We start from the raw sequence: 144179 nt of genomic DNA, 5'->3' as shown, positions 1-144179 counted from the left end.
TCTCATCACCTTGGTATCAGAGAACCAATCCCACCTGGCAATGTGGTGGTCAGTGGAGTTCCAAATACATGAAATCCCAGTGCTGTCCCCTGAAGCCAGATGCTGCCAGCAGTGCAGCAGTGATGAGTGGAGGTGGAGTGAGGTGGTAGAAGCTGGCCACTGCCTTTGTTGCTTTGTTCTCCCAGCAATCTGACTGGCAGACCTCAGTGACCTCCCCTCTTAATCTCCCCATGACCCTGGGATTAGTTTCAGAGTGCACCTGTTGCTCGGGGGGAGGGGGCACATTTCCATAGTACCGATTCTCAGGTTTCCAGATACTGTGTTCTGCATCCTGACACTCACTGCTATAGCTTCTATTGTGGCCTGCTGTGAGCTCTAAGCTCTGGGAGGGTAAGAGAAGGAAATATCTAGGAGGGTGAGGGGAGGAGCCAGGCTCCATGGTTTTGTTTCTTTGTCTGGAGTGGTGATTAACAGACAACTGTGGCCACACCTCTGTGCTTAGTCCCTGCCCCAGTCACTGGGCTCATCTGTAGCACATATTGCCCACTCCTGCAGGAATTCTCACTACATCTTTCTGCTCCTCCTGGTTGAAGGGAATGCCAGTGGTAACCTCATTCCTCCCCTCTCCAGGCTGAAACTTACAATGGGCTCCATGTTGTGTCCCTGCACCATCTTAGCTCTTCTCCCTTCCCACATCCCTGGTGCACTCCCACTTACCCACCTTCAGGTCTTTCAATGTGCAGATCTGTCAGACGTGTTTGTGAGTTGAGCTGGGAATCCTTTGTTGAATTACAGCAGTTCAATTGTTGAAACTTCTAAGGGAGAGACTAAGGGGGCCTCTCATGCTGCCATTCCTCTGATGTTACTCCTTAATATAAAACTTTTTTCATTTACAATATTCATGCTTGAAATTTCTACCCCTAGAATTAATCTTTAAGGAGTATGTGACAAACATCAAGACACTACCTCTATCGGAAACCCTATTAAATTTTAGATGTAATTTCAGTGAACACCAGGAAGTTCCTTAGTCTTAGCTGACCAGAACTCCTCATATTATACTGTGGAGGAAGAAGAAACTTTCATTTATCCTCAGGGTTCTTTCAGCTGCTCTAATAATCATAGACAAGAGATAGATTAATAAGAGAAAATGACCACATTCAATTACATAAATATATATGGGAACCTGCATACACAAGAGAGTCAGAGACACCACATACATGAGAGATTCAGATATGGAAAGGGAAAAATGAGGTCTATGTGACATTCTGAGCTAAGAATCACTTTGGGAATTCAGAGGGGAGGAAGGTCATTGTGGTATCTTATGGCTTTTTGTTTTGCTTTGTTATTAAGACTCACCTGAGGGTATTTTTTCCATTTACTTTTTAGAGAGAGTAGAATGGAGGAAGGAAGGGGGGGGAGAGAGAGAGAGAGAGAGAGAGAGACACCGATGTGAGAGAGACATATCAATTTATAGCCTCTTGCATGTGCCCTTATCAAGGCTGGGGATCAACCTGCAACCCAGATATGTGTCCTTGACCAGGAATTGAGCCTGTGATCTTTTGGTGTGTGGCCAATGCTCTAACCACTGTGCTACACCAGCCAGGACTTGATGCCTTTTTGAGGTTTGTAATTTATCACATTTTTTTTGTCATTCTGCAGAAATATTTTATTTTATACCTAATTTTGTATTTTTACAATTGAATTGTTTCTCTTAAGGAGGAACCCAAAGTTATATAAAATTCAGGCCTCAAAAAACCTGGATCTGCCTCTGCTCTAGCATCTTGTCCCCACTCTCCACATACTTGCCCTGAGCTCTTGCTAAGATGCCCTTCTCACTGTTTCTCAGGTAATTCTGACATTTCTTGGTCTCTGAACTTGTTTAGTCTGTCTGAAGCCCTCTTCCTTCCGACATCCACATTGCTTGCTTTCTCTTTCTTTGAAAGTCTTTTCTCAAAATTTAACTTCTCCATAGGCCTTCCATGTCTTTTCCGTTCCTTTTAAATATGTGGCCCATATCTATACACCTCCCTGAAACTTGTCTCTCCATTTTAATTTTCTTCTTGCTATATAGCATTTTCATACTCTAAAGTAGATGGATTGGTAATGATTGATTAATAGATACATGACAGATTCTATCAATAAATAATCAAGTTATTATGCTTAGAGTTTATTGCCTGCCCCTCCACTAGAATGTACTCAATAAATAATTTGTTAAATGAATAAAACTCTTCTCATATAAAAATCTGGGAATCATTTACTTAGGTTGCATACACACACACACACACACACACACACACACACAAACAACACTCTTCTAAACCAAAATGAAAATAATTTCTTCTAGGATCTTAAGGAACATTTCACTATACCTTGTAAAAATTTAATATTAACATGATATTCTGGTCCCAAGAGTGTGAAAGTATTGAGAAAATGTAAGTCTTCAATTGTAAAACCCCAACAAAATGTAGGGTTCAGTTATATTCAGTTGATGCAGATTCTTCATAATTTTTTGATTGTATAAAAACTTTTTAAAAATTATATTTTAGAGCAGTTTTAGGTTCATAAAAAATTGATAGAAAGATACAGCAATTTCCCATATATCCTCTGCCCAGTGGTTTCAAATTCTTATTACAGAAAAATGACAGGGCAATTTTTATAGTTGAATGACTACATGACAAAAGACAGAAGCTGCCTTTGAAATAAAGCTTCTCATAGGCATAGTTCTCAGATCAGGAAACCAGAGTATTCTATCATAGTCATTATTTAGAACAATGAGGAAAATGAGTACAGCAGAAAACAGTGAATGCTGTGAGCATTGGACACAAGCCAGACATTTGAAATGATTGTTTATTAACTTCTTTCCTGCCTTAATTTGTTTAGTCTTATTTTTCCTGACTCAGAAGTGAGGACCATTTTTCTACATTGGGGTGATATAGTAGCATCAGGGGCTATATTTCCATCACCGTGCAGGAGGGAATGGCAACAGAATCCTCACATATGTGAATTTGGCTTATGTCTTAGATCTTCACACTTCAGGAAAAGTTGTCCTCCTTCAGCAAAGTAAGTTACAGTTAACATCTACGTCTCTTGTATTTTTACTGGAGTGTGGGCTGCTTCAGGCAATTTCTGTTACTGTGCAAAAGGCTGAATGAGAAGTCATGTTTCTCCTTTTTGCTGAAACAAAAGAATGAGGCATAATGTTTTCTGCTTGCTTAGTGTTTATAGTGGGGCACTTACATATTTTGCATAGCTTTTCTTTGGAAACTTTTAATTTTCAAAGCAGGTATTCCCTATGAGGATCAGTTGGTGTGGTGGTAAACCATTTTTGCTCTTCATTTATATTACAAACATATATAGGATGTCCTCAAAAGTGTATATGCACTTTGAATGATTATAAAGTCAGTCTTTATGAACATACAGTTCATTTTCAAAATTTAAAAGAATCTACAGAAATGAATAATTTTTTGTCAGTGCCTGTTTTCAAACCGATGACCGTTCTGGTCCAGGCACTGCTGATAACATGATGCAATGGAATAGCAAATATCAAGAATCATTTTACGTTGACCAGTGTGGCTCAGTGGTAGAGTGTCAACCTGCACTGAAGGGTCACGGGTTCTATTCCCGGTCAGGGGCACATACCTGGTTTTCAGGTTCATTCACTGGCCCAGGTTGAGGAGCATGTAGGAGACAAGCAATCGATGTGTCTCTCTCATATCAATGTTTCTCTCCTCCTTTTCCTCTCTCCCGCCCTCCCTCCCTTCTACTCTCTGTAAAAATCAATGGAAAATATATCCTCGGGTGAGGATTAACAACAGCAACAAAAAAGAATCATTTCATTCAGTATTTGTGCGCCCTCAATTTGTCAACTGTTGCTGGTTTTGTACCATAAACTTTATCTTTTATGTATCCCCATAAAAAAGTCTAGTGGATAAATTTTCTTTGCTCAAAGCTTAGTCTGGCTTCACCCATTATTTCAAATCAGTTAAACCTGAAAAGGAGTGAAAATTAAATGAGTTATCAGCTGTTAAAGTGTATATGCATTTTTGGGGGGACACCCTACATCCCCCAAAAATGTGTATGCCCTTTGAATAATTATAGACAGTGTTTGTACTTCAACTGCGTTTTCAAACTTCTGGTGGCATTTTAGGATGAATTTCCTTTGTTCAAAGCTTAGTCTGGCTGAAAAGAAAGAAACATCAGTTGAACTATCAGCTATTAAAGTATGTATGCATGTTTTTGGGACACCTTGTATTTGTAGCTTTAGTTCATGTCTCATCTTGACCCTTGGCAAATGTCATAAAGCTGGAGCTGTCTGTTCACATCATGGTGGACAGAAATCTAGCTCTATAAACTGGGGCTGAAGAGTGTAGCAGCCAGGTAATCACAAGTTCAGGTAAAACCTCAGTGAACAAAAGGGTTCCTTAATGCTATCAGCTATTTTCAAGTGGTGTGCCACAAGAATTTTAAAAATATGCTATACCTATTTAGTTAGGGGCATTGACCTCTTTTCCTTTAGATTGTCAAATTAAAAAATTACAACAACCTACACAACAATGCCATCCAGTATGAATGAATCAAAATTATACCCATTCTTTTGTCAGATAGGCAAAAAAATATATTTTGTGTGTGCTGCAGAATTTCAGTAATTAGGTTCTGTGTCATGAAATGAAAAAGGTTGAAAATCACTGCTTTATACTCTTGAACAAACACTTTGAACCCTTTATATATATTCAAAATCACCCCTTCTTAATGAAGACTCTGGCTCCCTTCTATTTGCCTTGTTATCTGTGACTTTCCCTTTTTTCAAAATATATACTTGAATATCTTTTTTAATGTATATTTCACTTTGATTTTTGTTACTTCCAATATTAGTTTTCTTTTGCTGACATAGCAGATTGCCCCAAACCTAGCAGCTTAAAAGAAGTTAAATTTATTTATTTATTTATATATATATTTTAAATATATCTTTATTGATTTCAGAGAGAGGAAAGGAGAGGGAGAGAAGGAGATAGAAACATCAGTGATGAGAGAGTCATTGATCGGCTGCAGCCCACAACTAGGGCATGTGCCCTGACCGGGAATCGAACCCCGATTACCTGGATCCTAGGTCGATGCTCAACCGCTGAGCCACGCCCGGCCGGGCAGAACTTAAATTTATTATCTAACAGTTCTGTAGGTCAAAAGCATTGGTTGGATCAACAGGTTTATCTACTCTGGTTCCCACAAAGCTGAAATCAAGGTATTGAGTGGCCTGGGCACTTATCTAGAGGCTCTGGGAGATATTCCCCTTCTAGGCACATTTCTGTTTTTAGCAGAATTCAGTTTCATGCTGTCTCAGGACTGAGGTCCCTGTTTTCTTGCTGGCTGTTGTGTGTTAGTTGTTTGTAGCTTCTGGAGGCTGCCCACATTCTCTGGTGTGTGTCCACTTTATCTTCAAAGCCAGCAATAGGGGGTTCAGTACTTCTCACACTTGGAATTTCTCTGACCTTCACCTCTATAGCATCTCTCTTCCATGCTCTCCTGCACCTCTCTTTGACTTTTCTGGATTCATTTGGTTATATTGGGCCCACATAGATAATCCAGGACAGTCTCCCTATTTTAAATGAACTGACTACAAACTGTTCATCAGTAATTCATAAACTGATAATTGTAATAAACTGTAATAACTATAATAAACTGATTAATTACATCTTCAAAGTCCCTTCACAGCAGTACTTAGATTAGAATTTGAGTGAATAACCAGGAAAGGGGAATGTTGGAGAAGTGAAGTCACTGTTAGAATGCTGCCTACCACATTCTTTTTTTTTTGAAAATGTATACTTGAATTGCTTTTTTAAATGTTTATTATCAGGTACTTGAGGCTTATTTACTTGAGTATAAGGCCTCCCTGCCTTGCATCTCCCAAAATTATGCCTATACAGGTGGTGAAACAGGTGGGCAGAATCTTGGGCTGTACTTAAAGGATAAACTCCTCTGGTGAGAGCTGATGCGTGAGAGTCTCCAGCTTCTGGCTGGCACTCATTTCTTTCATTTCTTTTACTAACAGTGTTCTATAACATCAAAATCATATAGCAAAAATAAATATCCAAGTCTCTTATTTCCAAGGCAGGATAAATGGGTAAGAGGATATGTATAGTGCCCAGAAAACTCCAGCACAGGAGCATAATTATCAAAATAGTGCTCATGGGAAATGGAAGGAAGGGGTCAACATTCCACAAAACTGAGGCCCACCACATGTAAATTGTGACAAGGTGCTTCTGGGTGATCATTCTGAACTTGCTGCAGTAACTCCTGCCTGGAGCTAGAATAGGTTCAAGACTGTAATTCCCTAAGTGTGATCCCTGTACTATAAGCATCACCTAAGGACTTGTTGGAAATGTAAGTTTAGGGCTCCACCCTAGACTTACTGATTCAGAAACCCTGAGGATAGGTCTCAGCTGTCCCTGTTTGAACCTGCTCTCCAGGAAGGTAATTTCAAAGTGGTCCACTTTTCTAAAGAAGGCTGCTCTCAAGATAATGGGGAGAAAGGAAAGACAGGTTTGCTCTTTTGTGGGTTGCCCTTTTGTTAGGGCCACCGCATTACACAATAAACTGAAAAAGACATGTATGTAAAGGAGGTAAGGATATAATCTAAAAGAATCATAGAGATTCTCAATTACCTTTTATGCATAACACTGTGTGACTAATTTTCCAAGGAGATGTGGGTATAGAATTATTTTCTCTAGAAGTTTATAAACAAGACACAGTTTCCGAACACCAAATTTGAACATTTTCTCTATAACAGGAGTTTTCATTGCCCAGAATCTCTGGGGACATTTTCAATCTAAATAATCTAGGTTATGCTTAGTGCCCTGGGCAGGAATATTTAAATTTTGAAAAATATCCCCAAGGAGATTTTGATCAGTTTCATCATTTCTCTCCTCCTGATGAAAGCCAAGGAAAGAGGGTTAACTTTAGTATTCCACCCAAATTTTCAACCTGAATTTAATATATTCCTAAATCATTTAAGTCAAGTCCTTCAGATCTACCAATGTTTCACTCATGACCCAAGGTGTAGAGGGCAGTGTTACCAATTTGGCTGCTAAATGAGTAGTAATGAATAAAAGTAAGAATCTAAACAGCAACAGTGAGTCCAGTTTCTCCTTTGGCTGAACTTGGATGTGAGTTGGCAAGCTGCCCAGCACATCAGAAATTGAACAAATTTATTGTGAGTGAATGCAGGAAGCAGAGGGAGTGGAAAAGGTCAAGGACATGGTTGAATTCATATATTGGCCTGGCCTCTAACATAATAAACTGATGAACAAAATAGATTCAGTGACATGGAAGCATAGTCAGACTGACAAATCTCAGAGGGAAGGTGGGGGTGGGTGGGTGGGGAGAGATTAACCAAAGAATCTATATGCAAATATACATAACCCGTGGACACAAACAATAGTGTAGTGAAGGCCTGGGGAGGGGAGTGAGTGCAGGATGGAAGGGGTCAATGGGGAAAAAAGGAGACATCTGTAATATTTTGAACAATAAAAAAAAAAGATAGTAGTGAACCATGTTTAAAGGAATTGAGACTGTCCTCTGTATCTTTCCTTGCTAAATAATGATTGACTCCCCTTTCACTGAGACTATATGCTTTGGTTTCTGCTCTTCTTTGTTTTGTTTGTTGGTTGATCTGGAAGTACTAACCAAAAGAATGATTTTTCTTGATGTTTGTACATTCATATTTTGATATACCCAAGTAGCAACTGTTAAAACATGTTCCCTTACAGCTGCTTGAACTCCAGCTTTACCATTTCTAAACTCTGTAAGCTTGGGCAAGTCACTTAGCATCTCAGTGCCTCATCTATGACATGTAAATATAATAGTTCTTACTACATTGGGTAATTTTAAAGATTGAGTTCATAAATGTCAAGCACTTATGATTATGCCCTGCATAGGATAGGCACACAACAAAGGAAAATTATTATTGCTGTTGTGGTTGTTTTCCTTGCCTTGCATCTTTCACTTGTTAAAAAACAAATTCAACCAAGTAAATCTGAAGATCTAATTGGTTTTATTAAGCGATTAATGAATCAGGAAACATATAGGGTGCTCTGAAGGGTTGTGAAAAAGGGAAGGTTTTTATAGAAAGAAAGATAGGACAAGGGAGCTATTGAAAAAAGAAATAATTATTTTGGGGCATCTTCTTTGGGGGAAGGGCTTTTATCATGCAGAATACCTCTTCTTTCTATGGAGGATGGAGAGGGCCCATGTGACAGATTATTTTACTGGTGCTGGTCCAGAAAATTCCAGACTGGTGGATTAAGATTATGTTTCTGGGAGAAGTTGAAACTGCAGTTAGATCAGGTATTAAATGTAGGTTTGGTATCATGAACTTTTAGCACGAGCGATGCCATTTTAGGCCTGTGATTTTCTCTTTAACAGACTTCCCATCCCTCACCCAATATGTACCACATGCCCAGTAAGCATAACTATGGAAGAAGAAAGAGGCTATTGATAGGAGGTGAAATAAACATCGAGATTCTCCAAAATGCCACACCCTATCTGTATGCCCAGCATCCTCTATCTTCTCTCAGTGGCTCTGGATTCACTAACAAAATGGCAGGAAAGTAAAGAATAACAAAGAGTTACTTTAATGACCTGGAAATGTGGCCTTTTAGCATTTAGAAATAGAAAATGTAGAAACTAGCAAAAACAAATTTTAAATCATTCCAACATAATGTACAGACTACATCAGTCAGGATAGGCAGTCTTGTGCAGTAAAAAAGAAGCCCAACAAATCCGACAAATGCTGGTGAAGATGTGGAGAAAAGGGAGACCTAGTACACTGCTGGAGGGAATGCATATTGGTGCAGCCACGATGGAAAACAGTATGGACTTTCCTCAAAAAATTAAAAACTAAACTGCCGTTTGACCCAGTGATCCCACTTCTAGGAATATATCCTAAGAATCCAGAAACACCAATCAGAAATAATATAGGCACCCCTATGTTCATAGCAGCACTATTTACAATAGCTAAGATCTGGAAACAGCCCAAGTGCCCATCAGTAGATGAGTGGGTAAAAAAGCTGTGGGACATTTACACCATGGAATACTATGCAGCTGTAAAAAAGAAGGATCTCGTACCCTTTTGGACAGCATGGAGGGCACTGGAGAGTATTATGCCAAGCAAAATAAGCCAGTCAGAGAAAGACAAGTATCACATGATCTCACTTATATGTGGAATCTAATGGACAAAATAAACAGAATAGATATAAAGACATGGAAGCATGCAACAGACTGATGAATCTCAGAGGGTAGGGCTGGGGGGGGGTGTCAGGAAGAGATTAACTAAAGAACTTTTATGTGTATATGCATAACCCATAGACACAGACAATAATATGATGGAGGCCTGGGGACGGGGCAGGAGGGAGTTGGAGGGGGTCAATGGGGGAAAAAGGCGACATCTGTAATACTTTCAACAATAAAGATAAATTTAAAAAACAAAACAAAAACAAAGCTCAGCATTGTAGTGATGTATAGCAACAAGGGCTTATTTCCTGCTCACGTAACATGTCTGTCATAGGGAGACTGGGCCCCTACTCCATAGCTCTCTTCTCTGGCTGATTTAGGCTGATAGAACAGCCAGCATCTGGAGAGTTGCTGTACATGAAAAAGAAGACAAGCAAATCTTGTACTGACTCTTAAATCTGTAGCCCAGAAATGAGTCACTTCTATCCAACATTCCTTTGGCTAAAGCAGGTCAGATGTCTATACTAGTGGGGTACATTAAATCTTTGAAACCATATTCCAAAAACCATAAACTGTTGCTTCAAAAGAAATAATTAAAAATATTTAATATTTAACAGTATAGAAACACAAATCAATCTGAAACCAATCATCTCGGTTCTGAAAATTATATAAACTCAATTTTTCAGTCTTTAATGTTTATATAATCAGCATACTTTTCCAAAGTCATAACCATAAGCAGAATAGTATGATTTTCAAACATTTCAGATGTTTAAGACAGACCTGCAGAAAAACATCAGTCTCATTCCCACTTTAGGACAATGAAGAGATAAATGGAACTTTTTCCTGAATTTGTTTTTATTATTCCAAATTCATAGATATATAACTCGTAAAATACATTTATCTGTGATGTGTTTTGTTACTGGTGTTCAGTGTGTGCATATATGTATTTAAATTGTTTTACCAAAGTAACTCCTTAAAATGTACTTTGAATAGGAAATATATTTTTGAGAAAGTCTTTCAGGTTTACTAGGTTGTAAGCATGGACTGTATTTTGTTTTTTTAAACTTAATACAACTGGTATTACCAATGTTTGCATTTAGAGTCGGCTCTGACTTATGCATAATCATGGAATCATCATCATCATCAAAGCAATCTCTTAATTTACTGTTTTATGTACTTATCCTTTCAGTGCTCAGAAGGAGGAGCTAGTATTCCCCCCCCCCCCCCATTTTACACATTTGGAGATTGAAGATGGGCTAAGGAACTTAACTAGGGTCACACAGTAAGTGGCAGAGAGAGCACTTACATCCCAGTCCTCCTGGCACCACAGTCAGTGCTCATAAATGCCACTTAAAGTTAAGTCTCTGACCAAGCCCCATAAAGTGAAATGGGATGGTTTTGAGATAAAAATAGATATAACTTGCCCCCAAAGGGTCATTTATCATCTACCCACTAGAAGAGTGACTCTAATACAATATCTCTGTTTCAAGTATATAAGTAGTGAGTAGCAGGATTTTCATGTTAAAAGAATGAAAAAACAGTTGTGCTTAAAGATAAGCAGCTGGATTCGTAGTGTTAAAGGAAAAATAACTAAAAAACAATTCAGTTAAACAGAGAAGTATGTCAAAGGGTTATTTATTATATGTAGAGATGATCAGCAAAAATGTGCTGTAGCTTCAACTCACTTATTAAACAGTGAACATCCAGGCAAGCCAAGAGACTTATAGTATCCAACGTGTCATAATAGACTTTTCATTTTCAGTAGCATCAGAGAGGAATTACATCTTAAGTCAGATTAATTCCAGTATCCTGTTAATTGAATACCTTGACCAAGTGGTTAATAAGGCCATGGACAGAAGAATGTGAGATCAATTTTTTCCTATTGTAGTTTTTCAATTTATATTCCCTTCATAAAGAAAAGCTGATAAATTATATGCATATATGCATAACCCATGGACACAAAAATTGTGTGGTGAAGGCCTGGGGCAGGGAGTGGGTGCGGGTGGAAGGGGTCAATGGGGAAAAAAGGGGAACATCTGTAATGCTTTCAACAATAAAGGTAAATTTTTAAAAATTTACATTGGTAAATTTATATTTGTAACCAGAAAATAAATTGTTATTATAATAACTTTGCTGAGGTAGGTAGCTTACAGTATAAAGGGCTTTATTTTTAGGTAAATTGCTGGTGTTCAAGAATTATCTATTTGCCAGGCTAGCTTAGTTAGCCACTGTGCAGAAAAGAGTTAAAATACCGTATCTGTGACTGCTATCCTAAGAATGGCCTGATTATAAAGTTGGCCCTTGTTTGGCATCTGGGAACCTGGATTTCAGGAGGGTTCCATCATTTCCAGAACTGATAAGGGTGGCTCATTGTGTCTAAACTGTTTATGAAAGCAACTGTTTTATGCTGAACTCCTGCTTTCCTTTGGGGAGTGGTGAATTTTGATATGATTGGCAGAAGGAACCTATGTGACCAGCCCCTAATAAAAAACCCAGCAGCTGAGTCTCTTATGGGCTGCCCTGGGCAGAAACATCATGTGTGTGTTGCTTCATGTTTGTTGCTGAGAGAAAGATGTGCTCTGAGTGACCCCTCATCAGAAGAAGAGAGCAAAAGAAAGCCCACACATGGATCCCTCCAGGTTCTGCTTGTGTCTTTTCCCTTCTTGATCTGGCTATCTATCCATATTATATCACTGCAATAAATATTAGCCATATGTACAACTATATCCTGTGTCCCATGTATCCTTCTAGTGACTCTCCAAATGTGGGAGTGACCCTGGAGACTCACAGCACAGCCACTTTCCATGGGCATTTTACAGGCTTTAATTTAAAAAGCAGAACCGAGATAATGTTTTTCATCAGAAAGTTGTGGAACGACTTGGTGTCTCACCCCTGTTCTGACAAGATAAATAAAACTCCAAATAGATTTGCAATCTGCGATTTCAATACATCAGCTTGCAACACACATTTTACACAGTAAGAAACTCTGGAAGGGAATCAGTGAATGCACACAACAGAAAAATAAGCAGAAGTAGCATTGTTCCTTTAGCCTTGGGCACAATTATTCTTTGTTCTGAGAATTGCCAGGAAAAAAATCTAAGGCGCCATAGGCAAATCTCTGTGAAATTCCAAAAATATCAGCCTAGGGAGAAAGTGGACAGAGATAGACAGGGATCATGTCATTAATGAATATCTTCTTTTAAAATTACAATAACATCACCTTCACTACTACATCACTATGTGTTTTGCCTAATCTTCTTTTTAGGTGTTGGAGGACTATGAATATTTGTGAACAAAGGAAGGGAAAACACTAAAACAATATGTTTTGAAATGGAATTAAAAACAAAAGAAAAGAATAAAGCACAGTGTTCATTGAAATCATCACATTAAAAAAAAGATGCCTGTCATCATATAGGATTAAAATGCAAATTCCATAATAAATGTTATTAAGAGCTGCAACACAATATAAAATGTTGGAAAACAATAATGCGTTGTACATCTTCTAAGCATCGTAATTTTTTCTCATCCTTTAAAGCAATGTGATTTTTCAATATGCATAAAGTGCAATGTTATGACAGTGTTTAACAATTTTATGTAGTTTCATGGAGTGCTCCCAGAAAATGAGTAATAATTTAAGAAAGAGATTTAATCTATTAAGAGTATGGCTCAAAACTCTTTTCCTTTTCTCTATGATTCCTGTGACATTTATGCATCCTTAGCTTCTGCCCCCCCCCCCCGTTTTTCCCCTTGCTGCTCACTTACTGCTTTAGAATTAACTTCATTTTTCCCCTGCAAACTACATGACTTCTTAAAGGAAGAGAAGTTAAAAGACTGGCCTTAAGGGGAAGTGGGTTTTGATTAAAAGTTGCAAGAGGATAGGATTAAAAGAAGAAAGGTAGTGAGAATGATAAATAGCTTGAGGAAAATAGATTTTTATCACTGGCATGTAGTTACTCTAATTGTAATGTGTAAGCCCACTGAAATGATCTGTCATTAAAATAGAAGTGATATGACAAATAATTGTGTCTCTCAAAGAATTTTAATAGTCATAAAAAGAATTATTTCCCAATACTCAGCTCAGTTAGAATATATAAATCATTTGTAAAAGAACCCACATTTTTATTTCTGTTACATTTCTCATAATACAGGTGAGTGGATTTAGCTTCACAGAATACTTTCTACTAAGACTTTAAACTCCTTTAACAAAGGGAAGCAAATCAATTATTCCTTACTTAGATTTTTCTCCCTAAACCCTCAGACTTTTCTCATTCATTGTGAGGATATTGTTATTTACTTCCCTGAGCATAATTAAAATAGCTCCTTTAATATCCTTGTCTAATAATTTAAACAACTGGGTCATCTTAGGGTTGCTCTCTGTTGATTGTCTTTTCTCCTAAAAATTAGACAAGTTTTTCTGTTTTGTTATGTAATTTTGGATTTTACCCTGGATATTGTGTTACATCATGGAGACTCTTGATTCTATTATAGTCTCCTGACGAGTTGATTTTTATATTTTGTTTGTATGTTTGTTTTTAATTCAGGTATATCATTTGGTTGACTTAAGACCTCATGGTCTGAATCTCCTGAGGTCACAGTATCTCAAATTTAAGTTCTTTTAGATTTAGCTGTATTAATTTGAGCCTACCCCAGCACGCGTGTGGTTCAGGGGTGAGCCACAGAATTGAGCAAAGTTTGTGGAGAGAAATTAGTGCACTGCTCCCCTGTCTCCAGTGTCACTCTTCACTTTCCAGTGGCTGTGGTTGTCCTGGATTCTGTTCTCTAGCTCTTTAGGCCACGAATACGGCATATTTTCTATCACCTAAAAGATGGAAAACTGGCACTGTGCCCTGTTGCTTCTTCCAAGTGTCAAAGCCTCTCCAGCATCTATCTTTTTGTTGTTTATTCTCCTGTGCCTCTCAGTTACTGTTTTGTGTTATTTTTTGGTACTTTTCCAGAATTTCCAATTGCTTCCTATAGCAGGATTGGCTTTAGTAGAGCCACTTTGCTATACTAATAGCAAAGCTTTATAGCTCTGTGGGATTTTAAATATTATAACTGTAAAAGAATAATAAGTGGCATTACAGGAGACATAAAGTAAGAAGTAAATACAAAGACTGGCCTTGATTCTAAGCCATTATAGATAAAGATGTTGGATCTCAGAACAGGTTTCCTTCCTAAAAGTCTGATGTGGGTTGGCAGGGGCTCTCTTCCATTTAATGACTCAGGGATCCAGGTTCCCACCATATTGTGATGTTTCCCTGCTATGGGGAAAGAAACAGAGAGTTGCTTGCACTCAGGTTTTTTATAGCATGAAATGGCATGCCACTTTTGTCTACATCCCATTGGCTAGAATTCAGTGAAATGGTCCCAACCCACCTGGAAGGGAGTTTGGGAATGTTGTCTTTCTGTGTTTCCAAGAAAAGAAAATGGTATGGTAAGCACATAGCATTGTGGATGCCACATCCTGCTTTTAGAAAAAAAGGTATGAGCCTGGTCGGGTGTGGCTGAGCGGTTGAGCGTCGACCTAGGATCCAGGCGATCGGGGTTCGATTCCCGGTCAGGCACATGCCCGGGTTGCGGGCTCGATCAATGACTCTCTCATCATTGATGTTTCTATCTCTCTCTCCTTTCCTCTCTCCGAAATCAATAAAGATATATTTTTTAAAAAGAAAAAAAGATACGAGTTTTAGTCCACATTTCTTTTCTTAATAAGAGAAAAATACTACTGTCTTCTACGGTTGTTACTTCTTGCATATTACAAAAATATTAAGCCCGGCTGGTGTGGCTTAGTTGGTTGAACATCTTCTCATGTACCAGGAGGTTGCTGGTTCGATTCCTGGTCAGGGCACAGGCCCGGGTTGCTGGCTCGATCCCCAGTAGGGCACGTGCAGGAGGCAGCCGGTTGATGTTTCTCATGGATGTTTCTATCTCTCCCTCCCTTCCTCTTCCTGAAATCAATAAAAACAGTTTTTTAAAAAGTGGCTGCAAAGCCAAAATACTGAAAATATTTTCTAAAAAAAAAAGAATATCGATAGGACCAAGATTACCACAGGAACTTATTTTTGTAGTTGATCCAAAGGGAGCAAAGGGGCCTACTTACAATGGAGAATAATATATTTGTTTATAGGCAGAATTATATTTGGGGAATTTCTGGTGTTTTAAAAGATGTTATTTCTGCTCCCTTTTCTCAGTGGTCTTAGCAACCTGCTTTACAGTACAAGGGTAATATAGGGTGTGGTTGTTGTATAATTAGAGATAGTACACGTAGTTTTTATATACAAGAAAGTAATTTATAGCCTATAGGGAGGGTAGGAGCACTGGGGACCTGCCACTGAGGGGTGGTGCAGCTGGAACTGCCTTCATGCTGGTTGCTCTTTATCCCAAGGGAGGCTAGTGGACTGGGCTTGAACCTTTCACTCTTGGGGCTCTCTGTCCTAACTTGTGGGAGAAGCCTACATGTAATCCATTCAATAACCCAAAGTCTAAAAGGTTCTCTACTGATCACTGATTCTCCCTTTAAAAGTATTTCCTACATTGGATTTTGGACTTACTCTGCATGGGTTGCTTTATTGTTATACTTGGGTTTTAAGTTTTTTAGAAATTTTAGAATTTCTTAGCTAATCTTTCATAGTTTATCTGGTGGGCTTCTCTGTATTATTGTAACTATCTAAATTTAAACTCTTCAATTTTGCTAAGTAAATATTTAACATACTTGGTTTTGTTCTTTTAGGTCCTTTCAAAAATATATAGAAAGAGGGGGAGAAGTAGAGAGAGAAACTAAAAGATACAGGAATAGACAGAGACTTCTATATATAATGCAGTATTTTTGTGCAGAAATTATAAAAATATTTTCTGAAATAGCCAATATCTCTTTTACAATAGATAATTTTAGCAAAAATATTTTAATGTAATAGATAATATTTTCTAGAAGTATATATATTATATAACATTACATAATACATTATAATATAAATAAATTAAATTAATGTTATAAATCATATTTTCTATAATTTGTACAATACAAAGTATATGAAAATACCCCAAAATTTTAAAATAAAAAATCACTCATAGTCTCATCATTCAGTTACTGTTTACAATTTAGAAAACTTTTGCACTGAAAACTTAATGATTATTGTAAGTAGATAGAGAGCAAATCCACTACAAAGTCATGAACAGCTGGTTAGCTGAGGAAGCAGTCCATAGAAATGGAGAGAATGGAAGATTTGAGACATTGACATTAGAAAAGCATAGAACAACTAAATAAAAAGGACTAAAAATATTATAAAAGTATGTAGTTCTAACATTTTTAAGGGGAAAGAAAGTGATAAGCCACAAGCAAAATCCCTTAGATCAAGAAAAATATCTAGTGCTATTTCCTTGGTAGAAAAAAATCGAGAGATACTTGATAAGCCCCCAATACAGAAAACCTGATGTCACTCCAAAGACTAATAACATTAGCCCTAAGAGCCCTGTGGGACTTCAGAGTAGCCAAAGTGCCTCAGAGTGTTTTTCTAAATGGAAATCAACAGCATGAGGTAAAACTAATTAATCTAATTTTATGGCCCAAACTTGCAATTTCCTCACTAGATATAAGAAAAATAAATTATTCTGTTTATATTTTTGTTACATATTTTATATCCAAGTCTAGCACCTTTTTCAAATAAGAACTGCCCTTCCATTTATGATTGATAACAGACAAATGCACATTCAAGTGGGGGTTTTATTTATTATTGAGTTCAAAATTGAATAAGAAATTACTGTAAAAGCTCAAGAACTTATATAGAATCTTTAAATAATTTATAAAGGAACATAACTGAGAGAAGAAAGGGAAAAAACTGGGAAGAAGATAAGAGCAAAGAAGGGAAGGAGGGAAGGCAGGTGGGAGGCAGGATTTTTTCTTAAGCTTTAAATAGATTTTATTTTAAAAAGGAATGAGCAATCCATTCCCAAATTCAATCTGAAATTCTCCATTAGCAAGGTTCTTAAATGACTTTTAAATGTTAAATTACTGTTTAATTTCTTACAGTTGAGGCATTTTAGACATACCTGTTTAAAACACTGGCCTGATTAGTTTTTCAGTTTACTTTTGGAAATTAGTTCTTTAGTCTCTAATTAAGCCAAGTGTGGCAGGCTGAATAATGACCCCTAAAGATATCCATATCCTAATCCCAGGAACCTATGAATATATTATCTAACATGGTAAAAGGGTCTATGCAGATCTGATTAAGTTAAGGATCTTGAGATGGGGAGATTAGCCTGCATTATTTAAGTAGGCCTTAAATGTAACCACAAGGGCTCCTATAAGAGGAATGCAGAAGATTTGGCAACAGTAAAGGAAATGCCACAATGGAAGCAAGAGGTTGGAGAGAAGCAAGAGATTGGAGTGATATGAGGAAGATCATGAAAGGGACCACTAGCCAAACAATATAGATGAACTCCAAAAGCTGGAAAAGGAAAAGAAACAAATTCTCCACTGAAGTCTCCAGAAAGAACACAACCCTTTCAATAACATGACTTTAGACTTTTTATGTTGTTTTAGGTCAGTATATTTGTGGTGATTTATTACAGTAAGATAGGAAACTAATACAGCAAGCCAGTTTGAATAGATCTGAAAGCTAATTAAAGGGGCTATATATATTCATATTCAAATATAAGCATATATAAAGGCTATATATATTAAAAGCTATTGATATATTCATATATAAAAAGTCTATTCATATAAATATCTACATATATATGAAGTCAAATATCTGACATGCTAGACTTTTAATAAAAATGGAAAATACTACACATTACTCTGGAATCATCTGAAGATACTGTTGTGATAGGCAATACCACTATATGACTTAAACTACACTCAGTCTTAGCCCAGGGGCTGAGACATGATTACTACACCACTTGTGATTGTGATAAAACACAGATGAAATTTAAAGAAGGCAGATGGCAGAAACTCTCTTAAACTGCCTTCTGTGGCTGGTACAGGGGGATTCCCTTTGCCTCCATTAATTTATGACCTCCATTTCAACTGTAAAACATACTAACCAATGCCACAGCATATTGACTACCCTTGGGTAATACTAATCATGCCGGTTTCTGATCCCACCAGTTAAGTTGTCTGCTCTAAGAATAGCTGTGTTTGTTTCCAAACCAATTTATTTCAATTATACAGCCATAATTTAATCACATATTATAATTCTATATGGACAATTTAACTCCATAATTTGACAAAATATATCATAAACTGATGAAATATAAGTTAGAAAAGAAACCTGTTTTATGAAAATGTTTCAGAATTGCTAATTCCAAGTGAATTGCTAATGAAATTGATGTTAAAGTATGTATGGGAGAGACAACTTAAAAGTTTGGGAAAAAATTACAAAAATCTGGAAATCTGGAAGGATTCTTTATTTAGATTGCTTCACAGATGTCTTTAGTTTCTTCTAAAAGCCCTTCTCTAAGGACACCCAGAAATGGAAATTAGAGATGATGCTGTGTTGGGTAAAGTGTAAATTTGGGAGCCAGACAGCCTGTGTTTTAACCTTATCTCTACCATTTGCTGACTGTGTGATTTTAGGCAAGTTTCTTAATCTCATATGCAAAATGAGGATGGTAATTGCTACCTCAAAGAGATACTGGAAAGATTAAAAGTGCCCAACACATAGTAACTGCTCAACTATTATTACTGCTATTATGTATGTGGTTTACTCAAGAATGACTATCTGGGACATCTGCTGTTGGAGCCATACTCAAAGAAGAGTCCTGGGCCTTATGTGAAAAGACTGATAACTAAATGCAAATATAGTTTTATGTTAAAACAGCATTTTCAATTCTCCACTTTAGCCAGCTTTGCCAATTAACAAACCACTTCCACTTCCAATCCTAATAGCTTCTGATGAGGGATTCTCCTATAGGTTGGTTTATTTTTCTGTGAATTATTATTTTAAAAACACATATAGAAGACCCAAATCTTATGAAATTCACAGTTCCTATGACATATAATTATCATGTTACTCAACCCTTTCTTCACATACATTTTTTAAAGATTAAGAGTCTAAAACAATAAAACAATCTGCCTTTGGCCCACAGCATTCTGCATCACTCTGGCTCTGCTCTTCACTATCCATGTACTGTTCATCTTATGTAGTAAGGGCCATGCTCCTTTCAAGCTGAGACTACCTTCTGTGGCTGGTACAGGAGGATTCCCTTTGCCTCTTTCAAACCTTTCAGTGCTATTGCACCTCTGTTGTTATGTTACCTTACAGGATCATATTGAAGTAGATGGTGTTAGAACTATTCTGACCTAGTCTATTGTATTGCCTGGGTCACCCAGAGGGGCCTACCAACCAGAAATGAGGGAAATGCTTCACTACCTCCTGACAAAAGAAACAGAATTTCCTTTTTCTTATTTGGTATTACAATAACTTAATAACTAGTCTGGTTAGTTAATAAAGGGCTGAAGTGAAGAGGGTGGTGGAATCCCAGGTTGCTTCTGATAGAATCATCTCAATATTTTAATAATTAGGAATTGGGTTTTCTCAAATGTTTTATATTGGAAATTTGTAATTATTTAAGGACAAAAATGTTCCCTATTTTTTGGATCAGATTGGGGAAAAATATCCCAAAGTCTATAGCTGTTTGTTTTTTTTTTGTAAAGGGAATATTAAATGGGAAGGAGGAAATATCATACAATAATATTTATTAAGGTGGGGTTCTGTTGAGCTTCTTCCCAGGGATTAAAGTGGACTTGGCTTCTCTTCTCCTAGCAATAATAGATTTAGTAAAGTCCACTGACATTGTGATGAAACTAAAGATTTATTAAAGCTGAAGACCAAATGGCCAACAAACATTTAGACTAAATAGAAAGCAAAAAGAAAATTACTAAATGTTGCCACTTTTTTTGCTGTCTGAAAGATGGATGTTTGTTTGACTAGAGGAATTCAGGATTCAATAAAAAATATTAGATTAAAAATCATAACTTTTACCATTAAAAGGGATACTCATGGTTTAGATAGTAAGGTGTCAGAAGACCTGGATTCTAGTCCCATCTCTATCACATATTAAAGTGAAGACACTTCATCTCACAGAGTGAACTGGGACCAGACAAGTACTGGGTTTTAATCTAGGCCCGACCCTTACCAGCCGTGACATTGGGCATGGTGCTTAACCATTCCTAGCCTTGGATTCACTATTTGCAAAACAGAACCAAACTCTTATGGGTAGAAGTGATGATTACATGGAATAACATAAGTAAAGAACACTGTGTCTGGCATACAAGTGCTCAACAAATATTAGCTGTAGTTCACTTATTCATTTGTTAGGGAGGAGGTTAGGGAGACTAGTAGAATGGAATGAGTATTAGAATTGGCAGCATTTAACTCATTGAAAGGCAGCTATTTTTTATAAGTTATAATTTACAACTTTTTTAGCCTCTGAAGAATTGTTGGTACCCTAGAGCAAAGTCCCAGGTGACCACAGCCTAGCCAAACAAATTCTCATCACAGATCTTGTTCTTTTATATGAAGGACCAAGGTCTTAGAATACCTTTTGTGTAATACTCTTTCTGTCTAAACATAAATGAAACAATTAGCCTTGAGAATAAAAAAATATGCAGAAATGTATTTATGGTACTTATTTAATCTTTTCTAATATTGGAAATATGGTATGAATATTGATTATTCTTCCCCAACAATTGGGAACTGTTTAGCTACCAAAGAGATTATTCAAATTCAATGAAGTTAGGGTTTAGAGTACCTGTGTGGGTCCTCCAGGAAACAGACTCTGAAACAATCAGGATCACAAGAGATTTGGGGGAAGGGAGGAGATGTAATATTTGTGAAAGGTAAATGGGGGAAGAAGCAGGATTGGGCAGAGAAACCATTGAGCTTAAGATGCTGACTTGATACTTTTGAAAGGAGAGTGGGTAGGAAGCAGGTCAGGACAAACTTCAGACCAAAATGCAGATCTGATAAAATCTCTGACAACCCAAGAGGGAGATCCACAGCAAAGATTGCTCATTAAAGGAGTCCTGCATTAGGCAGGGTGGTCAAATGCTCAAGCATTTGGTGGGAGTTCGTATGGAAACTCCCTCCCCCAAGTTGAGGTGCATCCTGAAGGTGGTATAGCTGGTGTGGGGAGCCGTTGTGGCCCCAGGCACGGAGGGGCTGCCTGGGTGAGCTGCAGATGTGCTCCCCTGCTCCCTGGGAGATGTGGGTGAGCTGCTGTGGCCCCAGGCACGGAGGGGCTGCCTGGGTGAGCTGCAGAAGTGCTCCCCTGCTCCCTGGGAGATGTGGATGAGCTGCTATGGCCCCAGGCACAGAGGAGCTGCCTGGGTGAGCTGCAGATGTGCTCCCCTGCTCCCTGGGAGATGTGGGTGAGCTGCTGTGGCCCCAGGACCAGAGGAGCTGCCTGGGTGAGCTGCAGATGTGCTCCCCTGCTCCCTGGGAGATGTGGGTGAGCTGCTGTGGCCCCAGACACAGAGGAGCTGCCTGGGTGAGCTGCAGATGTGCTCCCCTGCTCCCTGGGAGATGTGGGTGAGCTGCTGTGGCCCCAGACACAGAGGAGCTGCCTGGGTGAGCTGCAGATGTGCTCCCCTGCTCCCTGGGAGATGTGGGTGAGCTGCTGAGGCCCCAGGACCAGAGGAGCTGCCTGGGTGAGCTGCAGATGTGCTCCCCTGCTCCCTGGGAGATGTGGGTGAGCTGCTGTGGCCCCAGGCACGGAGGAGCTGCCTGGGTGAGCTGCAGAGGTGCTCCCCTGCTCCCAGGGAGATGTGGGTGAGCTGCTGTGGCCCCAGGCCCAGAGGAGCTGCCTGGGTGAGCTGCAGATGTGCTCCCCTGCTCCCTGACCCAGACCTTGAGGCACCAAGGCGATACTAATTTAGCTTGCGGCCTTAAATTCTAGAAAGGCTTATTAGGAAGCTGGCCCTGGCCTGAAGGGTTAAGGGACAGTCAAGCCACATACCGAGCCAAGGACTCAATCCTTCCCAACAAGTTTCCATTAGAAGCGGAGACAAAGATAGTTACCAAGGTCTGAGCTCCTGCAGGAGGCAGGGTGTTTACGCTGAAGGTGTGTTTGTGCAGCCTGGAGAGAACTACTTTGTATCGGGCAAGGGGAAGGAATGCGGGGCAGGGTGCTATTCAGCAAAAACAACAGCGACCCAGCATAAATTGAGCTTGGAAAATAAACTCGGGGCTGCTGCCCTCACGAGCTGCAGTCCTCCCGATCCCATCTTTTTTGTGTCTGTCTTTTCTCCATCCTCACCCCTACTCTCAGGACCGTTCGACTCTGCCGGCGGGCTCCGGCAAGCTGGAGTCTGCCACCAAACTCTACTCATTGTAGCTGAACAACAGTTTTCTTTCTTGAAGGAAGATCTAGGTGGTATACCCAAATGGCTGAAAAGAAAGCTACAATAATATACCTTCCCCCAACATATAGGATGTCCCAAAAATGTATACACATACTTTGAATAATTACAAAAGCAGTGTTTATTAAAGTACATTTCATTTTCAAAATTGAGTTATCAGTTGTTAAAGTGTGTATACATTTTTGGGGGGATACCCTGCATTTTATTAGAATAAGAGTTTTTCCAATTTTTCACGCCCTTACATAATTTAAAATTTTTATCATTTAAAGCTTTTATATCTTTTCTTGAATATATATTGCCAAATTCTTGAGTTTTTAATTTTAAGTAACAAATTATAAATTATAGTAAAGGATTTAAATATATATATTGAAAAGTTGATTTACTTCAACTTAATTGTCTCTAACTTCTTTAGAGACAATTATGTAAATATTCTTTCCTGTGTTCCCAAATATAACAATAAAGTTGGCACTAAAATTGCTGAGGTACCTAACCATAAAATTTCACTCATATTTTGCATTGAATTAAAATTCATAATTTTGAAGTCATATTTTTGTTATTGCTAGCATGTGGTACACACAAAAACAGCATTGCCTATTAGTTTTCAGGTTCTTTGAGGATAAGCATTGTATCCCTATTGCTAAGTATATGCCAAGAGGCTCTGTACTGCCCAGTTGTAATGAATGATGAATCACTTCAGACATCCTGAATGTGATGAAGGATTATTTAAAATATAACTTTCACATCAGCAAGATATATAAAATATTCATTGAAAATGAAATGTTTTCTACATATCCTTTTTACTGAATTCAAGAGGATGATAGATGTTTTTGAATTACTCTGTGATGTAATGAAACTTGTAATCAAAACAAGTCATGGGCATTAGAAATTTAAAGCTACACTCTGTTCATCATGACAGTAAACCAGAGGATATTGTTTCAAGTATATTTTTACAGAAATATATAGACAGACTGAATTCTGCAGATACATATTGAAATTTCAAATTCATCTTAAGATATTTTTAAAAATATGAATATTAGTTCACTGGATAATCTAAAGATTTAAGTAAGTTAATTCCACATAAAAGGCAGTCATAGTTATTATGAAACTGTTACTCTGCAGCCAAAAATATGAATAGCCAAAAACGTTCGTTTAACATCTCCTAAGTATGCCATACTTTACTGAGTATTTTTCTAACATTTTAATGCAAAAATTTTCAACCATACAGAAAAGTGGGAAGAACTGTACAGTGAACACTCACCACCTAGGTTCTACAAATAACGTTTAACTTTATTTGCTTTATTATATTTATCTGTTCAACAATTCATTTCTGTATCCTTGCATCAGTTCAAATGATTTTTAATGCATTTGAAAATACATTGTATATATCAGTATAGTTCCCCTAAAATACACTAGGATTGATTAGAGTTTAATATTGGGGTAAAATTTCTGTATAATGCAAATGTCTTGAGTGTACCACTCAAGAAGTTTCCAAAAATGCACACATCTGTACAACCAGAATCCGGAATGTTAATATCACTTCATAAAGTTATCTTGTGCCCCCCTACTAGTGCTCAGTCAATTTCCCAACACTTCACAGGAAAATACCATTTTCTTTCTCTCCACCATTGGTTATGTTTGCCTGCTCTAGACTAAAGTGATATGAATGGCCTGGCGGGCGTGGCCCAGGGGTTGAGCGTCGACCTGGGATTCAGGCGATCGGGGTTCGATTCCCGGTCAGGTTGCGGGCTCTATCAATGACTCTCTCATCATTGATGTTTCTGTCTCTCTCCCTCTCCTTTCCTCTCTCTGAAATCAATAAAGATATATTAAAAAAAAAAAAAAGTGATTTGAATGGAATCATACATACTTTTTCATATAAGGCTTTCTTTATTCGGCATATTTTTTAAAAGTTTCATCAACATTGCTACTTGTTTCAGTAGTTCATTCCTTTTTATCGCTGAGTAGAATCTCATTGTTTGAAGATACCTCAGTTTGTTACCCATTGTCTTACTGATAGACACCTGTGTTTCCAATTTCAGACTGCTATGAACCTTCTTGTACTAGTCTGTTTTGTATATATTTGTTTCCATTTCTCTTAAAAAATTTTTTTAATGTTTTTTTAAATTGATTTCAGAGAGAGGAAGAGAGAGGGAGAGAGAGAGAGAAACATCAATGATGAGAGAGTCATTGATTTGCTGCCTCCTGCATACCCCCTACTGGGGGTCTAGCCTGAAACCCAGGCATATGCCCTAACTTGGAATTGAACCATGACCTCCTGGTTCTTGGGTTGATGCTCAACCACTGAGCCACACCAGCTGGGCCATAAGTGATTTTTATATTATTTATTTTCCAAATATGGATTTTGTCAGACATATTTATTTCTAATTTAATTTTATTGTAGTGACAGCACATACTCTATATGATTTCACTTCTTTTAAGTTTATTGACTCTGATTTTATGGCCCATCATATGAGCTATCGTGCTACCTATATGTTTACCAAGATTTTTTGAGACGATACAAAAGAAATACAAAATTAAACTCTTCTTTCTTGCAGTTTACAAACCACAAAGGAGTTAAATATGTAAACATATGGAACAATATGAGAAAGTCAGGATAAACTAAAATTATATCATCAGTATGGATTAACCACATAGGTGATAAAAAGTACTAAAGGAAACTATTTGTCAGAGTAAGGATTCAATCAGGGTGTGCACCACTAAACTCTTTCTGGACATGAGTGTTTGAACTAATTCTTGAATCAAGTGTTGGGCATAAACTATTGAATTGGAAGTTGGATAACTAATATGTGGAATGATTGTTAACACAGGGGATTAAAAATGGTCTGGCAAATCATGAGCAGAAGACAGCATGAAATCTCCTTCCTTTTTTCCCCCACAAGAATTTTTTCCTGATCTAGTATGTATCAGACGTTGTGATAAATGTTAGAGCTACATCGTCCTTCCCCTCAAGGAGATAGAGATTCAAGCATAAATGTATTAAGGCATAAGCCTTAAGAATATGGAGGATGCAAGTACTAAGATAGCAAGGGGAATAGCAGTAACTAATTTATTTTGCATGGAGTGGCACTAGGAAGACCTTACACAGTGGGTGTCTTTTGAGCTGGGTCTTCAAGAATGTGTCTGCCAAACAGAGAGATTAGCAGGTTGAAAGTATAAGGCAAATACAGAGAGTAGCTTAGGATGTATATGATAAGTAGGGGAATGAGTTTGCAAAGATGTGCTAGAGCCAGATAATTAGAAAATTTGTGCTTAAGGAGTTTGTATTTTATGTTAAAGTGGGTTCAAGTCATTGCATGTTTTAAAGAAGTACAGTGGCTTAATCATATTTTGGGTTTATAAAGATATTTGGCAGATTTGAGAAGGGGGGTTGTAATTGGGAGAAACTAAAGACAGGGAAACTAGTTGGGAGACCATGTTATAGGTCAGATGATTGATGAGGAATCTGAAGTGAGACAGGACAGAGGAATTAATATGTGAGACATGTATGAGGTAGAATCAATCAGCAACTGAGGATAGAAAGACGAAGTCATGAGTGATACATATTTCTAATATGTGTCATGGGATGCATAATGGTTTCATTAAGAAGGAAAGAAAATGCAGGAGGACAGGCAGAGTTTGGAAGAAAAATTGAGTTTGGTTTCTTATAAATTGAGGAGGAATGATCCATTAGTCACCTGTAACTATAGATCTGAAGATAAGAAGGGTAAGGGCTAGAGAATTGATTTGCAGGTCATTAATATTTACTTGACATCAGTCAAGCAGAGAGCAGAGAACTGGATCTACCGTCAACTTGTGTGTATTAGGGAGAGTGGACTATTAAATGAGGCTTAGGCTGAGATCATTTGTGAGGCTCCTTCTGGGCCTTTGAGTAACTATTAAGAGGAAGGATGAGTGGAAGAATATGGGATACCAGGAGAGTGGGTGCTAATGAAGTAGGCATACTTGGAATACCAAGTCTGACAGTTTGGTTCTTAAACTTTCCTTATTTCTCAAGAGGCATATTGTAAACTCACATTATATATTAATTATAACATTTTGGGGTTTATGCAAGAGAAAACAATTTGAGCTGGCTTCAGTAAAATAGGAGATTTTTAAATAATGTAGTAGTACCTCATAGAAGCCTAAATTAAGAATGCTACCTAGGAGGCAGATAACCATTGAGGATCTCAGCTCAGCTCCACTCTGTCTACACCTTTTCTCTGTCTCTTCCATTGCTCCCCGACTTGTTTTTTTCTTACTTCTCCTGATGCCATAAGCTCCTAAATTGATATTATAGCTCCGGACACCCGGTTGCTAATTCTCACTTCCCATTCTAAATCCCTAGGGAAATTCTCCGATTGGCCCAAACATGGGTGAGATGCTCTATCCTGATCTAATCAAGTGTGTGTGAGTGCGTGTGTGTGTGTGTGTGTGTGTTTAGAGGGCCAATGGCCACCAGGCCAATTAAATAATATATAGGGGTGGTATCCACTCATTAGTATTTTTTTTACAAGTGGTCCAGTTTGGGGCCAATGACTTACACTCAATTGTTTTTATAAAAAGAAAGACTATGGTAGGGATAATAATGCCATCTCCCCCTCAATGCACATGTGCTAGTACCCAGAACCTGTGGAAATTCTATGTTACATAGCAAAGGGGAAATAAAATTACAGATGGAGTTAAGGTTTCTATTAGCCGACCTTAAAATAGGGAGATTATTTTGGATTATCTGAATGGGCCCAATGTAATCCCAAGGGTCCTTACATGTGGAAGAGGTAGGCAGAATTGTCTGTGTCACTGTTAACTTAATTACTGGCTTTGAGGATTGAAGGGGACAATGAACCAAGGAAAGTGGGTGGCCTCTAGAATGTGGAACAGTCAAGAAAAAGGATTCTCCCTTAGAGCCTCCATGAAGGAACTCAACTCTGAAACAGAGTATAGTGGGAGATGCTTTTTCAGAAGAAGAGAAAAGTGCTGGACAGAAAAAAAAATTTTCACCATGGAACACCTGTATTTAAGGAATACAGCCTTGGAATTATCTTTTATCTCTCTCTTATTCAAGTATTAACCATTCTTCTTAATAATGTCTCTATATTGGTTTTCTGTGGCTGCTGTAAAAAGAATTACCACAAACTTGATGGCTTAATACAACACAAATTTATCATAGCTCTTATGTCACACACATACTCTTTCTCCAAGAATGGTTGTTATTCAGTCTTACCCAATCATGCTCTTTATCTGGTGGTACAGAAACTGGAACTGAGGGAAGAGAGGCACTTTCTGTCTGGTAACAACTTGGTAGTTGTGAGCCCACGATTTGTCAGAGGTCATGGTTCTAAGCCTACAGAACATGACTTTCAGAGGTTCTGAAAGAATGACCCTGCTGGGAGAGGCCAGGTTGAAAGTCTAACCCGGAATTTGAAGCATTCCAGTTACTAGTTCAGTTTATTCCTAAGGCCAATCATAGACTTTCCCTTTTGCAGCTTGAGTTACACAGTAACTTTCTCTTTTTGCCTAAGCCACTTCATTTTACTTTTGGTGACTTCAAACAAAATATCCTGATAAACTCAGACATAAAATAAGAAAATAAACCCAGTAATCAAATGAAAGTTAACAAATATACATACACATATATTAAGAAGGCAAAAATTACTTTTATTAACTCAGTGTTTCTTATAGCACTTTCTGTATATGAAACATTTTATTAGTGAAGTGAATAGGGACAGAGCCCTACTTCTTGGCACTTACAGATTTATTCATCATTCTCCCAAGTCTGTGTCTACATTTACCAATATACATACTGTCTTGCAATCTGTCCTCATTGCAATGTCCTATGCTTACTTGACAAATTCTAAATAAAAATGAGTTCCAGAAAATCTGGTTCAGTCCTGGCCAGGTGGCTCAGTTGGTTGGAGTGCCAAGGTCCCCATACTCCAAAAGGTAGTGGGTTCAATCCCCTGTCAGGGCTTCTGTGAGAGGTGGCTGATCTCTCTGTCTCTCTCTCTCTGTCTCTGTCTCTGTCTCTCTGTCTCTCTCTCTCTCCTCTCCCTTTTTCTCCCTCAAATCAGTGGGAATATCCTTGGGTGAGGATTAAAAAGAAAAGAATGTCTCATTCATAAAATACACAAATGGAAGGACCACAAAGGTTTAATGGGAATAATTTCAAGATATTCAGATCTTTAAGGGCAATTACCAGTCTTTCCCCCCAAAATGCTCCAGTCACAGTCAAAACACTTGCTTGGAAGGACTGTTGGTTGGCCCTGTGGTAATTCCTTTATTCTTAATAAGCCAAATGTTTCTCAGTTCCATCATAACTAAAGTAAAAAGAAGGGGAAATAATTTGGAATAAATCACTTAGACCCACAGGCCAATTCACTTTGTATTCACTCAGGTGTATTTCTTTTAATAGCTGATCTGAAGGCATGTGAGATCCCACAGCTGACCAGATTCCAAGCAGAAAAGCATAGAACTTAAAACTAAGCACGCATGCAGCATGGAATAATAATCAAGTTAGGCTTCTTAAAATGCTAAATGCCAGAAAACCTGTAACCATTAGGGCAAAGTCCAAACAACAACACAGGCCGAGTATTCTTTTTCTTAGAGAGGCTTTTAGAAGGCTCACATTCTAAGGTGGCTACCTAAAAAGCAGGGTCAAAGATAAATCTTATTTGACAACCCATGTTCTCTTCCCCAAGATATTCGGATATGTTTGTTCAAGACTCTTTTTAAGTAAAAAGCAGATTGTTGTCACCAGAAGTCCAGAAACAGCAGCAATAGAATTTGTTCTCACGGTTAAGGGCTGAGTTGTAACTGCGGGCTGTGGTTGAATAATCACCAACCATGTTCTGGGCTCTCACACAGCAGAGGCGGGTTAACTAGGATGCCCTGCACAGGAGGTCTGGGGGTGAAAAATCTCCAAGCCCCTCATCTCTGGAGGGCTGAGGACTGCTGGCGATAAGGAGAAATGCCCTGGGGTGGAGCGGATAAGGTGTGGGAGCTAGGTAAGCAGAGGAGTGAAAGCCTAGTGAGGACCCAAGGTGGCTCCAGGTAAAGGTATGGTGCTCGGGGGCTGGCAAGCTTGGCCCAGCCAAGCCGGGCTTTCTAGACGGTGAGTGTGGAGGTGCACCCAGGGACCTCGACGACTTCTCTGCCAGTGTTATAAACAGGCCTCAACGTAGAAAAAGCTGTAGGCCGGGTGCCCTGAATGCTTGGTCTTCTGGACCAAGGCAGCGGAGGCCCCGCCGCTCCGTTTCCCACCCAGTCGGGCCCGGTCCCTTTCCGAACCCCTCCCTGGCCCCGCCCCCGCCGCTTCCCACGGCCCCGCCCATCCGCTCCGGGCTCGCGGCTCCGGCTGGGCTTGGCGGTATTGGGAGCGCGCAGGCGCGGCTGGAGATTTTTCGGAGCAGGGAGTAGCGGCGCGCGGGACGCCTAGCGAGTGAGGTGGCCCTGTGGGGCTCGCGGCTGAGGAACGAGGTTCGGGCTGAGCTTCTTGGGAGGGTTTGGGATGGGCGCGGGTGACCGTTCCGGGAGCCTTGGGTACCGTGAGGAGAAATCAGCCACACGGGAGGCTGCAGGCTTGGCCGCGCCGCCTGAGGGTGTCAGCGGCCCCGGCCTCGTGGGAAGCGGAGTGCGCGGTGGCGGGAGCGGGTGAGGCTACGTGTGAGCAGCAAAATTGAAGGAAAGGGCTCCGGAGGCTGAAGTGCGTCCTGAGGCTTGGCAGAACCCCGAGGCTTGTTAAGGCGCCCTGGAGAGTGTCCCAGCTTCAAGTTCAGTACCCCCCGCTCGGTGCCCCTGAGCCGGGTCCCAGGCCATCCCTTCCCCCGCGCTGCGGTCTCCGAGTGCAGAGTTGCCAGGAACGTTCCTCGTCACGCCGGTGAGGATTTAGGGAACATGGGCTGTCGCCCCAGGCCAGTGCCAAGGAAGGTGTTGCTTTCCTGTGACTTTCCTCCTCCTGGTCCCAGGGAATGTGTCCGTCTTCTGGTCTATTGTGCTCATGGACATTTTAACAAAGGCAATGACTGTTTTCTAAGCTGTGGCGAGTGACAGCGGGGGCGGGGTAGAACGAGGTCGTGGTGTGGCCCCGGGCAGTGGGAAAACGGGGTGGGTGTGGGGCAGGCATGGTGGAAGTGGAAGGAAGGAAAAGACCTTCTTGCCTCAGTTTTTTTTTTTTTCTTTTCTTCCTGGTCCGCTGATGATGTTCAGTGGTAGGAACAGCCTTGAGAGGGAGATATGATTGGGAATTTGCGTGTTCAGACTCTGGCTGCAGCCGTAGGTTTTGTAATTGGGCTGTTGATGTATTCTTGAAGTGTCCCTTCAGGATAAATGTGAGGCTAATGGCATTTAAGAGGAAATAATTGAACGGAAGGGTGAAGAGGTGGTTTCAAAACTTAGAGCTAAATTAATGTTTTGTGATAGACATAGTATAAATAAAGCCAGACCTTGAAGGATGCGAAGGTGCTCAAGTCAGGGTAAGTGAAAAGTTGATTGAGGGTGTGTATGTGTGTGTGTGGGCTGCCAAGTTTTTGGGCAGACTCACTTTAGAACTCTTAAAAATGATACTGGGAATATAAAACGTTAGGGCAAATATTGTAATATTTGATAAGGCTCCATGGCTTTCATTTTCAAACTTAGGATCTTTATGAAAAATAATACATGTGTTCTCAAGAATGGATGTTGATTTTTTACTCATTTGTTTAACTTAATACAACAAAAACTGAACTTCCTCCTCCTCCACCCCTTTCCCTTGATTGTGAATTCTTTTATAAACATTTACTTTCAGATCTGAAGTGTATTTAAAGGCACAATTCCACCCAATCCGAGCATGAAGTGAACAGGTTTCTGTGCCTGAAAAGCAGAGAACCTATCTTGGCTGTTAGTAACTTCTATTCCCCCCCCCCCCGCCCCACTTAATTTATCCCTTCTCTATCTAAATGTAAAAGCACTTTTTTTTTTTTTTTTTTATGGCACTTTTTTTTTTCTACATTTTCTGTGGTCTTTAGACTCACTGAAAAAAATCCAAGCCACTGTGATTATAACAGCTTCCTTCTTAAAACTTTCCTCACCTAGACTTCCTTCCCATATTTTGGGCTTTTTCTCTAATTCTTTGACTGGTAAACCTCAGTCATTTCCATTGAGTCTTCTTCTTAGGGTTTTGTCCAAGACTTTCTTTCCCACTTTATGCAAGGGACAATAATATGGTGATCAAGGGCATGGAATTTGGAGGCAACATATTAAACTTCTTTCTCTAAGTGTCAGTTTCCTTATCTGTAAAATGCTAATTATAATACCTGATCATTGAGATCAGGTATATTAACAGCTTATCATAATATCAAAATGTGGTATCACAATACCTAAAGATGGTAGCTATTTTTATTTGCTGTTTCTTATAAGAAACAATTTCAGTAGCAATTAACTTCAAAATGTGTATGTATTGACATCTCATACCCTGTTCAAGCTCCAGTCCTATATTTGTAGATTCCTCCTATATATCTTCAACAAATGGCTTAGCAAAGTGGTTTTCAAACATCAGTGTGCACAGTAATCACAAGAATGTGCAAATTTCTGGGCCCCATCAGAGTTTCTGATGTTTGGAATGAGGCCTGAGAATTTTCATATCTAACAAGTTTCCAAATGATAGCTCTTGGCCCTCCGTCACACTGAGTGTCACTGACCAAGTGAAATTCAGACAAGTTTTCAGGGAGTAAGGGAGAAAAGACCAAAAGACCAAAGTTTATCAAAGAGCAGAGTATGCTTAAACCTGATTGTATCAGATATCTTGTAAAGTTTCCAAAGGATAGGTCTAAGAGAACACATTTGGATTTGTGTTTGTTTTTGGTATATGTCAGGTTCAGAGGGTTGGTTTAATTATGGACCCAGTTGATGGAACATTGTCATTATTATGACTAGAAAAACATATATGACAGGTATTTGAGATAATGGTTCTTAATCTGTGGTGTGCATTAGACTCTCTTAGGAAGCTGTTTTCACCCGCATACTTATATTTAGAGTTCCTCCTCCTAATCTAAACCCATTAAACCAGAATTTCTGAGTGTAGAATTTGGGCATGAAAAAGTTCCAGGAGATTTTGATGGGCACCCTGGTCATAAGAACCACTTCTTTGAGCATTGGTGCTCAGGAAATGAAACACATGTCTTCTCTCTTTTTTTCTTAGCCTAGCTAGAGGGTTATTGATTTCATAGATCTTTTCAAATAATCAAGTTTTGGTTTTGTTGGTTTTCTCTATTGATTGCTTGTTTTCAATTTCTTTGATATCTGCTTTAATTTTTATTTCTTTTCTTTTGATTACTTAGAATTAAATTTGCTCTTTTTCCAGTTTTCTAAGGTGGAAGCATAGATTGTTGATTTTAGATCTTTCTTCCTTTTATATTAGATTCAGTGCTATAAATTTCCCTCTTAGCACTGCTTTCACTGCATTCCTCAGTATTTGATAAATTGTATTTTCATTTAGTTCAAAATATTTTAAAATTTTTCTTGTGAGTTCTTTGACTCATATGTTATTTAGAAGTGAGTTGTTTAATCACCATGTATTTTGGTATTTTTTAGTTATCTTGTTGTGTTATTGATTTCTAGTTTAATTCCACTGTGACCTGCTCTCAGACGTTGCGTGATTTCTATTTGTTAAGGTGTGTTTTATGTCCCAGCATGTGGTCTATCTTTGTGTATATTCAATTGACCTAGAGAAAAATGTGAATTATGCTCTTGTTGGGTAAAATAGTCTATAGATATCAATTATAATCAATTGATTGATGATACTGTTGAGTTCAACTATGTACTTACTGAATTTATGCCTGCTGGATCTGTCCATTTCTATTGGAGGAGTGTTAAAGTCTACAACTATAATAGGTGATTCATCTTTTTCTCATTATGCATACATACCTTTTATAGTTGTCCCACAGTTCATGGACATTCTGTTTTGTCTTTTCAGTTTTGGAAGTTTCTAGTGTCATACCTTCAGGCTTAGAGATTCTTTTCCTCAGCCATGTCCAATCTACTAATGATCCTTTCAAAGAGCATTTATTCCTGTTACAGCATTTTTTATTGGTAGCATTTCTTTTTTATTATTTTTTAGAATTTCCACCTCTCTGCTTATATTATCCTTCTTGTTCTTGCATATTGTTTACTTTTGCCATTAAAGCCCATAGCATACTAAACCTAGTATTTTTACATTCCTGATCTGATAATTTCAACATTCCTGCCATATCTGACTAGTTGTGATGTTTGTTCAGTCTCTTCAAATTGCCTTTTTTGCCTTTTTGTATGCCTTGCAATTTTTTGTTGAATAGTGAATATAATGTATTGGGTAAAAGGAACTGCAGTAGATAGGTCTTCAGTAATGTTGTAGTAAAGTGTGGAGGTAGGGGAAGCATTCTATAGTCTTGTGATTTGGTCTCAGTGTTTGGTGAACCTGCGCCCCTGGACTGTGAACTTTACCAATGCTTCTCAGTTTGTTCTCCCCTCTAAGTGGTACAGGATGGGTAGAGGGGGCTGGAGTTGTATATTTCACTTCTCTGTCCTGGGTTAGGCTATGATAGTACCCTAAGTTGCAGTGCTCTGGTAAAATAGGTTCTCCTGAGGGCAGTCCTTGTCAAGAAGAACAGAATGTTCTGGTGTATTTCAAAATGGTTCATTTCCCTCTTCCCCACCAGGAGCAGGTGGGGATTTTTCTTCAATATTTAATGTGAGAACCAGGTCCAGCTCCTGAAGGTAAATCTAACAAAAGTGTGGTCCCCCATAACTGGTTCCAGCGGAAGATTTTAACTCTCTTACTTGTCAATCCTGTGCCTCGGCAATTAATCAATTACAGTTCAAGTTAACTTGCCTTGGCACTGGTTCCCTCAGAGGTTTCTGCTCATGGGTTTCTGCTTGGTCAAGTTGTGACTCTCTGTATCTGCATGTCTCTCTCCAGTTTAGGGGGCAGGGTTTGTCCCATGACTTCACTTCTCTGATGGACTTAAGAACAGTTGTTGGTTGTTTTTCAGTTTTGTCATCTTTTTACTTGTTAGGTGAGAGTTGAGACTTCTAAGCTCCTTACATGTCAGATTGGAAACCTGAAGTCCCCTGTTGCTTTTCTTGAGACTTTACCACCTAACTGTCCCTAAATATGCTATTTTTGCCTGTTCTTAACTTTATATAAATGGTATCATCCATATATACATACTTCCTTTGCTCATCATTGCATTTGTGGGATAAATCCATTAGTTTGATACTTCTCAAACATTGGTATGGGCATGCATCCATCCCCTGGAGATCTTGTTAAAATGCAGATTCTGATTTAGGAGGTCTGGGGTTGAGCTCGAGATTCTGCCTTTCTAACAAGCTCCAATATGATGCTGATGTTGCTCTTCAATGGACAATACTTGGAGTAATAAGGCATCAGTTCATTCCATTTTCAATTGCTTAATATGCTTTGAATACTCCAGGTCACTTCCTGTATGAGTTTTCTCCTGGAAGAGGAAAAATATAGAAAACAGTCCTTTAATTGTCTGTCAGGTATCATTTTCCAGAATTGGGAGCTAGTTATTTCATATTTGAGGTGGATATTGTCATCAACATAGTAACTTGAAGATCGTATTTGAATAAAATATTAGCAATATGGTCCTGTAAAATTTCTCACATTGCATCTTTAGTTGTAAGTAAGGCTTTGTTAACTCTATTCTGTACGGGTAACTTTTAGGTAAGGCAAAATTAAAAAGGACAAATGGATGCATGTGTGTGCTCACTTAGATATGTATGTGAGTAACAAAAGATGTAAAGCTTTCTTTTAGGGCTTTTGACAGGAAATAATAAGTGTAGTGTTTGGTTTAGATTTTTTTTTCTATTCACAGGGCTTATAAGACAACCACCTTTCCTACAATGGCAAAGTGATTTATTTGGTTATCCTGAAAATCTTGGGGACCATAGAAATAATACAGTCAGTGCAAGTTGACTTTTACAGTCTCCCCAGGAAATGGCTTTATACAATACATGTCAAGCTTTAACTCAGCATTTATTGAACACCTTTGCTGTGTAAAAGGTGTGTGTACTAGCTTTACCCTTTTTAAAGTAGAAACATAAATACTTCTCAAGAATGTTATTGAGCCCAATGAACTGAGAATCAAATTGCCACAAGGCAGGGATAATAATCAGAGCTCTTAAAAATGTTCAGTGGTTGCTTTACTTTCTCCATTATTGAGTGGTAGTAACTGATATATTTATTTTCAAGCTCATTCACATATTGATGAAGAATTTTTATTTTTTAAAATTTATTTTTCAGTTACAGTTGATGTGCAGTATTATATTAGTTTCAGGTGCACAATATAGTGATTAGACATGTATCTTACAAAGTGTTCACCCTGGGGTCACTTAGAATAACAGCATTTCCAACAGCAAACGTTTTTTTACAATTTACTTTCAGTTTTGTTTTGTTTTGGTTTCAGGTGTTGATGTTGAATTTTTGGTAGCACTCATTATCTTCTTGAAAGGTTTGGCAATTAAATGGGCCAGAATTTATATAAGGATTTGAACTTCTTAGGTACCTTAGATTTCTTTAGGAAAATCTGTTGTATTTTACATTCTTGGCTTGAACTAAGTTCCTTGTGTTCTATTTTTTCCCTTCTTTTAAAACTCTATCTTTAGAAGATATGTGTTATTTTCTGGAATGCTAGGTAACCAAACTCTTCTATTTGTGTGACAAAGTCTTGTTATTCAGAGCACTGTATGTTCTGTGTATCTGCTTCAGTCTGTCTCCAGCATGTCTGTTCTTTGTGGTTTGGTTTCTAATGTTATGCATTCCAATTTTGTGAAAAAAAAAAAAAAAAAAAAAAAATCCATATGACTAGCTTGCCACAGTAATCCTCTCTGACATGTTTGCTTCAGGGAGAAAGCTGGCAAAGTTAGAAACATATGACTAGTTTTAAAATTTGCTGTCACTGCAAAAAAAAAGTTAATGGAGTATATGCCTAGTTTTTTTTATATATATATATTTCCTTTTTCTTTTTTTAAATATATCTTTATCGATTTCAGAGAGAGGGAGAGAGAGAGATAGAAACATCAATGATGAGGGAGAGTCATTGATCGGTTGCCTCCTGCCTCGCCCCCTACTTGAGGATCAAGCCTGCAACCTGGGCATGTGCCCTGACCGGGAATTGAACCACGATCTCCTGGATCATAGGTCAGTGCTCAACTGCTGAGCCATGCCACCTAGGCTATATTCCTCATTTTTTACTAGGATTTATAATTCCTAGTAAATAATGATTTTGGCAAGGATATATTTACTTTCCTGTGTAATTTTATCATACTTCAGTATCTTACTCATTTTTCCCCTAGGATGTATCGCAAAAATATTATTACATACAGAAGTAAAAATTGTTTTTCCTTAGACTCATAATCAGTCAGTCTAAAAATACAAATGTTTTCATTGTAATACTATGAGCTATATTGCAAAAATCAATATGTTCTTTGAATTTTAAAGTTTCTTTAAAGTGAAAATGTAGACATTAGTATTTATTATCAGCATTTACCTTATATTTCTTTCTTTAAACTATGAATGCTCATCTAGTTTATAGACTTGACCTTTGCAATGTTTTGAATAGTCTATTCCCACTGCTATTGTCCAAGTTCGGGGTTTATTACTTCTTTCCTCACACTATAATCATGTCCTTTCTACTGGTCTCTCCAGTCATTTATTACCAGTCCTTAACCCAAATCTGCCCATCCACAGATGCTGAAAGCCTCCAATTTGCAGGCACTACCCTTCACAGTGCTTTTAGAAAGCCCCATCCACCTCTGTAGACCTAACCACTTTCTTAAAGGTTGTTTATGCCTAATCTTTCTGAGTTGGCTTCCACTTTTTCTGTTTGTATTCCTCATTTGCATTTCAGTTCTTAAACATTTAATTGGGGCTAGTTCTCTGCCAGATTCTCAGCCTCATTAGTGAGGGGTAGGGGCTTCCATATTGTTTTTATCTACTTGGTCTCTGCCTGGTTCCCAGCACCAGGAATCAGGATGCTTGCCATTGTAGTGGATTGACTTTAGCCTACTTCATCAGGGCTGATAAGAAGAAGATGATAGCAGGGCCCTCAGAAGACCAGGACGGGGACTGTGGAAAATCCTATGTAGAATGGGGTTTTGTTTTTTCTCTGAAATCCAAATCCAGTCTTGGAAGCTTTGTCCTTCACAGGAGTATAGTGAGTTCCTTATTCGGAAGATTGCCCAAATTATTTTTTCTTCCCATCTATCAAGAAACTACAATACATGGATTATCTTCCTTAGTAATAGTAATAATAACAACAGCAGCAATGAAAATAACCCTGCTAAATTATACTAGATATTTTTCTTTCATTATTTTTATTACCTTGTATGGTACATGACATTTATCCCCACTTTAAAGGTAGGACACTGCAGTTCAGAGAGGTTAAGTGCCCCATTTCACTTTGGGATATGTGATGGAGTTGGAATTCTAAGCTAGGTCTTTCTGACACTAAGTCTTGGAGCATTTTTCAGGAGGCCCCATTGCATGAAGCATGTTTTGGGGCTGCCTCTTCCCATTGTCTGTTTTATACAGTAAACACATAGTGATAATGTGTGCATTTCAAGCATCAAACATGGTCTAGTGAGCATTAAGTGCTTAATGAATGTTGAATGAACAAACGAATGAATGAATGAGAGGATACCATGTAAATTAATCAGAAAGGGTTATCTCCCTGTGTTTAACACAGTGGCAGGCATATGGTAGATACTCAAAAATATTTGTTGAGTTGAGCTTTTCCATTTAAATGTCATTGAATTAATTAGATTATCAGTTGTAATCTTTTATTAAAACAGATGATGATGAATATAAGTATTTGAATCATAGATCTAGTCTTCTGGTGAAGAAAAGATGGGCTTTAATGGACGATTTTTCCTTTGGATTCCCCTAAAGAATAACTGATATCATATGATGAACTTGACTTTCATAAGAAGGTTTTCTTTACACACTTCATCTTACTGGATCTCTTACTCATTCACTTCCTAAAATTCCTTCCTTGACTTCGGCCCTTTCTCTGGATAATGCCATCCATTTCCATGACTTCAGTTTCATTCTGCATACTGACAATTCCCATAGCTCTATCCAGCCATAATTTTTCCTTGAAGATCCAGGGTCCTATAAATGAGTATCTACCTTAAAATGTCTTAAACAGAACTTCTCTTTCTGCCCACTACCCTATGTATATAATCTACTGCTGCTTCTTTGTGTTCCATATTGTTAAAAGGGAAGGCAACTCTGTTTTCAAAATGAAGACCTTGGGGTAAAAAGCAGCCTGCGTATAAACACGAATGTGACCACATGAGGTTCCCTTAGCCACTGCGCTGGAGAAATCACAAACCTCATCCTAGAATTTAAAAGCTCTAAATTAAGGGGCTTACAGTAGTCTGCATCACCCTCTCCAAAGGGGTTTTTGTCTTTCAGTGCTGTTCTGTGCCAGTTGACTTTCTACTACTCTTTACTGAAGCAAGCAGGGATGGCAAGAGAGAGAGGCCTCTTTCTCATTACCTCCTTTTAGCAAGCATCACATATGAGAGAATATACTCTGATTATCATTTATCACAAGTCTCATTCTAAATTTTATCCAAAAGACAATTTTGGGATCAAAATCTTGTTTTTCATACAACATTTAATTGACTACAATAATCATATAACTTAGTAAATTACTTTGAGAGTTCATACTATATTATAGGTTTAGCTTACCCCAGTGTTTATCTATAGCCCTTAATTAGTATAGAGAATTATATTGTCTTGAATTTTCATTGCAGTTTCACATCTGTAGAACTCTCTCAAGGTTTTTGTGGATTTCCACCTGCCCCATCCTCCACGGTCTGTTTCTGTCCTACCTGGATAATAGACCATAAGTTGTTTTGTGAACTATGTGCAGTTAACTCTTACCTACTTCTTGGGATTGTCCATCATTTCCCCTTTTTGTGCTATAGTTACTGGACTTCAACTGATTGTGTTATGTTTTTTCCTGTTACAGTACTACAGTGGCATGTGGTTTTTCTTCTTTTTTCCTTCATCACACACTGGGCAGGGCCTGTTTGTCTAAAACAATATATGAATTGTCTTCAAATAGCCTTAAGTCAGATGTTCTCTGTATAATGCTGGCAAAGAAATCTTAAGCATTTCTTTCCTACATTTAGTCATCTTAAAGAAAAATTTATAGTTAGTATTCCATTCTTTTTATTCCAAAACTGTTTAATATAACTCCTTATGTAGTATTTCTGGAAGCTATGGAATCTATTAAGATGATCCAAAGTTAATTCTCTTCTAGATTCCATTTTTCATACGTAAATCTTAGTTGTTTTATGATCATTCATTGTCCATATCGGTATTTAAAGAAATACAGTTCAAACTCACTTTGTTGTAGGTTCTCCAGCTAGCCAGGACTAAGGTAGACTGTCTCAGAGAGCACTGATATGGGTTTGTTTATAGCCTAAGGTTCTGTTACTGCCTGGGGTAGATGTTTCTGATTATATAGTGCACTGGGTGTTTTAGTACCATAGTCTTTGATCTGACCTTACTCTATTTGACTAGAAGCAGCAGCACTAATTCCAGGGAATATTACCAGACCCTTCTCTAGAACCAAAGGTGAGTGGTTAGGAAATTCATGTAGCTGATGCAGTGCTTCCTTCATTGTGCACTACACGTACTTCCCACAGATTGGCCCCCTGCTTTAAGGGTGCCTGTATTTGGAGTGGTTAATTCCATTAGCTGGTATGGGTAGATGACAGGATTATTCTGTTAAAAACTTCACACTTACCTTACTCCACCATCGCTTCCTTTTAATTAATTCAGGGCCCAGCTGAAATACTCAGTATCACCTCTTACTGCATGCTTCAAAAATTTTGGCATTGAATATCATTCCAGTAATTCTGGCTTATGGAGAAGCAAGTAAGTACAACATATTGTAGAAAAGCTTTTCTGTGCGGCACCCTGGCAACCTTGCTCGTCTTCATTCAGGCCACTGGGACAGTGCTTGACCATATTCTGACTCAAGACTAGACAGAATGCCCTGTGATTCCTCTTAGAGCAAGGGGAGATAAGCAGCCTGGTGAGGAGCTGCCATGGGGCAGTTTCTCATAACATACCCTGTGGGAAACTTCCATAAGGACATTTCTCACCCATCTCTTAGTTTCAGTTGAATGCAGGACTTTCCACCTTATACTCTGTGGGGTACAACTTCAGGTGCCTGTAAGTCTATAAAACTGCTTGGGTTTAGTTTAGAGGTGGATCAGCAGCAGCAGCATGCCACATCTCTTGGACCATCTGTTATCTGATCCCTCATATTTGATGTCATCATATGGAACTAGGGACTTGGTTTACTGACATGCTGATTTTGCTTTTGCTATTTATGTAAGTAATAAATTGTCTGAATCCTTGCCAGCTGAAACTATGGAAGTGTGGTAAGCCAACCTAACAGCTATAGTAATAATTGTGGCCCCGTTAGCCACTGTGTTGCTGCTTTGGGAATGTTTGTCTCTGTGACGCAGTGGGGCTTTTACAGGCCAAACACTCAGCTGCTACATGTACCATAGCATGCTCTTTGAACCGTCTACTTGTCCCTGGGCAGAAGGGGACCCCAGTTTTCAGGTGGACAGAAGCCAGTCCTTTCTATTGGAATTATCCTTTTCTCACTTTGCAAAGCCAAGGAAAATACCAACCCTGGTCGTTAGAAAATATTATCTATACAACTAGAAAGACCACACAAATTCTGAAGCTCCCTACTATACACACACATAAGTGTGGTAGGGAACAAAGCGTAATCACAGTGTTTGGGCCTACTCAGAATGGTATACTTTATTTTTATTTTTATTTTTTTAATATATCTTTATTGATTTCAGAGAGAGTAAAGGAGAGGGAGAGAGAGATAGAAACATCAATGATGAGAGAATCATTGATTGGCTGCCTCCTGCATGCCCCCGACTGCAACCCGTGCCTGTGCCCTGACCGGGAATCGAACCCCGATCACCTGGATCCTAGGTCGATGCTCAACCGCTAAGCCACGCCCGGCCGGGCAGAATGGTATACCTTAAATGGTGCATTCCCACTCAAGAGGTGGTTGCCTCCTGCTCATAGATCCTGTGGTCTCTTCAGTCTGTAGCATTTTGGTTTCCAAAGAAAACAAATGTTTCTCCATATAAGCATCTGTAAAACATTCTTATTCTGGTATTAGATCTGGGAAAAATAGAAGACAGTATGGATGGTAATTTCTACTTTCATATTTTTGAAAAATTTTCTACAGTACTTGTTGATTTTACATTATGATCTTTTTTAATGTAGACATTTAAGGATATAAATTTCCCTCTAAGCACTACTTTAACTGCATTTCACAGATTTTAATATTGTATTTTCATTACCATTTAGTTCAAAATATTGTCTAACTTCTTTGTAGTTTATTTTTTGATCTAGTGGTTAATATTTAGAGTTTATTGTTTATTTTCCAAATATATATGGTTTTCCTGGTATTGGTATTAGTGGGGGAAATGTTAACCTAGCAGGTGTGGTTGCTAACTCCTTCATGTCTCTAAGGGAACCTGGAAACCTGCTGCTTTTACTCTGTACCCTTTGCTGTGATAAATGAATCTTAGCCCTGCGAATAACCTACTGTTGAGTCCTTCTGGTGAATTACGAACTTGAGGGTGGTCCTGTGTGCCCTAAAACTGTATTCTAACTTAATTCTATTGTGGTCAGATTTCAGTTTTTCTTAAAAAAATTATTGAGACTTGTTTTATAGCTTAGAATGTGATCTCTCCTGCTGAGCATACCATGTAAACCGGAAAAGAATGTGTATTCTGCCATTATTTGGTATATTTTTCTTTAAATATCAATTAAGTAAAGTGGCTGATAATGTTGTTCAGATCTTCTATGTCTTTGCAGATTTTCCCCCCTAGTTCAGTCCATTGCTGAGACAGGAGCATTAAAGTCCCCAGCTATGATTGGGGAATTCTCTGTTTCTCCCTTCAGTTTTGTCAATTCTGACTTCATATATTTTGAAACTCTGTTGTGGGATACATACACATTTGGGATAGTGTCTTCCTATTGAATTGACTCCTTTATCATTATGAAGAGCCCTGTTTTTATCTCTGGTAATGCATGTGGGTTTGAACTTTGTCTTGTGATATTAATGGCCATACCAGCCTTTTGCTTACTCTTCTCAAGGTATATATTTTTCATCCCTTCACTTATAACCTGTCTGTACATTTCTACTTAAGATGAGTATCCTGTAAACAGTGTATACTTGTGTGTGTTTGTTTTATTTTTGCCTTCTGACAATCTCTGCTGCTTATATATATATATATATATATATATACACACACACACATATACATATATATATGTATATGTATATATGTATATGTGTGTGTATATATATATATATTTATTGATTGATTGATTTCAGAGAGAGAGAAAGGAAGAGAGGGAGAGAGATAGAAACATCAGTGATGAGGGAGTCATTGATTGGCTGCCTCCTGACCAGGAATCGAACCATGATCTCCTGAATCATAGGTCGATGCTCAACAGCTGAGCCATGCTGGCTGGGCCAATCTCTGTTTCTTAACGGGAATATATTTAGTCCAATAAACTTTAATGTATTTACTGACGTGATTGGGCTTAGGCCTAATATTATTTTAGCTATTCTTTTTTTTTTTTTTTTTTTTACTGTTTTTATAGTGGCTGCACTAGGGATAACAATATAAAAACACAACTTTTCACAGTCCACTTAATTAGTTAATAAAGTACTACTTAGTACATTAGTTAATAGTGTACTATTTCAAGTAAAACATGGAAATCTTACAAATTTATAGGCCCACATGGCTATCCTTTTTATTATAGTTGTTATAAGCACACACACAAGACATTGTTATTATTTTAGTTTTAAACAATTATTGGTTTATAATGAAATTTAGAGAAACAAAGCAAAATATGGTATTTTGTATTTACTTAGCCATTTACCATTTCTGATGCTATTTATTTATTTATTTATTAGTATCCCAATTCCATCTGGTTTCATTTCTCTTCCATCTAAATAACTTCTAGCATTTCTTACAGTGCAAGTCTGCTGCCGACAAATGCACTTATAGTGCAGGTCTGCCAGTGACTAATGCTTTTAGTTTTATATGAAAATATCTTCAGCGATATTTTTGACGAGTGTAGAATTCTGGGTTAACATTTCTTTTTCCCTCCAAGGCTTTCAAGGTGTTGTTCCAGTCTTTCTGTCCTCCTTGGTTTCTGATGAGAAGCTGAGCAGTAGATCATTGTTCTCTTGACTGTGATAGTCGTTTTTCTCTTGTTGGTCTCAAGGTTTGATCTTTATCTTTGGCTTGCAATGATTTATTATGTCCTTTAGCTGGGCTTCTCTGTGTTTATTCTGCTTTGTATTTATTTTAGTATTTTGTATCTGTGAATTTCTGTCTTTCGTCAATTATAGGGAAATTTTCATCCATTATTTTTTCAAACATTTTCTCTCTTCATCTGGTATTCTAATTACATTTATTTATGACTGTTTAATATCACCTAACAGGTCTCTGAGCTTCTGTTCATTTTGTTTCAATTTTTCTATTCCTCACCTTCTGAAATTTCCATTGATCTATCTTTAAGGTCACTTACTCATTTATCTGTCATGTCCGTTTGGCTGTTAAGGCAATCTAGTTATTTTTTTCAGAAATTATATATATTTTTTATTCTAAAATTTTATTTTTTATTGTTTCTGTTTCTCTGCTAAGACTTCCAGTTTCTCTGCTGAGGTTTTCATGAATTGATCATTCTGCTATCTCTGCCATAATTAAGTCTGGTTCTGATGCTTTTCCTGTCTCATCACTGTTTTATGGTGGGGACATTACTATGCCTTGATATTTTTGTTGAAGGCTGCACGTGATGTACTGGGTAAAAGGAATTGAGGTAAATCAGCCTTTAGTGTGAGGTTTGATGTTTATCTGGTGAGAGGTTAGGCTTTAATGAGTTGTGACCTTCACAAGTGCTCAGTTTGTTTTGTTTTTTTTCCCCTTGCTTGAGGCAGGGAGGCTAAATGGGGGGCTGAAATTGGGTACTTACCCCACATCAAAGGCTAGAGATGGGTTAGAACCAACTGGATATTTGGATATTTTAATATGATTTGGGTATTTCACTTCCCCAAGGTTGGTTAGGTTCTGATGAATAGTTTCTCTTGAGGTCAGGTCTTATGAAGAAGGGAATGTTCTGGACATATTATAAAATGGCTCCTTATTCCCTCCTGCTGCTGAAAGTCTGAGGGAATTTTCTTTGATCTTCACTGTGGAACCTGGTAGAGTTCCTACAGGTAAAACTCACCAAAGTGTGAAGTTCCCCCTAATATTGGACTTCCTAGAGTGTTTAACTCTCAAACTTGTCCACACTGAGCCTCCAGCAATCAATGACAGTTTAGGTTTTCCTACCTTTGGCTTCTGCTTTGGTAATTTGGATTTTCTGTGTCCACCTATTGTCTCTACAGTTTTGGGGGCAGTGGTTTGCCCTGTGAACTCAATCCTCTGCTGGATCTGGGAAGAATTTGTTCATTTTCAGTTTGTTCACCTTTTTTCTTATTAGAAGAATGGGAATGATGACTTCCAAGGTTCTTGTATGCCAGGCCAAAAACCAGAAGTCAGGTTTATATGAATTGAAAACATCCCTCCTTGTGTTTCACTGAGGATAGCCACTTAAACACTCTCGTCTGTTACTTTCAATATCTGGTTCATCTTGGAGCTGGACTAGAATGACTTTCTTTTTTTCTGATAATGTGTTATATTTTCTTGATTCTTTGTATGTTGGGTACTGTTGGATTCTGAACTATGTTATTTTTATCCAATAAGTATTATTTCCTTTGTTTTAGCAGCTAGTTTTTTGGCTGGGCTTGAACAGCTAACTCTTTCTTGTGCAGTAGCTCTTGTCTTTGTTCAGATCTGTTGTTTTTGGATGGGCTGTAGGAGTCTAATCTGTGCAAGCATTGTTCAGTGTTTAGTCAGAGATGTGGGTAATCAGGGCTTATGCATGTACTCTTTGGCTCTTTCTCTTAAATGCTCACGGTTTCCTGGATTCTTTATATCTGTTTTTCCAGGCCTGGATGACTGGGTTTTTCACATGTGCTCACTTTGCTGTGAGTGCTTGGACTGCACTTAGTCCCATATTAAGAGGCATACCATCTCCCATCTTCGAAGTGAGTGTACACTTTCTGCCAATGTCTGTCTGCTTCTCGTCACTCACCAGCACCTTCTGAGTGGCAACTATAGTCTTAATTCTGAATTTGTTATTTTGCTTTGCATTTGTTCTACACCAGCGTGGTTCAGGGTTTTCAGTTAGAGATGTGAGTAGACAGTGTTTGGGGATTTCCTCTCTGGCTCTCTTCCTTCTTGGATTTTCCAACTTCCTTCAGTGTTTTACCAAATCAAGTTTTCTGGTTCCCTAAGCCAGAATAATGATTGTGGGGTTTTTTTTTGTCTCCTCCTCTGCTAGCTGCTGTTTACCACAAGTGCTGCACTTAGCCTCAGGTAAAAGCCATGGTGATGAAAACCTATTTGTATAGTTCCCTGTCTCTATTTCTCCCAGCAATTTTGAGTTCCTGTGAGAGTCTGTATGCTATTGTTCACCATCCAGTACCTTAAGTTCATTTCCCTTTCTAGTATATCCAGGTTTTGTAGTTGTTTTCTGTGTGTATGTGTATGTGTGTGGAGGAGGAAGAGAGTCCTCTAGGTTCTGAGTTTATCATACCCAGAAATGGAATGTTTTCAGGAGTATTTCCATGAGAACAACAAAAACCAACTTACTTTACTGAATAACCTTAGAAAATAAGACCATGTGTTCCTTTAGTGAATGTTGTTGGTAAGGTAGAATCTTGTACACCTTAAGAATATATATAGTAATTAGGTTTATAGACATCATCAAGGAATTTAGGCTATAGAATAGCAAAGAATTAAAATTTCTTTAATATCGGGGTTAAAGTGTTCTGGACAGTATGTCTACACACAAAGTACAAAATTCATCAAAATACAATGTGTAGCTCTTTTGGCTCATTACACTCTTCTTAATTCACATGTAAGAGATTATATGGGGCCTTGATATCATTATGGTAAATCACAGACAGTACTATTGGTGCTGCTCACTATTGAATAAGAATGAGATCAAAGCAGCCATGTTTGACAGTAAAGTTGGAGATTTGGCATTGATTTGTCAGTGTGATTCTTGTGAAAGAAATAGAGTATGGAATTATTTCCTGAGATTAATCCAAGTATTCAGTATCATAACTCAGAAACTCCCTTTAGTTTTCTACCCTAGGTCTCCATTTACTCAGTTCTATAGGCAGACTGGTGAACCCTGAGAAGGCTTAGGATTTCTAAGGGGCTGTGGTAGCTATTTGCTGTCTGCTTTAGTGACCCATAACTATGAATACCTCTGTATGCAGCCTCTTTCTTACTCAGGTAACTTGGATTGAAATCCAGTGCCCCAAAGCTGCTTTGAGGCCTTAATTGCATGAGTGAGCACTAAAAATGTGAAAACAATAGTATACCAGAACAACAAGGCAAAGTAAGGCCAAAGAATGTTTTCATGGATATTCATGCATGTTGCTAGCAGGATTCAGGTTTTTTCCAGATTAGTCTGAAAGATTCATTTATAATTTAACAAATTTATGTTTGATTCTTCTGAGCACCCAGATGCATTCCTGATGGCTCTGTACCAGGCCACATTAATTATTATCCTTTGTCTTACTCTCACATCCCTGAGGTAGATGATACTTAAATTGAATGGTAGGTAAGGAACTGTATTTTCAGGGTAACTGTCTGATGTTTCACAGTGTCTGTGTGATAAAAAGGACAGGGAGAAAGTCTGTTTTAGAATAAGCTGCATGAGGTATTAAAAATCCTATAAAGCATATATGAAATTTGGTGAAATGCTTTTCCAAAGAGAATTTTCTCCTCAAATTAGTAACCAAATTGGTGTATGGAAGGTGCCTTCCCTAAGATTGACTTTCTTGGTAGCTAAAGCTGTAGCTAGACGTTTCAGAAACAGTTTCTAAGGAGGTGAATAGATGGTGAGGTAATTTTCTTAAGTACTTGGATCCTGAATGTCTCTGGAGGCTTTGAAGCTGTTACAAAATAGACTGTTTTGATCTCCTGGAATCTTTGCCAAGTTGTAATTGTGCTGAGATTTTTAATGATCACAAATGACAACATGATGTCCTTCCCTTTACTCTAGGAGAGAGGCAATTCCTGGATGATCTGGAGTAGGTTTTAGTTTAGAATGTCAGACTTCTTATAGGCCAAACACAGCAGTATGTCTAAGATACAGTTATGCATCCACTGAATTGTGAGTACTTGTTTTATTGAGATGGCCTTGAAAATGTCCATTAGACTGTAAGCAATATGAGGGCAGGTTTTATGTCATTTTAGTAATCATTGAGTCCAGTACAATGCCTGGTTGTGGTAGATCTTTATACACTTTTGTTGGAAGAGTGGGAATTATATTGTATTGCTATGTCCTAGGTTTCTTTACTTGTTTTAGAATAGAGGCGGCAGTGTTGGACAGAAAGCAAGGCAGGATAGTCTTTCCCTTCTGCTCCTGGCAAACAAGTCTTTATATTTCAAAACTCTCAAGTGTTGCCTTGTCTGTGAAGACTTCATATCTTTTCTGGGTACAATTTGCCTAAGCCCACTTCCCTTAATGTATCCTTCTATTATAGCATCTATGACATTTTTATTGCAGTTTTTATGTGTCTCTGCCTCTTTCTACCACAGTGGAGAGCTCAATTTCTATTTGTCTGCCCACCCTGACATCTTAGTAGGAATGAATTTGGCTGCAAGTAGCCAGTAATGCAATTAGTAGAGGCTTGGACAAGGGTGTAGTTATCTCACAAAATAAACTTGGAGGTAGGCAATTTAGAGTGGATGTCTTCAAGGACACATATCTGTTTTTTTTCCAGTTCACCAAGCTTAGCATGTGGTTTTCATTCTCATGATGGTACAACATCTATACGCCACACCTCACACCAGTAGTCCATGTAGGAAGAAAGGGGAAAATGACAGAAGGGTTTGTCAGACACATTTGTTCTTCATAAAGAGACTTTCCTCTTACATCACATTGGCTAGAATTGGGTCACATGGCCACCCTTAGTTGCAAGAGAGTCAGAGAGCTTTTCCAGCCCTTCTTCTATAGAAAGGGAGGGGCCAAAGGCATTGTGGATGGCATTTGTGTAGGTAGTCTGCAATGTCATGTTCATGATTGGGGTCGCCTTCTAAAATGTCCCGGCACATGTGTAATTAATTGTGTCACACATTGAACATATTTTAACAGTAGGCTTACCATCTTAAGTACCAAGGACAAAATCTGTTTCTTTGCTATTTCTTCAGATTCTTTGTATCTATTTTAAAAGTGTGGTCTGGCTCACGGTTTCAAATTAAACTTACTTTGGCCATTTTTAAGATGTAGGATATGGTCGGAGGTGGAAATAAGCAGTTTTACAAGAGAATGTGGTTACAGGAACTTGGCCCCAGCAATATGGAAACCATTTAACTCTGTAAGTGATGGGTTTCACAAATCATCTTTCTGCTTCCTAGGATTCTGTGATTTCCAGATATCCTTGAGCATTTAATTCCTTATTCCTTATGTGAATTGCATTTGATAGAGGTAGGGGCTGCAGCACTTGATGGGTTCCTGTATTTGTAGTATGAGTTTATTTAATTTTCATACCAACGAAGAACTTTTGGGTGTCCTCTTTAAATTGGATGGAATGAAGCTGAGGGCAGCTGGGAACCCTTAGGATCCTCTAATCTTTAGTGCAGCCCCCTGCTCTTATAATCTATTGCCTTCTTAGGGTCCTCCTTCCTGTGATTTTTGAGTTTACATGTGCCCCTTACTGCATTCTCTAGTTAGTTGTGAGTTATAATGTCTCTTTCTTTATCTGAATACAGAACATTTGTTTTCAGCCATGAATTCTCTTGTCCTTATTTACCACAGCAACAGGAAAACCCTACAGTCATATCTACTAGATGAATCCCTTTCCTCAGAAACCAAGCTCCCCTCCACAGACCTTCCATTTAATTATTCTAGGAAAGGTAGGAACTTTTCTGAAGGCCTCTCTATATTTTAACAGCTTCTAGGAAATTTATGTGCAATTCGGTAGTGGAGAAACTCTTTCCTTTTAGGGCCACATATATAAGGAGGAAGAGATTAAATTAGGACCACATGTGTAAAGATCTCACTTAGAGGACAGTTTTTTGGGGTATGAGTTTTATTTTTGATAGAAAATGTTCTTTATTCATGCTTTGGAAATTAAAAGACACAGTGCACACGTGGATAAAGAACAGAGCATGAAAGTTTAACTAATCTATAGGTTTGTAAAAGAAGAAATACAGCTAGCTCATACACTACATTACATATCTATTGAACCTGACGTGTGATCAAGGAATTGTAAACTTAAAGCAGCGAGATACCATTTTTAAATTATCAAGTTCACAAATTTGAAAAACAAAATGTTCTGTTTGCTGATGAGTATGGGGAATAGGCAGTCTTTAAAAGTTTATTATTAAATTATTATAGAAGATGAAGTATACCAAAAAGTAGAGAGGCCAATATAATAAAAACTCCTATCTCCATCATTTTATTTCACATCTTTTTGAAAAGACCTAACCCTCCCTATCTGGTTCCCTTTCTTTCTCCTTCCTTCACTTTCAATCCCCCTAAAGCCAACCTGAGGCAACCACTCTCCTCAAACAAGCACTTTTGTACACTGGTGATGAAAATGAATTGCTTCAAACTTTCTGGAGCACAAGTTAGCAACATGTATCAATTACCCTAGGAATTTAATATCAGAAAATAATGAGATGTGCATAAAAATTTAGGTAGTTACATTTATCAACATTATTTATAATAAAGAAATGGAACTATCTTAATTGAACACCAGTAGAGGACTGGTTAAATAAATGGTAAATATTCATATAATGGATTATGAAGCAGCAATAAACATTTATGCATGCTCCAAGTTGTCCTCAAGTATATATCAGTTCAGTGAATAGAAAATATTTCCTATACATGTCATGCAAGAATCTGTAGTCCATCCAATGTTAAAACATAATTTGGTTTTTGTGTTATAGACAGTTAAAATAGAAAAGAAAGGTAAAGGAGAAATGGGATGTTAAAAGATTGGTTGAGTTTATAGTGAAAGAAAGACAGTAAAATAGGCAGCTGATTTGTTTAGATTTTTCAGGGGACTTGGTTTCTTAGCCATCAGAGTGTTTTCTCTGTGTCATCTGGGTGCCGGATGCTATCATCAGTGCAGAAAGGCCAAGTGATGGCTTCATCCCTCAAGAAGCTTGCAATCTTGGGGAGGTAATACGCACACAGTTGGAAAATTGGTGAGCAAACGAGAGAGTAATATTTGATAAATGAATACTACACATTTGAATGCTATAGAAACCCAGAGGACAGAGAAATTATGTCCTGCAGGGCTGATAGAGGTATATAAGTTGTTCCCCCCAAATGTATACACACTTTACCAGCTGATAACTCACTTAATTTTCACTCCTTTTCAGGTTTAACTGTTTTAAAATAATGGTTGAAGCCAGAATAAGCTTGAAAACAGAAAATTTATCCTAAAGTGCCACTAACTTTTTTTTTATGGGACTACATAAAAGATAAAGTTTATGATTCAAAACCGGCAACAGTCAACGAATTGAGGGCACACAAATAGAACGAAATGAATCTTGATGCTTGCGATTCAATTGCTTCTCGTTATCAGCAGTGCCTGGACCAGAATGGTGATCAGCTTGAAAAGAGACATTGACCAAAAAAAATTATTCATTTCTGTAGATACTTTTAAATTTTGAAAATGAACTGTATGTTAAACAGTGACTTTATAATTATTCAAAGTGTGTATACATGTTTTTGGGACACCCTGATTGCTAAGGAGGTGGGGAATTATGCTCTCATTAACAATGGCATTTGGATTTAAAGAAGCCAAAAGTAAAGGACATCATATTTAAATTAAGGAGAATGATCTGAGCAAAGTGTTGGAAGTGGGGAAGTATATAGCATTTGTAGAAAGCTAACTTGATTTGATTTGTAGGATTCTAATTGGAGTGGAAAAGCAAATAAAAGGTGCCAGAACACAGCCTGGAATGTCAACTTTGTTTTAGGACCTCTGATTGAGATTTGGATGCAGTTGTAATTATTGCTTTTAATTGCAAGTTGCCAAAATGGCCATTTTAGTATTAGAAAATCCACTGTAGGACAGGAAATTAAGCTGAGAGCTGAAAAATTTCCATTCTTGGTTCATTACTATAGTGGGGATAGCATAAGAGTGAGACTCAGACCTGGAATATGCTACAGATTCTACCAAGTAGACACTCTGTAACCAAATAAAAGCCTTGGTTGGGTGCTTCCTCTGTAAGACAAGTATGATATTATTCACCTTATTAGACCCACAGGATTTCTAATGTGAAGATCAAGTTAAAATGATGTAAAGATTCTTTTTCTTTTTAATTTTTTTTAATTTTATTTCAAAGAGAGGAAGGTGAGAGGGAGAAAGAGAGAGAGACATCAATGATGAGAGAGAGTCACTGATCGGCTGCCTCCTGCATGCCCCCTACTGGGGATCAAGCCTGCAACCTGGGCATGTGCCCTGACCAGGAATTGAACTCCTGGTTTTTAGGTCAACACTCAACCACTGAGCCACACAGGTCCGGCTAAAGATTCTTCTTGATGCAGTGCTTAGGGAAACAAAGAAAAATCTTCAGATAGAACCTCCTCTGTACCCTCTGCTCCCTTTCCTCAACTCTGATGAAAAGGTATGTATCTAAAAGAAGTAAAGGATTTATAGAGAAATTGAATCCACCTGAAAATTGAGTACTGAAGTGATCAGAGTCCAGAAACATCATCTGACCCCCTCCCCCATGTACCAGAGTCTTGAGTGCTTTGTCCCCAGACAGCTGGACTCCAGGATAAGGTTTTGGGGTTACTTTTTTAGCCATCACTATATCATAACAAACGTCTCTTTTGTTTTGGCTGATTGATTCCAGGACTATACTGATTTGATAAATCAACTTGGCAAGTTTTCCACAATGTACTTCCAGGGAGTAGTAATTCTGAGGGACCTAAGGCTACCCCCAGGTGAACTATAGTCCCTCATCCTTAATTATTTAGAATGGAATGATATTCTGAATTCTCTTGGCCCATGGGATTGCTTATCAGCATTTCTTTCAGGGCTGCTGCTCTTTTTTGGAGGATGGCCAGCAGAGTGAGTCAGATCTTTTTTGTTTTGTTTATAGAGTGGCCATCAGGATATTTGTCTGGATCAACCAGGTACAATGAGTTTCCTTTGGCACAGGCATTCCACTGGGCTGGTGTCTTTTTAATTGTATCTGGGCAGTTTTAGGAAGCCATTTTAGTGAGTCAATTTCTAAATATATTATACAAATATAGGGTACGTTGCTTCTGTTCTGTCTTGCCATTGGCCTACTTATAACAAAGAATCTATAAGAAATTATCCTATAAAATACCTTCTTGTATTTACTGTATGGGTGTTGAAGATATTCATTACATTTCTTCTTTTGAGAACACTAGGAATAATTTTTCTCTCTAATCTGAAAATCATAAGTAATTAGACTTCTGGGCAACTGGTTTGTTTTTATCTTAAGGACACATGGCTCATGTAACTAATCATGTTTTTCTCTTGGCATTGACTACTAGGAGGTTTATCTGTTCCTTTAACAAAGAAATAGGACCTTTCAGCAATTATTTATTTATTGTTTATCTATTTATTTTTGGTATACAAATCTGAGTCCTCTCTATTCAGGTTATGTTATCCTGAAACTTCTATTTTTTATTTTCCCTTTGTCACATTTTCCTTAATTGCTTTTTATTTTTAATTTTATTTTATATTACTATCTTATGCGATTTTATATAAATTATCCTCAATTCTTTCCAGAACTTAGGTAGGGTAAGAGTAAATAAAATTAATTTTATTCTGAAATGTTGGGTTTAACGTATTGAATTGGTATCCATTTTGCTTTTTTTGTTATTTTGTTTATCATGATTTGGTGATGATTAGGGTACCAAATTAGGTGATATCCAGAAGTACACAACAACTGAACGTTTAGATAAAGTAGCATGAAGTGATCATATGCCTATAATAACTCCTGTAATGAATTCCTCAAAGTATGCACAGGTTATACCTTAGCTCTTTACTCTCAAGGTTCTTTGAGCCTCAGTTTGTTTCACCTGGAAGCCTTTTATAGGAAAGCAAGGAAAGAGAGTCCCAGAAATATCTCACAACTGACGAAGTAATGGAATGAAGGACTAGCCCAGTGCATATTCCTTGGTCAGGATCAATTTTCCCACACATACCTTATATGATCCAAATCTTTCACTGTTATTCCTTTTCTACTTTATGCAGTAAAACTCCAATTTTTGTAGTCTATTTCAGCTAGGTATTAAGAAGCAATCTGATTAATTTACACATGTGTGAAGAGCTAATAACACCCTCTGATTTTGCCAGCAATATACACTTGTTTTCCCCAAAGGATAATGCTCTCTCTAGATATGTGAATCGAAGTCTCCTGTCTGTCCCAAGGAACTAATCAGACATGTGAATAACACTGTATATTTTAAAATATATACTGCTACAATATTTATGACAGCAAAAAATAGAATTAATTCCTAAGTGGTTGCATAATTTTTTATTGTATGGCTGTAACAAAGTTTATTTCTGAATGATTGAATATTTAGGGAATGGTTAAATTATGATACATGAATATCATTCATTAAGAATCATGTTTGTGAAGTATTTAATTTCATAGGAAGATTACTACAGTGTATGAATGAAAAAAGTCAGGCACAAAATGGAATATCATAGCTCAACTTGTTAAAATACAAGATTTATTCAATAAATTTTTTATTCAATAAATTTTGCATGTCTAGTATGTGTCAAGTGTAGTGATGAGTTTGAGCATATAGTAGCATCAAACAAGATATACATTATCCCTGCCAGCATTAAACATAATAAGACATCGTTATGAAATTAAATCTCCTTTTGGGGATTGATTATTTCTAGTCAGATGTGATTAAGTTAATTTTCTATTTCATGAACTTTCCAGGACCTTGGTTTCATTTCTCATTTGCTTTTTGTCTGAGAATTCATAGCTCTCTAGTTCAATTAGATTGATCAGTAGAGTTTAAAAACAATTCAAGCCTAGTGTTCCCTATCACCTTTAGATTTTTTTTACCTAATGTGGTCAGTGTTGTCCAATGACATCAGTGTAATAGCTTCTCCTAGGAATCCACCCGTTGTGATTTTTTGTCTGGACTGCTTCCGCAGGAGAAAAGCATTTCTACATGGGCCTTCTTATTTTACCTTAGGAACAAACCCATGCTTATGCTTTTATAGAATGTAATCTTATTGTTGTGTAGTGTTATAAATTAACTTTGTTCTTGAGACAAATTTCCTTTAAAAATTTGAATGATACTTACAGAAAATGGACCTATACTCGGAAGTAATTTTATTGAAGAAGCTATAGATCTTGTTTATTTAAGAACTTCATCCTGAAAAATATATCTTCTTTAGAATTTAGGTTAATGTTTTAATTGTCTTGTGTCCGACTATAAAATTTTGGTTTTCCCAATAGCTTTAATGTAACATTCTTGAAACATGTTCACTTCAGTGATTTGCTTTGTTAAGTAGTGATGCAACATTATTATATGTCATAGAATTCTTCCTTTGAAAGCCTAAGAGTTATATTAGATTTGTTCCACATACTATTTATGACGAGTTCTCAATGCCATTTTTTTTGGTATGATGTACATGCACAGTAGGACAATGGGAGTATTAAATATTTGAGAACCTATTTTTTTCTGATTGATTTATCAGTGTTGAGCTCTCAAAGTTATTTAGTATATCTGACCTCATTTAATTAAAAATATGTAATACCTAAACTTCTTATACAATCACATTTAAAGCACCAGTTTGTTACATTTGGGGCTAAAATCCTATGCTGTGTATGCCTAAGATAGTACAACCAAAGCCACATTGTTTATTTTTCTACTCTTTCTCTCACACATGATGTCCTTTATGCATTGATCTTGTCCAGCAATATTAACTTTCTTTAACAGATTGTTCTGCTATCTGAAGAATCTTATTAAAATTTAATCAGTAAACTAAAAATAAGCAGCTAATGCCATAGTGCATTCTGGTAGCTCATAAATGAAAAAAAGAAAGTAAAGCCTAATGTAGGCTTGTGAGGTTAAAGGAAGGTGAGTATATATTTATTGGCTATTTTAGGGTACGTATAAATTACCATTTCCCTCTCTTAAGAAGTATGATATAATGGTTCCATACTTATAGGTGATATACATTTTTTGCAGAATATTTAGTTTTTCCTATTAGCACTGAACTGCCTTGAATTATATAGAAGTATATAATAGGCTTAAAGCACATCTGTGCCCCTTGTTTTCTTCAGAAAAGCTTTTCTAGACAGTGACTGTGGTTATCATGATACTTGAACTATGTCCTGTGTGTGCTGTACTTTCCATTCATCAAAAAGAAGCAAATCCTGTCAACATGCATCATCTTCATAATGGCTTCTCCCTTTTTGTCTCATTCCTAAGTTGAGGGTTCTTTCTGCCTTGCTGCTTTTCTTGTTTCTCTTCTCAGAACAATGCTAGATTTAGAAGAGGTATCTAACCATATTCCTGCTATTAGTTCTATCTTTCTTTTTCATGACTCTTTTCTACTAAGGCACTGTTTTCACAGTACCACAGAGAACCCATTAATTTAGAAAAAGTAAAATTACTTTAAAAAATATAAAAAATAATATTTGCTTAAATGAACAAAAGACCTGAAACAGGCACTTCACAAAAGATGTCCAAATGGCCAATCAACATACACATATCAGAAAAATAAACAGTGCAGTACCGCTACCACCCACCAGAATAGCAAAGATGAAAAAGACAATACCAAGAGTCTGCAAGAATGTGGAGCAACTGGAACTCCTCTGTACAGCTGTTCAGAGTGTATATTGGTGCAACCAAATTGAAAAACTATTTATCAAATAATGAGTAGGGCTGAATACTATTCCCTCTAGGCACATAAACCACTGAAATAAGGTATATAGGTCCATAAAAAGACATGTACAAGAATGTTTACAAACTGTAATAAACCTAAACTTGAGACAACCCAAATGTGCATCAGTAGTAAATGAATACATTAATGGGGGTATATACCAAACACGGAATCAGTAGTGAGAATGAATGAACTATAACTACATGCAACAATTTGGATGAATCTTACAAACATGATGTTGAGTAAAAGAAGCTAGACCCAAATGAGTATAAACTATGATTCCACTTATATGAATTTCAAAACCACACAAAACTCATCTATGCTTTAGGAAATCAGGCTAGCGGCTACCGTTCTTGGTAGGCAATAACTGGACAGGGGCACAATGGGACTCCTGGGGTGCTGGTAATGTTTTTTTTCAGTGTCCTGATCTGGGTACTCATTACATGGGTGTGCTCACTTTATGAAAGTCAACAAGATATATACTTATGATTTGTGTACTTTTCTGTATGTATGCTGTATTTTAATATTTTATATAAAAGTGTAGTAAATGCTGTATTATCTTTCTATTCCTACATAACAAATTACCCCCAAACCTAGCAGCTTAAAATACGAAGCATTTATCATTTCACACAGTTTCTGAGAGTCTGCAATCCAGGGGCAGCTAAGGTGGATGGTTTTGGCTCAGGGTCTCTCATGAGGTTGCTATCAATATGTCAGCTGGGGCCTGCAGTTATGTGAAAGCTAGAATGGGACTGGAGGATTTGCTTCAAGGTGGCTCAGTCACCTATTTGTTGACAGAAGCCTCAGTGAAAGGTCCTTCTATTACCGCAAGCTAAAAAAAAAAAACAAACGCCATGGATTACATTGTATGTGTTTACATATGTGTTTTTATCTCTCTCATCCCTTTTGCATATAGCTTTATTGAGGTATACTTGACATACTATTGACACACATGCACATATTTAAAGTGTACAGCTGGATAGATTTTTATGTATGTATACACCCATGAAATTGTCATCACAATCAAGATAACAAGTAATCTATCACTCCAAAGTTTCCTCCTGTCCCTTTATAATAATCCTTCCTCTCATCCTTTTTATGGCTGAAAAGCTTTACTTACACATATAAAGTATCTTTAAAATACATACATATACTGATAATCAGTTTTTTTGAATTATAGAACACTTACCCAATTTGGAAAAAAAGTCCCCACCCCATCCCACCCCAGTCAAGAATATGCAAGCCAGATTGCCTGGGTTAGAATCTTAGCTCTGCCACTTTACAAGCTGTAGGACCTTGAGCAAATTGCTTAACTACTTTGCATCAAGTTTCTTATCTGTGCCTCTAGTACTAATGATTGTCCTATATCTAACTTATAAAATTGCAAAGATTAAAGGAATTAATATACATAAGTAATATACATAATGAAGCACCATGTTATTGTCTGCTATTGTTATTCTCCTGGGTTATTATGCTAAAAGCCTAGGTTCTAGCTTTCCTGATGATATTAAAACTATGAGTTGATAGAGCCCTGTGTTCAAGTATCCTACAAGCACATACAGTACCTCTTCCTTTCACTCCTACTTCTGTATCACCTCCCTCTGAGCTCACTGCTAAAGATGAGGAAAGGTATGTTTTAAATGCTAGATTCTTTATTATTTAGATAATATCTTAGGGACATTTCATGTGCTGAGAGAGACCTAAAATAGGATGCTTTAAAAAATCCCAAGACCTTATAAGTCAAGATGTTAGAGTGCCACTTGCATTTCTATATTGAAAGTTGTTAGTGATCATTGTGATAGTAGTGATTATACATGTACAGTAGCTATTCCTTGAATACATACAAAGTGTATGTCTTATGAAAGATCCAAAGAATTGGAATATTTCCTGTTCTTGTGAAGCTATCAACTTGAAGAAATATGATTTAGATTTTGTAGTAGTGAGTATGGAAAAACTGGGGTCAGGTATTACAGATACAGCAAAGGAAGAGTGAGTAGGTTTTACTGACTAAGGATGCTGCCACTGTGGTGAACCTATGTCATGGATGTGTGGAAACAACCCAAATGTCCATCAGTGGTAGAATGAATAAATAGATTGGAATGTATATCTAATAGAGAGTCAGTAGTGAGAATGAATGTACTACAATCACATACAATATAGATGAAGTTCACAAACATGAAGCTGAGCTGCAGAAGTTAGCTCCAAGATTATACACTATGAGTCCATTTGTATAAAGATAAAAAAATATGCAAAACTTATCTATGGTGTAAGAAATCAGGCTAGTGGTTATTAGTGCCTATCTCCCCTTTATCTTGCTCATTCCAAGTACAGGGCTTGCTCTCATCACCACCACCCTCATAGAGTGTCCAGGGCTCTGTTGTTCTTTAGTGCTTATGGTCCAAGGAAGTTGCAAAGAGGGCTGTCTACATGGAGCAAATTGGATGGGGACCAAATAAAGCCTCAGGCATGGATAGGAACTCTTCTAGCAGGAAGGTCATCAGCAAGGAATGACTGCTGTCCAAGAGAAGCCTTTACCATACACTACCAGGAAAGATTCTGTTCACATGCTTGCTCTTAAGGTCTGTTGATGCTAAACTCACTCCTAAGGGATTTCTGGGCATTCAAGCAATGCTCCTCACTTAAAATGACCCATCATTTTTAATGTATTTGGTCCCTCCAGGTGTGGCCTTTCTATACTAGGCCTCACTGACTTTTCTCCTCCCTTTAACCCAGGGGAGTCTTCCTAGCCTGGGAAGGAGAAATGACCGGATGGGATTGGAGGTGAAACCCTTGCTCTCATTATTTTCTTCAATAATATTGTCTCTGCTAGAAGACCTCTTGTTTCCCCCAAGTACATTGGAAGGCAAAGTTAGGAAAATGGTTTTTTTTGTCTTTGTCTTATCCAAGCTTGTCTTTCATTTGGACCAATGAGCACAGAATGGCTTAGCTACTTTTGGGAGAGGTGCTAGGTGAGGAGTAAAAAAAGAAGGCAAAAAGTGAACTCTTGAGAGAAATAAAACTTCAAATATTTAAAAATATCATCTTACTACACTTGGGTTGAATGAGATAATGAAGATGTCATTAATATTATGGAATTTAGAGGAGAAGCTATTTTATATATGTAATGGAGAAAATATTTGACCTTAGATCTTTGATGATTCAGGTGTAGATTTCTCTGAGGCATTTGGAGCTGTGGAATTTAGGGGAAAGGTCAAGGCTATGTATATAGCTTTGTGTTTTGTTGGGATGGAAGTGATAATTGAAACATCACTATGGATGAAACAAACTATTTCTGTTAGGGAATATAGTTGACTTCATCAAGTCATTTTATAGGACATCTAGATTATTTGATGTACTTTGTGATGACTTTTTATTCACTGAGGTACTTCTGTAGTTTTAGCATGATTTATTTAGATAGTTGCACCATTATCTTTAATATTTTATCGTGTACTTGAATTATAAGTCTCACTATCATATAAAATTAATATCTCTAAGGTTATTAGAGAATTTTCTGTTATTATTGATAGTGCCAGATCTTTCTGTTTCACTAATATTTATCCTAGGCTTACTTATATTTCTTTTAACTTGTTGATTTATGAAAAGTCAGTAAGTCATTTCATTGTGTACTCCAGAGGTTGGCAAATAATGCCTTACTGCCTATTTTTGTATAGCCCATGAACTGAGAATAGGCTTTATACTTTTAAATGGTTGAAAATATTTAAAAGAAAATTTCATGACACAACTTCAATTTCAGTATCCATAAACAAAGTTTTATTAGAAAGTAGGCACACAGATTTATTTCTGTGGCTGCTTTTGTGCTATAACAGCAGAGTTGAGTAGTTGTGACAGAGACCGTATGGCTCACAAAGCTTAAAATATTTACTTTCTGGCCCTTTACAGAAGGAGTTTGTTGACCCCTGATAATATAGCAACAGATGTATCATTGATAAACTACTAAAAGACAAGTGTTTGTAAAGTGCTTGTCTTACATAGGCAGTCATCATTTAAATAATTCCTGTCCTCTTTTCCTGACTTATTTTTTTTTCTCTTTGGTATGTACCACTATTTATCATGATTTAACATATTAGACATTTTGATTGTTTAAACATGCATAGGTTAAACATCCATTGTATATATGTACCACTGCTTTTCTTCCCATTTAGAGTGTAGCTTTCATGAGGACAGGGATTTTTGTCTCTTTGTTTTGCTGCTGTATCCCCAGCATCTAGGTATGTAGTAGAAACACAATGTGTATTTTAATAGTCACACAGTATATATTTGGTGAATTGAAAAGATGACTGTGCTGAATCTGCTATATATTACTTTACCTAAAATCTGAGGATAATTGGACAGCAGACTGAAAGAAAGTGTACTTTCTTCATTTGCATAACTTGCCTAACTTTATTGTCCAGATTATAAAAGGTAAGCAGCCAAGGAATTCAATATATGACAACACTGAACATTTTTTTCAGTTATAGTGTATATTCATTGTTACTTTGTATTAGTTTCAGGTGTGCAGCACAGACAATCATATACTTTACAACATATTCCCCCCCCAAAATTCAAGTACCCACCTGGCACCAACATAGTTATTACAATATTATTGACTATATTCCCTGTACTGTACTTTACATCCTTTTGACTGTTTTGTAGCTACCAATTAGTACTTCTTAATCCCTTCACTTTTTCTACCCACACCCCCAAATCCCTCCCATCTGACCCCCCTAAATCTGTTCTTTGTATCTATGAGTCTCTGTTTTGTTTCTTTGTTTATATTGTTTGTTAGATTCCAGATATAAGTGAAATCATAGGGTATTTGTCTTTCTCTTTCTGACTTATTTCACCTAGTGTAATGCCCTCTAGGTTCATCCATGCTGTCACATATGGCAAGATTTCATTATTTTTGATGGCTAAGTAATACTCCATTGTATATATGTACCACTGCTTTCTTATCCATCATTTATTGATGGGCACTTGGGTTGCTTCTATATCTTGGCTATTGTAAATAATCCTGCAATGAACATAGGGGTGCATATATTCTTTCAAATTAGCCTTTTGGGTTTCTTCGGATATATAACCAGAAGTAGAATCACCGGGTCATAAGGCAGTTCCATTTTTAAGTTTTTGAGGACCTTTTATACTGTTTTCCATAGTGGCTGCATCAATCCCACCAACAGTGCACGGGGGTTCCCTTTTCTCCACATCCTTGACAACATTTGCTATTTGTTGATTTATTGATGATAGCCATTCTCACAGGTGTGAGGTGATATTTCATTGTGGCTTTAATTTCATTTCTCTGATGGTTAGTAATGTTGAACATCTTTTCATATGACTCTTGCCCATCCACTGCCCATTTTTTAATTGGATGTTTTTGGTGTTGAGTTTTATGAGTTCTTTATAAATTTTGGATATTAACCCCTTATCAGATGTATCATTGCAAACATGTTCTCCCATTTAGTGGGTTGTCTTTTTGTTGTTGTTTTTAAATGGTTTTCTTTGTTGTGTAAAACCTTTTTAGTTTGGTGTAGTCCCATTTATTTTTTCTTTTGTTTCCCTTGCCCAAGGAGATATGTCAGAAAAAATACTGCTAAGAGAAATATCAGAGATTTTACTGCCTATGTTTTTCTTCTAGGAGTTTTATGGTTTTAAGTCCTCTGCTTAAGTCTTTAATCCATTTTGAGTTTATTGTTGTATATAGAGTAAGAAGGTGGTCTAATTTCATTTTATGCATGCATCTGTGCAATCTTCCCAACCCCATTTATTAATTTACCCCATTGTATGTTCTCGCCTCCTTTGTCAAATAATAATTAATCATAAAGGCATGGGTATATTTCTAGCCTCTCTATTCTGTTCCATTGATCTATGTGTCTGTTTTTATGACAGTACAATGCTGTTTTGATTACTATGACCTTGTAATATAGTTTAATATCTGGTATTGTGATCCCTCCAACTTTGTTCTTTCTCAAGTTTGCTGAGGCCATTCAGGGTCTTTTTTGGTTCCATATAAATTTTTGGAATATTCTTTCTAGATCTGTGAAATATACCATTGGTATTTTAATAAGGATTGCACTGAATCTATAAACTTCTGTGGGTAGTATGGACATTTTGATGATATTAATTATTCCTATCCATGAGCATGGTATATACTTCCACTTATTTGTATCTTTTTCCTTTTCTTTCTTCAGTATCTTATAATTTTCCAGGCACAGGTCTTTTACCTCCTTGGTTAAATTTATTCTTATGTATTTTATTTTTGTGATGCAATTGTTAATGGGATTGTTTTCTTAGTTTCCATTTCTGATAGTTCATTATTGGTGTATAAAAGTGCAACTGATTTCTGAATATTTATTCTGTGTCCTGCTACTGTACTGAATTTATTTTTCAGTTCTAGTAAAGTTTTTAGTGAAATCTTGAGGGTTACCTATATACAGAATCATGTCATCCACAAATAATGACAGTTTTCCTTCTTCCTGTCCAATTTGGATATCTTTTATTTCTTCTTGTCTGACTGCTGTGGCTAGGACTTCCAGTACTATGTTAAATAAGAGTGGTATAAGTGGACATCCCTGTCTTGTTCCTGTTCTGAAGAGAAACACGTTTAGTTTTTGCCTATTGAGTATGATGTTGGCTGTAGGTTTTCCATATATGACCTTTATTATGTTGAGATATGATCTCTCTATTCCCACTTTGCTTAGAGTTTTTATTATAAATGAGTGCTGAATTTTGTCTAATGCTTTTCTGCATATATTGATATGATCATATGATTTTTATCCTTCATTTTGTTTAGGTAACATATCGCATACATTTATTTTCGGATATTGTACCAACCTTGAATCCCAGGGATAAATCCCACTTGATCATGTTGTATGATCTTCTTAAGGTATTGCTGAATTCTGTTTTCTAATATTTTGTAGAGGATTTTTGCACCTATGTTCATCAGGGATATTCGTCTCTAATGTTTTCTTTTTAGTGTCTTTATATGGTTTTGGAATTAGGATATTGCTGGCCTTGTAAAATAAGCTTTGGAGTCTTCCCTCCTCTTGAATTTTTTTGGAATAGTTTGAGAAGGATAGGTGTTAATTCTTTTTTGAATGTTTGATAAAACTCACCTGTGATGCCATCCAGTCCAGGACATTTGTGTGTTGCAAGTTTTTTTTATTACTGCTTCAGTTCCATTGGTTATAACCAGTCTGTCAGATTATTTTTTCTTCTTGATTCAGTCTTGATTGTATGTTTATAAGAATTTATCCGTTTCTTCCAGATTGTCCAATTTATTGGAATAAAGTTTTTTGTAGTGATTTCTTATGATCATTTGTATTTCTGTGGTATCAGTTTTTATTTTTCTTTAATTTCTGATTTTATTTATTTGGTCCTCTTTTTTTCTTGATGAGTCTTGTTAAAGTTTTATCAGTCTTGTTTATCTTTTCAAAGAACTAGCTCTTGGCTTCATTGACCTTTTGTATTGGTTTCCTTTTCAGGCTCTATTTTTCCTGCTCTAAATCTCTGCTCTGATCTTTATTATTTCCTTCTACTCAATTTGGGCTTTGTTTGTTGTTCTTTTTCTAGTTCCTTTATGTGTGTAAGGTAAAGATTTTTTATTTGAGATTTTTAGTTTCTTGAGGTAGGAAATTCTGCAATGCTATGAATTTCTCTCTTAGGACTATTTTTGCTGTGTCCCATAGATTTGGGGTTGTTGTGTTCTTGTTTTCATTTATTTCAAAGTACATTTTTATTTCTTTCTTGATATCATTGTTAACCCATTTATGGTTTAGTAACATTATTTAGCTTCAATGTCTTTGTGTGTTTTTCAGTTTTTTTCTTGTGGTTGATTTCTAGTTTCATACTATTATGGTCAGAAAAGATGCTTGATATAATTTCAGTTTTCTTAAATTTATCAAGACTTGTTTTGTGTCCTAACATGTGGTCTATCCTGGAAAATGTTCCATGTACATTTGAAAAGAATGTAGAGCAAGAGTGCTTTTAATGCTGCTGTCTTGTATAGGTCAGTGAGAGGAACATCATGTAAAAATATTAACATTACATGTATTTTTAAAAATATATCTTTATTGACTTCAGAGAAAGGAAGGGAGAGGGGGAGAGAGAGATAGAAACATCAGTGATGAGAGAGTCATTGATCGGCTGCCTCCTGCATGCCCCTGACTGGGGTTTGAGCCCACAACCTGGGCATGTGCCCCGACCGAGAATCCAACTGCGGTCTCCTGGATCCCAGGCTGATGCTCAACTGCTGAGCCACGCAGCAGGGTTTTTTTAAATTATTTCATATTATGGTATTCTGATTTTATAATTTATTAATTTTATAATATATTAGTAGGTAATATTTATATATTTTAATATATTTTTCTCAAACCTTTGTGTCAGTTATTATATTTGTACATTGAGGTTAATGTGCATAGCAAAGTGAATGACATATAGTAAGTATCTAAAATTTAGAGTAATTGAAGAATTAAGCAAACTCTTTGGGAATAGGTTGTTTTATGAATGCAGAGGTATTGTTTAGTGGTTTCCCACTATATTTAAAATAAAATCCAAACTCTTCCCCCAGTAAAGACTTGTATGATTTGACCATTCGTCTCTATCTTCAACTTCTATCTTCTCTCTTGCTTGCCATGCTGAAGCCATACTGAAATTGTTTAAATCTCTCTAATACCTTAAGTTCTTTTATGTATAATTTAAAAATATTATAACTTCTCATAGTCTTTATGCTCTTTTAGGGCAGCGGTCATATCTATCTTATTCACCATTAAATCCCCAGTACTTAGCAAAATTACTTATATGTAGCAGTAAGTCAGTTTGTTGAATGACTACATACATGATTGAAAGAGCACTGGACTTGGTGTTAGAAATCCTAGATTATAACCCTGGGACATATTCTGATCTGGATGCCAGGTTCACAAGTGTGTTTGTGAAGTCATTGAGATGTCACAGTTATAACATGAGCACTTTTGATGTAAATATATTGACAAGTTAAAAACAGCAATCCTGGGATACCCCCACTTACTAATTATGTAGATGTGAATGAGTCAGTTTATCTGAAATTTAGTTTTATCATTTATTAGTAGGTATTATTGTAACTACCTCATAAGGTCGTTGCATAAGATGACATACGTGAAAATGACTTATCATGTAGACACACAACATATACCAATTGAATGTTTATTATTTAAAGGATGTGGAAGAAGAGAAGGTGTGGAGGGAAAGTGCTCAGAAACCTAGTGGAGCAAACCTGTGTTTTCCAGAAGAGTCCTAAGCAACTGAAGAGAGCTGGGGCTTTAAGACACATCATGAAGAAAAAATGGACTTCATATCATCTCTAGAGTGTGCCACAGGTTGCTTAGACCCTCTTACCTTTAAAAATAGAAGGCCCTTGGCATTTGGGGAAGAGCAGGAGACTGGCAAATTACTGGAATAATTTATCTGAGCACAGCGGAGGACAGTGAAGTGACTGACCTACCTAACCAGCCATAACAGAGCCATGTCGCTGAAAAATAAAGCCAACATTGAAGTGCTTCTCTACAAATTAAAATGTATCCTGCAGCATTTCAAAACTAATAAAGAGCTAGATATAATTGAATCTCATAGCAATACTAGGAGAAGAATCACTGCCAGGATTAGGAGTTTCCAGGCTATGATGGTGACTGAAAGGCTGGCAAAAGAGGGGCAAGTGCATGTAAGGGACGTAAAAATGGGAAAGGAAGCTCTTAAAGAACTGATGGTACATATTCCAAACATAAATACTACATGCATCTGAAGCTAAAACTTTAAAATTAAATTTTATTTTTAAAAACTCAGCTTATAAAATATACATTATACTACCCTCTGTCTTAAGTAGTAATAGTTACACTTAATATATTGAATCAGATTGACAACTAGAAAATAAACTACCAGAACTAGATTGAAAGAAGACATTTGGGGAAAAGAAGATCTTTATCATCCTCATAAGTCCCACTTGCTGTGCATTTATGGTTATCAAGTACTATTCTAACTATTCTCATTCAGTCCTCCTTCAAAGCATATGAAGTTAGGGCTACCACTGATAACCCCAATATAGATAAAGAAACTGAGGCTTAAAGAGATTAAATAGCTTGGCCAAGGTCTGTTAGTAACTGGCACAGCAGGCCTCAAACCCGGGTACGTATGGTGGCAAAGCCCATTCTCTGACCTGCTGGTGGAACTCTTGTCAGGATGTATATAACTTGCCATTATTTAAGAGGCCATGGTACTGGAAATCTGCTCAGTGCCAGCATGCCTTCCATATAGAAGAAAATCCACACACAAAAGAAATCCTGAAACTGTAGACTGATGAATCTTAATTGAGTATAATGGAAGAGAGTATCGTTCTGTTACAGGATTGTAAGGTCCAAAGAAGCAGATAATTCATCCTTAACCAATTATATATATTTTTTGTTGTACATAAGATTTTTTAGGAGTAATCTGATGCTTTAAATAAATGGTGGGGAGATGAGAAATCATTAGATGATTTCTAAAATTTCTTTTGGCTCCAAAATTCTGAGAATCCAACCCCCTTGACTTCTTTCTTGATTCAAGTTATATTAATTTTGTTTCACACAATTAATACCTTGTTAGAAAATAATGAAATTTCAGAGCTCAAGAGATTTTAGCAATTATCTTGTCTAGTTTCCCAAACTGAGCTCCAAAGAATAGGACTCCTGAGAAATATTGATTGCTTACAAAAAAGGATTATGTAGGCAAATATATTGAGAGTATACTTTTGTCACATTGCTAATTAGCATTTTTAAGGTTCTGAAAAGCCTTATAATAAAGATACCTGTTTAACTTTAAGACAGCATTTCTTACATTTATTTGATCAGAGCCCTGTTTTTGAGTAATGCACCTTTGAACATCCTGCAGAAGTCAATTTGGGAAACACCCCCATCTAGTTCATCGCCCTCCTTTTGCAAGGAATTTGAGATAGAAAATGATTTTTCAGTGTGACATAACTAGTTACCAGGTATCAGTCTCATTTATTCCTTGATTGCCTCTGTTCATATATGCTAAAATTTCCCCCCAGCTTTTATTAAGATTTAATTGACATGTAACATTGCATAAGTTTAAGGTATATGATGTGATGGTTACAGGTATACCATATATTGTGACATAATTGCTACAGTAAAATTAGTTAACAGATCATCACTTCACATAGTTATAATTTTTTGTGTGCATGTTGAGAACTTTTAAGATCTGCTCACTTAGCATCTTTCAAATATAGATAATGATAGTCACTATGATTTACATTAGATCCATGAACTTATTCATCTTTAAACTGGAAGTTTGTACCTTTTGACCACCTTTACCCATTCCCTCCACCCCTGGCAAACCACCAGTCTAGTCTCTGTTTATGAGTTTGTTTTTTTAGGTTCTGCATGTGAGATCATACAGTATTTGTCATTTAATATCTGACTATTTCACTTAGCATAATGCCCTCAAGTTTCATCCATGCTGTCACAAATGACAGTTTGCTTTTTTTATGGCTGAATAATATTATGTTGTGTGGTTTTGTGTGTGTGTGTGTGTGTGTGTATCACATTTTCTTTATCCATTCATCTGTCAATAGATATTTAGTTGTTTCTATGTCTTGACAATAGTCAAATAATGCTGCAATGAACATGGTAGTATCTACCATGTTCCAAACAGTTATTTCCATCAGATATATACCCCAAAGTAGAATTGCTGGATCATATGGTAACTGTTTTTTTTTTTCTTTCTTGGGGAACTTCCATACTGTTTTCCATAGTGGCTGTACCAAGTTGCATTCCCACCAACAGAGTGCAAGTGTTCCCCTTTCTCTGCATCCTCGCTAGCATTTGTTATCCCTTGTCATTTTGGAAATAAACTTTCTCACAGGTATGAGGTGGTATCATTGTGGTTTTGATTTGTATTTCCCTGATGCAAATCAGGTGATGTTGAGCCCCTTTTTTTATACTTATTTGCTATTTGTATGTCTTCTTTTGAAAAACGTCTACTCAAGTCCATTGCCCATTTTAAAATTTGGTTATTTGTTTTTTGCTATTGAGCTGTATAATAAGTTCATTGTATATTTTAGATTTTAACCCCTTATCAGATATGTAGTTTACAAATATACTCTCCTATTCCTTCAGTTGTCCTTTAATTTTGTTGATCATCTTTTGATGTGCAGAAGCTTTTTAGTTTGATGTAGTCTCATTTATTTGTGCTTTTGTTGCTTGTGGTTTTAGTGTCATGTCCAAAAAATCATTGCCAAGATCAATGTCAAGGAGCTTTCCCCCTTTGTTTTCCTCTAGGAGTTTTATGGGTTTAGGTCTTACATTTAAGTCTTTAATCCATTTTGAGTTAATTTTTGTCAGAGTTGTAAGGTAGGCGTTCAGTTTCATTCTTTTACATGTGACTATCTAATTTTCCCAATACCATTTATTGAAGAGACTGAATTTTCCCCATGGAGTTTTCTTGCCGCCCTTGTCAAATATTAGTTGACCTTATATGCATGGGTTTATTTCTGGGTTCTGTATTCTGTTCTTTTGGTCTATTTGTCTGCTTTTACGCCAGTACCATACTGTTTTCATTACTATAGCTTTGTAATATAGTTTGAAAACAGGAAGTATGATACCTCTAGCTCTCCCCTCCCCCCTCAGGATTGCTTTTGTTATACAGGGTCTTTTATGGTTACATATAAATTTTAGGATTGTTGTTTCTATTTCTATAAAAATTGCCATTGGAGTTTTGTTATCGCATTGAATCTGTAGATGGCTTTGGGTACTATGCACATGTAAAAAAATATATTTTTAAAGTACATCTTTATTGATTTCAGAGAGAGGAAGGGAGAGGGAGAGAGAGCGAGCTAGAAACATCAATGATGGGAGAGTCATTGATCGGCTGCCTCCTGCATGTCCCCTACTGGGGATCGAGCCCAAAACCTGGGCATGTGCCCTGACATGGAATGAAACCTCGGTCTCCTGGGTCATAGGTTGATGCTCAACCTCTGAGCCACGCCGGCTGGGCAGTATGCACATTTTAACAGTACTCTTCCAGTCCATGAACATGGGCAATCTTTCCATTTATTTGTGCCTTCTTTTGATTTCTTTCAGCAATGTGGTTTCATCTTATAGCTTTCAGGGTATAGACCATTCACCTCCTTGGTTAAATTTTTTCTAGGTATTTTATTCTTTTTGATGCCATTATGAATGGGATTTCTTTTTCAGATAATTATTGTTAATGTATAGAAACACAATTGATACTTGTATGTTGATTTTTTTATCCTGCAACTTTACTGAATGCTTTTATTCAAGCAGTTTTTGGTGAAGTCTTTAGGATTTTCTATATACAAAAATCATGTCATCTGCAAACAGAATTTTACTCCTTCCTTTCCGGGTTAGATGTTTTTATTTCTTCTTCTTGCTCTGGCTAGAACTTATAGTACTATGCTGAGTAGTAGTGGTGAGCGAGGGCACCCTTGTCCTGTTCCTGATCTTAGAGGAAAAGCATTCAACCTTTTATTGAGTATGATGTTCGCTGTGGGCTTCTCTGATATGGACTTTATTGTTACAAATGTGTTGTTGAATTTGTTTTGCTAGTATTTTGTTATGGATTTTTATACCTGTATTCATTAGGGATATTGTTCTGTGGTTTTCTTGTAGTGTCCTCATCTGGCATTTTTATCATGGTAATGCTGTCCTCATAAAATGAATTTAGAAGTTCCTTTCTATTCAGTTTTTTAAAGAGTTTGAGAAGAGTGGTATCTTTAAATTTTTGGTAGAATTTACCAGGGAAAGCATCTGGTCCTGGGCTTTTCTTCTTCATTGGGGGGAGGAGGGGGTTAATTACTGATTCAGTTTCCTTGTTATTGTTCTGTTTATTTTTTTATTTTTATTTTTTAAATATATCTTTATTGATTTCAGAGAGAGGAAAGGAGAGGGAGAGAGAGAGAGATAGAAACATCAATGATGAGAGTCATTGATCGAGCCCACAACCCAGGCATGTGCCCTGACCGGGAATCAAACCCCGATTGCTTGGATCCTAGGTCGACGCTCAACCGCTGAGCCACGCTCGGCCGGGCTTATTGTTCTGTTTAGATTTTCCATTTTTTCATTATTCAGTTTGGGTGAGTTGTATGTTTCTGGGAACTGATCCACTTCTAGGTTGTCCAATTCATTGGTGTATATTTGTTCATAGTAATCTCATGATCCCTTTTTCTCCTTTTTCATTTCTGATTTTATTTATTTGGGTTCTCTTTTTTTCTTGGTCTAGCTAAAGGTTTGTCAATTTTGTTCATCTTTTCAATGAACCAACTTTTAGTTTTGTTAATCTCTTCTCTTATTTTCCTATTTTATATTTTATTTACTTTTGCTTCAATATTTAGTATTTTCTTCCTCTGCTAACTTTGAAATTAGTTTATTCTTTTACTAGTTCCTTGAAGTGTAAAATTAGGTATTTCTTTGAGATCTTTCTTTTTCTCTTGAAAGTTTATCTCTGTAAAATTCCCTCTTAGAACTGCTTTTACTGCTGTTTTCTTATCCCATTTGTTTTCTTATGTTGTGTTTCCATTTTTGTATGTGTCAAGATATATTTTTATTTATTTTTTGATCTATTAGTTGGTCAGGAGTGCTCGATTTTCATGTATTTAAGAATATTCAGCTTTCCTTTCATTGTTGATTTCTAGTTCATACCATCGTGGTGTTAAAAGATACTTGATACAATTTCTGTCTTCTTGAATTTGTTGAGACTTATTTTGTGGCCTACCCTAGAAAAGCTTTCAAGTGAGCTTGAGAATGTGAATTCTGCTGCTGTTGGATAGGATGTTCTTTGTGTGTTTGTTCTGTCCATATGATCTATAGTGTTGTTTAAATCTGCTATTTCCTAATTGATTCTCTGCCAGGGTGATCTATCCATTGTTGAGAGTGGGATATTAAAATCCCCAACTAATATTGTATTGCTGTTTATCTCTCCTTTTAGCTGTGTTAGTATTCTATATATGTTGGTGCTCCAAAGTTGTGTGCATAAATATTTACAATTGTTATATCTTCTTGATGAATTGACCTATTTTCATTATATAATGGCCTCCTTTGTCTCTTGTGACCATTTTTTAGTTTAAAATCTATCTTGTCTGATACAAGTATGGCTATCCCTGCTTTCTTTGGTTACCATTTGTTTAGAATGTCTGGTCCATCCCTTTACTTCATTCTATATGTATCCTTAAAGCTAAAGTGGATCTCTTGTAGGCAGCATGTGGTGGGATCTTGTTTTTTATCCATTTAACCATTCTGTTTCTATATTTTTAAAAAATATCTTTATTCATTTCAGAGAACAGGAAAGGAGAGGGAGAGAGAGGGAGAGAGAAACATCAATGATGAGAGAGTCATTGATCGGCTGCCTCCTGCACGTCTCCACTGGGAATCGAACCTACAACCCGGCCATGTGCCCTGACCAGGAATTGAACCACGATCTCCTGGATCAGATTGATGCTCAACTGCTAAGCCAGGCAAGCCAGGCCCATTCTGTTTCTTTTGATTGAAGAATTTAATCTATTTATGTTTAAAGTAATTATTGATAGGTAATCACTTATAACTGTTGTTTAGTTCTATTGAATTCTTCAGTTACTGTATTCTTTAGTTCTAAAATTTCTGAGTAGTTTTTTTTTTTTTTTTTTTTTTTTTTATGGTTTCTATTTCTTTATTGAACTTCTAATTTTGTTCACGCATTGTTTTCCTAATTTTGTTTAGGTGTCTGTCTGTGTTTCATAGTTCACTGAAGTTCTCTTTTAAGAGGATTATTTTGAATTCCTTTTCAGATATTTATTTATTTAGGGTCAGTTATTGGAGCTTTATTAGTTTCTTTTGGTGGTGTAATGTTTACCTATTTCTTTGTGATCCTTGACTCCTTGTGTTGGTATTTGTGCATTTGGTTAAGTGGCCTCCTCACCAAGACTTTACATATTCACTTCTGTAGAGGAAGACCTTCACCAGTCACTGCAGCTTGGGGGTACTGGATAGGTCATTTGGTAGCTTCCCTTGGTAGGCAGGGGTGGTTGTTTTTTTAAACTTATTTTTATCGTTGAAAATATTACACATGTCCCCCTTTTCCCCTCATTGACCCCCTCTGCCCCGCTCCAGCCCCCTCCAGGCTTTCACTTCACTGCTGTCTGTATCCATTTTTATGCATATATACATATAAGTTATTTGGTTAATCTCCCCCACCCCTTCCCTCTGGTATACCTCAGTCTGTTGCATGCTTCTATGTTTCTAGGTCTATTTTGTTCATCAGTTTATTTTGTTCAGTAGATTCCACATATAAGTGAGATTATGTGATACTTGTCTTTCTCTGACTGGCTTATTTCACTTATCATAATATTCTCCAGGTCCCTCCATGCTGTCTCAAAGAGTAAGAAAGAAGGCTGGGTTTGTTATTGGCGTCTGTAGTTGGGTGAGACCACTGCTCATGCTCTGAGGTTTGGGGAATGCTTCTGGCTAGGCTCTACAGCTGCGTGGATCATATTCAAGCAGAACCACTGGGCAACCATATCCCTGTTTGTGTGGGGCTATTGATTGTGCTCTGCAAGTGAGGTGGGGCCACTAGCTGAGCTCTGCAATCACCTCTGTTTGGGTCCAGTCTTAGGCTATGTTCGCTGGCAGGATGGTACCACTGGTTGAATTCTACAATTGGGCAGATCTATGGACTGGGCTCTGCAGTCGCCCTGATTGTGTGGGATCTCAGATTGTGCTCCACAACCAGATGGTGCCACTGCCTGGACTCTGTGTTTAGGTGGGGCTGAAGGCAGGATTTAGTAGTCAGATGTAGCCTCAGGCTGTGCTCTGGCATCAAGCAGGGCCGCAAACTGCCCTGAAGTTAAGTGGGGCTGCATGCTGGTCTTTGTGATCACCTAAGCCATTGCCTGTGCTCTGCTGATAGGCAAGGTCAGTGTCTGGCTTTTCTGTTGGCTGGGGTGGTAGGTTATGTTGTAGGTAGTGGGAATGGCCCCAGGTGTTACACAGGTTGGGTCACACTGGACCTGGGTTCAGCAACCTCTGTACTTAGTTCTGGCTAGGGGAGAATTCAGAGCCAAGACTCAAACTTTTACGGGACATTTATTTATAAAATCACAGAGGTGGAAGTAATTTGTAGAAGAAAGGGGCTTAGGAAACAAGTTATAGAGGTAGAGGAAGGGCCCTTGGAGCTGGGGAGTGAGGAAGGTAATGGTAAGTACCTGGGGGAGGGAGAGGGGGAAGGGAAAGGCTCAGTACTCCTAAGGGTTTTAAGGGTAGAGATCTTAGGGGAAGTCCTGGGGAGAAGATCTCAATAGAATATTCAGCAGCTTTCCAGGTGTGTCCTTTCAGGGTCTAGCTCTCCACTGATTGATCAGTGCCAGGGCAGGGGGTCATTTTCCAATGCAGCTGGTCCTGAGGTCATCTGTGGCATTGCTTGTCTGGTTTTGCAGCTTTTCTGGACATGGAGCTGAAATACAACTAAGGTCTAAATATTATCTCTAGGGAGGAAAGGTCAGGGGGTCTAAACCGCATGACTAGTGATATGCTAGGGGAGAAAAGATCACCCTGGGGGCGAGGTCCCACCCTACATTTGTTCTTTGCTAGGCATCCAAGGTTTTCTACCCTGGTGACCTTCTGTACCTGGTCCATCATCCTTGCTTTGCTCATGTCTGTCTAACTGCCTACCACAGTTTATGCGCCTAAATGGACAGGGTTACTGGCTGAGCTTCCTGCCTGCAGAAAGCCACGGGTCATGTTCAGCAATTGGGCAGGTTCATAGGCTGGCCTTCTCTGCTTATTAGAGTTGTAGACTGGGCTCCCAGGTTGGGTGGGATGTAGGCTGGGTTCCTGTGTTGCCCAGGGTCACTGTTCAGACTTCCTGGTTAAGTAGGGCCAGAGGCTATGCTTAAGAGTTTGGTGGGGCTACTAGCTTGCCTCCCTGACCAAGCAGGGTTGTAGGATTGGGCTCCAGGGCTGCTTTAGTTCTCTGGCTAGGCCTCCTGGGTTGGCACAGCTGGAGGCTATGCTCAGCACTCGGGTGATGCTAGGAGTTTGCTTCCTTCCCTGAGCAGGTTGGTAGAACAGGCCCCACTGCTCATATGGCCCACAGACTGCAGATCCAAATCAGGGAGAACTGCCAACTGAGCTCCCTAGCCAGAGGAGTCACTGGCTCCACTCTGCAGATTGCCAGAGCTTCTGCCTGGGATCTCTGATCGGGTATTGCTGCAGGTAGGAATGCTGTCTGCCAAGACCTGAACCCTGGTTGCTGTAAGCCCCACCCCCTATCCACCTCTATGAAAGCCCTGCAGATTCCTCCAGTGACTCCCATGAGGCAAGACATGAGTGGGCTTCCTTGGGAAGTGTCCCACATGCTGGAGGAGCTGGATGTACACCTCAGGCTCTCTTCCCATTATAGAAACCACAGGCTCGGGGTGGCCTCTTGGTATGGCACTGTGCCAGTGTAGGGGAGGAACAGTGTGGTCAGAGTGAATGTAGTCCTCTTACCCTTCTAGTGTGGGATTTTCACAGTGATGTCTTTTCTATGGATAGTTGCTAACTGGTCTTCCTGTGAGAGGGACCAAAGTTGGCCTATGAAGGAGACCTATGTGGCCATCTTGATGACATCACTCTCCCCTATGTGCTTAGCCTTCAGTAGGTTATGCATTCCTTAATGGACTGATAGATTATATCTTATAATTTTGCCTCTCTGGTGCTTAGCTCCATATTGGGAATGTGGCAGGTGAACAGTAAATGTGGTGCTTCTGTGATCGAAACCTGTCAGAAAATGAAGCATTGTGTTATGAAATAGCTTCTGTGTATGTATTTTCATCTTAAAAAAAATTTTTTTTTTTTAATATATCTTTATTGATTTCAGAGAGAGGACAGGAGAGGGAGCAAGCAAGATAGAAACATCAATGATGAGAGAGCCATTGATCGAGCCCACAACCCGGGCATGTGCCCTGACCGGGAATCGAACCCGGATTGCCTGGATCCTAGGTCGACGCTCAACTGCTGAGCCACGCCCGGCCGGGCTGTATTTTCATCTTTTGAAAACACAAATGTTGCTCCTCCATGCATACTTGCATTTGCAATATGTGTTTTTTTCCTCCAAAGTTTTTGTGGTTATTGCTTCGTACTTTTTATGGGTAATAATTCTGAATGGGCTGCTTTGCCTCTGGGATAATTTGATTAGAGGTATGGAAAATGTTACCCTGTAAAGGGTATTGGATTTGTCACAGAATGACATTGAAGAAAAGCCAAGGATAGACAAACTAATAACATGGTAGCCTGGTTATTAAAATTGGACCTTTTGGCATTTTTGTCCACTATTTTTTATTGATATCACTGCCTTCTCCTAAGAGATAAGCATGTGACCAATTTGATGGGTTTAATTTGACAAGGGCAGAAACTAATGCCAGATAAATAAAGTCATAGTGTTTCCAGAATACTATGTTTCTGTCCTCTGAAGTTAGATATCTGTTTTTGATGGAGAAAACATTTATGTAAAGAGGCAAGATTAGCGTACACTGAAATGAAATGCTCAAGTTGATATCATAAGCTTTAGTGGAACTTATTTGATGTAGTGACTCAGCCTCTGTGAATCTGACTGTGTGTATGTGCTGTGTTTTTACAGGGAATCATCATCTAGGGACCTCCCAGAGACCACAAGAAAACATGGGGAGGAGTAAGTTGCTCTTCGCTTTTAAATAATTTAGACTCTCTCCATATTAATCCACTGTATCCAGGAAATTAGATTTGCAACTCAAAGGGGTTTTTTTTGGTGGATGCCTAAATTGTATTTCTGGTTGGTGTTAGAAAGTTTTTGTCTGAATCAGGCCTCTGTAGAGAAAGACCAACAGACCACATGTTGCTCACAGGCAAGGGTCTTTTTTTTTTCTCTTCTGCTCTTTTCTGGACATCTCCCAGTACAAGGGGAGAAGGCCCTAACTTGATACTATATAGACCTGCCCTAATCCCAGCTTCTTTACAACTCTTAACAAAATTACCCATATGCTTCTAATGGTTTCTAAGTCTTTTTCATAATAACGTAAACAAAAGCAATCATTCTATGCAACCAGTGACAGTATTAAAAAATTTATCTGTGAGGTTGATTTATAAATGGTTTTGATTTCCCCAAAAATGTTAAAGCCTGGCATTAAGAACTATTAGATGAATTCCTTTTGTTCTTTTCCCTTTCTTATAAGGCGACTTAGGGTAACTAATAGACAAATTGAAGATCATTTTATTGTTAATATAAACCAGCCACTAGTGACTTCATAAATAATTCTAATCAATGTAGACTATAAAATCAGATGCTATAAAGGACCTCACAGAGAGTCTTGGTGTGTAGTGAGAAGAGTACTGGATGTGGAGAATCAAAGGCCCGAATTCAAGTTCTACCTCTACTACCTTCACCAAATCCTTGAGCTTACCTAAACTTGTTTGTTCACATCTGAGGTGGGATTAATACATTCTGTGTTTCTAGCCTCAGGAAGTTGAGGTTGGCATAATGTGATAATACATATGATAAGCCTGTTGAGAACTCTATAAAGTACAGTAGAAGAGAGCAGTGGTATCTGCACATTGCTGTCTTTATTGAATAAGTATATCTTCATTGGTTCTGTCTTTTAGTAGTTAAAATGAAGTTATTTGATTAGCAGGGCTGACACTAGAGTTGTGCAAGTGACAGAGAATGCCTCCTTTTTTTTTTTTGTGCTCTAGACATTTTGTTTGCCCCATCTTAGTATGGGCCCTGGTAGGCCCTCAATTAATCATGGAAGATATCTTCCTGAACCTACTGAATCAGATTTTGCCTGTTCTTTATTTTTCCCCCCAGAACTTTCCTTGGAGATTAACGCCAGAAATTCTGGTTCTTTCCCAAACTTCACAAAAGATGCCAATCTCTGATAGTTTAGAAATTTTAAAATATGAATAAATTAAAAAATCTTGTCAGAATTTTGGACTAATTCATGCCGTGTCCTAACTCCAAGTTAGTTGTCAACAGAAGCTTCCAGAGTAACTCATACTGTTTGGTCCATCCATGTTGTTATAAATGGCAGTATTTCATCCTTTCTTATGGCTGAGTAGTATTCCATTGTGTACATGCACCACATTTTCTTTATCCAGTCATCTATCGCAGGACACTTTGGTTGTTTCCATGTCTTGGCCACCATGAATAATGCTACAATGAATACAGGGGTGCATATATCTTTGCAAATACATGTTTTCGGGTTTTCCAGGTATATACCCAGGAGTAGGATTGCTGGGTCTTATGGTAGCTCTATTCTTAATTTCTTGAGGAATCGCCAGACTTCTTTCCATAGTGGTTGTACCAGTCTACATTCCCAGCAGCAGTGAATGAGGGTTCCCTTTTCACCACTACCTCTCCAGCACTTATTATTGCTTGTCTTGTTGAACATAGCCACTCTTAACAGGTGTGAGGTGGTCTCTCATTGTACTTTTGATTTGCATTTCCCTAACTGCTAGTGAGGTCCGTCCAACATCTTTTCATGTATCTATTGGCTGTTCTTATGTCTTCTTGGGAGAGGTTCAGGGCCTCTGCCCACTTTTTGATTGAGTTGTTTGTTTGGTGTTGAGTTTTATGAGTTCTTTATATATTTTGGAAATCAAACCTTTGTTGGAGCTACTGTTTGCAAATATCATCTCCCATCTGGATGACTCCCTCTTTCTTTGGTTGTCAGTTTCTTTTGCTGTGCAAAAGCTTTTTAGTCTGATACAGTCCCATTCATTTATTTTTGCCTTTACTTCTCTTGTCTTTGAGGTCAAGTTCATAAAATGTTCTCTACGACCAAGGTTCATTAGTTTGGTACCTATGTTTTCTTCTATGTAACTTATTGTTTCAAATCTCACATTTTGGTCTTTGATCCATTTTGAGTTAATTTTTGTACATGGCGACAAACTGTAATCCAGTTTCACTCTTTTGCTTGTGGCTTTCCAGTTTTCCCAGCACCATTTATTGAAGAGACTATCTTTATTCCATTGTGTGTTTCTGCTTCCTTTGTTGAAAATTATCTGCCCATATACATGTGGTTTTATATCTGGGCTCTCTATTCTGTTCCACTGATCTGTGTATCTGTTTCTGTATCAGTACCATGCTGTTTTGATTATCATAGCTCTGTAGTATAATTTGAAGTCAGGTAGCATGATACCTCTAGCTTCATTCTTTTTTCTCAAGATTGCTTTGGCTATTCAGGGTCTTTTGTGGTTCCATACAAATTTGATGATTTCTGGTTCTATTTCTTTAAAAAGTGACATTGCTATTTTGATGGGAATTGCATTAAATCTGTACATTGCTTTGGGTAATATGGCCATTTTAACTGTTGATTCTTCTAATCCATGAACATGGGATATTTTTCCATTTTGTTGTATCTTTTTCAGTCTCTTTTAATAATGCTTTGTAGTTTTCAGTATATAGGTCTTTCACGTTCTTTGTTAAGTTTATTCCTAGGTACTTTATTCTTTTCGTTGTAATTTCAAAAGGAATTGTTTTTTAATTTCTTTTTTTGAAGTTTTGTTTTTAGTATACAGGAAGGCAATGGATTTTTGGTCCTTGATTTTTTTTATCCTGCAACTTTACTATATTTGTTTATTGTTTCTAATAGTTTTTTTGGTGGAGTCTTTAGGGTTTCTTTAGGGGTCTTTAGGACATGCAGAATCATGTCCTCTGTAAAAAGTGACAGTTTTACTTCTTCCTTCCCTATTTAGATGCCTTCAATTTCTTTCTCTTGCCTTATTGCTCTGGCTAGGACTTCCAGAACTATGTTGAGTAAGAGTGGTGAGATTGGACATCCTTGTCTTGTTCCTGATCTTAGAGGAAAAGTTTTCAGTTTTTCACCATTGAGTATGATATTAGCTGAGGGTTTTTCATATATGGTCTTTATTATGTTAAGATGCTTTCCTTCTATTCCTGTTTTATTGAGTGCTTTAATCATAAATGGATGTTGTATCTTATCAAATGCTTTTTCTGCATTTATTGATAAGGTTATATGATTTTTATCCTTTCTTTTGTTAATGTGGTGTATTACTTTGATTTACATATGTTGAGCTATCCCTGTGCCCCTGGAATGAACCACACTTGATCTTGGTGTATTTTTTTTATGTACTACTGTATTAGATTTGCTAGTATTTTGTTAGGATTTTTGCATCTGTATTCATCAGAGATATTGATCTGTAGCTTTCTTTCTTTGTGTTACTCTCACCAGGTTTTGGCATCAGGGTTATGTTGGCTTAATAAAATGAGTTAGGAAATGCTGCCTCTTCACTATTTTGGAGGATTTTGAGAAGGATAGGTATCACGTCTTCTTTGAATATTTTGTAGAATTCACTGGTGAAGCCATCTGTTTCTGGACATTTATTATTGGCAGGTTTTTGATGGTTGTTTCAGTTGCCTCACTGATCAGTCTATTTAGATTTTCCAATTCTTTATGATTTAGTCTAGGAAGGTTACATGTTTCTAGGAACATATCCATTTCTTCTAGGTTATTGAATTTGGTAGCATATAGTCTGTCCTAATATTCTAGTATGATCCTTTGTATATCTGTGATGTCTGTGGTGATTTCTCTCTCATTTCTGATTTTGTTTATATGGGTCTTTTCCCTTTTTTCCTTAATGAGTCTAGCCAGGGGTTTGTCAATTTTATTAATCTTTTCACAGAACCAGTTCTTCGTTTTATTAATTTTTTGTATAGTCTTTTTGTTCTCTGTTTCATTCAGTTCTGCTCTAATTTGTATTAGTTCCTTTCTTCTGCTGACTGTGGGTTGCTTTTATTCTTCTTTTCCTAGTTCTTTAAGATGTGATGTTAGGTTGTTTACTTGGGATTTCTCTTGTTTCCTGAGATAGGCCTGTAATGATATAAACTTCCCTCTTGTTACTGCTTTTGCTGCATCCCAGAAGTTTTGATATGTTGTATTGTCATTCTCACTTGCCTCTGTATATCTTTTGATTTCATCTTTTGATTTCTTCTTTGACCCGGTCATTTTTTAGTAATATGTTGTTGAATCTCCTTGTATTTGTGGGTTTCTTTACTTCCTTTTTGCAGTCGATTTCTAATTTCAATGCATCATGGTCAGAGAATATGTTTGGTATAATTTCAGTCTTCTGGAATTTGTTGACACTAGTTCTGTGACCCAACATATGGTCTGTCCTTGAGAATGTTGCATGTGCACTGGAGAAGAATGTATAATCTGATGTTTTGGGATGAAAGGCTATTTAAATGTCAATTATGTCCATTTGGTCTAGCGTTTCATTTAAGGCCGATATTTCTTTATTGATTTTCTGTTTGGTAGACCTGTCCAGAGCTGTTAATGGAGTATTAATGTCCCAAACTATGATTGTGTTTTGATCTGTTTCTCCCTTTAGTTCTGTGAGTAGTTGCTTTATATATTTCGGTGCTCTGTGATTGGGTACATAAACATTAAAAAGTATTATGTTTTCTTGATGTAGTGTCCCCTTTATCATTTTAAAGTGTCCCTCTTTGTCTCATTATCTTTTTTGTCTTGAAATCTGTTTTGTCAGATAAAAGTGTGGCTACACCTGCTTTTTGGTAGATGTAATTTCCTTCAAGAATCATTTTCTACCCTTTTACTTTGAATCTACCTTTGTGTTTGCAGCTTAGATGTGTCTCTTGTAGGCATCGTATGGTTGGGTTTTATTTTTTGATCTACTCTGCTACTCTGTGCCCCTTTATCGGTGAATTAAGACCATTTACGTTTAAGTTAATTATTGATGTATGAGGGTTTGCTATAGCCATTTTATCTTTTGTTTTCTGGTAGCTCTGTGCCTCCATTGATTTTTTTCCTTTGTACTTCTGTTTGTTGTTTTTGTTTCGTGGTGTTTCATACTTCTTTCCTCTGTGTCCTCTTTTTTTTTAAACTATGTCTCCTGGTTCCAGGATTTTTGTGTGTGGTTACCCATTAGGTTTATAAAAAATAAAATCACATATTTACAATAGTTTTTTTCTTTTGAGTGCATCTGATGTTCACCCTCCTTTGCCAGTTCAGACGTTTACCCTCTCCCCTTTTATGTTTTTGTTGTCAAAAATTACCGCTTTTTATGTTGTAAGTTTTTTGGGTTTTTTTTTTTTTTTAAATATGTCTCCATTGATTTCAGAGAGAGGAAAGGAGAGGGAGAGATAGAAAAATCAGTGATGAAGAGTCATTGATCAGCTGCCTCCTGCACGCCCCCCCCACTGGGGATGGAGCCTGCAACCCGGGCATGCGCCCTGACTGGAAATCGAACTGCGATCTCCTGGATCATAGGTTGATGCTCACATGGGCCGGGCTATGCTGTAAGTGTTTTTGGTGATCTTACTCGTGTGTTGTGACCTTATATTCTTTGTTTCAGGTAGAATAACTCCTTTGAGTATTTCCTGCAGTGGAGGTTTCCTGGTGATAAATTCTCTCAGCTTCTATATGGCTGGGAATGTCTTTATTTCTCCTTCATACTTAAAGGATAATTTTGCTGGATATATTATTCATGGCTAGTAATTTCTCTCTTTTAGACATATGAATATTTGGTTCCACTCTCTTCTGGCTTGTAGACTTTCTTCTGAGAAGTCAATGAAGTTCTGATGGGTTTTCCTTTGTAGGTCACTTATTTCTTTTCCCTGGCTGCTTTGATAATTCTTTGTCATTAATTTTTGACAGTTTTAATACAATGTGCCTTGAAGAGGGCCTCTTTGAATTGAGGTAACTAGGGGTTCTGTTTGCTTCTTGGGTTCAAGGATCTAGTTCTTTCCATAGATTTGGGAATTTCTCATCCACTATTTGTTTGAATAGACACTCTGTTCCCTTCTCCCTCTCTTCTTCTTCCAGAATGCATATTATTCTAATATTGCTTTTCTGATGGAGTCAGATCTTGTAGAGCTCTTTAAATTTCGTTTTTCCTCACCCAAGAATATTTTTTACATTGCTTTTTAGAGAGAGTGAAAGGGAGAGAGGGAGAGAGAAAGAAACATTGATGCGAGAGAGACACATTGATTGATTTCCTCCCACATGCCCCAACTGTGGCAGGGATCGAGCCTGCAACCGAGGTACTTTCCCTTGCCAGAATCAAACCCTTCATTCTGCAGGCCGATGCTCTAACCCCTGAGCCAAGCAGGCTCAGGCCCTTTTCATTTTTCTTTATTCTCAGGTCCTCTCTTCTTCCCGCTGCATCGTTTCTAGATTTCTGTCTTCAGTATCAGTTATTCTTTCCTCTATATGGCAGGCTCAGCTTTCTATGCTCAGTAGCTCATTCCTAATCTCCTTAATTGCCTGCTTTATTTCCAGGATTTTTCATTGTGTTTTTTTTTTTTCAAGTTTCAATCTCTTTGGTAAAGTACTTGTTTTTCACATTGATTTGTTTTCTGAGTGCACTGAATTGCCTGTATTTTTTTGCATCTCATTGAGTATTTTCAGAGCTGCAATTTTGAAATCTTTCATTTATATCACATACTTCCATGTGTTCCAGCTTGCTTTTTTGGGATTTTTCATTTTCTTTCTGATCATCCTTGTTCATGGTTTTTGCTTATTTCCTCTGTCTAGGCATAAATGTCCCTTCTATAGCAACATTCTCTGAAAAGGTCTTTCTCCTATTTTCCAGTAGATGGTGCTAAATCACATAATTTTTTTTTCCTCTGATCTCCCAGTCTTGACCTCCAAGGTCTTCTGTAAGCCAGTACAGCCCTGTTGCTTAGGGGTGGGGTTTGTTTTGCCCTCACTGTAATGGCAACCCCAACCTTTGTGGGGCCCTGCCCCAAGCACCAAACCCAGGGATCTGTCATAGCGGGAAACTGGTTCCACTGCAATAGCTCTTGGTTTACAAATAAAATGTTCCTTGACCCAACACTGAGGTCAGTGGGAGTCAAGTTTTGGGAGTCCAAGGGGTGTCAGGTCTCTTTGGTTCCATTTCTTTGTCAGAAACACCCCCGTCTGACAGTGACAGCCACGTGGCAGAACCCTGCACTCTGTCAAGTGTCTGCTGGCTCAGTCACTGTTCACTAAATTCGCCCTACTGGACTCTCTGTTCCTACCGGCCGGCTGAAGGAATCACCTGCTACCACTGGCTTCCTCCCCTCTTCCAGCCTCCGCAACGAGCTCCTGGCTATATGGCTGTGTCTGTGGGCCATCTGTGCTTTCCTCCCTTCTTGTCTCCCTGCTTATTCCCGGTTGCCCACCTTTAGATGTTTCAGTGTGCGGATCTCTCAGGCATGCCTCTGTATTGGGTAGGGGGATTCTTTGTTGAATTGTCGTTGGTTAACTTGTTGATATTTAAGGGGGAGAGGCCAGGGCATCTCACACCACCATTTTTCTGACGTCACTGCATAATTCATTCTACTTTATTTGAGTTGTAAGACAACCCTTTGATTTACATAGGGATTATTATCTTCATTTTATTACAAAACTGAGGGTTGTGAGAGAAAGTCTTATGTAAAGTCCACAGCCTATAAATGGAAAGCCAAAATGTAAACCTAGGTCTCCTTATGCCATATCTAGTTTTTATTTTCATCCAATAAACCATGTTTTGAATACCCTAGAGTCATCAGTAATGTATAAAAGTAGATTATTAAAAATTTAGGAGTTATCTGTTGCTGTAGAAGGTGTGAATGAAAATATTTTCTAAGATCTATGATGATGTTCATATATTTCTCATAACATGGGGGATTGGACAGATAGGCAAAGAGAAATGGCTCAGTGTTCATCACTATTTATAGTAACAGCTAAAACACATGTGTACTAGTTAGTGGATTACCTCAAATTTCAAATTCTCAGAGCAGTGGGGGTCCATGGCTGCAAAGGCAGTTATACTGATTGGCAATCACCAAGGCAAGTAACAAGATAGCTCAAGTCAGAAGCTTGCTGTACAGAACCCACAGTGGGCAGTGCCTAAACTAAGGGGCCAGAGACATTTACCTGGTGAAAGTCACCCTTCTGCATTAATAGGTTTTTATCTTTGTAGTTTTTCTTAACACAAAGAATATAATACACTGTGGAACACCAGAATAGTGAGATGACAAGGGGAGATACTGTTACAAAAAAGAACAGCATGCATAAATAAAATTATGTGTAAGATTTTAGTAGAGAATTAACATTTTCACAAAGGAAAGAATGTATTTTTACAAATGAGTATGTATATACTTGAGTATTTATCTTCAATTATCTTCAGATGGAAATTAAAACTTTAGCCTATCTTTTCATTCCTACCTCACCACTCCCTAGCAACTGGCATATATTAACGTCAAAAGTTGCAGTAATCCACAAAGCAGTATCTTGGGAGTTTTCTTGCTAAAAATTTTGAGGATATTGTTTATGTTTCAATGTTTGAATATAATTTGATTTTTAAAGCATACCTGTTTTCCACCTGAATTTTTTTCTGTCAGAACACACTTCTCTTAGTGCACATTCTTAGTGCTATAGCAACAGTTTATGGTATTTAATAGCCTAATATACAGTTATTGATGCCTAGTTTCACTATCTAACTTAAGAACACAGCTTCTGGAAGAAATTCATCAGGCTGTTTCAATCATAACTGACCACATGATACTCCTACTCCTTTTTTACAAACAGGAATAACAATTTAGCCATGAATATTCAAAAGGATTAATTTTACTTTGTTGTATAGAAAATAATATCTGGAATAGCTGGATCAAAGCAAGCTTACAGGTTTTATTTGTGGAGAATAATTAAGATAAAATATGAAGATAACAGCATTTTTTCTTTTTTCCTCTTCCAGTATTTAGTCTTTGGAAATAACTTTTACGTAGCCTAGAAAAAAATCCTAGGTCTATAAAAATCTTAATCTGAAAAGTCAATTTCGATTTTCCTTTTCTATACTTAATGGTGACATGCTCTTGATGGTCTAATATGCATGAACAAATTGCCATGCTGTAGAGAAACAGTGGCAGTGCTGCCAGGTACATTCTTTGTGTGCAAGTGTGTGTGTGTGTGTGTGTGTGTGTGTGTGTGTGTGTGTTTATAAAACATAGCAGCATTATTCCTTTGGATCCCTGGATGTGCCTGGCTCTTTAACCCAAGGAACCCAATCATGTCCCCCTACTTATCAAGACTTTGTGGAAGAAAAGATGATTTATAGCTACCACAATAAATCTCTAAGCTCTTTGATTCATTGCCAAACTTTACTGTTGAGGTGAGGCCAATACTGAACTTTAAGCATATAGCACCATGTTTTCAAATGGGGAATGAATGTTCACACTGATAAGCCTTATAAAGTGACTATCTCATAATGTAGTGCCTAATTTGATTTGACAGCTTCCTGGTTTATACTTCAAATGCAGGCACACATTTAAAGACAATTATTTCATTTTCTGGCCTATGCTAAATCTGATAATCTCTATTATAGTAGCATATTCATGCCTCTGCTTTTCAGGTGATGTCACCAATTTATCATAAATTCTTATCTTCATAATTTTATAGCAGTAGTGTCAAATTGGCTTGTGGCTGAAAACGGCCATTCTTTTTTCCTGGCAAGTCTTTCCCACCAGAAAAAAAGAAATGAAGTAATTAATACTTTAAGGGTCAGACTACTTAAAAAGAAAAGCAACTCATTATAATGCTTGATGCTTTTTGTCTTTGATGGAATCCTTTATGATTTTAACCTATTTAAGATGAAAATAACCTTTGGTACATACATTTAGAATTTTTCTCAACCTCAGCACTATTGACAATTTTAAATTGAGCAAATGTCACAAAACATAAAATTTACCATGTTAAAGTGTACAGTTCAGTGGCATTTAGTACATTCACAATGATGTGCAAGCATCTAGTTCCAAAGCATTTTCGTTACCTCCAGAGGAGACCCTGGACCCATTAAGGTGTAAGTCACTATTCCTCCCTCTCCCAGGCCCTGACAAGTTTGAATTCTGTTATCATTTCTAGAGCAAGTTCATGCATAAATAACTGATTTCACCAGTGAAAAGTCATTTCTGAAATTCATGTGCTAATTAACAAAGGCACTAATTTGTTAATGAGACTCCATTTCTTTTTTTAAAATTTATCTTTATTGTTAAAAGTATTACAGATACCCCCCCATTGATCCCCTCCAACCTGCATCCACCTCCCACCCAGGCCTACCCCACACTGTTGTTTGTGTCCATGGATTATGCATATATGCATACAAGTTTTTTGATTAATCTTTTCTCACCCACTTCCTCACCCCTGCCTTCCCACTGAAATTTATCAGTCTGTTTCATGCTTCTATGTTTCTGGATCTATTTTGTTCCTCAGTCTATTTTATTAGATTCCACATATGAGTGAGATCATGTAAAACTAAAGCAAGAAGAATCATAAAACCTGAATAGGCTAATAACAACTGATGAAATCGAAGCAGTAATAAAAAACCTCCCAGCAAACAAAAGCCCTAGTCTGGACGACTTCATAGGGGAGCTTTCTAATTCTTTAAGTTGTAGGGCAAATTAGTCTACTAAAAATTTTCTAGCTTTTTGAGGTAGGCTTGTAGTGCTATGAATTTTCCTCTTAGGACTGCTTTCACTGTGCCCCACAGATTTACGGTTGTTGTGTGTTCATTTTCATTTGTTTCCAGAAATTTTTTGATTTCTTTCCTGATCTTATTGATAACCCATTCATTGTTTGATAACATGTTATTTGGTAATTCCATATTTGTTTCTTGTGGTAAGGCATAGCCCCTAGTCTAGAAATAATCATGTGTTAGAGTATCATACATTTAAATCAGTTGTTGCCATTGTTAGCAACTTGATTGCAATCATCTGCCATGTAATGAAGAATTATTTTGGATAAGAAGGAGTTATAAATTGTAAAACTCTGTCAAAGAAAATTTGGCTGTTTATCTTCCTTTGTGGAAGAAACTATTAGACCATTTCTCTGATTCTTATTATTCCCTATGAAGCATAAAATTATTAGACAAGAGATATCTGAATACTTGATCCAAAATTTAGCTTTTAAGAAAACCATATTGAGTTAGTTAGACTCACTGTGGGGGACATGTTTGTTTTGTTTTCAAAGAATATTGACTTTGTACATTACCTCTTTTGTCTTCTCTTGTATAGAAATCCATTTCTGGCATTTTCTCCACACTTATTCCCGAAACCTGCCTGTTAGCACCTGTCATTTCATTGCATTACCTCCGGTAGCATAAAGATATTCATTTTTAAAAGTCTTAGGTAGTGATCATAACCATTACATTGTCCCTAAGAAGCAGATTCAGGATATTAAAGATATTAATAGCAATTATTCTTCTCTCAAACCCTGAGACTTCTCACTCACAGTAGCTCAATCTTTTAACTTTAAATTATATTTTAACTATCTGAGCTCTTGAGTGGGTGTCAGCTCACTAATTGCTGTGAACACATACTACATGCCATTCTAATTAAGCTGTAAGTTTGTAACAACCTGATTGAGTACATGAACACCACCATACAACAAATTCTGAATTATAAACCTACTTGCTATGAAAAAAATTAACCTTTATTTTCCACAAATAGGTTACAGTGGTTAAATACAATATTTATTGTATAGAAATATTCTATTTTTTCCACCTTCCTAAATAATAGGAAGAGGATCCAAATAGCATCTTTTTTGTGAATGAAGTGTCACTTTAGAATTTGAGGCTTTATTTTTCTAGGGAAAGTTATTTTCATCAATCTGTGATAAGAAGTACCCATTTTATATTTATTTCAGTTAAAAAAGCAACAACAACCCTGAAGGCATTGTATACAGGCACAAGTGAGTAAATAATAGTATCAAAATAGCTTAGAGCCCGGCCGGGCATGGCTCAGTGGTTGAGCGTCGCCCTAGGATCCAGGCGATCGGGGTTCGATTCCTGGTCAGGGCACATGCCCGGGTTGCGGGCTCGATCCCCAGTCAGGGGCGTGCAGGAGGCAGCCGATCAGTCACTGTGTCATCATTGATGTTTCCATCCCTTTCTCTCCCTCTCCCATCCTCTCTCTGAAATCAATAAAGATATATTAAAAAAAAAATAGCTTAGAAACAAGAAAACAAGGAATTATGAGTGTGACACTTCATAAGATTTTTAAATATAAATCTGAGCACAGGGTTGGGTGGGGAGTGTGACTTGTTGATTTTCTCTTGTTTATTTTTTGTTTTTGGTTTGGGGGTGGTGGTTGGTTGGCTGGAAAATAGTGTGTTCATATCCCTAAAGAATTTGGATACGATACACTACTTCCACTGAACAAATATCTTTCCAATTATAAAACTGTTCACTGTTACAACTAAAAGAACCTAAGAAGTCATATACAACTCCTTAGCTTCACAAATTAGGACACAGGCCTAGATAAATTAAGCAACAAATGCAGAATCATGGTTTAGTGTCAGAGCTAGAACGGAAATCTGCATATTCTGAGTACAAATTCAGGACCTTTTCACCATACTGCACTCTTCTTTTTTCCTGCAATTTCATTTGTCTCAGTACAGGGTGGGTGAAAGTGGTGAATGAATATTGGTTTTTCTAAGACTTCAACAAGATAGCTTCAAAAGGCAGTTTTCATGTGACAAACAGAAGGCTCAGTTAAGTCAGTAGCTTAGTATGTTCTGCAGTCTTTATGAGAAATTCACAAGTAAACAAGATAGAGATTTATTCAGGAGAGGAAAAAAAGCTTCCTAGTTAGCATGTGGACTTGTTACAGATTGTCTGATACACCATCATTTATACAACAATGTATAGGAACAGACTTTCCATTTAGATAAATACATTTTGCAGAGTGTTCATGCTCACCTTTTAAATGAAAAGCTTTTAAAAAAAGTAATTTTATGGAAATAGTTCTAAAATAGATCATATAATTTACTGCCTTCCTAAACAATATCCTGAACATCATATGGTCCTTTCTTGGTGACTCAGATTCACCATTTTGAATATAATCATTGATGTCTACAGCTTTGGGAGCTCTGAGGGTGGTTAGAGCCTACTGTAAATAACTCTCAAAAGGCATCTGTCTCTCAGTTCCCTTGCCTTCAGATTAATCAAGTTTCACTTCTTGTTGCTGTCAATATGTTGATCTAGTTCAGCCTATCCTTGCCCTTCTACTTTTCAACAATAATGTGCAGTGAGGCTTCTAAGTCTCATAGCCAGGCTTGTGGATGAGAGTTGAATAAATTAGTCCTTGATTAGTCTGAGGGAGCTGAGGCTCCCTTTTAGGTAAAGCATAAGATAACTTGTAATGCATAACCTTGGTCATCTCTTGTTTCTAAGTTCATGAAACTGGGTTTATTTGAGTGACTTCTTCATAATGATATATTATTGTCATTAATATCTACAATTAATTAATTATATAAAATATTGGAACAGGTACCTGAACTATCAGATAACCTAAAAAATCAATAGAAAATGATTATTTAGTGTACTTTGTTGTAGGTACTCATGCTTCTATAAACATATGTATCTATCATATATATATAATTTTCATTTCTTAACCTTTTCTTCTTAAGAGCTTCTTTGTGGTCTGTTGTTAAAATTCTAATGATGATAGCTTATGAACATACATTTGACCAAAATTGAAGCTAATAAAAGTAAGCACATAAGTTACGGTAAAAGATGCTTCCTTGGAGTTTGTTACAGGTATCAGGTCCTTATAAAGAAGGACCAGAAATAGGCCTTAATTTACTTTCTGAAGAATTTCTGAAATTCTAAACTCTCATGATAACCCCCAAATATTTATGAATCATCAAAGTATATTATAGCCACTGTACAACATTAGATAATTGAAAAGACCTATGAGACTCCCATAAGGCTTTAATAATGGCTAAAGTTCCAGTGCAGCAGGAGAAAGATGGCTTCTAAGGCCATTTTTAGTCACAGGACATGCTTTGTCTTCTCAGTGTGAACCACCAGTGTATGTACAAGATAATCTTGGTTTCAGGGGAGCCAAAGCGCAGGTCTACTGAGAATCTTTGATACCCCGCTGGTCATGTAGCTGAAAGTAGTCTGTATACTCAATTAAATCAGATGCAATCCACAATCTATACATTTTCAGTAAACAGTATAGACAGGCTAGTACAGTGTGTCTCCAAGGGAGGTTCAGACTTTAAAAGCACTTTATAAAGCTCTAGTACATTTCATCTCAAACTTGACCAAGGGGACCAAACTCCCAGGCATCCTTGGAGTTAAGCATACAGACTCAGTGCAAATTAACTTTATCCTTACTCATTTATTCTGTATTTTCTACGTGCATTTTTATTATCAGCTTGGTAAATCTTGTGTTTATCCTTTCATTGAATAACTATCTTTATTACCGTGGCAACAAATCTGTTAAGCACCCATTCTTTGCCAAGCCCTGAGCGAAGTACTTTATGTACATTATTCATTTATAACTATGAGATTGGTGTTGTTATTCCAGTGTTACAGATGAAGAAGGGAAGCTCAGGGTTTTTGCTTTCCTCACATAGCTATTTGCTCTAACTACTCTTTTTCTTACTTTCAAAATGTGTAACTGATGTGCACCACTTAACAAGCTTGGGATACCAAAGTGATCACATTTGTTACTCAAATTAAACCACCACAGCCCTTGGTAATACAAGAATATAGTTCTTCCTTCCCTAACCAACCCTGTTCCTATGAGAAATACAAGAACTCTACGGTTGCATATTAAGTCTAGAGGAGTAGGCTCTGACTCTTGCATTAAAGAAAAAAAATAATGAAATGCTAGGTTTATTTCTATTTGTAGAAAGTCTCCATTCTCTCTTGCTCTTGATATTCTTGCCACTGTTGCTGGTGTATAGTCTTACGTCAAAACCAGGGAGCTCAAACCAGGCTTTCTGGTACCCAGAATAGTTCCAAGGACACTTAAGGAATCACTACAGTAACTGAGGTATAGGTGGCCCCAGCTGGGCTTGGAAAAGAGGAGGGCATCTTTCTACCTAGCATTTCCCTCACTTTTGCTCACTCCATAATACAATAGGCCTGATTTCCCAATGTTTCAGCTAATTGGTGGCCTTGTCGTTTCAGTTTTCATATTCCTGGCCTGTTCCCCAAGCTCATAGAACCAGAGGAGCTAATTGAGAATAACCAGCAACTGAGTGATGTAATATAGCGTAGAGGACTACACTGTGTTCTTTTCCTGATATTTGTATCTCTTATCAGGACAGCAGTTACCCATCTGACAGGTTTTGGTAACGTTGAACTTTGAAAAGGGATCTTGGTTTCTTTTCTCACAGAAGGAACTTCCCAGCCCATTTAAGCTTGGTGTGCCAAATGGATTTGAGAGAGAGAGTGGCAAGACTACATCTGTCTCCAGAACCCCTACGTCAGAGGTTCTCAAACTTTCTGAATTTACAGTGCCCTTAGTTGTCACAGTGATTTTTTCATAGCAGCTGTAGGCCAAAATAAATACTTAATAGGTTTATTTATTAAGTAGTTAGGTCCAAACAACTTAATAAGTATTTATATCCTGACAGCTTAGTAGCCATTTGAAAAATAATATACATAAATTGCAAGAAAGCAATATTTTTATTTCACCCTTAAATAGCCGTGCAGTTACTTACTAATAGGATATATGTGCCTGATGTGCACTGCACAACTTCTCAAACCTTGAGATCAGATTGGATAGTGGAGCATATTGGATATGGGTGGATACCACCTCCATTTCCTATTCCACATTGATTTTTCACACAGCACTTTTTTAAAAAATCACAGCCAAAAATCCAACTTCACAAAGGAAATGAATATAGAATTATCTAATGATGAAATTGTTGTCAATTTTGACCAAGAACTGCAAGGCGAACAAAAGCTTTATTTGGGGGTCTTTTTCAGGAATTGTAATTCAGGAAACACAGTTTTGGGTATAAACCCCAACTGTGTTCTGAGGGGGAAATAAAGAGTTTATAAAGGCAGAAAAAGGGGTGCTTTCAAAAGGATTACATAAGTTGCTTTGAAAGAGCTGTGATTGGTGCTGGCAAGCAAACTAACACTATGCTATACATGATTAATTCCTTATGTCTAGTAATAGACACACATCTTGGTGTACACTTTGGGGATCGAGGAGCTAGTTCACAGAACAGTAGGTGTTTGGCTAGTCTACCTCCGCACAACTATTAGGGAAAATCAAATGATTCTTACAGAACAAAAAATGTCTGATCCAAGCGGAGCACAAGTAGAAGTATTTTACAAATTTCAAAAGGTAGTTTCTTTTGTTAAAAGTAGGATATTCAAGTACTGTCTCCCTAGAAACTTTGCTGTTAATGTATTCATTTCACAATCATATAGTAAGTTTGGCATGCTGTTTCATAATTAGAGGCATAGTCCATGGTTTCCCAGCTTCCAGTCACTACTCAGCCTTCAAGTTTCTCCCATTCTACCTTTTCATTTATTCCGTACTTATCGAATCTTATTCTGTATCAAGTTATTTACTAGATGTTATGAAAGACAGAGATTGGATCAAAATATTAATGACGTGGGGCCTGCCTTTGAGAACCTTAGTCTTGAGGGAGAACCAGATAGGTGTACCAAAAATCATAATACAGCTTAATTAATTGCAATAATTTAAGTATATGTAAATACTGACAGTCTATAGCAGCTCTGTCTAATGAACTGGGGAATACACTCTAGGGAAGGTTTTTAGAGAATGTTATATCTGGATGGACTAAGAGTTCACTAGGCAGATGAAATATTAGGTACAAAATTACGGAAGTATTAAAGAGCCTGTTTGGAGAATGGTAACATTTGGTTTTACTGAGGAATAAGATGCATTATGAGTGTAGTGGCCGAAGAAATCACCTAATATCTGCATCTTTCACGTTTGTCCCTTTCTTTCCATTCCTATTACCACCATTCTAATGCATAATCTCTATTTCTTAACCTGGTCTATTGTAAGTAGCCTTTTACCTGGCCTTTTCCCCTCCATTTTGGGGTAGGAGGAGGAGAAAATGGAGGGGAAAAGGCTAAAGGCCAGTAAAAGGCTATGTATAGCCCAGCTGACGTGGCTCAGCAGTTGAGTGTAGACCTGTGATCCAGGAAATGAGGTTCGATTCCCAGTCAGGGCACATGCCTGGGTTTTGGGCTTGACCCCCAGCAGTGGATGTGCAGGAGGCAGCCAATCAATGACTCATCATTGATGTTTCTATCTCCCTCTTTCCCTCTCCCTTCCTCTCTCTGAAATCAATAGACATATTTTTTAAAAAGGCTATGCATATATATTATACATATATATACATATATGTTATATGTATTATAGATATAATAGTTTTCTAGGTTATTCTCTCTGAAGAATTGGTCTAAAATCTTGAGTGCTGTCAAATAGTTTCAGTATCTTACCCTAACATTAAGTGCCTTTATGACATTGATGTGGGCCTGTTTCCAGTTTAATTTCTTGCTCTTTCTATTTTGAATCTTGTACTCTGGCCCTGCTGACCAGCTCACTTCCTCATTTATGACCCTTGCTTTATTTAATTTCAAGTCTTCACTTACTGTTTTGTTTTCCTAGAATGTCTTTCCTAGTCTTAATCCTGCCAATCTTAAAATGCCAGCTCAAATACACTTTTTAAGGGTCTGTCTTCAGCTTCCTCCCCCACCCCAAACACACCTTATCCGTTAGAAATATACCTGCCTTTTGACCTCAAAAAAGCATCCACCATGTTCATTCTTGCATTGGAGCTCTTTGTGTATCTTTTATCTTCATTATCTCTTGCACTGGCAAACCTTGAGGCCAGAAGCCATCTGCTACTCATCTTTGTAACTTTGTGATCTCATTGTACATGGTCTGTGCTCAGTAAATATGTCTTAAGAAAAAGAATTTTGTTCACTTAAAAGAAAATGTAAACATGTGCAACTTTGAATGGTGTCTCCTTTATTGAAATAAGACCCAAGGGGAGAAAACTGATTATATAATTGGAGTAAAGAATTTTCCAAATCAGCTGTTAATTTTCAGACCTTATCATCTGCTGTTTTTTCAGCAAATGTATGGACAGGATTTCACTTAGCTAAAGATTATTGTCATTAAAATATGAGTTTAGTATCCTGCAATGCATTAAAAATATATTACACAACTGCATAGTTTGGTTTAAGGCAGTAACTTAGGGAGTTCCTTGAGAAGCCATCTTATTTCATCTACTTTTATTCTTTTGTTTTGAAGAGAAAGTATAGGTGACAGCTATTTATTTTGAAATTATGAAAAAGTAGTAATATTTTTTGAGTATATGTACTTATTTTGTGGGTGTATATGTGTGTATCAGTCTTAGAGTTTAAATATTTTCTTTAGTAAGGATGTTTTCTAACTATCTAAAGAAAGCAGTTTACATTTGTCTTTATTTCCTTTAATGAGAGAAGTACATGTTTTTTTGTTTGTTTTTAAAGATTTTTTATTTATTTTTAGAGAGAGAGGAAGAGAGAAGTAGAGAGAGAGAAACATCGATTGTGAGAACAAAATATCGATCAGTTGCCTTCTGCACGATCCCTACTGGGGACCCAGCTGCAACTCAGGCATGTGCCCTCACCGGGAATCGAACCAGCAACCTTCTGGTGCATGGGACAATGCCCAGCCAACTGAGCCACATTGGCCAGGGCAAGAAAAGTACATGTTTTGAATAACAGTTCAATTTCGTGTTCTCAAAGTACATTCATATTCTGTATACTTGTCACATCATGTAATCTCTGATAAAGGTGTACACATGATTCTTGATGGTGGGAATAATGGCCCTCAAAGGGCTACTTTGTGCGGACTAACTCACACAATTTGATGAGAAGGAAGCAGAGGGAAGGGATGAGCTTTAGTTTCAAACATCATTGCTTTAATTTTAGAAGCCCTTACAGCATGGAAATTGCCTAGTGTTTTAGAAAGAGATCGTCTAATCTTATCCTATGGGTCCAAGTTGCCCCTTTCCCCTTTATTTTTTGTTTCCACATTAAAAATATTCTAATTCTGTTATCATCCATTAGATTTACAAATTACTTCGATGAGGACTGGTAAATACTCTGCCACAGCTTCCTGTTCCTTATTATATGGCAGACATAGCTAATCTATAACAATATCTTCACTACTGGTCATATTCTTACTCCAGGTGGTACTTCTAGTTGACCAGATTTAGCAAGTGAGTTAAAATCTACTTGCCAGCTTATTCTAACTAGAGTTCTCACTATTATATTACTTTGCTTCCAAGTATAAGAAATACACCAAAGGTGTTTGTGGAATGCTCTTGGTAATTTGATTAGGCTGGGATTAGATGATACGTCTTGCTACATTAACTTATAGTTGCTTCACCCTAATTAGCCTGCTTTCTGGTTACAAGAGTTAGCTACATTCCTTGATTACCCTTTTCCATGTAGATAGCACATAAGAAAATTATTTTCTCTTAGGAGAATTTCATTTTTTTCTCTTAAAAGCTCAAAATACATTATTGTTTGTTTGGTTTATCTTCAGGAAAACTGTCCCAAAAGTCAGGGATATGTTAGACTACATTAACATATCTATTGTGTTTTCTAACAAAGAAGCAGATAGATAGTCCCGATCAGTTTTACACTTATCAGACCACACTTAGAATATTGCACTCAGTTTAGGACACTATATTTTATGAGATACAGATGATGTAGAAACTCTTACACATTTTATATGAGCATTACATGAAGGAACTGGATATATTTATCCTGGAAAATAGAATACTCAAGGGAAATCAGTTACTGTCTTCATGTATTAGTTAGCTTTATTATGTAGAGAAGACTTGTATGTCATTTTAGAGGACATAAGACCAATGGCTAGGTAGTTGTTAATTAAGTGAAACGTCCCTCAAAAAAGGGTGCCATAGTCAAATAAATATGACAGATGCATGGGTCATGTTCTTTTTCTGGAGATTTACAACTATATATTAAACATATATTAAAACACCTTGCTGACCAGTTAAGAGTTAACTGATGTTTCCATTCCCAAATGTCATTGACTGGTCATGAGATAACTCATGTCTGCATTTACATTAATTTAAGTAATTGTAAGGTCTGAAAGCAATGTAGTTTTAAAAGAGCATTCTAGACTGTTTTCTTAGTTATCTCTGTTGAGGCTCAGATTATAAGAGGTGCAAGATCATGTTTTACAAAAAATAGTAACCAGCGTTTTAAAAAAATCTCACTAGGGTGTGTAAAGTGTATTCTTCTAAGGGAAAGCATAGTGAAACAATATGTATGTAAAACTTGTTTAGTACCATTACATGTAAATACATGTTACACAATATATCACATTCAAAAAAATATTACAATAGTAAAATATTTAAAAATATTAAAATACATGAAATATGTTTAATTTCAACATATGGTAATATAAGATATGACAAAATAAAGTACATTTAAGTTTATTCAGATGCTTTCATTTAATATTCAAGTGTGGAAAAGTAGCCAGCCACACAGGTGAGTTCTGGCTCGAAATAGCTGGTCAGCAAGGTGTTAAGGGCCCTAAAAGTCATACAGTAAAATATATTTTAAAATATATTTTAAATATATTAATCCCTTCTCAGTAACACACAGTTGGATAGTGGTTCACAAACTGTGTTAGTAGGACCAGCAGCACTAGCATAACCTGGGAACTTATTAGAAATGCAACTGCATGGCCCCACCCAGACCAATCGAATCAGAAACTCTGGGAGCTGGGTCCAGCAATCTTTGTGATAATTAGTCCTCTAGGGGATTCTGATGATGCTAAACTGTGAGAAGCACTGCCAGAAAATTCCACTGGTATTCTTTTTTAATATATCTTTATTGATTTCAGAGAGAGGAAAGGAGAGGGAGAGAGAGGGATAGAAACATCAATGATGAGAGAGTCATTGATTGGCTGCAGCCCACAACCTGGGCATGTGCCCTGACCAGGAATCGAACCCTGATCTCCTGGATCCCAGGTTGATGTTCAACCGCTGAGCCATGCCCGGCCGGGCTCCACTGGTATTCTTAATCTCAGTAGCACTCTTTTAGTTTCCTTCGTAGCACTTACCACAATTTAAATATTCCTTCTAATGATATTTTATCACTCTTTGATTCATTTTATAGATGGTTACCCTTCTGAGGTACAGAAGGAAGGAAACACTTATGGAAGGCCAACATAGTTTTCAACCTAGTAGAGGTGCATCTAGCTGGTGTAAATTTGGGTATTTTAAAGAATCCTCAGTAATAAATCCATATCTCATATAAAGTGAAACACATGTCTAAAATGAAGTAAACCTTAAATTCATTGCTATTTTTGTCATTTTTAAAAAAGCATTTGCTGTTTTTCATTTACTTCAAAATGTTCTTTGCAAAATATAGATGTTTTTAAATATCTTGAAGGATCTGTAATGTGCCTTCGCCCATGTCAGAAGTCTTATCAGATTAGAGATTTTTTCTAATTTCTTTGCATTAGTGGAGATTAATTTCTAGTAGCATTATATTTATCCCTGCAAACAAGCATGACACTTTTAGGAAAATGTAATTGAAGTCTAGTTTAAAATGAATCTGTATGTAAAAATAAAAATAATTCCCCATAACTGTGCATATAACTTGCCTTATTTATTTTATTAGGTATCATAAATGTGCATTTTGAATGTTTATATGAAATGCCCCTGTAAGTCACGCAGAATTTTCTTTTTCTGAAGGACAGTGAAATTGCATTGATATATTGAAGTTTCACAATATATTTAACTTAAGTGAATTTAGAACAAAACTATTATTCCTTGGAATGGATCATGGCCAAATTTATCTTAATTTCTGGATGTTGTTTTGTCACCTCTTCTTTTTCATACAAGTAAGGCTCCTCTGGGTTTATATCATTAGGTACAACTGGAGTTTTATTTGTGTGGGTTTTTTGTTTTTTTTTAGTTAAGGGACAAAGACTGATAGTCTAGATACTGGATTTTGATTTGCTTGCTGCTGGCCAGCAGCAGAATGCCTCAGGGTATCCACTTATAATAATAGGTATAAGTGGTGGTATCATTGTTCCTATATTTAAACACCCATGGTTGGCAGGAATGTGCTAAAGTCTGAATATAACATAGTTAACTATGTCACTGTCACTGCCCATGGCAACTGCTACTGAAAAGACATACTCACATGATGAGGAAGATGGTAGATGTGGTGATTTGGAGCTAAATGTTACTTCATTGCTGACTCACAGAAAGAGATTTAGGATGTTGGCTCTTTTCTAAAGAGCATCTAGCAGTTTTCATCTTTTATATTAACTTTCCACGTTTTTTATTACAAATGTATGCTTATTTTTATATCTCTTTTTAGTTTTCCTCACAGGAGCAAAAGCCAATTCAGTACTAAAACACTACCCAAGAGCTAATGGACTTTTTGAGGAAATATAAGACAAGGCAACATTGAACGTGAATGCAAAGAAGAATTCTGCACATTCGAAGAAGCAAGAGCAGCTTTTGAAAATAATGAAAAAAACTGTAAGTATATTGGCAGCTTTTCAAAATTTTTTTCACAGATTTGCCTACCTTTTTGATGTATGTTTGAAATCTGCATTCCCAAGTGGTGTGCATTGCTAGCAATTAAAACTTACCCTTGTGAAGAACTCTGAAAGTGGCATCTAACTGAAACTACTGTGTGGGTAGAGGGCTAGATTCACGTTCCTATATGTTGATCTGTCTTTGCAGATCCCATTTCCATAGGACTCTGCTGAACTGAGATTTGTCATCTTAGCAAAGGGAAGCACTTGTTTCACAGGAAGCTTTGTCTGGGGAAAATTATAGATATCATCCCCTTACTCTGCCTAATCAGAGAGAAAGTGTGGAGGAAGCTAATAGATGCTGACACTACTTTAAAATGGTTTACTTCTCCTACCAAAGAAAATACATACCTGAACTCCTCTCCCCATTCTGTGAGAATAGTCCTCTTCTCTTTAGTCTGCATGCTATTCAAGAAGAGCAGGGATGGGAAAGCACAAGGCAGAAGTATAAATTCTATAGAACTGCTCTGCAGTTGTAAATTACGTTGCCAGAGGTAGCCATTATATAAAGATCCATTCCAATGCACCATAAAAATAACACTTGATGCTAAACAAGGGATGTCACATGTGTTAGAGGGTCATCAAATTTTATTACAGAAGTAACATTTTATTGCAGAAGTTTTAAAGAAAGGGGCTTTGATCTCTTGATTGATTGAGAAGGACCCATGACTAAGAGGAAAGAGCTCAAGGTTTAAGAACTCAAGGTTTTGTACATTTCTTAGGTTGGTTCCTAAGTATTGCTCTGTTGCTATTGTAAATGGAGTGTTCTTTTCCATGATATATTCTAACTGGTCATTATTTGTGTAAGCTACTGATCTTTTTAAACCTTATTGGATTATAATTGACATACCATTAACCATACTTGTTTCATGTGTACAATTTGGTAAGTTTTGACATATATATACACCCAAGAAACCATCACCACAGTCAAGATAGTGAATAAATTCATCATCCCCAAAAGTTCCTTCTTGCCCCATATAATTCCTTCTTCTCACCTCTTCCCCACAAACAGCATCCCCCAGGCATTGATTGATCTGATTTTTGTCACTATAGATTAGTTTATATTTTCTAGAATTTTCTATAAATGAAGTCATACATTGTACACTCTTTTGTCTGACTTCTTTCACTCAACATAACTATGTTCAGATGCATCCATATTGTATGTACCAACAGTTCATTAGTTTTTATTGCTTAGTAGTGTATCATTGTATGTATATGGACATTGGGGTGGTTTCCAGTTTGGGGCTATTACAAATAAAGCTGCTATGAACACTTATGTACTAGACTATTAATTTGTTAATTAAATAACCATATATTTATTTTGACTTGAGTTCTAAGAAATCTCATGGTCTAAGTTATACTTCCAAGGGTACATTATGTGTTTTTAAATTTTTTATTTAGAGATAATTATAGATTCACAAAAAATATTGCAAATATAATATAGAAAGCCCCCTTGTAACTTTTACTTAGTCCTCCACAATGGTTATATCTTACATAATTGTAGTACAATATCAAAAACAGGAAACTGGCATTGCTACACTGTGTATAGTTTTATGTCATTTTATCACGTGTGTAGATCCTATAATCACCACTAATAATAAAGATGCAGAATTCTTTTACTGCCACAAAATTCTTCCTTATTAGTCATACCCCCCATCCCTGACCCACCCTCCCTAACCTCTGGTAATCGCTAATCTGTTCCCTCACCTCTGTAATTCTGTCATTGCAAGAATGTTACAGAAATGGAATCATTTAATATGGAACCTTATGATACTGGCTTTTTACACTCAGCATTATAGTCTTGAGATTCATCCAAGTTCTGGTGTGTATCAATAGTTCGTTCTTTTTCATTGCTGAGTAGTATTCTATGGTATAGATCTATCACAGTTGTTTGAACCATTCAGTCCTTCAGGGACATCTGGGTTGTTTCCAGTTTGGGGCTACTACAAATAAAGCTGCTATATTTATGTAAAGGTTTTCATGTGGGCATAGGTTTTTATTTCTCTGGGACTGTAAATCCCCAGGAGTACAATTGTTGGGTTATATGATTAGTGTTTGTGTAGTTCTTTAGGACACTGGCAAACTAATCTGTCATTGTACAAATTACCATTTTATATCACCTCCAGCAGTATTTGAGTATCCAGTTTCTCTGCATATTTGCCAGCACTTGATGTTGTTACTATGTTTTATTTTAGTCATTCTAATAGGTGTGTAGAGATACCACATTTTAATTTCCATTTCCTTAATGGCTAATGATGTCAAACAACTTTTCATGTGCTTATTTGATATTTGTACATTCCCTTTCACGAAATCTCCCTTCCTGTCTTCTGCTTGTTTTCTTGTTTTACATTAATTTTAAAAAATTGAGGTATAAATAACACACAACATTGTATATAATGACTATATATATATATGTATATATATATTATAAAATTACTGCCTCAATAAGTTTAGTTAACATCCATCAGCCCACAATTTTTATTATTTTTTTGTGTGATGAGAACTTTTAAGATCTACTCTCTTAGCAACTTTTCAAATAGTCAGTATAGTATTTATTAACTATAGTCACTGTCGCCATGCTGTACGCTACTTCCCCATTACTTATTTATTTTATAACTAAAAGTTTGTACATTTTAAAAATTTACTTTTTAAGTATAGTTGGTATATAATCTTATATTGATTATATTAGTTTCAGGTGTACAACAGAGTTATTTGACATTTTTATACCTTACAATGTGATCACCCCATTAATTCTAGCAATCATCTGTCCTTTTTGACTCCCTTTACCCATTTTACCTATCTCCCATGCCCCACATCTGGCAACCACTCTTTTTATTATTTTCTAATTGGGTTGTTTTCTTTTATTATTGAATTTTGAGAGTTCTTTATATGTTCTAGATACTGGTCCATTGTCAGATGTGTGTTTTGTAGGCTGTTGGTTTTTGTGTTAATTGTATATCTTACTACCTTACTGACTTCTTTTATTGTTTGAGTTAGTTTTACTACTGACTCTCAAGGTGAACAGTGGTTTTACTGCTTACCTCTCTGTCCTTTATGCACTTCAGTGCTTCTATGTATCCTTTCCTGTCCGCAGAGATAGGATGCTGCATTTCAGCAATCTTTGAAACCAGTCCTTCAACAATTGCTCAAGCAGTTCTTTGCACTCTCCAGCATCACCTTTTCCTCATTCTCATTACCCTACACATCTTTTAGAGGATGGGGACTCTTCACCCCACACCCTCCAGCAACCACCTCATTTCTTGAAACTCATTTCTCTCTACTCATTCCTTGGTGAGTTTTCCTACTCTCGGGGCTTGAAATGTTAATAATTCCCAGATTTACTTGTATCCTGGACTGCAGACCTGCATGACTAACTGCCTACTCAGCATCTCCTCTTTGAATTGAATATGGTTCTCAAGCTAAACATAGACAGATTTGGGCCCCTTCGCCCCAAATTTGCTTCTACCACAGCCTGATCTCAGTAAGTGGTAACTGTCCATACATTTCTTTGCTAAGCCCTTAGCCTTGTTGTAATCCCTGACTCTTCCCTTTTTTTCATATCCCATACCCCACCTGCCAATAGTGTTGGTTCTGACAGGAAAGTATATTTAGAATCTAATCACCTCTCAGTTTCTCTACTTGTTACCACTTTACACCCAAGCCACCATCACTCTCTCATCTATCCTACCTTAAATTGCAATATTTTCCCCTTCTGTGAATTTTTTTTCTTTCCAGCACATCACCATCTGACATCTGTTTGTTGTATTTGTTTATTGTTGCTCTCCCCCCAGAACTGTTAGCTGTATGACAGCGGGATTTCCCTTCTACTTTGTTCATACCTATGGTCTTTAGCATATAAAACAGTGCTGGCATGTAATAGGAATTAAATATTTGATTAAACAGTGAAGAAATGATCAAATGGATTGGCGTATTACAAAGTATACATTTAATTCATTGGAAGAAGTGATTTAAAGTTAGCTGATAAGATGTAGACTTAATTTAAAATTTTTAAATTATTTGTTGTTATGTTTCTCCCCTTATTTATGGTTTAAAACCTATCATCTGAGTTTGCTTTATGCCATTAAATCCATAGCATTGACAATAAGGTGTGCCCAAGGGTTTTTGGTCTCATAAGTGTAATAGAAACGGCATTTTGATCCTTGATCTATTTCAGAAAAACTATTTAAGAATAGTGTTTGTTACATGTTAAAAAGAATCTGCTCTATGTTAAGAAGCATTGAACAACGCAATTTCATCTTTGAAGTTTATGATTGATTAATCCTGGCAGTAAAGAAAATGATTGGCTTTTGGAATTTTCTTTCAACTCTTAGACTACTTATTAACTATTTGTTTACTAAAATATATCACGTAGAAGTTTATGCATACATGTATATGTTCATCATACCTAAATCTGGATTATGTGAATTTAGAAGTCTGTTTCCAGTATAATATGTTGGAATTTTTTTTGTAATTTTTTTAGCCTAATTTGGAACAGAAGTCTAATTATGTTATATGGTGGGAGAAAGTGTATTGTACTTTGCAGTTCTCATTTTCGCCACCTAGAAATTTGATCAGATTTCAGACATTATCTGCTGAGTGCTTGCTATGAAAGACACAGGACAATGAATAAACTGACCCTTCCTCATGGTATTTGAGATCTGGTAGAGACAGTAGACATACACACAAAGGCTTATATAAGCCGTAGTTGATCAGAATGCCATGGCAAAATCCTCTGTTTTGAGAATCAGATGGATCTGATTTTATATCTCAGCTCTGCCACCTACTGACTGTATTGCTTACTAAACTTTTAACCTTTCTAGGCCTCAATTTCTGTATCTTCTAAAAGGGAAAAATATTACTTTAATATTTGAACTCAACTGGGATTAGAAGATTATCAAAATATGTATGTTTTAGGATATTTGACCTGCCATTAAAAAAACAAAAACAATTTTACAGTGAAAAAAATAAAAGGGAGAAATTATACCTACAGCATTTGGTTTGATGCTGTGCACAGAGAAAGCCTTCAGTACATATATTTTGTTCTGGTTTTTAGGTGCTGAATTAGAGCCACTTTATTTTAGAATGATTTTTTTTATTTCTACCATTGCTTCGGAGCTCTCTTCATCTCTATGGGTCCACGAGGGTTCTTTGCATTTTGGAACTTTTCATGTTAAACTAACTTAGTAATTTTTAAAAACAACTATTTCAGAACTTTTCTTTACAAGTTATTTCTATTTTATTTGTACTTGACTTTCCAAAATGCTTTCCTCAAACTTCAGAGTGTACATGGATCATCTTGGCTGCTTATCAAAACTGCATAGTCCTACTCAGTGCCCAGTTCTGGGTTTCTAATACCATTCCACAATAAGAGAAGCCAAAATTTTTGGGAAATGGTTGATTTTGGCCTGGTGCAAGGAGAATACAAGATGAGCTAGAGCACATTATAGTACCAGAAAGGAAGGAAATGCTCAAAGAAACAAATAATGGGAGCATGACAAAGGGACACAGGGCCATCCTTAAGGAGCTCTCCATGGCCAAAGCTGGAACAGTTTTGGCATTGGATTATAAGATTATAGTATTGGATTGTAACTCAAAGTGTACAATAAATACAGGAGTCCATAATGATACAAATGAATGAATGGATGGAAGAGTAGAGAATTCCAAATTATCTTTGTAAATACTCCTCTTCCTAGGAGGCAGAGCTTAATTATCTGCTTCCTTTGAGTGAGACTTGAACTTGATGATCTGCTTCCAAATAATAGAGTATGGAAAATGAGAAGAAATATGTTCATGGTGGAGAAAGCTGGAAAACACTGCCTTGACCAGGTGATTAAGATTAGTATAGTCAGTGATAAGTCATATATATCATATGATGAGAAGGGACTTCACTTCTCTAGTATTTTCTCCCCCAAAATCCCATAACATGATCTCAGGGGGACCATGAGAAAATTACCAAAGACATCCAAATTGAGAGACAGTCTTCAAAATAGTTGACTCCTCAAAACTGTCAAAGACTAAGAAACTGTCATAGACTAGAGGGGACTAAAGAGACATGATTAAATGCAATGGCGATTGGATTCTGGAACAAAAGGTGGTAAAACTGGTGATCAGTTGTTAATACTAATGGACCGCTGTTGGTTCATTAATAATAACAAATGTACCATCCCAATGTAAGATGCTAACATTAGAAAGTACTAGGTGAAGGGTACAGGGGAATGCTCTGTGATATCTTTGCAATTTTGCTGTAAATCTAAAATTTTTCCAAAATAAATAAAGTTTATTTTAAAAATGCACAGTCTAAGGTCCACAGATCTCTTGGGGCCATGGAAGCTGCTTTGTTGAGCAGTCTTGGGGATTTTAATGTAGGTAATCAGCAGATAACATTTCATTAGAGTGTAAAGTAAGGGGTTTAACTAAAACTGCTTAGTTAAAATTCTCAAAGAGCTTTGCAGTGAGTGGTATTTCTGGGGTTATGGATGACTTTCCTGTCTGGGTGCATCATCCCAAGTCTTTATTCTAGTCCCTGTGCACCCCATGCTCTGTTCCACCCCCAAGTTGTGATTGCATTTTAGAAACTTAGTTAATAATATCCAAGGATTTTAGATCTAAGTCCAGAGATTCCTTTTTAGATAATACCTCTCATTCCAAAGTGCTGCCATTTAAATTTGTTTATTGTAGAAATTGTTGAAAAAGAAACTGAGGAAAGAGATATGCAGTGCCCCTTCATACAAGGATATGTTACAAAAGCTACATTGGAAATCTCTGAGTTCAGAGCCTCTGGCAGGAACTAGCATGTTGACAATTGTAGGTAGAGATAGTGATTACAAGAGATGCTCAATGTCTCAGGTATTTAAGAGTTTAATCACTAGTTTCCTAGAGATTACTCATTACTCTTACAGGCAAAAACTCATTTTCTTTGGGATTGTTAGGGAAACTCATATTTTACTTAGGTTTCCATGATCCATTGATGGCACTCTAGCCACTGATTCAGAACTTTGCTCTTTGAAGGATGAGGGAATTCAGGAAGGAAGGGAGGTGGGAGGAAAACATGGGGTGGCGGTGTGGCTATCTCCCAGCCATACTCTATGCATTTCCATTCAAGTCTTCCCACACTTTCCCTTTGCTAGACCCATCCCAGACCCTCCTGGGGAAAGAGCCAAATATGAAGTTTCCCTTCAGTCACATGAAGGTGGTTTCCTAGGGCTCCCACAGGCTTTCTGTCTATTTATTTTAGGGATCTCATGAGAATAAGTTAAATAGGACCAAAGTATGTTATTTCATGCAATTGGTATTCTGAGCTACTAGAGAAATGAGGAAGGTCTGACATATATAGGCAGGTATCACTGTCCATTATATGATCATTTATATTAAATTTTTATTGATTATATTGTTGATGTTTTTAAATTAGTAGTGAACTTTATTCTGTGGCAGCTGGGCTATTTTTTTTTAATATATCTTTATTGATTTCAGAGAGAGGAAAGGAGAGGGGGAGAGAGAGATAGAAACATCAATGATGAGAGTCATCGATCAGCTGCCTCCTGCACGCCCCGACTGGGGATCAAGCCCGCAACCCGGGCATGTGCCCTGACCGGGAATTGAACCCCGATCGCCTGGATCCCAGGTCGACACTCAAGCACTGAGCCACACCTGGCCGGGCTTATAAGTCCTATGTAGCCTCAATTATTCTTTTCAGGTTATGATAGTAACTTAATTTGGAGGGTTTCAGTCTGTATATTCCTCCCAAAGCAGTGGACTTGGCTCCAGTGTGGGTCTCTCCTGCCCATGCTAGCAATCAGTGAACCTTGCCCTGAAGTTACCTCATCAGATTTCCTCTCCCAGTGCCAGTTCATCTTTTCTAGGCCTCCCCTGAGAGACTGGGTACTGTGGGACTGATGAGTCCATTTTTTGTCACTTGTAGAATCATTTGTACCATAGCTGTAATATAAATATGCATATTATAGACAGCAGTGTCTACTTAGTGTAACCTACAAATATGCTGCTGTTTACCCATGATTGCACTGAAGACACACATAGAATTTCATAATTCATCATTGCTCCTTGTTGGAATTAATTTGCCAGAGTTCTTCTAATAGATCTGGTAGAATCCCAAGGATTCCATGGCAATATTGCACCAGCGTTTAAGGTCAAATAAACGAGTCACATGTATAAAAAGACCTTGACTTGTATAGCCACTCTACTTAGACAGTCTAAACTTCTGTTCCTTAGAGACAGGCAGGTCTCATACCTTTTTAGGCACTTTGGGGATAAAAACTCCTGTCCACTCTCTTCCATTCAAAACTTTAGTGTTGAATTAGCTTTATGCTCAGCATTTCCTCCTCCACTCCTCCAGTCCTTCTAAAGCTTGACCTTAAGGTCTTGGAGTGAAGAGAGAGATATGATCTCCTCTTTATCCCTTACCCCCTCCATTTCTCTCTTCTCTGGTATTTTGAGGACTGGAGGGAAGGAAGGGGAAAGGAGACAGATGTCTCTAACTTCACTGGTACTGCTATAGCCCTTTCTTGGTTGTAACTAATTTTTTGGTGGGTCTAATTGTAAATTGGGTGGGAAATGCACCATGTTCAAAGGGACCTAGAAGAAGCCTCCCCACAACAGTTCTAGAAATAGGAGTTGTGACTCATGTGGGCCTCTTTTGCCTTATTCCCCAGCTGGCTTCTATACTGACATGCATACCTCACTTCCTTGTTTTGGGGACCCTTTGCCTGGCAAACAGCCCTCTGAGGCAAAGTAGCAGCAATGTGGCTCAAGCTTTCCACAGTATCCACCTAACGTATGGGAAATTTGTACACCTTGTTTTAATCCTTGGAAAGGATATGTTCCATTGTTGAGCCCATCCTCTACCCCACTTTTCCTCAAATGTACCCTGCCCTTCATATGGGAACAGGGGGAAGGAGTGAGGCACATCAGCCAATCAGTCCACTGCCTAAGTGGATATCTACTTGGAATGAAATGGCAGTACCCTACAACTGGCTTTATTGGAGCTCCCCTCAATAGTTTAAAGTCTTAGGGATAAACAGTAACTTTGAATTTATGAAAGTGTGACAAGCCAACCTAGCAAGTGCATTAGTCATCCTAGCAGCACTGTCAGCTACTGTGCTGCTGCTTTGGGATGCTTGACGACTTGATGGACAGTACTGTCATTGTTAGGAATGCTCATATTATCCAACAGTGAGCCGCAGTCAGTCAGTGGGATTGATGAGAATAAAACCTTCACGTTCAAATTGGGATCTGATTAGAACCCTAGATCAGCAATTTTGCTTGGTAAATGTTTAATGCATCTATTATTTCATATGAAATAATAATGTCACATGCCACCCATAGCATACTGGGGGGGGGGGGTAGCTCTGAATTTAGAGAACAGGGGTTTGTTTACCTGTTAACCAGAGGAATTACATTCCTTAGCCTAATAACTAAACTTCTACCTCCATAAAAGGAAAAGGAAGAAACCACCTATTCTAAGATGAGGCTGAAGTGTTAAATGACATACTATCTATCAGAAAATGCCAATTTTTTTCTTTATTAATGATTTCTATCATTGTACATAATACTGTAGATTATTGAGGCCACAAATTAATTACCAAAAAGTATAAATAGTAAAAAAAGTAACTACTTTGATAAATGTATTCAGGCAAGTGGATGACAAAACCCAATAAATATTACAGTATTTCATTGATTCTCTGATCATTTATTCACATTTTAACTTCTTTTAAGTTGAGGTACAGTTTATAATCACTGACATGTCATGGATTAGTTGGAAGCATTTTCTTTTTTAAATACATAAAACAGTATGCTATTCAATCCATGGTATATTTGATAAAATACAGCAACCAGACACCATCCCTGCCCACTCCTCAAAGATTCCCTTCTAGGTGGGCCCACTACTTTAACTCAATTTCTATTACAGTGGGTAGCTGCTGAGTCCTTTAATATTGGGGGCTGTCACTGGTTCTTTCCCCCAGTGCTAGGGCACAGTCCCCCCAGAGCAAGGCTTCTGACCGTAGATGGTTCTTATGGTTGGAGTATTAGTAACTATAGAAATAAGATTCAGTTTAGCCACTTCAGAGGTACAATAAAATCAGTGGCAAAGGAAATTGGAACTTTGTGATAGTCAGCCCTAGGTCTTTGTTACCATCAAGCTGAAAACAGATTTATTCCCCCATTACACATAAAGCAACCAGCAGAGTGAAGAGGGCTCTGCCTTTTCTTCAATTTTATGCTTTAGAGGGTCAAACTAAGTCATAACTTAAAATAGCATTATTATTTGAATGTTAAGATATTATCTCATTCCTAAGCTAATGTTTGATACCAATCACTGCTCATTATGAATAAAGGTTGATTCTCCTTTCCATTTCATTGTTGAAGAAAGACTGATGGGATAGGCTCGAATCATCTTTATAACTGATAGGGTCCATAAAAACCAAATAGATCAAGCTCTTCATTTCACAAATAACAGTCCCAGAGAAATTGTTCATTTTCTCATTTTCCCATAGCAAGTTACTGATTGGTGCAGCCAGAAATGGGACCCAATCTCCTAATTCATTGTCTTTTCTCCCCTTCGCACTGAACACAGTTCCCTCCTAATTTAACTGCTGATGGTTATGCCAAGGTTTGTACAATGAAACAGTTTACTTCTAGATTTCTTAGGCTTGTTTTTATTAGGATATTAATAAAGGCACATCACAATAACTTATTCAAGCCCAGATATGATTGAAATGAAAAATTAGTTGCTGGTACCCACCCATTCTTTGCTGTATTATTTTTGCTGTTTTAAAATGCTTTAGAACAACAATTGGGACAAGCAAAGGAGGTGACTTTCTTTCCATCTTTAGATAAATAGTGTGAGTGCCCAAAAGACCAATGATATGCCTGATTTCCAAGTGGAATTGGAACTCCTGGCTTTTGATTCCTAATCTAGCACTCAAGAGCATCATACCATGTAGCTGTCACACACAGATATGGCGGGATGTCTCAAAGAGAAGAAAACTTAATAGAACTTGCAACATAATTGAGCCAATTAGGAAGGAGTGTAGGAGTAGGGTGAGATTTCTTGTTATTATCTGAGAAGTGGCAAACTGAACTTTTAGACAATTTTGAACTTATTTGGTTTGATGGTGAAATCATTTTCAAGGAAGCTGTCTTTAAGCTAAATAAATTGATTAGGTTTCATTATAATTCTAGAATAATATCTGAAGAGGTAGAGGAGATGATAAAGAATTAGTTCTATAAAAAGTTAATGAAACTTCAATTCTACAGAGCTTCATTTTTATTACTTAGATAGATTACATTATAAAGATCCAGGTGCATACTAATAACTGAAATGAGATAAACTAATAAAAATAATAATTCCCCATAAACCTAGAATTTATATTAGTTCTTCATTAAAACTGTTACATTCCACTTTGCTGTTTTCCATTTTAAACTATTAAAATTTAGGGCAAACTCTAGACAAAACAGAGATAAATAATTATCTACTAGGGATTTTAGTATCCTTTAATTTACTACAAAAAAGACACTTTGTTCCAGAATACAACATTCTATTTGCTTTCTCCACTCTACCACATTTTGTATTACTTCCATTATCCTAGAAATCCTGTGCTCATTGCAGTTTTGATTATGGATTGCCCTATCATAAATATTCTTGCAGAGAAAAGAAATTGCCTGAATTAATATATTCCAATTTGTTAATGAAGAAAAGTATGGCAGACACTGTTGATTAGTGATTTAAAAATCATTTTATCCCCGTTTTCTTGCTAAAAGAACAACAATTTTGTGATAATATGCCCAACTGTAATATACCCAGCTGCTAGAGGTAAATCATTAGTCTGTGCCTTGATTGGGTGGCTCAGTTGGTTGGAGTGTTGTCCTATACACCAAAAGGTAGCGGGTGTGATTCCCTGTCAGACAGAGGACATACCTAGGTGGAGGATTCGATCCCTGTCAAGCCACGTGCAAGAGGCAACCAATCAATTTTTCTCTCTCACATTGATGTTTCTCCCTCTCCCTCTCTTTGTATCTCTTCCTGTCTCTCTCTGTCTCCCTTCCTCCCTCCCTTCCTCTGAAATCAATTTAAACAAATCATTAGTCTAAGTCAGTCCTGACAGTATTATTCCCTTTTCATTATCTGTAGTAATATCTTCTCTCTCATTGTTGATAGTGATAATTTATGCCTTCTCTCTTTATTTCTTGATCAGTGTACCTAGAGATTTATCTTTATTTATTTATTGTTTATTTATTTTTGTTCAAAATATTACAGATGTCCCTTTTTCTCCCTATTGACCCCTTCCACCCCCCCACCCCAGTCCCTAACTAAACTATTGTTTGTGTCCTTTGCTTATGCACATATATGCATATAAATTCTTTGGTTAATCTCTCCCCCACCCACCCACACCCCGCTTCTTCCCTCTGAGATTCCTCAGTCTGATTCATACTTCTGTGGCATTTAATCTATCCTTTTCATCAGTTTATTAAGTTCTTTAGATTCCACATATAAGTGAGATCATGTGATGTTTGTCTTCTCTGCCTGGCTTATTTCGCTTAGCATAATTTTCTCCAGGTCCATTCTTACTGTCCCAAAGGGTATGAGATCCCTCTTCATTACAGCTGCGTAGTATTCCATGGTGTAAATGTCCCACAGCTTTTTTATCCACTCATCTACTGATGGGCACTTGGGCTGTTTCCAGATCTTAGCTGTTGTAAATTGTGCTGCTATGAACATAGGTGAACATCTATTCTTTCTGATTAGCATTTCAGGATTCTTAGGATATATTCCTAGAAGTGGGATCACTGGGTCAAAAGGCAGTTCCATTTTTAATTTTTTGAGGAACCTCCATGCTCTTTTCCATAGTGGCTGCACAAGTCTCCATTCCTACCAGTAATGTACAGGGTTCCCCTTTCTCCACATCCTCGCCAGCACATGTCATTTGTTGCTTTGTTGATGGTAGCCATTCTGACAGGTGTGAAGTGACACCTCATGGTGGTTTTAATTTACATCTCTCTGATGATTAGTGACATTGAGCATTTTCTCATGTGTCTCTTGGCCATCTGTATACCTCTTTGGAGAAGTCTCTATTCAGGTCCTTTGCCCAATTTTTAATTGGATTCTTTGTCTTCCTCTTGTTGAGTTGTATGAGTTCTTCGTACACTTTGGAAATTAGCCCCTTATCAGATACATCCTTGGCAAATCTGTTTTTCTAGACTGTGGGTTTCCTTTGTATTTTGAGGCTGATTTCTTTTGCTGTGCAGAAGCTTTTTAATGTAGTCCCGTTTATTTTTTCTTTTGTTTCTCTTGCCCTAGATGTATCACTGAAAATTCCACTACATGAAATGTCTGTGACTTTACTGCCTATGTTTTCTTCGAGGATTTTTATTGTTTTGCAACTTACATTTAAGTCTTTTATCCATTTTGAGTTTATTTTTGTGTATGGTGAAAGTTGGTGGTCTAGCTTCATTTTTTTGCATGTAGCTGTCCAATTTTCCCAGCACCATTTATTGAAGAGACTGTCTTTATTCCACTGTATGCTCTTGCCTCCACTGTCAAATATTAACTGACCATCATGGCATGGGTCCATTTCTGGGGTCTCTGTTCTGTTCCATTGATCTATATGTCTGTTATTGTACCAATACCAGGCTGTTTTGATTACAGTAGCTTTGTAGTACAGTTTGATATCCAGTAAAATGACCCCCCCCACACACTCTGTTCTTCTTTGTCAACATGGCTGCAGCTATTTGGGGTCATTTTTGATTCCATATAAATTTTTGGAATATTTGTTCTAGTTCTGCGAAATATGTTGTTGGTATTTTAATAGGAATTGCATTGAATCTATAAATTGCTTTGGGTAGTATGGGCATTTTAATGATATTCATTCTTCCAATCCGTGAACATGGTATATTCTTCCACTTGTTTATATGTTCCTCTGTTTCTTTTTTCAGTGTCCTGGAGTTTTTCGAGTACAGGTCTGTTACATCTTTGGATAAGTTTATTCCTAGGTATCTTATTTTTTTAGGTGCAGTGGTAAATGATATTGCTTATTTAGTTTATCTTTCTGAGAGTTCATTTTTGTTGTATAAAAATGCCATTGATTTATGGATGTTAATTTTGTATCCAGCTACCTTGCCAAATTCATTTATCAAATCTAGCAGTACTTTGATGGAGTCTTTAGGGCTTTCTATGTACAATATCATGACATCTGCAAATAATGACAGTTTTAATTCCTCCTTTCCAATTTGGATACCTTTTATATTTTCTTCCTGTCTGATGGCTGTGGCTAGGATTTCCAATACTATGTAGAAAAAGAGTGGTGAAAACGGACATCCCTGTCTTCTTCCTGTTTTTAACCTTTAAGAGACGGCATTTAAAAGACAGCATCATGCAAACTCCATATATTTTCCAGGATCAACTGTACAAATAATTGTTTCTTTCCTTTTGCCAGTAAAAAAGAACGTATGTGCTTAGGTTTCTGAGTATTTAACCTTTAAAAGACGGCATTTAAATTCCATCAGCATTTAAATTCGGCCAGCGGGACCCACTCCTTGCCGGGAACTAAACATCGGATAAAGGTTAAGGGAAGTGGTTTTAGTTTTTGCCCATTGAGTATGATGTTGGCTGTAGGTTTGTCATATATGGCCTTTATTATGATGAGGTATGATCGCTCTATTCCCACTTTGCTGAGAGTTTTTATCAGAAATCAGTATGCTGGATTTTGTCTAGTGCTTTTTCTGCATCTATTGATATGATCATATGATTTTTGTCCATTTTGTTTATGTGATATATCACGTTTATTGATTTGCTAATATTATACTAGCCTTGCATCCCTGGAATAATTCCCACTTGGTTGTGTTGTGTGATCCTTTAATGTATTGCTGGATCTGGTTTGCTAGTATCTTGTTGAGGATTTTAACATCTATGTTCATCAGGAATATTGGCCTGTAATTTTCTTACTTTGTAGTGTCTTTATTTGGTGTCGGGATTAGGATGATGCTGGCCTCATAAAAAGTGTTCGGAAATTTTCCCTCCTCTTGAATTTTCTGGAATAGTTTTAGTAGAATAGGTGTTAATTCTTTTTTGAGTGTTTGGTAAAACTCGCCTGTAAATCCATTTGGTCCAGGACTTTTGTTTGCTGGGAGTTTTTTGATTACTGCTTCAATTTCATTAGATGTTATCAGCTTATTCAGGTTTTCTGCCTCTTCCTGATTCAGCTTTGGAAGATTGTGTGCTTCTAGGAATTTGTCCATTTCACCCATGTTTTCCAGTTTGTTGGTGTATTGTTGCTCATAGTATTTTCTTACAATCCTTTGCATTTCTGTTGGGACAGTTGTTATATCACATCTTTCATTTCTGATTTTATTTATTTGGGTCCTCTTTCTTTGTTAGTGAGTCTGGCTAAAAGTTCACCAATCTTATTGATGTTTTCAAAGAACCAGCTCTTGGTTTCATTGATTTTATATATTGTTTTTTTAGTCTCTATGTCATTAATTTCTGCTCTGATTTTTATTATTTCCTTCCTTCTACTCCTCAGGGTTTGCTGTTCTCATTCCAGTTTTTTTAGTTGTTGTGTTAGATGGTTTAGTAGAGCTTTTTCCTGTTTCTTGAGGTATACCTGTATTGCTGTGAACTTTCCTCTCAGGACTGCTTTCGCTGTGTCCCATAGATTTTGGGTTGTTGTCTGTTCATTTTCATTTTTTTCCATAAAGTGTTTGATTTCTTCCTTGCTCTCATTGGTAACCCATTCATTGTTGAATAACATGCTATTTAGCCTCCATGTGTTTGAATATTTTTGAGTTTTTTTATTGTGGTTGATTTCTTGTTTCAAGGCATTGTGATCCGAGAAGATGCTTTATATGATTTCAGTTTCCTCGTATTTGTAGATACTTGCCTTGTGCCCTAACATGGAACATTTTTGAGAATGTTCCATGTGCACTTGAGAAGAATGTGTATTCTGCTGCTTTGCAATGCAATGTTCTGTAAATGTTAATTAAATCCATTAGATCTTGTGTGTCATTTAAGGTCTGTGCTTCCCTGTTGATTTTTTTGTCTTGATGATCTGTCCAGTGAAGATAGTGGGGTGTTAAAGTCCCCCAGTATGATTGTGTTGCTGTCAGTCTCCCCCTTAAAGTCCACCAAAACATTTTTTATGTATTTAGGTGCTCGTCTATTGGGTGCATATATATTTATAAGGGTTATTTGCTCCTGTTGGATTGATCCCTTTAGTATTATGTAGTGACCATCTTTGTCTCTTGTTATGGTCTTTATTCTGAAGTCTATTTTGTCAGAAATAAGTATTGCTCCTCCAGCTTTTTTTTTTTTTTTGGTTCCATTTGCATAGAATATTTTTTTCCATCCCTGTACTTTTAGTCTGTGTGAATCTTTTGCTGTCAGGTGGGTCTCTTGTAGACAGCATATATTTGGGTCCTGTTTTCTTTTCCATTCAACTATCCTATGTCTCTTGATTGGACCATTTATTCCATTTAAATTTAAGGTTATTGATATATACTTAATTAATGCCATTTTTCCCCTTTATTCTGACATACCTTTCTCTCAATATTTCTTCTTTTTCTTAAAGCAGTCCTTTTAGCATTTCTTGCAATGCTGGATTAGTGGTACTGAACTCCTTTAGCCTTCTTTTGTCTAGGAAGCTTTTTGTTTCACCTTCAATTTTAAATGATAGCCTTGCTGGATAAAGCAATCTTGGTTGCAGGTTCTTGCTTTTCATTACTTTGAGAACATCATGCCACTGCCTTTTGGCCTGAAGTGTTTCTGTTGAGAAATCAGCTGTCAGCATTATGTGGGTTCCCTTGTAGGTCACTGCTTGTCTCTCTCTTGCAGCCCTTGGTATTCTCTTTGTCCTTGCCATTTGCCATTTAATTATGATGTGTCCTGGAGTGGGTCTTTTTGGGTTCTTCTTGCTTGGAACCCTCTGTGCTTCCTGAACTTGTGTGGCTTTCTCCCTCGCCATCCTAGGGAAGTTTTCTGTCATTATTTCCTCCACCAAGTTCTCTATCCCTTGCTTTCTTTCCTCCCCCTCTGCTTCCCCTATGATGTGAATGTTGTTTCTCTTCATGTTGTCCCAAAGCTCCCTTAGACTGTCCTCATGCTTTTTAAGTGTGTTTTCTTTCTGCTGCTATGGTTGAGGGTTTTTTCCTACCTTATCTTCTAAGTCACTTATTCTATCCTCTGCTTCATTGAGCCTGTTTTTAATTCCTTCCATTGTATTCTTGATAGCAGATATAGTATTCTTCATTTCTGCTTGGTTCTTATTTTTGATATTTAGCTCTTTTTTTCATGTTTTCAATAAGTTTTTCGACCTTTCCATTGTCTTTTTGTTCTCATTAATTTCCTTGAGCATCTTTATAACCATTACTCTCAACTCTATTTCTCATAGCTTGCTTAACTCCATCTCATTAAGGACTTTTTCTGGCGATTTTTCCTTTTCTTTAGTTTATGGGTTTCTTTGTCTCCATTTTGGTGGCTCTTAGTGTTTGTATCTGTATGTTAGATATATTTGCTGTCCCCCAGTCTTGTGGGGTGGGATTTTGTAGTGTACATCCAGTGGAGCCCAGAGGTGTGTTTTCCTTATGCTTCTGAGCCATTTGCTCTAGAGTGTCTCTTTTGTGTGTGACTCTTTTGTGGGTTCTTTGGGCTCCCCTGTTGTGGCTGAGTCTAGATTATTGTTGACCTGTTCTTGGGAGGACTCTCCTCTCAGGTTAGCTAGCTGTGTGACTCAGCCCCAACCACATCATGTGAGCTGTTGTACGGGTGCTAGCAAGACAAGACAGTACACAACAAAACTGCCAGGAAACAGGCAGTATCTTACAAAATATCCTGCCAATCACAATGAAAACATCCCAAGTGAAAGTAGAATTGGGAGAATGAAGGGAGAACACAAATGCTAAAGCAAAAAACAAAACAAAAAATAAAACGGAGAGAATGAAAAAATAGAATGAGAGGAAAGGACATTATTGCTAATAGTATTGAAAAATAAGAAATAATAATAAAATAAAAAGTAAAAAATAGAGAAGTTTCTGGGAGGTAGAAGGGGCAGAGAAAAGATTCAGACTGTATGATGTTTCTTTAGTGCTCCCTACTCAAAATACGTCCCCTCAGATATATTTTTCTGTTTTTTCCAAACTGCTTACACAGTATTTTGGTGGTAAATCAAGTTCGTGGCTGGGAGTAAGGGCGCTGTGCTTCTTGTCACAGTGCCATATCTTCCAGTCTTGATCTGTCTTCTTTTTAGTCTCAAAGAATCTATGTTTGGTTTTATTTACATTGCCTATTATTATTTTTTTTTTCCTGAATTCTCCTTTCTTTATATTTTCCTACCTTTTACTTGGTTACAGTCAGCCCTCAGATGTGTGTTTAATTAGAATCTTGCCCCTCAGGCTGCAACTGTGAAGATAAGCTAATTGGCCTATTTCACAGAAAGACTTAGCACCTCAGTCTGTTGAGTCTTGCTGTGTCCTGGGGGTGGTAGCTGGTTAAGAGTTATTTCTCTCATTAGTTACAGTTTTGTGGGACCTATGAGCATAAGCCCTGCTCGCCACCAGAGCCAGATGACTTCTGGATGATAGCTGCAAAAATCAGGGTGTCAGAGGAGGGTACAGGCTCCTCTCTGGGAGAGACCAGTAAGCTGAAGCAAGGCAGAGGGAGAGTGCAAAGTTGACGCTGCTGTCCTCTATCTCCAGAGAGTACCTCAGTAGACCCCTGTACGTGTGTTAAGTTAAATGCCTGACCCACAGGCCAAATCTTTAAGGTAAGCAAGTAAATGTCTTTCACTCAGAGTCTGGGTGCCTTTCAGTTGGTTCCTAGTGCTAGATGAGTCTGCTCTCATGAACACTTTAAGAACCATTTCTCAGTTTGCTCTAGCCTTGTGGGTCTCCTGGAAGTGAGCCTCATTGGCTTTCAAAGCTAGATGCTTTAGGGGTTCATCTTTCTGGTGCATATCTTAAAATTTGGGGTGCCTGATGTGGCTCTTTGCTCCTCAGGGAAAAGCTCATAGTTTTGAGTTCCCTCCTGATTACGGGTCCATGCACCAGAGTTTGGATTTATGGTGAGAACTTGTCTCAGTCTCTCCTGCCTGCTTAGATGTTGTTGTTTTTTTCCTTTCACCCAATGTGTAGGAGTTGCTCAGGTAGTTCTTAGTTTTTTTCACAGGAATTTGTTCCATATGTAACTGTAGATTTGGTATGTCCTTGGGAGGAGTTATGTTCAGGATCTTGGAATATTGCTGTCTTATACTAGAACCCTGAAAGAATGAATTTTTAGCAGTCAATTTTGAATAGTGGTCATGGGGGATATTTTGGGACTTGAAATCCCTCCTGCTGCCTTTTATACCAGTACAGATATCCATTTCCCCCTCAACTGTGCCAATCCAAACATTAACATTTTCTAAATAATTATATCTAACTTATAGAAGTTTTACTTTATGTAAGCTGTTTGCTACCTTGCAAAAATAATAGTCCTCATATTTACTTTTAAAAACACACAAAACCATACCCTCTTCTTCATCTTCTAGCTGTATCGTTTTCAACTTTATCATAAAATAAACTGAATTGGCACTATAGTCAGCATAAATATTGTTTCTTGTCAACTTGTCTATACCCTAGTGGCAGTTTTCAAAATAATCCCTTACTTTTTATATAGTAATTTACAAATGTTTTTTCTGTTTTCTCAGAAGTTATATCTACATATTCCTATCCTCTAGACAAAAATTAACTCAAAAATGTTGACTTGTTTCACTCCAGCCATTTTCCCCAGAACATCCATCTTGATAAAGTGTCTTAAAATTTTTAGAAAACCTCTTGCTGAAATGCCCCAACTTGTTCTCAGGCAGCTTTTTGAGTTAGGATTGTGGCTTTTGTCCCTCATCTCTGATAATCTTTCCTTCCCTTTCCTGTCATACTTGTTCAAGGAAAGGGAGAAGCCATGTGAGTGCTGTATATAAATGCTATTGGGCAGCATCACCCATTTCCAAACTTCACAGGGTAGGTTCTGAGCTAATTAATCAGATTATAAAACATTCTTAGCTCTACTTTGAATTAGGAGTAGGCCTTCAGGCCTTGAGTCACTCAAATTCTAATAAATGCCAGTGAGAAAATTCAAATCAGAAAAACATATTTTATAAAAGAGCAGCTAATATCGCTTAATAGAATCCTGTACATACTGAATTTCATCCTAAAACTCATCTTCTGTGATGAAACACCTACCTCTTGGGTTATTCCCTCTCAGATGGTTCAGACCTCTCTAGAACATTCAGATCACATTTATTATTTGTATAATTTTAGCCTGATCTAAAATTACTGAGAACCTTTAATGATATTTTTCTTCAACAAATTTTCATTCCCTCTAAAACACTGCTTTCCTAGTCTTAGAATTATTTTCTCTTCCTGAATATCTTTGGCTGCTTTCAGTAAGATAAAGACTTTTTTAAAAAATAGCATACAGAGACATAGCTGAATTTAATTTTTTTTTTGAATGACAATTATATTAGGGTTGATTTTAAGTGCATTTTCATATGATTCTCTGGCCTAAAGAATAAAGTAAGTCTAGTTCCCAAAGAAATCTGTCAGTAAGTACCTTTCTGTCCAATCAATGTTACTTTAATTGAAAATATTTAATTTATAAACTGAGCTTTTGACTAAAATTTAACATGATGGATTGAATTTTCTAGGAAAGTAGCCAGATATGGCCAAAATGTCTTATACATTAAGGCAGATTGCTTTTTGGTTTGCTCGAATGCCAGGCCTCTTGGTTTCAAATTCCAGCTCCAACGTTTCATGTTAAATGACCTTGCGTATATTATCAGTTAACTTCTGTGAGCCTCCATTTCCTCATCTGCAAATGGAGATGGTAATTATACATTCATTACTGAATGTGGATTGAATTACTACAGGTAAAGTAAAAATCTGGTTTTATGATTCCATTTTTGTCTAGGCTTTCTTTTTAACCATTCAAAATAAAAATCTGTTTATTTTCTTTTAGTCTGTATATATTTTATTTCCAGCATGTCAAAGAAACCAGAGAAATTTAATTACACAGCCAACCATGAAAAAAACCCATTTTCATGTGCCTTACTGATGCTTGATTATACCAAGGTGATGTAGATAATATAAAAAAGCCACTTTTTTTTTTAATCCTTATCCGACGATATTTTTTCCATTGCTTTTCAGAGAGAATGGAAGGGAGAGAGAGAGAAACATCTATGTGAAAGAGACACATCGACTGGTTGCTTCCTGCATGTGCCCCGACCAGGGCCGGGGATCGAGCCTGCAACTGAGGTATGTGCCCTTGGCTGGAATCAAATCGGGACCCCTCAGTCCACAGGCCAGTGCTCTAACCACTGAGTAAAACCAGCTAGGGCTAAAAGTGCCACTTTTTAATGTGTTTATCTAAGGTTAGAATTATAAAATTGTTTGAAATCACATACTTGTTTATTTTCATGGATAGGATTAAATGAGAGAAAAAGGGACGATAATCTGAAAGATTAGGAAGTGGTAGAGGAAATTCTCATCTGAAGATAAAAAAAAAAATTGAGCACAAATGAGATATTTGGTAGGTCTCTGTAAGTACATGATTAAAATTTTATTTCCTGGAGTGATGTCAGCATCTGGAGAAGTGAGTCATTTCCTTTGTCTCTCCCCTTTCAATTACAACCAGTAGGACATCCATAGCCTAACATAGGATCCTCTGCACAACACACCAGGATGCCCAAGAGATCCATACATATGAAGGTGGGTAGACTAGACCTCATGGAGGGCATGGAACAAGAGGAACAGCAGTGGTAGAGCCCATAACTGGAGGCTCCAGGGACCACGTCCACACCCAAGATCCATGCCGCCCTCCACCAGTGGTGGTGACTGCAACCTCAGCCCTTCCTAGTAGCAGGGGCTGCATCTAAGAACCTGGTACCCTTGGCAGCAGCAGCACCTGTGACCTGTGGTTCTAGGAACTGTGGCAATACCCACGGTTTATGTATGTACCCAGCATAGGAACACCAAAATACATAAAGCAACTATTAACATACCTAAAGGGAGAAATTCACAGCAACACAATAATAGTAGGGGGACTTTAACACCCCATTTATGTCAGTAGGTAGATCATGTAGGCAGAAAGTCAACAAGGAAACAGCGAGCTTAAGTGGCAGTTAGAATAGAGGTACCTAATAGATATACAAAACAGTCCCTCCAAAAGCAACAGAATATACATCCTTCTTAAGTGTATACAGAACATTCTCAAGGATAGACCAGATTTTAGGACACAAAACAAGTCTCAACAAATTTAAGAAAAATGAAATCATATTTTCTGACCATAATGGTATGAAACTAGAAGCCAACTATGAGAAGAAACCTGGAAAAATAAAGAATATCTAGAGATTAAAGAACATGCTACTGAACAATTTATTGGCTCAACAAAAAAAGAAGAAATTCTAAAAAGTACATGGAGACAAATGAAAATGAAATTACAAAATACCAAAATGTATGAGATGCAGGAAAAGCAATACCAAGAGGGAAGCTTATAGCAATACAGGCCTACCTCAAAAAACATGAAAAATTTCAAACACTCTAATCTTACACCTTAAGAACTAGAATAAAAGAACAAACGAAGCTCAAAGTCAGTAGAAGGAAAGAAATAATAAAAATCACAGTGGAAATAAAACAGACACAAAAAATCACAATAGAAAAAAATCAATGAAACTAAGAGGTGTTATTCTGAAAAGATAAATGAATTTGATAAACCTTTACCTAGACTCTCTAAAGAAAAAAACAAAAGAGAAGGCTCAAATAACTAAAATCAGAAACAAAAGAGAAGTTACAGTAGCCACCACAGAAATGCAAAGGATCATAAGAGACTACTATAAACACATATGCACCAACATATTATAAATCTAGAGGAAATGGATAAATTTCTAGAATCGTACCACCTTCCAAAGTTGAAACTACATAAAAAAAATGCCTACAAACCAACAGTTCAGGACCACATGGCTTCAGTGGTGAATTCTACCAGGCATTCAAAGATTTAATATCTGTCTTCCTGAAACTCTTCCAAAAAACTTAAGAGGAAGGACTGCTTCCCAATTCATTTCAGGAGCACCACATTGCCCTAATACTAAAACCAGACTAGGACAAAACACACACAAGAAAGGAAAATCCTGGCCAATATCATTGATGAACATGTAAAAATTCTCAACAAAATATTAGCAAACCAAATGCAGCAATATATTAAAAGGATCATATACCATGATCTTGTGGAATTTAGTTCAATGATGTGTAAGGATGGTTTAACATCTGCAAATCAGTCAATGTGACACATCACTTTAACAAAATGAAGTATAAAAAATCATATGATCATCTCAGTAGATGTAGTAAAAGCATTTAAACAATTCAACATTAGTTTATGATAAAAATAAATCTCAATAAATGGGTATAGAGGAAAGTACCTAAACAAAATAAATGCCATATGTGACAAACCCACAGCTAGTATCATACTCAACAGTGAAAAACAAAGCTTTTCATTTAATATCAGGAACAAAACAAGGATGCCCACTCTTATCACTGTTATGCAACATAGTATTGGAAGTTGTAGAGAGAGTAGTCAGGCAGAAATAGAAATAAAAGGCATCCAAATTGTAAAGGAAGAAGTAAAGCTGTCACTATTTGCAGATGACATGATTTTACTTATAGAAAACCCTAAAAACCACCAAAAAAATATTAGAAATAATAAACAAATAGAGTCAAGTTATTAGGCACCAAATCAGTATACAAAAATCTGTTGTGTTTTGCTTAGCCGATGTGGCTCAGTGGTTGAGTGTCGACCCAGGAACCAAGAGCTCATGATTCGATTCCCAGTCAGGGCACATGCCTGGGTTGTGGGCTTGATCCCCAGTTGAGGCACGTGTGGGATGCAACTGATCAGTGTTTCTCTCTCCCTCCCTCCCTCCCTCCTCCTCCCCTTCCTCCCTCCCCCTCCCTCCCTCTCCCTCCTTCCCTCTCTCCCTCTCCTTTCCCCCCATTCATCTCTCTAAAATCAATGAAAAATATATTGTTGGGTAAGGATTTTTAAAAAATGATCAGAGGATCTGAATAGACATTTTTATGAGGAAGACATACACATGGCCAACAGGCATGTGAAAATATAGTCAATATCGTCAGTTACTAGGAAATGCAAATGAAAAGCACAATGTAATACACCTGTTAGAATCTCTCATCAAAATGACAAGAAATGACAAGTGTTGGAGAGGATGTGTAGAAAAGGGAAACCTCACACAATGATAGTGGGAATGTAAATTATGACAGCCACTATGGAAAACAGTATGAAGAAACCTCAAAAAATTAAGAATAGAACTACCATATGGCGTAGCAAATCTAGTTCTGGGTATTTATCTGAAGAAATACAAAAACACTAATTTAAAATGATATATTCACAATTATTTACAATAGTTAAGATATGGAAGCAACCTTAAATGTCCATTGATGGATGAATGGGTAAAGAAGAGTTGGTATACATATACAGTGGAATATTACTTGGCCATAAAAAAGAAATAAATCTTGTCTTTTACAGTATGTATGGACCTAGACAGTATTATGTTAAGTGAAATAAGTCAGATAGAGAAAGACGAATACCACATGATTTCACTTACACGTGGAGTATAAAAAAACAAAATAAATGAACAAATAAAACAGAAACAAACTCATGGATACAGAGAAAAAAAATTGATGATTGCCAGATGGGAGCGGGTTTGGAGAGGATGGGTGAAAAAGGTGAAGAGATTAAGAAGTACAAATTTCCAGTTATAAAAAACAGTTACAGGGGTGTAAAGTATAGGATAGGGAATATAGCCAGTAATATTGTAATAACTATGTATGTTGTCAGGTAATAGACTTATTGGGGTGATCACTTTTTAAGTTATATAAATGTCTAATCACTACTCCTGAAATTAATAAAATAGTGTATGTCAACTCTAACTGAAAGATTTTTAAAAATTCTATAAGTGGAAAAAAAAATGTTATAGCTGAAAATATAAATTACTCCAAGTGTTGAAGAAGACTCATGTTCTATTTTAGGAAAGATCCAGAGTGAGCACCATGATTTATTTGTAATTTCTTGTCATGGAAAATGTAGGCTATAAGGTCATCTAAACCAACAAATCTGGTTTTGGTTTTTTTCATTATGTTAACAAATTGCTGACCAGTCACAAGTATACATGTGTTTCCATATCTGAATATTGCTGACTGGTCACAAGTTAACTTGTGTCTGCACTTACATTAATTTAAGTAATTTTTAACACCTTGCTGACCTGTCACAAGTGTTCAAGTGCGGAAAAGTAGCCGGCCACATGGGCAAGTTCTGGCTTGGTCAGCAAGGTGTTTAATGGACCCCAGACGTTTCTTTGTTTGGTATCTTGTATCTTTTGATCATACTGATTTTCAATTTATTTTGTCTTTTACTTTCAGAAAGAGTTTTGGAACACCTATACAAAGGCACAACAAGGGGAGAGTAACAGAGGAAGTGACTGGTTTCAATTTTACCTTACCTTTCCATTAATCTTTGGCCTGTTTATTATCCTCCTTGTCATTTTCCTAATCTGGAGATGCTTCCTAAGAAACAAAACTCGCAGACAGACAGTGACTGAAGGTCACATGCCTTTCCCTCAGCACCTTAATATTATCACTCCGCCTCCCCCACCAGACGAAGTGTTTGATAGCAGTGGAATGTCGCCAGGCTTTCTGGAATATGTAGTTGGGCGCTCAGATTCCGTCTCCACTCGCCTGTCCAACTGTGATCCTCCACCAACCTATGAGGAAGCCACTGGCCAGGTGAACCTTCAGAGCAGTGAAACAGACCCTCATTTAGACCCACCCCCGGAGTATGAGGACATCATCAACTCTAACTCAGCCAGTGCCATCGCTATGGTGCCTGTGGTCACCACCATCAAGTGAAACTGCGAACTTCTTTTTATTATAATCGTTTTTAGAATACTAATGAAAGAACTTTCTAGCACTTTACCACCACATAAATGTGCATTGACTTATTTTATTGGACTCTTGACGGCATACCACTTCACATTTTCTGATTTGATTTTAATTAGTTTTGTTTCCTACTATAAAATCATTATCCATGCTCATTTTAGGTAATGAAAATATGTGAAGAGGGAAAAACAGTGCAGGTCTTCATGTGATGTGATGAGTTATACATATGTGTGTGTGTGTATTCATGCACATATACATATATACATATATACATGTATGTACATCAGCCCAACATACGTGAAACTTTTAAAAAGTCATTAACTTATGTCTAAATCACCTGTAAAGAGAACATTACTCACCAAAATTGGGGAGGAGGAGACACCATCAAGTGGTGTAATAGCAATATGCTGTTCAATTTTGTAAATAAGAAGAACTTAGTATGTTTTCTAATTCTTACTGGCTGTTGTTAACCTTTTTCTTCAACTACCTTAAAAGGAAAAAAATGCATGTAGTCCATCTTGATTTTTGGAACATCTCAGAAAGACAGAGGGAAAGCACAGTAAACAGCAACTCGTTTATAGTGTATAGAAAGAAATTATTGGTCATTGGTGTGACATTTGGCTAGTTTTGTAGGAGGGAGTTGTTTTGTTGTTCTTGACTACCCCCTCCCCATTAAACAGTGTTTGCGTACTCTCTTTGAATGTCTCATGCTATTTGTATTAACATCTTGGTGGAGAGGATTTCCTGCCAACAAAATAATTTTTAAAGTAGATATATGTATTAATGACAGTGAATAAAGATTACTCCTTTGCTCTTTGGTGACAATAATTATTTTCTTCTCGTGTTTCATTGCCTTTTATTCTGCTGTTTACTCCTTCTCCTACCACCACAGAATCTTCAAGCATCTAAGAATTTAAAATACAATTCTTAAAATTATTTTCTTAATGTTTCTGCATAGACTGAAGTATTTGCCTCAGGATGATTGAGGAAATTTCCCATTAAATTAAGAACTATGATTTTTATATTGCTCTCCAGTTGGTGGAGGAAGATTGCAAAGTCTGTTGTGCCAGGTGCACAGTAAATCTAGTTATAATAGCTTCACAGAGATCTCATTATTTGTATTTTAATCAGATATTTTTAACTGCAGAATTTTTACTTTTCCCTTGGATCAGAGTGAAGAGACTATGAATGAACTGCCAACATAAACTGGCTCAGGAAGAAAAAGTGAGACAGTTGTTTTTGTATGCAGTTCCATAATGTATGCACTGGTGGGAAATTCATTATAACAGTCGAAGAGATGTCTGCCACTCCCAGGCTTCCTTGGTGTTGGGTAAATGGTGGGTGAGGCAATGGAATGGAGGTTTCGCAAGTGTCACACACTGCTGCCTCTCTCCATCCCCACTGACCCCTCCTTTAATCCTGCCCTGGAACCAGAGGAAGAGGGAATGCCGGGGAGAATCCTGAACTAGGAGTGAGATGACATGAATTCTAACCCCTTTCTGCAATATACTTGCCATGGTACCTTGGGAAAGTCCCATATCTGACCCTCAAATTCCTTAACTCTGAAATGGCAGTGAAATCATTTGTCCTGTTCTTCTCCAGTGGCTTCAAAGGATCTAATGAGATGGTGTGCATGAAAGTAATTTGTAAGATGTGAAGAGATCAGAGCATTGTTCTTATTGTCCTCAAGGGAGAATTTTTTCCCTGCTTCCCTAAAATTTATCAGAGTTCTCACATAGTGAGAAATAGAGTAGGGTGCTCCGTAAATGGCTAACATGTTCCTAATGTAAGTGTGAAGGATATTTGTTAAACTCCTGTCATGCTCTGGTCTATACCAAGACTGTGCCAAATTAAAGATGACAGCCAGCTCAGCACAAATAGGATTAAGCAAATGTTAGAACTAAAATGTGTATGTTTAGTTAATAGGTTTTGTAGCTTTCGTGAGCTAAAAAAGAATAAATCTTCACCATGGTCTCAGCAGAAATGACAATATTGTTTTGAATTTGGCCATGAGAACATGGCGATCTTTGGCTTCTAGTTAAAGCTGAAAGTTGAAGTCTGATACAGTGACTTGTGTGGATATGTGTGGATATTTTGGGTTATTTTAAAATGAAAATTAAGACTCCTTTTGTGTAGAATTTTTAGGTCATTAATATCAGGCCTTAGATTAACCCATCAGTTTTCAAAAGTGTGACCCATGAACTCCGTGGGGTTTCCTTGAGAGTCTTTCAGAGGATCTGTGAGATCAAAACTATTTTCATAATAATATGAAGACATTATTTGTTTTTTCACTCTCTCTCAAAATAGTTGAAAATGTCAAGCAATTCCATCTTCCCACAGATCTTTTTTCTGTTTTAGAAAACATAGTTATTTTCTTAAAAATGTTACTTATGTTAACATATAATGGACTTTTTAATTTTTAAATGAATACTTTTTTTTTTTTAGTTTCATTTTCTTATATGGAAAATATGATAGATGTCAACTCCATAAACAAAAGCTCTTTGGAATCCAAATCCCCAATAAATTTTAAGAGTATAAAGAAGTTTGGAGACCAAAGGTTCAAAATTACAAGATTAGACAAAGGAGCAGAATGTTATTACTAAGTATATATTCTTGCAACTTTATTTTACAGTTCAAACTCCTGATACAGGATTTAGTGCTTCCTTTTAGTGACACCTGAATTGCAGTATATGAATGAATGTTGATCATTGAAACAAAAGTCAAATACTTAAACTGATCAATGACCACAGCTTTCTAGACTGTTGGCTAAAGAAAGCACTCCTAATCCATAGTGATAACTGGCATCAGCCACAGATCTCCTGGCAGCATTGGCATCATGATGACAGGAAAAACAAAATACTGCTTTCTTCAAGTAGCATTCTCTTAGTTTTTTGTGTTTTTTTTGGTTTGATTTTGCTCTGGGTTTTACATTTTAAAAAACCCTTTTGCTACCCCATCTGGTTTTATAAACTGAGTTTCTTAACATTTGTTATACTTAAAGGGGCTTGTCTGGAATAATATATATTTTTATGCTTTTGCCTTTCTTACCTGATTGATACTACATTTACCTTTGTTCATTTTTAATAAAGGTTTATTTTTGCAGATATATTTAGTACCTTTCTTAAGCAGAAACTAAATTGAATCAACCAGTTTCCATTTAAATGAACAAATGGGCTTAATGGTAGGTCTTCCAGTGGAATAGTTTCCAAACCTCCACATGCAGTAGTTGTGCCTGGAATCCTAGAACTGGCACTATCTGCCTCTCTGCTTTGAATGTCACAATGAATAGTATCTGTTTAAATTACATTTCTTTTTTTCCTATTAAACAATACAAATACTGATTCTGTATTTGATTCATTGTTAGTTATGATTTCAAGATTGGTGACCTGATATAACTGTGGAGGTTGCTTTAACTTGGTTCTGTGTAAATAGCATGTATTTTATTATAATATTTCACATTTTTAAACACTTGGTTTACATTAAATTATGGTATTTAACTATTTTTATGTTTATACTAGGTAAGGTTTTTCTTATGTTTCTATGTTTTTGGTATGCTAAATAAAGCTATTTTTAAACCCAAGAGATTTCTTCTACCTTGTGTTAATTATATTATGATTAGTTAATAAACACGCTGCATAACTTCTTATTAATTATGGTCTCTTTAACAAGGTAAAATCATGTCTTTTTTTCTCTTAGAAATTTAGGGAATATTGCTCAGTAAGGAAATCAGAAATTACCTGTTGACAATCTCAAGGTAGTCTCAGCATGAAAGAACTTTCTGTTCCACTTTTGAATGATGCTGGCATGACACAAAATGGGAACACTTGCTTCATAAGGATAGACTGAACTCCATGCAGGATTGTAGTTTGTCAAGTACTGGGAATAGGGTTGTCTGAAGATATCAAGGAGCTGGGGTTTTTTTCCTCCTTGGCAGAACAGCTTGCACTTGCCATTTAGAAAATGAGAAAGGAAATCACAAGATGGAAACATTTGTAACCACAAGGAAGCTTAAGTATAGTTACCTCAAAAACTAAAAGCTGGTGTGATGTCATTAACCAAGCAAATGTAAATATGACTTGATTTTTTTATGGTATAATTTTTTTCAATTATTTGAGGAGGAATTTTAAGTGTAAATTATAAGTCTAAGTATCCATTTTGTAAGCATCAGTACCTAAAGAGTTGTCCCAAATATCACAACAGGGTACTTTTAAAAACGTACAGCAATTTCTAAAACATATAAATTACATATTGATTAATACATCTATGAAACCCAACACCTAGATCAAGACATTTCTGACACTCCAAGAAGGCTTCCTCATTCCCCTTCTTTAAAGATAACACTATTCTCGCATATAGTAACTGAGTTTTTAAAATTTTATACTTGGATGTGGCCATGTGGACTTGCCTCTTTTCCTTTTTTAAGTTCTTAAGGTATTTCAGGAAAGTTCAAGCTAGAAGTTCCAGAGCTGTTCTTCCATCTCTTGGCCCTTCTTGAAATCACCTACTCATTCTCTCTAAGTCTTTTATACATACTTGAAGCTCTTTGAGGGCAAGAATTATGTTTAATCCTTTTAACTGGCCCAAAGACTTAAAATTGAGGGCTTTTAAAGACTATGAATTGACCAAAACCTCAGTGGCTTTCTGGTTGGTATTCTTTATTTTTTTTTAATCCTCACCACACACACACACACACACACACACACACACACACACACACACGATATTTTTTCCATTGCTTTTCATAGAAAGTAGAAGGCAAAGGGAGAGAGAAACACCCATGTAAGAGGATCACAACAATTGGTTGCCTCCCACACACACCACAACCAGGGCCAGGGATTGAGCCTAGAATTGAGATTCGTACCCTTGACAAGAATCGAACCTGAGACCCTTAGGTTGCAGGCCAGTGCTCTAACCACTGAGCAAAACTGGCAAGAGCCTGGCTGGTATTCTTAATGCTTGTCTTTCTGCTGCAATTCATACCACCTGCTATTTCCTTAAACTTTGTATGATGACATTTTGTTCACAGTAATTTTAATTACTTCATTCTATCCTTTTTTAGACTTCAAAACTCATTATAAAGTGGTCCCACAGGCTTATCAGACCATATATCCCTCCATAGATCAGATGATAGCTATTTATAAAGTGCTTACCTTGTGTGAGAGACTAACAGGATTAAAAGGTAATGGTGCCTACAGCCCTTGTCCCTGTGGATTTTGCAATCAGATTAAGACTGGGATAACCTTCTAATCTAATTTAGTGAAACCCTAATTCTACTCCAGTTTACAAAGATTCTGTTTTGCCCAAAGTCCTATGGTATTTACAATAATTCATGTATATTAGGGTATGTTGTGATTTTTATAATATTTTGGTGGTGGAAACCTATTTTCAAAAAATTTTTCTAATTCCAAGATGGCAGTAGATTAAGTGGAAGCTACACTGATACTCTCCCAGACCAAACTGGAATTACAACTAAAATATAGAAAAACCATCCTGAAAAATCAGCTGAAGACCAGCTGGAGAGAACCCTCATAACCAAGGATGAAAAGTAGAGAGCGCATAGAGACTGGTAGGAATTGCGAAGGCGCGAGAGGGCTGGCCAGGGTCCCACAGATCACAGATGAAGTTCTGGAGGGATATCTCAGCTGTGGGGGGTTCCCACTGAGAACTCTTGGGTCTAAACCCCAAGCTGGGCTCCCCATCCCAGAGCACCAGAACTGAGAAAGGTGCCCACATAACATCTGATTGTGAAAAGAGCAGTGGGGTTTCTGTCTGCCAGGGAGAGATGGCTGAAAAAGCAGGCACCTTCTTAAAGAGCCAATGCACAAAATTTCATGTGAAGCCACTCACCTTGGGCTCTGGCAAAGGGAGGGCAGAGTGGACTAGAGCTGTGTGAGGAGAATCCAAGTTTGGGGGCTCTGGGGATAGAGCACAGAAGGCAGCCACCTGAATTCCTGTTCTGAGTCATTCCCCCATACTGCAGAGGACATATTTCTCAGGCAGACCTTTACCATCCAGGCAGCTTTTGCCTGGGGATAGGGGAAGCAATTGCCCCATGCTGTTGGAAAACCTCTTGGCCACCCTATGGAGATTATGCCTTGCTGTGGTTTATAGCGTGAGATGATTCATTAACAGACTTAGAATAACTATTAGCCTGCAGGAAGAGGCATATCTCTGGATGCTTTGAGTCTGCCTGATCTGCTTCTGTACCCTGGGCTAGGAAAAGCAGACCCTGGTGTGCAGCTTGGTCCTTTCCAAACACACCCAGCCACAGCCCAGGGAGTCACAAGCTGTGGATTGCTGATAGCTCCAAGCAGGGCACTCAGGGCCAGTCACAAACAGCATAGGACATTGCCCTGCACCAGAGACCCTTGAAAAAGAGGGAATCATAGCAGATCTAGCCAATACATAGAAACAAACCCAAACAGGAAGCCAAAATGGAGAAACAAAAAAGCCCCAAATGAAAGGAAAAGAGAACACTCCAGAAGAAGAGCTAAATGAAATGGAAATAAGTAATCTATCAGATGTAGAGTTCAGGACAATGATTACAAGGATGATCAACAGCATATGAAAAGATATAGTAACTACGAAAAATGACCAGTCAGAAATGAAGAACGACATAGCAGAAATAAAGTACACATTGGAAGGGATAAACAAAAGATTAGAGGAAGACGAGGATCAGATCAGTGAATAAGAAGACAGTAGAAAAAAATCAGAGAGAGGGGAGGGAGGATGGTGGCACTGTGAGAAGAAGCAGAGCACCACTGCTCTCAGCCACGGACTCGATTTACTCCTAAAATACTATGTAACCAGCTTGGAAAAACCAGAGAGACATACCTGAGTGGACATATTGCGAGTAGGGATCACTGAAGAAACATCATAGAGTCTGGCAAGAGAGGGGGGTGTAGAAAGGACGAGTCCCCCTGAAGCCTGTGCTGGGCTCCAAGCCCTGAAGCTTAGAGGCTGCAAAGTTCCCTCCCCTTGGGACTGCAGACCAGCATCCAAAAGCGGGAATCTCAAACCCTGAGTGGAGAAGGGAAGGAGTTCCCCGTGCGGAGAGCAGAGGGACCCAGGGAAGGGTGTTCCCGTAAGGAGGGGATGGCGCCTTCATAGCGAAACAAAGCTTCTAATGGTGGTCGCGACCAGTGTCTAATGCTCAGGATGCTGACCTTAGGAAAGGCTGTCCCAAAGTACGTGGCACCCGAGTAGTAAGGGACCAGAGGTCTGCACTGAGCAGCCACATACAGGGACCCTCTGCCTTACTGTAAGGCATTGTGTTGAGCCCCAGAAAGCATTTAATCTGTGTGATGCAGGGAAGGGGAAGAGAGGCCTCCCGCCCTGACCTCTCGGCGGGGCTGGGGGAGGAGAGTCTGGGATTTTTGACCATCCCTGAGGGGTGCTGTGGAGCCGCCCCAGCTTTACTGAGATCAGCTGTGCTGGGGAGCTGCATGGAGCTGACTTTGTGTCCCCTCCTGCTGGGTGCCTTGGTGTGGGGAAGGCAGCACCGTGCAGGGCTGACTCTCTGCTTGTGTGTTGTTTTGTGCAGTTTTGAGTTATCGCTGAACTGGCTGCCACCTTCCTGGCTTGCACTGGGGAGACAAACGAGCAAAAGCTGGGATTTGTGTCTACACTGCAGAGTGTTTGAGGCGCCGGCCTTGTGCAACCAGCCAACCAGATCTGGGAAGGGAGAGGCAGAGCACGTCTGCCTCTCCTGCAGCCGAGGAACACCACCCCCAACAGGAAAAGGGCTAGTTCAGCTCACTGAAGCCCCAGATATCCCCAGCAGGGTGCAGTCCTGAAGGGGAAGGGAGAACAGCTCATAGGAGGATATTACAAAAATAAGGCTCTAAGGGACTATTGTTTGGGAACTGGAGGAAAAGCTGAAAACCCGTGCTGGGGGCTGGGCAGGCAAAGGGTTCACTGGAATGTTTTTTAATCGAACCCACTAAACCCAAACGGCTGAAACAGCCCATACAGAAAAGGCAACAGACTGAAATCAATCTGAAGCTGCAGCAGGCCAGTACATAGGGAACTAGAATCAGAGGACAGGGTAGGGACCCTGTGGAGCAGAGACTAACTGCCTCACAGTGAGGGCCTGACACCGAAACCTCTGAGGGGAGTGATACCCTGAGCTACACTAGCCGTCCTGCACCCTAAAGACTCTACAGAAGACTCTGGAGTAAGACCAGGCAACTACAAAGTTGCAAAATAGCTGACAAGAGGAGGTGGTCCACGGAGAGCCTCAGATCAACCATCTACCTAAGGACACCACAGCCAAACCTAGAAAGCTCCTCACATTGGCTGATACACAAGTACCTCACAGGAGAACGGAAATCAGCATACAAAACAGTGAGCAGCAGATAACACAAGTGGCCCAGAAGAAACCCACCTGATTGGATGTCCTTTTTGTTTGTTTGTTTGTTTGTTTCTCTTTTTCCCTTAGGAAGAAGAGAAAGGGAAAAAGTATGTTTTTTCTTCTTTTTAAATTTTATAATAACTTAAAAATTTAAAAAAAATTAATTTTTTTTCATATTTTATACTTTTTAAAGAATTTTGTTTTGCTTAGCTTGTTTTTGTTTTGTTTCTCTGATTGGTTTTGTTTTTTGCTTTGTTTTGTTTTAGCCTTGGCTCTAATATCAAGACTTTCTCAATATTCCTGCTTAATGGCTGGGACTTTATCATTATAACCAACAAGTTTACTGCTTTTCTCTATAGTTTCCCCCAAATCTCTTATTGGACTCCCTCCCTGCTCAGGCGTTATGTCTCTCTCTCCTCTTGATCCATTGGCATAACTTTTCTTTTCTTTCTTTCTTCTTCTTTTCTTTCTTTGGTTTTCCTCCCTTCTGTCTTCCTGTCTTTTTGTTCGATCGTTAGTTTCTCTTATACTCTTTAATGTATTTTTAGTTTTTCATTTTCAACTATTATCCTATTCTTATTCTCTCCCTTAATTGTTTGCTGGCCCTTCTTTCAGAATCTTTTCTCTGTCTCTATTATCTTTTAGCAGCTTCTCTAATTTTTACATTGTAGTTTATTATTATTATTTTCTAAATTTTAGCCACTATTGACAATGTACTTCTCTCTCTCTAAGCTTTCCTTTCGTTTCTTTTTTTTTAAGCTTTTTTTTTTTTTCTTTTCTCTAGAATTTGTGTTCTCCCTTCACTCTCCCAGTTCTATCTTCACTTGGGTGGTTTTCATTGTGACTGTCAAGATATTTTGTAAGATATCCCTTGTTTCTTTGAAGTTTAGTTGTATATTATCCTGCCTTGCCAGCACCCGTACAACAGCTTACATGACGAGGTTGGGACTGAGACACACAGCCAATCTGAGAGGAGAGTCCTCCCACGGACTGGTCAACAACACTCTAGACCCAACCACAACAGGAGAACCCAAAGAACCCACAAAAGGGACACCCACAAAAGGGACACAACTAACGCAAAGAGCTCAGAAGTATAAGGAAAACACACCTATGGGCTCCACTGGTCTCACAATACAAAATCCCACCCCACAAGACTGGGAGACAGCAAATATACCTAATATATAGATACAAACACTAAGACCTACCAAAATGGGGAGACAAAGAAACAACCAAAAAATTAAAGAAAAGGAAAAATCGCCAGAAAAAGACTTTGATGAGATAGAGCTAAACTCGTTATCAGAAACAGAGTTCAGAGTATTGATGATAAAGGTGTTCAAGGAACTTAACAAGACACTAAATGATAAGATCAAGGTCCATAGCAAAAACATGAAAAAAGAGATACATAAAATAAAAATCAGAGATAAAGAATGCTGTATCTGATATCAAGAATGCACTGGAAGGAATTAAAAGCAGGCTCAATGAAGCAGAGGATAGAATAAGTGACTTAGAAGACAAGGTAGAAAAAAATCACTCAATCAGAGCAGCAAAAAGAAAAAAAAAAACACTTAAAAAGCATGAGGACAGTCCAAGGGAGCTTTGGGACAACATGAAGGGAAACAACATTTGCATTATAGGAGTGACAGAGGGGGAGGAAAGAGAGCAAGGGATAGAGAACCTGGTGAAGGAAATAATGACAGAAAACTTCCCTAGGATGGCGAGGGAGAAAGCCACACAAGTTCAGGAAGCACAGAGGGTTCCAAACAAGAGGGACCTAAAGAAACCCACTCCAAGACACATCATAATTAAAATGGCAAATGGCAAGGACAAAGAGAAAATATTAAGGGCTGCAAGAGAGAGACAAGCAGTGACCTACAAGGGAACCCCCATAAGGCTGACAGCTGATTTCTCAACAGAAACTCTTCAGGCCAAAAGGCAGTGGCATGAAGTTCTCCAAGTAATGAAAAGCAAGAACCTGCAACCAAGATTGCTTTATCCAGCAAGGCTATCATTGAAAACTGAAGGTGAAATAAAGAGCTTCCCAGAAAAAAAAAGGCTAAAGGAGTTAAGTACCACCAAACCAGCATCGCAAGAAATCCTAAAAGGACTGCTATAAGAAAAAGAAAGAAAAGTGAGAGAAAGGTATATTAGCATAAAGGGGAAAAATGCCAATAAATAAGTTTATATCAATAGTAACTTTAAATGTAAAAGGAACAAATGGTCCAATCGAGAGACATAAGGTAGCTGAATGGATAAGAAAACAGGACCCAAATATATGCTGTCTACAAGAGACCCATCTGAGAGCAAAAGATTCACACAGGCTTGCCCGGCCAGGCATGGCTCAGCAGTTGAGTATCGACCTAGGATCCAAGCAATCGGGGTTCGATTCTCAGTCAGGGCACATGCCGGGTTTGACGGTTTGATCCCCAGTCAGGGGCGTGCAGGAGGCAGCCAATCAATGAGTCTCATCAGTGATGTTTCAATCTCTCTCTCTCCCTCTTTTTTCCTCTCTCTGAAATCAATAAAGATATATTTTTAAAAAAAAGATTCACACAGGCTAAAAGTGAAGGGATTGAAAAAAATATTCTATGGAAATGGAACCAAAAAAAAAGCTGGAGGAGCAATACTTATATCAGACAAGATAGACTTCAAAATAAAGACCATAACAAGGGACAAAGATGGTCACTACATAATACTAAAGGGATCAATCCAACAGGAGGAAATAACCCTTATAAATATATATGTACCCAACAGAAGAGCACCTAAATATATAAAAAATGTCTTGGTAGACTTTAAGGGGCAGATTGACAGCAACACAGTCATACTAGGTGACGTTAACACCCCATTGTCAGCATTGGACAGTTCATCAATACAAAAAATCAGCATGGAAACACAGACCTTAAATGACTCACTAGACCTAATGGGTTTAATTGACATTTATAGAACATTTCATCGAAAAGCAGCAGAACACACATTCTTCTCAAGTGCACATGGAACATTCTCAAAAACAGACCATGTGTTAGGGCACAGGGCAGGTCTCTACAAATTCAAAAAGACTGAAACCATATCAAGCGTCTTCTGAGATCATGATGAAACTAGAAATCAACCACTATAAAAAAACTCAAAAATATTCAAACACATGGAGGCAAAACAGCATGTTATTAAACAATGAATGGGTTACCAATGAGAGCAAGGAAGAAATCAAACACTTCATGTGAAAAAACAAAAATGACCAGACAACAACCCAAAGTCTATGGGACACAGCGAAAGCAGTCCTGAGAGGAAAATCATGGCATTACAGGCCTGTCTCAAGGAACAAGAAAAAGCTCTAATGAACCATGATCAATGACTCCCATCATTGATGTTTCTATCTCTGTCTTCTATCTCTGTCTTCTATCTCTGTCTCTCCCTCTCCTTTCCTCTCTCTGAAATCAATAAAGATAAAAAAACAAAAAAAACAAAACCAAAAAACAACAACAACAAAAACACAACATTACTCTATCCAGCAGGGCTATCATTCAAAATAGATGGTGAAATAAGGAGCTTCCCAGACAAAAAAAAAAAAAAAAAGGCTAAAAGAGTTTATCACCACCAAACTAGCATTGCAGGAAATGTTAAAGGGACTGCTGTAATAGGAAGTAGAAATAGAGAGAGAAACAAAGGTTTAAAGAATGAAAATGGCAATAGATAAGTGCCTGTCAATAATAATCTTAAATGTAAACAGATTAACTGCTACAATCAAAATCATAGGAGTGCTGAGTGGATAAGAAAACAGGACCTGAATATATATGCTGTCTACATGAGACCCACCTCAGAACAAAAGACTCACACAGGATGAGAGTGAAAGGGTGGAAAAAATTTTTCCATGGAAATGAAAATGATAAAAATGCTGGGGTAGCAATACTCATATCTGTCAAAATAGACTTCAAAATGAAGGCCACTGCAAGAGACAGTAAATGTCACTACATAATACTAAAGGGATCGATCCAACAAGAGGATATAACCCTGGTAAAATATGAACCCAATATAGGAGCACCTAAATTTATTTTAAAAACTTTCTGGAGGACTTCAAGGGAGAGATCGACAGCAATAAAGTCATAGTAGGGAACTTGAACACCCCACTGACTTGACTGGATAGATCTTCCAGGCAAAAAATCAATAAGGAAACGGTGACTCTAAATGACACACTAGATCAGATGGATTTAATTGACATTTACAGAACATTTTACCCCAAAGCAGCAGAATACATTCTTCTCAAGTGCACATGTGTCATTCTCAAAGACAGACCACATGTTAGGATACAAAACAAGTCTCTAAAACTTCAAGAAGATTAAAATCATATCAAGCATCTTCTTGGATCCCAATGGCATGTAATTAGAAATCAACTACAATAAAAACACTAAAAAACATTTAAACAGGGAGGCTAAATAGCATGTTATTAAATAATGAATGGGTTACCAATGAAAGCCAGAAAGAAAGAAAAGATCTCTTAGAAACAAATGAAAATTAATACACAACAACCCAAAATCTATGGAACACTGCGAAAGCAGTCCTGAGAGGGAAGCTCATAGCATTACAGACCTACTTCAAAAAACAAGAAAAAAATTTAGTAAACTATCTAACTCCACAACTTAAAGAATTAGAAAGAGAACAACAAAAAAAGGCCAGAGTAAGTATAAGAAAGGAAAAAATAAAGATCAGAGCAGAATAAATGACATAGAGACTAAAAAAATAATACAAAAGATCAATGAAATCAAGATCTGGTTCTTTGAAAAGATAAACAAGGTTGATGAACCTTTAGCCAGACTCATCAAGAAACAAAGAGAGAGGACCCAAATAAACAAAATCAGAAAACAAAGCAGTGAAGTAACAACTGACACCAAGAAATATTAAAGATTGTAAGAAAAGACTATGAATAACTATGTGCCTAAGCTGGACAGGGTGGATGAAATGGTCAAATTCCTAGAAAGTATAATCTTCCAAAGCTGAATCATGAACAATCAGAAAAACTAAATAGGTCAATAACAACTGATAAAACTGAAGCAGTAATAAAAAAAACTCCCAGGACACAAAAGCCCCGGTCCAGACAGCTTCACAGGGGAGTTTTACCGAACATTCAACCAAGAACTAGCACCTACCCTCCTCAAATTATTCCAAAAAATCCAAGAGGAAGGAACACTTCCAAGTGCTTTTTATGAGGCCAGCATTATCCTAATTCCAAAACCAGATAAAGACACTACAAAGAAAGAGACTTACAAGCCAATATCCCTGATAGACAAAAATCCTCGACAAAGTATTAGCAAATGGGATCCAGATATATATTAAAAAAATCATACATCATGACCAAGTGGGATTTATTCCAGGGATGCAAGGCTGGTACAATATTCACAAATCAATGAATGTGATTCATTACAGAAACAAATTGAAATCACATGATCATATTAATTAGACAGAGAAAAAGCAGTCAACAAAATCCAACACCCATTTTCAATAGACCCATTGCTGGAGAAGACACCATCTCAGACAACTTTGCCTCAGCCCATCTCAAACAACATTGCTTCAGCCCAAGAGTTTGCCACTGGAGATGCCTACACCTCCTACACCGGAGATGAAACCCCAGAGACATATCACCATGCCAAAGACCTCACCACTTGCCCATATAGCCTCACTCCCCAGTTTATAGCAAAATGTGGCAGAATGCCACAAGGGGAACTAAGACTTTCTGGGAACAATGGACTGAATATACATACTACCCTGATGAGATATTATTTTGTAGAATTTACTGGGTGCCTGCTGGCTGATCCTTAACCTGTCAGACTGTGAGTCTGTTCCCTGCTGGCTGCAGGGCAGCATTGTGCCCTATTTCCCCACTGTGGCAGACCAAAATGTGCACTGGGATCTACACAACTCCCCTGCCTACAAATACTGCAGGTTGTTAATGTCACCATTAACTCTGATGCCTCAGCATCACAGGGTGGATTATAGTGTAAGCACCTGATGGCTTTTTTTTTATTATAATACAAATGCCTGACATTTAGCTTTTGAATGCCAAGGGACCTACTTCAAAGACAGCTATCTTGAATAAACACACAGTCAGTTACAAGATTAGATAAAGAGCCAGGACTCCTCACCCCTGAAATTTCCTTTGTTTTAAAGATCTCTGGTTGACCTAGAAAACTGATCATTTGACCACTGTTTTTTCCTTCCTGCATTTTAATTCCCACTCTTATGTTTTAAATTCTCCAATAAAGAGGGAATCCGTGAAATCCTAGGCACCCCACCTTAGACCTCTGCCAATAATGGCAGAATCCCAGGCACATGGGCACCTACTCTCTCTCCTTCTACCCACAATCTCCCTGTGTGTCCTTAAGCATGCCACATACCCTCCAGGACCTGAGAGTAATAAACTTCAGGTTTTTTTCAAAGTGCCTTGATGGTTGTTGCTGAGATGCATCTTTCTGTCATAATAAAAACCACAAGGGCCAGTCCAGACACAACAATAGCTCTGAAAGGGGAAATGTCTTTGGGGGCTGCTACAAGTAGTATATGCTGAGTACCCCAGGCATTTTCTAGGAAATAGCATCACTATCTATAGGCTGAGACCCACAGAAAACAGTGGAGCAGCCCCCAACACCAAGGCTTCTGCTGTTCATCTTCCTCCTGTAGTGGTTCTTCCGCACTCCTCCTTGGGTGAAACTGGCCATTTGATAAGGAGAAAGTGGTCTCTGGGGCGACTGCTAGACTAGAACTCTCCACAAGAGAGTCATAGTCTCTGGCTACATGTGACAGAAATCATTTGAACTCCATCTACAATAAAAAGTACAACTGAGATATTGTATTTTTATTTAAATTTTTTATTCTTGACACTATTGCAGATGTCCCCCATTTTACTGGATTCTTAAGCCACACATGCTCAATCAGAAAATAACTGTCAGGAGAGCATTAAGGAGAAGTAATGACCCACATTGCTTTCTGCATTAGTACAATAAATGGGTGTGGTCTGTTGCTGGCCACTAAGTGCAGAACAGAAACCCTGAAAATTATCTGACATTCCACCCCACTCCTCACATCAGATTAAAAAATCTGGTGTGAAGAATTAGGGTCCACATTTGAGAACTGTCGGTTTACTTAAGCCTAAGAGGTATATATAACCAGTAAGAAATTACTTGGGACTCCTCTGCACCGAACTGTTGATCGATAGATTGGGGAGATCATTATAAGACCTCACAAAATACAGTCTAGTTTGAAATAAGCATAAAGAAATATCAATGGTTATCTGGAAAACTGACCAAGGGGCAATAGCTTGGAAGAGAGAGGAGCGCTAAAGAACTTTCTAGAAAACTTATTTTAATCCTATGAGGAAAGGTAATCCAAGTATCTGTTCTATTGTTTACCTCCATTGATAAAGGACGAAAAACCACAAGCTTATGAGGAAATGTCACTTGTAAACCAGACCAGCAGAATGTAAATAAAAAACAACTCAACTGGAGGGTTTAGCCAGCCTATTAGACCAGTGACACAGAACCTATACTCCCTCATCCCAGCCATGCTTGACAGTCCACTGAGGAAAAGTTTTGTTCAGTCTCAAACTGTGGCCCTTTCTGATTTTTAAAAATTCATTCCCTAATAGAAACTGAGCCAGGAAACACTGTTCAGTGTAGTTGAGTAGAGAAAACTTGGCCCTGCCAAAGTTTAGGACCATGCCAAGAAGGCAAGGCTGAGGGAGGGAGGGTTACTGTGCTGCTATAGAATCCTAACAGCTATTTGCTGTTGTGTCTGCACCTCTTGTTCTCACATTACTTAAAGCTGGGAGAGGCCTGAAGAAATTACATGTCCCAGTGTCCTGTTTGTAAGCCATTTTATAAAAGAGGTAACTGAGGTCACTAGGGGTATGGTTGAGAGTCAGGCCTAACTATAATCCAGTTTCCATATCATCTTGGGCAAGTAATTTATATTCTGGACTTCAGTTTCCTTATCTGGGAGGTGATAAAAGCAATACCTATCTGACAGAATTGTGAGGATTAGTGACACTACAGGAAATCACCTAGTCTGGTAAGGCCTCATGAACTTTCATTTATCATCTGGTGATAGAACCAGGACTGGCTCCCTGGTCACCTTTTTCCACCATTGCTCACAGTGGCCAGGCTCCTGAACCCTGGAGAGTATTGCCAGACAACTCTGCCTAAAGGCATTTGGTGCCTGTATTTGGGAGCTGAAACCATTTTCCATTCCCCAGACATCTCAAACAGGCTGTTCCTCTGCTTTCTGTGCCCACTTTTGTGGCTCCTTTCTGTCTGTACTCTTTCCAAGGCTGAAGAACTGCTCAGGGAATTACGCGCTAAGTGCCTGGCATGCTGTGTGACGTGGGGGACACAAACAGATATGGGACTCACCCTATTTATGGCACTAAGTGGTACTGTCCCTTGTACCATCTTCTTAGCCCTGCTACCAGTTCTGGACTAGCATCCTCCTTTTCTGGGGAACTGCCCCACACCAACACGTACTCCAATTATGTGGTTTCAGGGGCACATCCCTGTTCCCCCATGACCCACATCTCCCTCACCATACCTGACTGGCTGTGGGGTCAGCCTGCCATGGTTCCTGCCACTTGTGTCTTCTGATGTTAGCTTAAGGCCAGGCACCTAAGCACTAGGCTGATTTTGTTCTCCGGAGTTGAGGGAAATGGAAAATCTTCCTTGCTCCTCAGACCTCCAGGAGGGATGTTTCATTCCACTCTCCATGAGGGAAAAAGGGAGTAGGACTGATACATATTACTGATGCATTGAGCAAAAGACATAGAGCATCATTATTTGGTTATCTATACTTTTCTTCTTTTGGTTCTGCGTATCCACCAAAAGGAAATAATACAAGCCTACAGGGGTCTGAGGGGGTTAATCTGCAGTGGTCCATAACTTCCTTTCACTGGGAAATTAGGGTAGGCTAACTGGCCTAACACAGTAAATTTTGATTTTTTGTTCCTACCAGGCTCCAGGGCACTTTGGAGGTACAGGTGATGGGGGAGAGTCTCCTTATGTCATTCAAAGATTCATGAAGGGGACCCACGTTAGAGAGATCGGAGAAAACTGCACACCTGCACAATAGAAGGGAAACAAAACCAATGGACACATCTTCCTGGAAGACATAGAGAAGTCGTCCAATGCAGGAAAAATGCCAAGTTTTTGGCATTTGTCATGGTCCTACCTTATCTGCAAACTCCACGCCATGCATTTCAGTGAGACGATACCATTTCCTAATTGGCAGGTCTGCCCTCCCAGGAGATGACCTGTTAGTGAAATGACAGCACAACTGTAGGTCAGAAGCATACTAATCACTGGGCTAATCCAATGTGCCTTTATTCCCAAATATGAATGCACACGGGGGTATTATGGGAAAGAGAAAGAGAAGATCATGATGAGCACACAACTATTTCTGGAAAGAAAGAAAGCTACATATACCAAAAATCCAAATTAATATTCTCAAAATTGTAAGGAAGAAAGTGGGTTGGTAAAATGAGAACAGGGTGCTATTGAAGGGAGTACCTAGAAAACAACAGAAAGTACCTGACCCTACAAATATCGCCAAGTTACAAACGTCACAGAGCAGGCGCTCGGCACAAGCCGCGGGGCTCGGCCAGGCCCTGACGGAACGTGGAGCGCGCGCCCCCGCCCCTCCCCCGCGTGACCGACGCCGCCCCGCCCCGCCCCTAACGGACCCCGTTTCCGTTGGCAACCGGAGCTCCTGCCCGCACCGAGCCCGCCAGCGGTGGCCTCCTGTCCGCCCGCCGGGGACCCGGGAACCCCTCCGCCAGCGCCGCTGACCAGCCTCCTGCCGCCCTGGTCGCCTCCCCCTGGGACATTGAGACCCCGCCTCCCCTGCCCCCGCCTCGCAGCCCCCGCTTCCGCGCCATCTTGGGCCCGGCGCCCCTGCCTGGGCCTCCGGCCATGGGGACCCCGCCAGCCTCGCAACTGCGCCGGAACTACCACCCCGACTGCGAGGCCGCGGCGCAGGAGCAGATCCACCTGGAGCTCCACGCCTCCTACGTGTACAGCTCGGTGGCCTCGTACTTTCGGGGCGCGGCCTGGAGGCCCCTGGCCGACCTCCTCCTGCAGCAGGCCCGCGACGAGAAGGAGCACGCCGAGATGCTCATCAGGGTCCACGGCCCGCGCGGGGGCCGCCCCCACTCGCGGAAAATCTTCTGGCTCGACCACGGCTACCGGGGCAACAGCCTGACGGCCCTCGAGCGCACCTTGAACCTGGCGATGACGGTGAGCCGGGGCCTGAGCGACCTGAGCAGGCTGGCCGCCGAGAGGCAGGACCCCCAGCTGGGCCATTTCCTGGAGGGTCACTACCTGCAGGGGCAGGAGTTCATCAGAGGGTTGGAGGTTCACGTCACCAACCTGCGCAAGGCCGGTGCCCCGGAGGAATCCGACCTCGTTGGCGAGAGCGCTTAGAATCGAGCCTGCCTTCCTGGGAGCCATGGGGTGACTTCCCTGGCCACCATGCTGAGAATGCAGTTGCTGTATTGCCTTCCTGCAATAAACTTGTTGCTTCCTAAATAAAGGTGTCTGGTTGATTGGTGTGAGCAAAAACCCTGACCTTTTAAGTTTTAGAACAGGTATCCAGGAGTCTATCCACCCACCCATGCCCCACCCACGTGCAGCTTGGGATCGCCACGGAGAGAGGGAGGAGGTATTCCACCAGATCCTGGAAAACACAGAATTAATCTCCCTCCTATAAACAACGTGGTGTATGGGGTCGGGGTGAGGCGGGGCCCTGGTGA

General features: G+C 37.8%; 1 protein-coding gene and 1 pseudogene across 1 annotated transcript; both read left to right on the top strand.

Moving 5' to 3' along the window:
* Window positions 1-76115: 76115 nt before the first annotated feature.
* Window positions 76116-125877, top strand: PRRG1 (proline rich and Gla domain 1). The gene is given in 4 exon segments (XM_087829369.1): window positions 76116-76350; window positions 98847-98917; window positions 98920-99009; window positions 124534-125877. Coding segments are annotated over 4 exon segments (717 nt in total). The 5' UTR covers window positions 76116-76280; the 3' UTR covers window positions 125020-125877.
* A 17463-nt stretch (window positions 125878-143340) lies between these two features.
* LOC148090596 (ferritin heavy chain pseudogene) lies at window positions 143341-143850 on the top strand (annotated as a pseudogene).
* Window positions 143851-144179: the final 329 nt, after the last annotated feature.

Source organism: Miniopterus natalensis, chromosome X, assembly GCF_054644295.1.
Source record: "Miniopterus natalensis isolate mMinNat1 chromosome X, mMinNat1.hap1, whole genome shotgun sequence".
In the NCBI taxonomy this organism is placed as follows: Eukaryota; Metazoa; Chordata; class Mammalia; order Chiroptera; family Miniopteridae; genus Miniopterus; species Miniopterus natalensis.
Note: the sequence above shows the minus strand (reverse complement) of the source record. Positions and strands in the feature narration are given on the sequence as shown.